This window comes from Myotis myotis, unplaced genomic scaffold, assembly GCF_014108235.1.
Source record: "Myotis myotis isolate mMyoMyo1 unplaced genomic scaffold, mMyoMyo1.p scaffold_m19_p_42, whole genome shotgun sequence".
NCBI lineage: Eukaryota > Metazoa > Chordata > Mammalia > Chiroptera > Vespertilionidae > Myotis > Myotis myotis.
Window position 1 is genome coordinate 1267080 of NW_023416349.1, and position 132029 is coordinate 1399108.

The window sequence follows — 132029 nt, forward strand, 5'->3', positions numbered from 1 at the left end:
AAGAGTCCCCTAAGGCATGTCCTGGGTGGGAAAGTCTCCTCTCTGCTGTAAGAGTCCCCTAAAGCACATCATGGGTGGGAAAGTCTCCTCTCTGCTGTAAGAGTCCCCTAAGGCATGTCCTGGGTGAAAAAGCCTCCTCTCTGCTGTAAGAGCCCCTTAGGACACATCCTAGCTGTAGAAGTCAGGCAGGGTTTGGAGAGCAGCTCTGACCCCTTCATGTCCTCAAATGCAGACCCTGAGGCCCAGAGAGGGCCAGTGGGCTGCCAAGGTCACAGGCAGGACAAGGGCCACACCTGGGTCTTCCTCCCTTAGGTCTCTGTTCTCACCCCCTTGCTTGTGATCCCTTCCTAAAGACCCCTCATCTTTGAGTCTCCTCACCTCCCCACCTCCTCTCCTGGTATTGTCTGTCACTGCAGTGGGGTAAATTGTGTCCCCTAAAAACAGGTGTCCAAGCCCCAGCCGGTGTGGTTCAATGGATAGAGCGTCGGCCTGCGGACTGAAGGGTCCCAGGTTTGATTCAGGTCAAGGGCACATGCCCAGGTTGCAGGCTGGATCCCCAGTAGGGGGCGTGCAAGAGGCAGCCAATCAATGGTTCTCTCTTATCATTGATGCTTCTATCTCCCTTCTCTCTGAACTCAATAACAATAAAGAACAAAACAAAAAAACAACAACAGGTATCCAAGTCCTAAGTCCCGGTCCCTATGGATGGGGACTTCATTTAGAACCCGGTGGCATCATTTAGAACCCGGGCCTTTGCAGACATAATTACTAGATCATCCTGGATTTAGGGTGGACCCTACGTCCAACCACCGATGTCCGTGGGGGGGGGGGGACACAGAGGGAGAAAGGCGTGTGAACACGGAGGCCCAGGTCAGAGGGACTCGGGGAGGGGGGGTGCAGAGCGGGCAGGGGGGGAGGGGGGGCGCCGCTGGGGCCACCGGAAGCTGGAGAGGCAGGAAGGACCCTCCCCAGGGCCTGGGGTGCCCTGTGGCCCTGCCCACACCTTGACATTGGACGTCTACTCTCCAGAACTGTGAGAGGCCAAACTCCTGATGCTTTAAGCCCCCCGTGTGGGGTCATTTGTGACGGCAGCCACAGGAACACACACAAGGGCCAAAGTGTCCTCCTGGCCTCAGGTCTAGAACCTCATCCCGACCGTGGACAGAGGAATCCCTCCTCCCACCGCCATCAAAGCCCCTGGGAGTGAGTCCATGTCCCTGACGCCCTGGGCCCCGGGCAAATTCACTGTGTGTATAGCCAACAATACTGCCTGGTGCACACAAAAATGTGCCCTGAGGGTGACCCTCACCGTAAGTGTTCTCACTACAACAATAAAAGGCCTGGCTAGGCGAGGCTCCGTGGATGAGCATCGACCTATGAACCAGGATTTCATGGTTTCATTCCCCATCAGGGCACGTGCCCGGGGTGCGGGCTCCATCCCGTGTGGGTGTGCAAGAGGCAGCAGATTGACGTTCCGATCTCTCTCTCCCTCTGCCTTCCTCTCTGAAATCAATAAAAGTATATTTAAAAAAAAAATTCAGTGCCTACCACTGTGACTGAACGTAATGTTACCAAATCATTCACTTAAAAATGGAAAAATCTGCCCTAGCCGGTTTGGCTCAGTGGATAGAGCGTCGGCCTGCGGACTGAAGGGTCCCAGGTTCGATTCCGGTCAAGGGCATGTACCTTGGTTGCGGGCACATCCCCAGTAGGGGGTGTGCAGGAGGCAGCTCATCCATGTTTCTAATTCTCTATCCCTCTCCCTTTCTCTCTGTAAAAAAAATCAATAAAATATATATTTTTTTTAAAAAAGGAAAAATTTTGCCTGGCCAGTGTGGCTCATTGGTTAAGCCTTGACTCAGGAACCAAGAAGTCATGGGTTCTATTCCCAGAAAGGGCCCATGCCTGGGTTGCTGGCTCGATCCCCAGTAGGGGGCATGCAGGAGGCTGCCGATCCATGATTCCCTCTCATCATTGATGTTTCTCTCTCTACCTCTCCCTTCCTCTCTGAAATCAATAAAAACATGGATATTTTTTTTGGATTTTTTTTAATGGAAAATTTTGTTGTAAGGAAGAAAAAGAAGAAATACCCTTTTGCTGTGATCTGACCATGCCTCCCCCCTCCCCTCCCCAAATAAAGGAGATGTTATTTCCTCCTTCCCTTTACTCAGGCAACAGGGAAATAGATCAAGGCCAGAGGGAGGGGGCCAGCGGACTCTGAAGGCCCCTGGAGGTCACAGGAGCAGCCGGGGCTTGGGGAGGCCCAGCCCGGGCCTAGTTGAGGGGCCTGGAACCCGGAACCAGAACCGAGGAAAGGTGTTCCGAACTCGGCGGTGCATCCGGAATTCTGCAAACGGTTCTCACAGGTGGACGGCGGCCTGCAGACGGGAGTCTGGGAGCCTGGCTCTGGCCCCCACGGGCGGCTCCCCGTCTGGGCCCAGCTGCAAGGCCTGGGTCCCTGCAGGAGGGGAGTGGGCGGACGCCGGCCGGTCGGGGCCCCTGGTCAGTGGGTCTTGAGCTTGGGGCTCTGGAAGGCCGACAGGGTGATGAGGAGCTGGGCGGCGTAGTAGGTGGCCATGATCAGCAGGCGGCCGTGGGCCAGGGGCTGGATGAAGGTGTGCCAGGACAGCAGGGAGTCGGAGGCAGCGAAGAGCAGGGCGCCCCAGCGGGTACTCCCGCCCCTGGCCAGGCCCTGCCACAGCATGGTGGACAGGGCCAGCCCGTAGGCCGACACGGGCAGCACCAGGTCTGGCGGGAGGTGCAGCAGCAGGAGGCCGGAGAACGGGAGGGAGTACAGGACGATGGGCACCAGGAGGCCGGGACGCAGGGGGCTGAACCCAAAGGCCCAGGAGTAGAGCAGCTGGGCCATGCCGAAGGCGAGGACGCCTGGAGGACAGGGGGTGGGGCACCCGTGAGACCCGCTTCCCTGCGTCACCCCTGCCAGCTCCCACTGGTCCCTGGTGGTCCCGCCTCCCCCTGCCCTTGCTGTCCAGGGTCTGTCCTTACTCTGCTCAGAACTGTCCCTCGACCCCTATCTTCTCTGCTCCCCACTTGGCTTCAGAATGGAGTCAGTTTGGACGCACACACCAGGCACACACACCCCAGGGCCTTTGCACCTGCTGGTCCCTCCACGCCCGCCACGCACACCTGCCCAGGTCAGGCTGAGCTCCCCGAGGCAGGGGTCTGGGTGTGTGCTGGTCACTGCAGAGCCCCAGGGCCTGGGAACGCCCCCCGGCTCCCGGCAGAGGCTATCAGGGAGTCGCCCCCGCACCCGGGGCCCCTAGCCTGGGGGTCGGAAAGGGACAGTGCGGCCCGCTCCCCAGCTCACCATAGAGGAAGTTCTCAGGCCAGATGAGGAAGACATCCCCGAGGGCCGAGAAGAGCAGGGCCACCTGCAGGCGAAGGCTGTAGCCCCCGCTGGAGCCGGAGCCGGAGCCAGAGCTGGAGCCCGGGTTCGCCCGCAGGAGCCCCACCAGGCACAGCACCGGCAGGCACTTGACCAGGGCGCCCACCCTGGACGGCGGGTCCTCAGGGATCCAGAGGAAGAAGTAGGCCGTGCAGGTGAGCAAGAAGGGGCTCAGGCTGCCCAGGTGTGGCTGCTACCGGACAAGGCGCGGCTCAGCCCCCGGGGGAGGCTCCAACCACCCCAGGTCTCGGGGCTCCCGCCCCACCCCCACTCAGGGCCCCCAGGACAGGCCCCACCTGGCCAGGACTCAGGTCTCGGGGCTCCCCGCACTCCACCCCCACTCAGGGACCCCAGGACATCCAGCCCCATAGAACCCTCTGGGGAGGCCAAGACTCCCAATTCCTCCAGCCTCCTGGGGTCCCCGGGAGCCCAGGACCTGCTCGAGCCCCCCTCCCACACTCAGGGGCTCTCACTTGGGCTGAGGAGGGCGGGCTGCGGGGCGGCCTCTCTCTGCGGACGTCCATGACAGCCTGAGACCCCCACGCAGAGTGGCCGCAGCCGGGGCACCAATGGCTCTGGGGGTGGAGGGCCGGGGAGCGGTTACACGTTAACCCGGGAGCGTCCTGTGGACTCTGGTGCTGATAACAGCCCCGGGATGGCTCTCACTGACACCCGCAGATAAGGTGCCCGTCCCAAGCTGGGGTCCCTCCTCCCCCACAGCCCTGCCCAGGACCCCGGGGACCAGGCTTCCTCCCCATCGCAGTGGGCTGTGGGGGCCAATTCCCCTCGCAGCCCCGCGCCCAGCCCGGCCCAGCCTCCTTCCCCAGGGGACGGGGCCACCATCACCCTGTGGTCGGCGGAGGAACCCCTTCTCCCTCCCCCTGAACCCCCCTTGCTGGGTCCTCTGGCACTGGCCTCCCTCCTGTGGGGCCTGCACCGCCCTGCACCCCCCAGCACCTCCACACAAACACTTCCTGATCTAACAAATGCCCAGGACGACTGGCCCCCCCGAGGTCACCACCGGCCTGGGGCCCGCAGCCCTGGGCAGCCTGGGAGGCCCTGAAGCAAGGCTCCCCGGGGCCTGGGGGTGAGGGCTCCTGGTCTGTTCTTGGACTGGATCCCCCCTGGAAGGCACGCCTAGAGCCCGGCTTCCCCGGCCACCTCCCAGCACCCACCACGCCATCATAGGGGACAGGGTCAGGCCCTTGGCTGCTGCGGGGTCCCCTCCGTGGACGGACAGAGGAGGGCTGAACAGCGGACACATGATGTTGGGATGACTAAGGGGACCCCGGGCAGGCAAGCATGCTCATTCCCCATCATTAAAGGTAAAACCCTCTAGTGCTCCCACCAGAAGCCCCAGGGCAGAGCTGTTCCCACCAGGAACCCTCCAGGGCAGGCGCACGCATGGGGCCGGGACGCGGGGCCAGCCAGTATGGACGAACAGCGCAACGTCCTGCAAGGAGCTGGTCACAGCTTCCTGACGCTCGGCCTGTGAGGAAGGGACCATCATCACCTGTCCTTTTTTTAAAAAAAATATTTTTATTGATTTCAGAGAGGGAGGGAGACAGGGGAGGGAGAGAGGGAAACATCCATGATGAGAGAGATTCATGGATCGGCTGCCTCCTGCACACACCCCACTGGGGATCGAACTCGCAACCCGGGCATTAGCCCTTGACCGGAATGGAACCCGGGACCCTTCAGTCTGCAGGCCGATGCTCTATCCACTGAGCCACACCGGACAGAGCATCACCTGTCATGTCACTGAAATGAGGGGGTGGGGCAGCTGGTGGGACCATCTGTTGCCTTTCTGGGAACACCTGCATGAGCTCCGCCCTGAGAGCGGAGTCCAGGGACAGAGGGTGGGAGCCCCCATGAGCTGCAGCCACAAGCCGTGACCCGACTCCTGTTTAGCTTAACCCACCAGCGCGCAGCATCCATCCCTCAGCACCGAGAGGCCCCAACTGGCACACAGGCTCCATCCCACGGGCTGCTCGTGCCCTCGAGCCCATGAGAACTGCTCCACGTGGCCCCCGCAGCCCCCGCGATGTGGCAAGGCCCGGAAAAGGAGCTGGGGCGGACTCACCGCACACCTGGGGGCTGGCCCAGGCGGGGCCCCCTGGCCAGCTGGCTGCCCTGCCAGGCGCCGTCCTCCCCATCAGACTCCCCAGAGCCCTGGCCCTCCTCCTCGTCGTCGTCATCAAACTGCTGGATCCGGTCCTTGTAGCAAATCTCCAGCAGGTTGGTGTTGGGCTGCGGGGTGCAGGCGGCAGGGTGGGTGGGCGGCACTGCCCACAGCCCCCACCCCCAGAGGCCAGGGCGCCACTCACGTTCTCATCGTCGGCGTTGAGGGAAAAGGTGATGTTGGCCGTCTTGTCGAAAGGCGCGCTGGGGGAGGAGCAGGGGCGGGGAGGAGGCTGAGACAGGCTGCCTCCTGCTGCTCCGTCCCTCACGCACGCGCCCTGGCCATCTGCTACCCACAGCTGTGTCTCTGCCATCGTCCCCACTCGCTAACACTCCCCGCTCGCGGCACAGGCCCACCATTGGGGGCCATCCGTAGAGCTGACGTCCTGCCCTCGCCTCCTGCCTGTCCAGCCCTCGCAGAGGTGCCCGAAGGGACCAAGCAGAGCAGGAACCCTGTCTCAGCTGTGCCCGCCTGCCCGTCCCTGGAGCCCACTGCCCGCCTCAGGGCATCACGGGCTCATTCTTCAAAACTGACCTCTTTCTTCCACTCAGCGGACACTTCCCTTGGGGGCCCCGCAGCACCGAGGAGCACCCCACCCGAGGAGACCAGGCCCTGAGTGACCTGCCCGGCCGGGGGCTGAAAGTGGCAGGACCAGACTCAGCCAGGGCGCCCCACCCTAGCCGGTGTTGCTCAGTGGATAGAGTGTTGGCCTGCGGACTGAGGGGTTCTAGGTTCAATTCCAGTCAGGGCACATGCCTGGGTTGTGGGCTTGATCCCCACTAGGGGGTGTGCAGGAGGCAGCCGATCCATGATTCCCTCTCATCATTGATGTTTCTCTTTCTTCCTCTCTTAACAAAAAATATATATTTTAGCCCTAACCGGTTTGGCTCAGTGGATAGAGCGTCAGCCTGCGGACTGAAGGGTCCCAGGTTCGATTCCGGTCAAGGGCATGTACCTTGGTTGCGGGCACATCCCCAGTAGGGGGTGTGCAGGAGGCAGCTGATTGATGTTTCTCTCTCATTGATGTTTCTAACTCTCTATCCCTCTCCCTTCCTTGCTGTAAAAAAAAAAAAAAAAAACAATAAAATATATTTATAAAAAAAAAATAATAAAAAAAAAATATATTTTAGAAAAAGGAGGAAATACAATCACAATTACCCCCAAAAGAGAAATACCCTTTTGCTGTTGTGACGCCCCTCCCCCCACCCCTCCAAATAAAGGAGATGTTGTTTCCTTGTCCCTTTTATTCAGGCAACAGGGAAATTGATCAAGGCCAGAGGGAGGGGGCCAGCGGCCTCCTGCCGGGCTGACCAGCGGCCCCTGAGTGACGGACGAATGACTCCTCTGACACGGCTGCTGTGAAAGAGAAGGCTAAGGGACGGCCTGGCTGAACGAACCAGACAGCCCCGTTCGCCTGCCTCCTCAGGCTTTTATTGCAGCAGCCGTTTGAGATACAGTTTACCTTTTAGAAACAGTCAGTAGGGCAATCTTGGGAGGACACATGTGTCTGCAGTGTCCTCTAGGCAAGGACATGCAAAGATTAAGCATAAGGATTCCGGCAAACACCTGGGGGGCCGCACGTGCACGGACTTGGTGGGAAAGGTCACAGGACAATTAGGGGCGGCCGCTTTGGCCAAACTCCATGTCGGAATTCCGATAAACAGCGTGTCCGCCTTCAGCCCATGTCCCTTTTCGGAATTTCCTCCTTACAGACTTTCCAGCCGAGTCTCCCGTGCTTCCCTACAGACTCGGGGGCCCCGGTGGTCACAGGAGCGGGCGGGGCTTGGGGAGGCCCAGCCTGGGCCTGGAACCCGGAATAAGAACCAAGGGAAGGCGTTCGGAACTCGGCAGTGCATCTGGAATTCTGCAAATGGTTCCCACAGGTGGACGGAGGCCTGCAGGCGAGTCTGCGAGCCTGGCTCCAGCCCCCACGGGCGTCTGGTCCCGGGCCCCTGCAGGAGGGGAGCAGGCGGACGCCGGCCCGTCGGGGCCCCTGGTCAGTCAGTCTTGAGCTTGGGGCTCTGGAAGGCCGACAGGGTGATGAGGAGCTGGGCGGCATAGTAGGTGTACATGATCAGCAGGCGGCCGTGGGCCAGGGGCTGGATGAAGGTATGCCAGGCCAGCAGAGAGTCGGAGGCAGCGAAGAGCAGGGCGCCCCAGCGGGCGCTCCCGCCCCTGGCCAGGCCCCGCCACAGCATGGTGGACAGGGCCAGCGCGTAGGCCGACAGGGGCAGCACCAGGTCTGGCGGGAGGTGCAGCAGCAGGAGGCCGGTGAACGGGAGGGAGGCCAGGAAGATGGACAGCAGGTGGAAGGGGCACTGGCCCCGCCACAGCACGGTGGACAGGGCCAGCACGTAGGCCGACAGGGGCAGGACCAGGCTCGAGGAGAAGTGCAGCAGCAGGAGGCCGGAGAACGGGAGGGAGGCCAGGATGATGGGCAGCAGGAGGTCGGGCCGCAGGGGTCTCAACCCAAAGGCCCGGACATAGAGCAGCTGGGCCATGGCGCAGGCGACGCCGCCTGGAGGACAGGGGGTGGGGCACCCGTGAGAGCCGCTTCCCTGCGTCACCCCTGCCAGCTCCCATGGTCCCCTGGTGGTCCCGCTTCTCGCTGCCCCTGCTGTCCAGGGTCTGTCCTTACTCTGCTCAGAATTCTAAAATCTCTCAACCCCCACGTCTCTGCTCCCCACTTGGCTTCAGCATGGAGTCTGTTTGGACACACAAGGGCACACCTATCCCAGGGCCTTTGCACCTGCTGGTCCCTCTGCCTAGACCAGTGGTCGGCAAATTGCGGCTCGCGAGCCACATGTGGCTCTTTGGTCCCTTGAGTGTGGCTCTTCCACAAAATACCGACTTCTGCGCATGGACCACGATGTTTCAATCATACTGTACGTGCGTGCCCGCTCGTGGTATTTTGTGGAAGAGCCACACTCAAGGGGCCAAAGAGCTCCATGTGGCTCGCGAGCCGCAGTTTGCTGACCCCTGGCCTAGACCAGTGGTCGGCAAACTCCTTTGTCAACAGAGCCAAACATCAATAGTACAATTTAAATTTCTTTTGAGAGCCAAATTTTTTAAACTTAAACTATATAGGTAGGTACATTGTTATTAACTTAATTAGGGTCCTCCTAAGGCTTAGGAAGAGCCACACTCAAGGGGCCCAAGAGCCACATGTGGCTCATGAGCCACAGTTTGCCGACCACTGGGCTAGACCATCCATCCTTCCAGCACCCCCTTCTCTGTGAGGCTGTCCTACTCAAGACTGTGACTCCGGGACTCCACCCTCCCTCCACGCCCACCACGCACACCTGCCCAGGTCCGGCTGAGCTCCCCGAGGCAGGGGTCTGGGTGTGTGCTGGTCACTGCTGGGTCCCAGGGCCTGGGAACGCCCTCTGGCTCCCGGCAGAGGCTATCAGAGAGTCGCCCCGCAACTGGGGACCCTGGCGTGGGGGTCGGAAAGGGACAGTGCGGCCCGCTCCCCAGCTCACCATAGAAGTTCTCGGGCCAGATGAGGAAGACATCCCGGAGGGCTGAGAAGAGCAGGGCCACCTGCAGGCGGGAGCCAGAGCCGGGGCTCGCCCACAGGAGCCCCACCAGGCACAGCACCGGCAGGCACTTGACCAGGGCGCCCACCCTGGACGGCGGGTCCTCAGGGATCCAGAGGAAGAAGTAGGCGGTGCAGGTGAGCAAGAAGGGGCTCAGGCTGCCCAGGTGTGGCTGCTACCGGACAAGGCGCGGCTCAGCCCCCGGGGGAGGCTCCAGCCATCCCAGGTCTCGGGGCTCCCGCCCCACCCCACTCAGGGCCCCCAGGACAGGCCCCACCTGGCCAGGACTCAGGTCTCGGGGCTCCCGCCCCACCCCACTCAGGGCCCCCAGGACAGGCCCCACCTGGCCAGGACTCAGGTCTCGGGGCTCCCGCCCCACCCCACTCAGGGCCCCCAGGACAGGTCCCACCTGGCCAGGACTCAGGTCTCGGGGCTCCCGCCCCACCCCACTCAGGACATCAAGCCTCATAAACTCCAGTGTCTCGGGAGGCCAGGACCCCCAATTCCTCCAGCCTCCTGGGGTCCCTGGGAGCCCAGGCCCAGCCTCCCTCCCACACTCGGGGGCTCTCACTTGGGCTGAGTGAGGATCTCGGGACAGCGCCTCTTCCCGGACGCCCATGTTAGCCTGTGACACTCCCTTGGCCTGGACATGGGCTGTAATGGCTTTGTGGGTGGAGCGAGGGCATGTGGTTACTGGTTAACCGTGTAGTGTCCTATGGATGAACTCGGGGACTGACTCAGCGCTGGGAAATGCTGCCCCGCCCAGGGATGGCTATGCCCGGCCGGGGTCCTTCCTTCCCCCCCCCCCCCCCCCCCCCCCCGCCCGGAACGCAGCCAGGCCCAGGCCCAGCCCTCCTTCCCCAGGGGACAGGGCCACCATCACCCTGTGGCCGGTAGAGGAACCCCTTCTCCCTCCCTCTGCCCACCCCATCGCCCCCCTGGGTCCTGCACTGGCCTCCCTCCTGTGGGGCCTGCACGGCCCTGCACCCCCAGCGCCTCCACACAAACACTTCCTGATCTAATCACTGCCAGCGACGACCTGCCCTCCGGGGTCAGCACCGGCCTGGGAGGCCCAGGACCACGGCTTCCTGGGGGTGCTCTCGGTCCGGCCTTTTTGTCGCTAAACCTCACCCGACTGCAGTCGAGGGCACGTACCTCGGTTGCAGGCTTGATCCCCGGCCCTGGTCAGGGCAGGAATGTGAGGCAACCAATCGCTGTCTCTCTCTCACATCATCCGTGTTTCTCTCTCTCAGTCTCTCCCCCTCCCACTCTCTCTAAAAATCAATGGAAAAGTGTCCTCGGGTGAGGACTAACAAAAAAAAAATAACAAAAAAATTAATGGTTGACTTCTTTGAAGAACTTTATTGGTTTTAGAAAGAGGAAGGGGGGGAGAGAGAAAACACACACCCATCGGCTGCCTCCTGGATGCACCCCAACCCAAACTGAATGACGGAATCAAACACAACCTCAGCATGTGCCTGAGCTGGAGCCCACCTGCCACCTGTGGTGCACGAGTGACCCTCCACGGGAGGCGGACACCAGGGCTGAAATGGCCCATGTTTTTTTGTTAATCCTCACCTGGGGACATTTTCCCATTGATTTTTAGGAGAGTGGAAGAGAGAGGGAAAGACAGAGAAACAACCATGTGAGAGAAACATCCATTGGTTGCCTCCTGCACAAGCCCAGACCAGGGCCTGGGCCAGGGAGGAGCCTGTAACTGAGGTCCGTGCCCCGGACCGGAATCGAACCCGGGACCCTTCCACACGTAGGCAGAGGCTCTGTCCAATAAGCCAAACCGGCCAGGCCTGGTCTGTTCTTGAACTGAACCCCGCTGGCAGGCACCACCGAGAGGCCAGCCTGGCTCCTGGGTCACCTCCCACCCCCACCTCCCACCAGAGGGGGGAGGGTTGAGCACGTGGCTTCTGCAGGGTCTCCCTGCGGCTGGACAGAGGGCGGCTGAACAGTGGACACGTGAGGTCGGGGTGACTAAGGGGACCCCGGGCCACGGCTCTGGAGACCAGGCCCAGTCGAGGCCGGGTGAGGCTCAGGATGCTGCCCCACCCCCAGAACTCAAGGTCTGAGCAGCAGGGTCTTAAACTGTCTCCTTTATTCATTCGTATTTGCAGTATGAAACAGCTGGGCACCCACTCACGCGGCCGGAGAGGGAGCTGGGTCAAGGTCACTTGGCAACTGGGCTGGACCCCAGGCCTCCAGGCACTGGAGGGGGACCCCAGCTGGAACCCCACCAAACCCCCACCCAGGGCCTGTGGGAGGCGTAGGGGTCTCGTGAGTGTGTCAGGGCCTCGTGGGAATGTCACCGGAGAGGCGCCTTGGCCGGGACCCCAGCCCCCAGAGCCGCCGGCCAGGCAAGGGTCCGTGAGCTCCCGGCCCGGGAAAGTGCAGGCCTGGGGCGTGGGGCTGGGCGAAGGCACGGCCCCACTCGGACCCCCAGGTGGACCTGAGCTGAAAGGCCGAGTGTGGGTGTGGGCATCTGAGCCACGGGGGGCACGGCAGCTGGGGAGGGGAGGAGAGTGCTTCGGGGACCCCAACACAGCCCCGCTGGGAAGGGATGAAGGTCCCCCCCACCTGCCCAGGCCTGGTTCCGTCTGGCTCTCCCACCCTCTCCTCCCTGGACATACATATAATATAGAATATAGGTCTCTCTCTCTATCTTTTCTCCTTTCTTTCTACTTGACTCTATACCTTTATTCAAGGAGATAAAACTCCATCTTTTTTTTTCTCAGTGCAAATGGGGGTGGGTGGGGCCTGTCTCCCTGGCACCAGCCTCCTGGGAGTCCAGAGGAGAGAACATGGGGTGGGGGTGGAGACGGGATGGGGTGATGGGGCAACAGGCCACCACGGGACCCACCCTGACCCCGCCCGGGCAGGATCTGCGTACAGGTTTGGCCGCCATCACCGGAACCAGGCAGCTACCTGGGAACCAAGAGGGAGACAGGAGTGAGGAGCCGCGGGCCCACCTGCCCTCACCCCCACCTGTAGCCCCGGCCAGCGACTCACTGGGAGCCTGGGGACGCCGGCCCTCCCTGGGCAGAGCCGTTGGGCACTGGAGGCAGCTGCAGGGCCTGGGCACTGTCGGGAGATGAGGACATGAGAGGTCAGTGCCTCCTCCACAATGGCCCCCCACCTGCCGTGGCCACCCCATGCTCACCTCTGGTTCTGTGGGAGACCCATGGGCTCTGGGCTCTTCTCCCTCTCCATGGTCTGGGGGGGCTGGGGGGCCCCAAGGGCTGGGACAGAGGTAGCAGGGTCTCTGGTTGCACTGTGGGGAGTGGGAGTCAGGCGCTCACGCCCGGTGTAGGCCCTTGCCCACAGCCCGGGGGCAGGGAAGCAGCGCACAGCCCTGACCCCACACGCAGACCCCGGGGCCGCTGGGCAGGAGCTCTGTCATCGGGGACACGGCGTCTGCACGCTCTTTCCCCTCCTGGCCCTTCGTGAGGCCCCCTCCCGCCCATGGGCTCCTGCAGAGCCAGAGGTGAGCATGGGCTGGAAGCCCTGGGCAGCAGGGTCCTATGTGACTCCTGTGGGCACAGGCACAGCCCTACAGCCCTGGCCGGTCTTGCCAGGGCCCCTTGGAGCAGCTCAAGGGCGACAACCCCAAAGGCCAGGCTTTATTCACCTCCCCACGCGGCGCCCCCCAAAGCTGTTCCCAGCAGGTCACCTGTCCAAGGGGCTGGGGGTGGAGCTTGTCCTTCGGAGGGTGGCCTGGAGGTCCCTGACGCTGACCAAGGCCTGGCAGGGGGCTGGGGAAGACAGAGGCGCAGCCTGAGTGGCGGTGCCAGGCCGGGGACAGCGTGGGGAGGGGGAGGGAGGGGGCCATGCTGACCTGAGGGCTCCACTACTTTGCGGCCACCTGAGGCTTCCTGAGGTGCTGAGGAGGGTGCGGGGTCTTGGGACCTGGAAGGGGAGAAGCAGCCAAGGAGCCGGCGATTGGGCTGGAGCCTCGGAACCAGGACCGGCCGCTCCCAGCCTGGCCTGCGGCCTCACCTGAGCTGCAGAGTGCCGGGGGCCACAGGGCCGGCCGGGCTCGGGGTGGGGAAGTCCTGGGACACACCGACGGGCCCCTGAGGGGCAGGGGGCCCAGAGCGCCGCTCCTTCTCCCCAGAGTCTTGGGGGCCGGTCGGGGTGTCTGTAGGCACTGGGTCAAAGGCGGCTGCCCAGCTGGGGCCTGGGGTGAGAGCAGGGCAGCAGTGAGCAGGGCAGGCAGACCCTGTGTTCACCGGACCCCCCAGCCGGCGTGGTCACTCACTGGGAGGCTGGGGGCCAGGGCTGGGGTAAGAGGGGGGCCCGGCCCCATCTTGGGCCCCCTGGCCGTCCTCCTCGCCGTCCTCCTCCTCGTCCTCCTCCTCCTCGTCCTCGCTATCTGTGCTGCCTCCACTCCTGCCCCAGAAACCAGCATGAGCGCTGTTGGCGGCAGGGAGAACGGGAAGCGCCCGTCCCCACCTCCCAACGCCCCAGGGCTGCCCCCCGCCCCCAGCATCTGTGAAGGAACAACAGATAATAAAAGGGGTGGAGGCCACTGCCACCACCACCACCACCGCACAAGGGCAGGCAGGCCCCACCCGCCTCCCTCACAGACCCTCCCCAGCACACCGCCCTCAGGAATGGCGTCCCCCAGCAACAAACTCGGGGGACTCTGTGCTGTTGCTGATCCTGACCCGAGATGTTTGTCCATTGATATTTAGAGAACGGAAGGGGGGGGGACACAGAGGGGGGGAACATCAATGTGAGAGAGACACCTCAACTGGCTGCCTCCCGCACACGCCCCGACCAGGGCCAGGGCCAGAGCCTGCGACGAGGCATGTGCCCTTGACTGGAGTCTAACCCAGGACCCTTCAGCCCATGGGCCGAACTGGCTGGGGATTGGGAGGGACTCTTGTCACCACTGTGTCCCTGGCTGAGAGCAACGTTAGCACGTGCAGCTGCTCCAAAAACTGCTGACGTGACTGAGATACGACCAAGTCACCTGGCCACCCTGCCCACCGACGGGGCGGCTGAGCCAATGCTGAGGGCGTGGCCGTCTCCGAGGCTGGAAGGAGCGCGTTGCTATCACTGAGACAGACTAGACACTCGGCAAACGGGGACAGAGGAGAGCTTCTGCAACCTGAAAGGGCCACTCCTAACCCACCACGCGCACCACACCCAGTCCCCCCACATCAGGAACAAGACGCCCCCACTTCTGCTTCACGCCGTCCAGGCCGGAGGAAGGAGGACCCCGACCCCAGAGGCGCCTTAACTCTAGCAGGAAATGCTGAGGGATCGGGAGTTCCTGGAGGGCACGGACGCGGGTCGACGCCCAAAGCTACTGCGTTTCTATCCGCTTGTTGCCTCCTCAGTGACAGACAATTCCATCCACCGCTGCACTGAAGAGACCCTGACACTTAGGAACAAATTCAACAAAAGAAACAACATACGCTCTGAAAACTTCAAAACGCTATCGGAAGCTAAAAATGCCTACATTCACGGAGACACACGCCAGCTCAGGGGCCAGGACATGCCACCCCCAGCAGAGGGCCAAGGCCGCTCTCACTGAAACTGACACGCGGATCCCAAGATTCACAGGAAACCCCAAGGGACTCGAACCTTCACCCTGAACCAGCGGCAGGACCACACCTCCCAGGCTCACCACCTGCTGTGACAACAGGGTCCAGGCCGGGCAGTGAGCGCATGAGCACGGCCATCGGCTACCGGGCCAGGACAGAGGGCAGGCAGGCCCTCACCAGTCCAACGCCCAGCGTGGGGAAAGGACAGGCCCCTCAGCAAGGGCTGCTGGGACGGGGCTGCCCTCGCGCAAGGAATGAAGGCGGACCCGCCCGCCGCTCTGAGGAGACCAAACCCGGACACGAGAGCCAACGCTGTAAACTCAGGAAAACATGGGGAGCACGACCTGGGCCTTGGCTGCTCACACAGCGGCACCCCTGGGAGGGCCAGGGAGCACCCCCAAAGCGATGGTCCTCAGGCGCAGAGCCACACCCAGCTACCCAGCAGGGGTCCGGGCAGCAGCACCCCTGGGAGGGCAGGCAGCAGTCCGCAGGGGGACAGGGACTGGCCAAACCTCAGGATTCACACCCGCGCCTGCATGCTCGGTCCACGTCATTAAAAAGGTAAAACCCTCTAGTGCTCCCATCAGAAGCCCAGGGCAGGCTGTTCCCACCAGGAACCCTCCAGGGCAGGCGCCCGGGGCAGGGACGCTGGGCCAGCCAGTATGGAGGGAAACAGCGCAACATCGCGCAAGGAGCTGGTCACAGCTTCCTGACGCTCGGCCTGTGAGGAAGGGACCATCATCACCTGTCATGTTACTGTCATGAAATGGGGGGAGGGGGGCAGCTGGTGGGACCATCTGTTGCCTTTCTGGGAACACCTGCATGAGCTCCGCCCTGAGAGCAGAGTCCAGGGACAGAGGGTGGGAGACGCACCTGGATCAGCCGGACCTGAAGGAGCCCCCATGAGCTGCAGCCACAAGCCGTGACCCGACTCCTGTTTAGCTTAACCCACCAGCGCGCGGCATCCATCCCTCAGCACCGAGAGGCCCCAACTGGCACACATGCTCCATCCCACGGGCTGCTTGTGCCCTCGAGCCCATGAGAACTGCTCCACGTGGCCCCCGCAGCCCCCGCGATGCCGCAAGGCCCGGAAAAGGAGCTGGGGCGGACTCACCGCACACCTGGGGGCTGGCCCAGGCGGGGGCCCCTGGCCAGCTGGCTGCCCTGCCAGGCGCCGTCCTCCCCATCAGACTCCCCAGAGCCCTGGCCCTCCTCCTCGTCGTCGTCATCAAACTGCTGGATCCGGTCCTTGTAGCAAATCTCCAGCAGGTTGGTGTTGGGCTGCGGGGTGCAGGCGGCAGGGTGGGTGGGCGGCACTGCCCACAGCCCCCACCCCAGAGGCCAGGGCGCCACTCACGTTCTCATCGTCGGCGTTGAGGGAAAAGGTGATGTTGGCCGTCTTGTCGAAAGGCGCGCTGGGGGAGGAGCAGGGGCGGGGAGGAGGCTGAGACAGGCTGCCTCCTGCTGCTCCGTCCCTCACGCACGCACCCTGGCCATCTGCTACCCACAGCTGTGTCTCTGCCATCGTCCCCACTCGCTAACACTCCCCGCTCGCGGCACAGGCCCACCATTGGGGGCCATCCGTAGAGCTGATGTCCTGTCCAGCCCTCGCAGAGGTGCCCGAGGGTTCCGGAGCAGGAACCCTGTCTCAGCTGTGCCCGCCTGCCCGTCCCTGGAGCCCACTGCCCGCCTCAGGGCATCACGGGCTCATTCTTCAAAACTGACCTCTTTCTTGCACTCAGTGGACACTTCCCTTGGGGGCCCCGCAGCCCCGAGGAGCACCCCACCCGAGGAGACCAGGCCCTGAGTGACCTGCCCGGCCGGGGGCTGACAGTGGCAGGACCAAACTCAGCAAGGAGCCCCTCAGCAGCAGCCCCCCAGCTGGCCGCTCCTGCCCCTTCACTATGTGGTGCTGTCACAAGGCTGCCCATACAGTTTACAAAAACGTTACTCAACTGGAATTTTTCTCTCTGACTGTAAAAGCTGCAGGTGCCTGTGGCAGGAAATTCGGAAGATGGGAAGAATGTTCATGCCCACACACCAGAGGCGATTTAAGGTGCTGCCACCACAAATACCAACAAGCAGAACTGGCCATTGAACAGGCCTCTGGAGAGGGGCCCGGTGGAGCTTCCCAACACTCCGGGCGACCAGGGAGGCCCGGGGCGGGGATGGCAGAAGCCACGCGCAGGCAGCCTCCGGCGGCGGCGCACTCACTTCACACTTTCCTCCTGCTCCCCAAACTCCTCGTCGTTGAAGCCGAAGTGGTCGATGAAGGCCGAGGTCATGCGCTGCATCTGGAAATCCATGAAGGCCTGCAGGAGCGCGGTGATGGTCAGGGCGGGCGGGGGAGTGGGGGGGCAGGGGGGTGGTGGAGCCCCCGGAGCCCCAGCCCACCTGCTGCAGCACGGCCTCCTCGGGAAAGTTGAACTCCTTGAGCCGGTCGTCCTCGTCGTCGCTGGAGGAATGCAGGTGGTGGGTGTTCACCTGGGGCAGGAGCAGGGGCGGGTGAGGGCCTGTGTCTGGGGGACGAGGGAGCGGACGCTGCGGAAGCGGGAAGCGGGAAGCGGGGGCCTCACCAGGTCCACCATGTTCTTCTTGTTGGTCTCGGCCAGGGGTCCTGACACGAAGGCCTCCCACTGCTCCTGCTGCTCAGCCGACATCTCTGCTCGGCAGGAGGGGGCAGGGACAAGGACGTGAGGCAGCCCTCGGCCTCCCCCCCCGCCCCCCCCGCCCGCAGCGAGCCCCTCACCCTTCAGCAGCTGCCCCAGCTGCTCGGCATTGGGCCCCTTCTCCGTGTTCTGCACCAGGGCGTTGGCCATTCTCGTCAGGTGGCCCATGTAGCCCTTCCGCGGGCCGCCTGCGGACCTGGGCGGGGGGAGGCCGAAGCTGGACACTGGCCACCCGGCCACCCCCCCCACCCCCCCCGAAGGAAGGCGGGAGGGACACTCACTGCACGCGCTCGTTCTCCTCCCAGGACGTCAGGATGCGCTCCACCAGGCGGCACTGCTGCAGCAGCTGTGGGGGGACCAGCCAGGGGCTGAGGCGGCCTCCCCACGGCGCCCGGCCGCCGCCCCCGCTCCCTCTAGAACAGCCCGCACACACACCTGCCCGCCCCTGCTGCCCACTCTGCTCCCCCACAACATCCTCGGCCTGTCCACGCCCCACTCCATCTAGAGCAGTGGTGCTCAACCTTCTGGCCCTTTAAATACAGTTCCTCATGTTGTGACCGAACCATAAAATTATTTTCACGGCTACTTCATCACTGTCATGTTGCTACTGTTATGAATTGTCATGTAAATATCTGAGATGCAGGATGGTCTTAGGCGACCCCTGTGAAAGGGTCGTTCGACCCCCAAAGGGGTCGCGACCCACAGGTTGAGAACCGCTGATCTAGACAAATCCCAGCTCCCGCTGAACTGCTCCCCGCTGGGGCTGGGTTACACCCAGGGCTGGGCAGCCGTCACCCCGGGGAGTCCTTCCCAGGACACCCCACCTCCTGAGCTCCCCGCGTCACCCACTTTTCCCCAGACCTGACCTAAAGACAAGTCCGAGGCCCCAGCCCCAGGACACAAAGTCACACCAAGCACTGGCTCCAGGCAAGCGAGGGACAGACACGGGCAGAGCCCAGCCTGTGGAGGGGGAGGGGACCCGCACGCCCCAGCTCACGTGTTTCACGCCGAGGTTGGGGGCAGGTGTCTCGAGGCTGCTGTCGGCAGGGGGCCCGGCACTCAGCATGGCGCTCACACACACCTCCACTTGCGTGTGCAGGAAGTTGTTGAACACGTAGTGGAAGAAGAGGTCCTGGGGGGGGAGGTGCAGGCTGGCATGGAGAGATCCCAGAGGCCCCACCCGCCCTGCCCCGCGCCCACCGCCCTGCCCCCGCACCAGCATGGTGTTGGGCACGTCCAGTGCCAGGAGCTCCTGGGTCAGGGCTGCGTCGTTGGCGCTCAGGGCGCTGGCCAGCAGCTTGACCACGTGCAGCCGTGTGTTGCCCAGAGGCGGGGCCAGGATGCCCCACGTCGTATGCAGTGGCTCCAGCTGCAGACATAGAGGAGGTTCAATTCCTGGCCCCCTGCTGCCCAGGGCCAAGGAGCAACCTTCCCTGCCACCCTCCAGGCCTGCCCGGCCCACCTCCAGTGGCTCGAACAGGAGCTGGTGGAAGTGGGTGAGCCGAGGGCGCAGGGCGTGCAGGGCGCCCATGCTGGACACGGAGCTGTCCAGGGTCGCCTGGCCCAGCAGCTCCAGCTGCCCGTCCACACTGCTGAAGAAGTTGTTCACGATCACAGACTCGGACCTGCAGCAGGGCAGGGCGAGGGCAGTGAGCAGCCCAGACAGCCTGTGCGCATGCACATGCGTGTGCAGAACACGCCTAGAGAGGAGCCTGAGGCTGCTCCCGGCCAGGAGGTGGCCAGGACGCGAGGGCGGGCCTGCAGGAGGCACCCAGGGGCCTGGGGGCCCTAGGGTAGAAGCCCCACTGCGTGTTGGACAGTGACGCCCGAGGGGCCCTGGGTGGGGACGCCAGCTGGAAGCTGTGGGCAGTTGACTCGGCCTATTTCCTTGGCTGTCAGGCGGGAACAGGACCCTCTAGGACCACAGTGACCCCTGAGAGGGGCCGTGCCCTCCGGGAGCCGCCGAGCGGGGAGGCACCCTCACCGTGGCCGCCTGGGCTCCAGCAGCGTCAGCAGCACCTGGACCCCGCTGACGAGCACGGACGGGTTCAGCTGCCCCTCCAGCATGTTGCTCAGGAGCTGCTCGATCGTCTCCTGCCTGGGGCAGAGGGGTCAGGGTCAAGGGCTGGGACCCAGGTTCCCAGGCCGGCGTCCCTCCCCGGGCCAGGGCGCTGCCTGCAAACCCACTTCTCCAGGGTGGCCAACAGCTGGTCGGGCTCCGAGCTGTCCTGGACTTGGATCACCTGCTCCCGGCTCAGGCGGATGATGTCGCACAGGGACTGGGACGCGTTGGAATGTTGCTGGGGAGGCGGAGAGAGCGAGCTGAGGACCCCAGCCTGGCTGCCGGGCCCCCATGGCCCGGTGTCTGGACTCCCCCATGAGTTGACCATCTGGCCCCGGCCCTTGGGAACAGGGAGGAGAATGGCACAGGCACAGGGACACAAGTACCTAGGGAGGAAGCTCCAGGCACCAAACACTGGAGGGGAGACACGGCAGAGAAAAGGGGAAACCAAGGAAAGCTTCCTGGAAAAGGAGACGTCCCACAGAAACCCTCACCAGTCAGTGGCCAAAGAGGGGGCATCCACCCACTACTGAAGGATAAGCAACCATACTCCTTCTATGAGCAGAGCAGCCTCGGCAAGGGGTGAAGCACCGACACGCTACAACACGGATGCACAGGACACGGCGTTCAGGCAGAGGCCAGCCGTGGACCACATGTGCGACTCCATGTATATGAAACACCCAGAAGAGGCAAACCCAGGGACAGGCTGCAGACTGGTGGCTGCCAGGGGCTGGGAACCACAGGGGAAGGGGCGAGACACCTAATGGGCACAGGGTTTCCTTTTGGAGTGACGCAAACCAACTCGGTGACAGCCGCCCCCCTGTGAGGACGCGGGAGCACCGAGTCCCACTGAGGAGTGGGCGGGCGCAGTGCGTAACTCAGTCCCAATAGAGCTGCTGCCAGGAAAGCCAAGCAAGGGAAGAACAGAGCAGAATGCGGAGCCCAACCCAATGGGCTACCGGCAGACCCAGGACACAGACAGACCCCGGGTCCCGAGGTGAACCCGGGACCCACAGGCAGCCCTGGACCCGGGCAGGCTCACAGTGGGCACCCTGGTCCCTCTGCCACAAAGGCCTGGACGGCCGCCACCCTCCTGGGATGGGTACGGGCTGGCCCTGAGGGCTGACTACCTGCACCTGTGGGCCTGAGGAGCCAGCAGGGCTCTCCAGGCAGAGCCAGCTGGAGGGGAGGAGGGTGAGTGGCCCCAGGGAGGGGAGGGCAGCAGCGAGGAGGCAGGGACAGAGCCCGGACTCAGAGGACCCTCACCAGACCTGCTCGCTCAAGGGAGGAGGGGACAACTTCCTGGCTCAGAACCATCCATGTGGGTCAGCCCCTTTCTGTTCTGCCACTATGTCAGGCATCAGGGAGCGGGGAGATGGGCACAAGGCTCCCCGCGCCTCCTTTTCTCCTCAACCCCCCTCTGGAGGGAGGGGCCTGGTGCGCCTGAGACACTCACATTGTCATCCTTTGATGGATGGATCTGCTCGATGAGCCGCTGGACAATCTTCTCCTCGTTGAGCCACTTGGGGTGAGAAAAAGATGGGGCTCCGCTCACTGGCCCACCGCCAGGCCCCGCCCCTCCCGCCCTTCCCTGGAGCTCACGTTGACCACTTCCTGCCTCAGCTGGGGCCGCTCCACACAGGTGAGGAGCCGCAGCAGCAGGTCCATGATGGCCGAGGTGCCGATGTGCTGCAGCAGCAGATCCACGAAGTCGTCCTTCTTCCGCAGGAAGGACACGAGCTGTGGGCACGGCCATGTCAGACGGCGGGATCGGGAGGCGCCCCCCGACCCGCAGGGGCGCCCCGGACGGCGGGTACCTGGTCTGTCTTGCGGTTGATGAGGATGCCCATGACCTTGCTGAAGAAGCTGGCCAGCAGCGGGTTGAGGCAGCCGCTGCTCTGCAGGAAGCCGTAGAGCCGGTTCAGCAGGGCCTCGTCGGCGCCCAGGGCGTCATTGATTTGGGGCACGTCCGAGGTCAGGATCTCGCAGGCCACACTGGGGTACCTGGGGGGCGGGCAGGGGGCTATCACATCCAGAGAGGGAACAGATAAGGGGGAGAGCCAGCGGCGCCATTCTCACCTCCCTGTCGGAACCCCACAGCACGTCCACCCCTTTGACCCCAAAGAGCAAGCCTGTCCCCAGCACATCCAGGGCCCTAAGTACCCGTGGGGGGATGGGGTGGGTGGGAGAGAAGGGCAGAGGGGTGTGCAGGAGGGGGCGGCGGCCACCTAGGGTCCATGCCAACTCTGCTCCCAGCCATGCCCTGTGCTCCTGGCACCGGGCTGGGCACAGGCACATCTCATCCAACTCATGCTCCAAAGCAGGGAAAGTTACAAGAGAACTCCAGGTAAAAAGGTTCTGTCTGGAGTTAGAGGACTCGCTCTGAGCCACACTGGAAGCGGTGACGCCGGCTGTATCATCCGTGTCACCACGGGGAAGCAGGCAGAGCACAGGGAGCGCAGTATTCCTCCTCACAACTGCACGCGATGCTTCACTCATCGCGACAAAAACCCAACGGAAGAAAACGCAAGGAGAAAGCATCTGGGGTGGGGGTGGGGACGGGGCCACTGAAACAAGACTGGCCAGCCGCTGCGCCCCACAATAAAGGCGCTTCCACGGAGCCCTGCCGTGAGTGCCCCGCGCCCGGCCTCCCGCCTCGGCCGCCTCGGCCCCACCGGGAGCCCCCGGGACAGGCTGCGCAGGCTCACTTGTAGCGCAGCCGCTCCTCGCCGCTGGCCGGCGGCTCCTGGGTGACCCAGGCCACCATGGCCTGCAGGTGCGGCGGCTGCAGCAGGAAGTCCAGCAGCTTGCGGTTGACGACCTTGCACTCCTGCAGCACGTCCTCCTCGTCCAGCAGCTCGGGCAGGCTCAGGTCCTCCCGCTCCAGCAGCGTGTCCAGGTGCGAGCTCGTGTGCAGGTCAAACTTCCAAAACATGGCGCCCTGCGGGAAGGGGCTGTCACTGCTGAGCCCGCCGGCCAACTCAGCAAGCACCGGACCCATGTCTCCCCTAGCTGCCTCTGGTCCAGACCCCTGGGCCAACTGTCCTGCTCAACCCTAGCCCCCAGGCCCAGAAAGCCCGAGTGTGCGCCGTGCCCAGGGCCCGCGAGGGAGAGTCCTGTGCAGGAAGCAACCAAGGTCCTGCCCCACCAGGGCCAGTGTCCACTGTCCCCACAGCTGGGCAGGGGCCCCCAGGCGGGGCCAGAGCTGTGCTCATCCTGGAACCCTGGCCATCAAACTCGCTTCAATCTATTTGCTGAACAAATTCAAGTGCCCATGACGGCCAGCACACAGCTACCATCCAGCCCAGCGAATCGCCACGTGGTGCAGGGCGTGGGGCGGTGGCAGGCAGAGGGAAGTCTGTGCCGTTGCCTGGATGCCACACACACACACACAAATACACCCAACCCCCTCCCCACCCACAGCCCAGGACAGGGAAGAGGGAAATGGGGGGGGGGGGTGTTCCCAGTACAGCCACTGACGGTCCCAAAGGATGCTTGACAGATAGGGTCCCCGGCTCAGCAGGGAGGACAGGCCAGCTCTCACCCCCGGAGGAGGGCGCCCTGGCTTTGACCCTCAGGCCTGGCTGTGGCATCAGGAGCACCTCCTGCAGAGCGCTCACCAGGCGCCGGGTGGACCCAAGCCCCTGTGGCATGAACTCAGCGACCTCTACAGCCCCTCACAGTCCAGACCACAGCTGCAAACCCCCTGAGCTTGCAGCCAGGCCCCGGGCTGCTGTCCCCACGGCTCTGTCTGAGGGATGCATCACCCCATCACCCATGGGCAACTCAGGCCCAGGGAAGCTGGGGGCTCTGCAGCCCAGCACAGGCCCTGACCAGCTCACACTCGTCACCTGCCCCGTGAAGATCCCCGAGGCAGAGGCCACCGCGGACGGACCTAGAGGACGAGCCCTTCCTGGGCACCTCCAGACCCGCCGGCCAGGCCCTCTTCTCCGAGGCCCGATCCTCTCCGCCCCACACCGCCCGGCATGGACGGCACGCCAGCCACGGACAGAGCAGCAGCCCGAGGAGAACGACGCTGACTGGGGAGCAGCCGGGCTGAGCAGGCGGAGCCAGTGGGGGCAGGTGACCAGCCGTCCAAGTCTCCGTCCATTCAAGACACCGCTGCCCCGGCTCTCCTCTCTGGCCTCCACGGAGCCTCAGTCCCTCGGCCGTTCGGGCCGCCTCCTGGCCGTGCCCAGGAACAAGTGGCTCTAAATCCACAGCAACCTGTGGTCTTGTGTCTGCTCCTATGCCCCGGCCGACACGCCTGGAGGGTCCTATTCTCACACATGGTCCTATCCCACCACAGTCAGACTCAGTCCAGCCTTCACCCCACCCCCATTCAGGCCACTTTTCTGAGCCACATATCTGAGTGTCTCACGTTGGTTCCTGGCCCAAAGCCCCATGATGGCCTCTCCAGTCCCCGAATTCTAAGCACCAAGGGCCCCTGCCCACCACCCCCGTCCGGGACACATGTCCCAACCTGCCCGGCACATCGAGGTCACAGGGCCGATCCATGGGCACTGCACGCGCCCTGACTGCATGACAGAACCGCACCACACCTCCCTCGCGCGGCTGCCATCGGCACCCGGGGACAGAGCCTGGCAGAACCTGAGCTGGGCAGCCGTCACCTGGGCCACAAGCAGCAAGGACCTCGACGTGGGAAGTGCACCACCTGTTTCCTCACCGGAGACTTTCGAGTGGCAGTAAGGGGCCCAGAGAGGCCAGAAGGCCGCCCAAGCGGAGCGGGCGAAGCCGTCACCGGGACCACACGCCGTGTGACTCCATCAGGAGCCGGGAGATGACTGCTAATAGGCACAGGGATTCCTTTCGGGAACACGATGTTCACCAGAAGTCCCCCCAAAGTTCTCAAATCAATTACATACCATTTCCCTTGTCAGTTATGCCTCCACCCAAACACCCATTGTGGTGATGCTGCCCGGCTCTGTGGCTGTGCGAGGAGCCTGAATTGTGCACTATAACCGGGTGAATCATACGGTGTATGAATTACATCTCAACAAAAACCGTCACCAAAACAAACAGACCAGACTGCCGAGCGTGCGGGGCCAGGCCCGCTGGCTCCACGGCCAGTCACCGGGGCTGACAGGGCGCCAGCTGCCCGCGGAGCTGAAGCACATGAAGGCGGAGCCCACCCAGGTTCCCCGTCCCACCTCACCACCACAGGCCCCGAATTAGGCACCCCCAAGAGGGGCAGGGTGGGGCCCAGCCAACCCTGCAGAGAGCCTGAACCCGCGTGGGGCACCTTGCGTCACGGCACGTAGTGAGGAGGTGGAGCAGTTTTGATTTCCATTTGACAGGTGCAGGGACGTGGGCCCGCAGGGAGGAACCCCGACTGCCAAGAGGCAGACCCCCGATCCCAGACCCTGTGAGCCCCACTGTCCTGACGAGAGGCCCATCCACTTCCAAAGCTCATGGTCAGAGGGTGCAGGCTATCCCCCCAAGCCCCACCCCTTTGGACAGCAGGTGGGCTTCCCTCCCAAAGCTGGCTTTCCAGAGATTTACAGTTGGGAGGGGGCGGCTGCAATAGGAGGGGGGGTAGGGGGGTGGGGCTAGGTGACATGGACTGTGGATCCAGGATCCAGGGGCCTCACAACCCAGTGGCCCCTTCAACTCTCAGAACCTCAGGTTGCCCCTCAGAAAATCAGGAGGCTGCAAGGACCAGACGCAACCTAGTGGTGGTTGGTACCCTACACGCGTCACTTCTCAATGCTGCACAGAACGAGGATGCAAACCGAACTGGAAAGGAGAACACACACAAAACAGGAAAAGGAAAACCTTCCCAGCCACAAACTCTCAATTCACTCCAGCCCAGTCCTCCGGGCCTTGCTGGGGCCTGGACAGGAGGGCAGCTCTCCTTCTCTGGATCGGGTGCGCCTGGGCCAGGCACCTGGCATCCGGCAGCCTCATTTCCTGTCGGCGAAACGGGGCACCTCCGGCCGGAAAGGCCACGCTGTAAGGACAGCTGGGTCAGGCAGGTGACAGGCCAGAGCCCGGCAGGTGCTGGTCCCGTCCTGTCAGTCCCCGGGGCCAGTGGGGCCAGGGCACTTGTGGGAGCGAAGGGGCCCCCACACCCCTGGGTGACCGAAGGGGAAAGAAGGGCCCGTTTGCCTGAGTGACTCAAGTCATTCAAACACTGTCGGGCGCCACACTCCCCGCCACCCCCACCCCCACCCTTTGCCACTTGTGGCAAACCAAGAAAACGGAAGTGACTGCCGCTGGTTTTTAGCGACCGTTTGAAAACGAAGACGGCCTGCAAACGGAAGGGGGAACTGTAGTGAGAAAGGAAGCCACGAAGCACAAACACCTCCCCCTCCGCCGGCTCTGCCAGCGCCCGGGGTCTTGCGTGGTTGCGTGGCTCTCAGGCTCCTGTCCCCCAGACGGGCCTGACTGCAGTGCCCGCAGGGCCGCCCACTGTCCCTGCTGCCGCCACCGTCCACACAGCTCCGCCTGCCGGGAGCCCCTGGGCAGGTCCTCTATCTGACACCCCTTCCTCACCGGCCCTGGCCCCGCACCCGGAAGTGGAGGTCAAGGGTGCGGAGGCCTCTGGGAGGGTTCCAGGCGGCCACTGGAGCTGCCAGGAGGCTCAGCAGAGGCTCCAGTGTCCGGAGAGGCCACCTGGGACCTGCTGACCGCTGCCACCTCAGGACACTGGCTGCTCTAGTGAGACGCAGGCCAGGCGAGCCCCAGAGGGGAGACCCCGCTGCTGGCAGCCAGTCCGTCTCCCACAGGGCCCGGCAGGTCGGAGGCAGCAAGACCACCTCCCTCTAACTCCCCCAACCCACTGTCACCTCTCAGCCAAATCTGGAAAGGGGAAGGGGGACGTCTGACTCCACGGATGGGAAGCCGGCAGCGGCAGGACGCCGTATGTGCTGCCACGCAACCCGACACAGACCCGGGAAGGTAGGCGGTGGGACACCCTGGGGGACAGGAGGCCGGAGAGGGACCTGGCTAAGGCCACATGGCAGGACGGCCTGGGACCTACGTGGTTCGGGAAAGCCTGGGGCGTCCCCAGTGGGGGGCCTTGCCCTCTGACCCCAGAGCTGACGCTCCTAAGGGGGTGGCTGTGCCGGTCCAACCCCAGAGGATGCGCAATCAGGAAACACAAGAGGCTGGGACACCAGGCCGAGGGCTGACTGGGGCCGAAAGCTCACACTCAGTACAGTCTCCGGGTCAGGTCATGGGTTCAAAGAAAAAAGAAAAAGCACAACACACAGATTTTGAAACGGCCGTTGGAGAAGGCAGAGGGGCAGAGTGAGTGCTGCCCGGGCCCAGTCAGAAAGGCCTGGGCTCCAGTCCTGCCTGTCCTAACGGAGGTCGCCGTGGCCTGAGACCAGGACCTAACCCCGCGGGGCCCAGCTGACCGCACTTCCCGGGGAAACCACGGCCTGGCCCTGAAGGGTGGCGTGTCCCCACCCCCGTGCTGAGCCTGCCCACTGAGGGGCCGGGAGCCCAGGGGAGCCCAGCAGACAGGAAGGCCTGACTGTCACCAGCACTCTGGCCTCTCACCTCATCTCTGCCTGCCACCCGCATGGCGCTCAACACTCCCGCCACACCTGACTGCTCCTCTGCTCCCGCCTCTCCTCCAGCTCTCCGAGCCTCACTAGCTCCTCGGGGTCCTTCAGGCTTCGGCGCAGGCACCACTTCCTCCAAGAAGCCTCCCCTGACTGCCGAGGGGCCGGTTCCACACTTCCACGGCTTCCGTGGCCGCCTTGTGACAGCGTCGGGGGCTCTGTGACAGCATCTGTCTGTTTGGTCACCTGCCTCCCCTGCCCGGTGCCCAGGACCCAGCACAAGAGCAGGCCCCCAGCCCCGGGGGGGGGGGGGGGGGATATGAATGAATGAAAACCGAAGGTCCCGGGGCCACAGATCCTGAGGAGCAGTTGCTGGGGCCGAGGGACTGGAGACGCCCGGACAAAACGTACCAAAACCACGAAAGTCAGTCAAAATACACAACACACAGCCGCTCCTGGGTGGCAACAGGCCAGACAAGCCAAGACTACATCGCCCAAGCGAGAGGGCAGGGTGCAGCCACCGGGGCCCTGCAGACACTGTGTGGGCTCCGTCCAGGCACTGCTTGCCAGCATCTCGGACTCTACCCATCAGACGCGCGCCCCCCCCACCCCCGCCCTGGTCCTAACAACCAAAAATGTCTCCAGCCAATGACAAGTGTCCCCTGGGGGGGACACAATCACCCCCAGTTGAAAACCACAACACGAGATAATCCCAAACCAAGTAACTGCCTTCGGGGCCCGGCACCCTGCTCCGGGCTTGTACCCAGTGCGGCCAACCCACCAGGAGCGGCCTCGGGGGAGCGTGGGGGTCAGCGCCACCCGACCCCCACAGATGCTGCTTTACCGCTCTCAACCCCAAACCACACCGGACGGCCCAGCTTTCTCACAGCAACGCCTTGCTTTCCAGGCTGGTGGTAAAGGGAACGTCTGTACATCCAAGAGCAGCAAGAAAGACCTCGCCTGGCCCGGCCGACAGGCTCTGTGGTTGAGCATCGACCTAGGAACCGGGTTCGATTCCTGGTCAGGGCACAGGCCCAGACTGCGGGCTCGATCCCCAATGTGGGGCGTGCAGGAGGCAGCCGATCAATGATTCTCTCTCATCATTGATGTTTCTATCTCCCTCTCCCTCTCCCTTCCTCTCTGAAATCAATAAAAATATATTATTAAAAAAAAGAAAGAAAAGACCCCGCCAAGTCACCATCCAGGGCACCGATGAGCAGCCCCCTGAGGTATCGGGGCCACTGCCTCCCAACACGCCAGCACCCCAGCCGCACACACAAGCCCGGTGCACAGGCTCCCGGGCCCCCGCCCTCATGTGTGTGCACACACGTGTGTGCACGTGCTGCTCCTGCCACAGGGAAGGCCCTTCTTCCCAGCACCGTCTGTCCACACCTACGCCTCCTTCCTAGAGAGACACCCGCCCGCTGAGCCAGTTCCACCGGTGCCGCCTGGCCCGGCCTCCCACGGCACACGGCACCCTGAGCGACCTGTCCCTCGGCCGGTCACTGGGGCTGCAGGCTCTGCAGGTGCGGGTGGCCCAGGGCTGGGGTCCCCAAGGCTGGCGCCCTGCTCGGTGCCCAGAGCCAGCTCCCCGCCAGGCGCCCGGCCCTGCCCTCCGCAGGCCGCAGCGTCAAGAACGGAAGTGCCCCCAACACCCAGCGCCCAGGAAGCCAGAGCCCAGAGAGCGAGCAGAGCGGAGGGAGCCCCCCTGCCTGCCGAGCCCCCGGGTTAGAGTGAGACGCCACGGAGTTTGGGGGCAGGGGCGGGCGAAGGGGTGGCGGCGGCCATGGGAAGGGTCTGAGGAGGGGAGATGGGGGTGGGGGCTGAGTCCCAGGGGGCAGGGAGAGGTGGGGGGACAGGGGGAGGGGGTAGGGAGGGGAAGGCCAAGGGGCGGAGTGGGGATGACCTACAGGGGAGAAACTGAGGGGCTGAGGAGAAGTCTAAGGGACTTGGGGGGCTAAGGAGAAGTCAAAGGGACTTGGGGGGGCTGAGAAGTCAAATGGACTTGGGGGGCTGAGGAGAAGTCTAAGGGACTTGGGGGGCTAAGGAGAAGTCAAATGGACTTGGGGGGCTGAGGAGAAGTCTAAGGGACTTGGGGGGCTAAGGAGAAGTCAAATGGACTTGGGGGGCTGAGGAGAAGTCTAAGGGACTTGGGGGGCTGAGGAGGAGTCAAAGGGACTTGGGGGGCTAAGGAGAAGTCAAATGGACTTGGGGGGCTGAGGAGAAGTCTAAGGGACTTGGGGGGCTGAGGAGAAGTCAAATGGACGTGGGGGGCTGAGGAGAAGTCAAAGGGACTTGGGGGCTGAGGAGGAGTCAAAGGGACTTGAGGAGCTGAGGAGGAGTCAAAGGGACTTGGGGGCTGAGGAGGAGTCAAAGGGACTTGGGGGGCTGAGGAGAAGTCAAAGGGACTTGGGGGCTGAGGAGAAGTCAAAGGGACTTGGGGGCTGAGGAGGAGTCAAAGGGACTTGGGGTCTGAGGAGGAGTCAAAGGGACTTGAGGAGCTGAGGAGGAGTCTAAGGGACTTGGGGGGCTGAGGAGGAGTCAAAGGGACTTGGGGGGCTGAGGAGAAGTCTAAGGGACTTGGGGGGCTGAGGAGGAGTCAAAGGGACTTGGGGGGCTGAGGAGAAGTCAAAGGGACTTGGGGGGCTGAGGAGGGATCTAAGGGACTTGGGGGGCTGAGAAGGAGTCTAAGGGACTTGGGGGGCTGAGAAGTCTAAGGGACTTGGGGGGCTGAGAAGTCTAAGGGACTTGGGGGGCTGAGGAGTCTAAGGGACTTGGGGGGCTGAGGAGGAGTCTAAGGGACTTGGGGGGCTGAGAAGTCTAAGGGACTTGGGGGGCTGAGGGACGCGACTGGGAGGAACCCCAGGAGGAGAGAAGGGTCCGAGGAGAGCTGAGTGGACCCGAGGGTACCCGGCGGGGCTCCCGGGGACGGGGTGCGGGACTCGGGGTGCTCGGCCCGGGGGACCGGGGCGGCAGCTCACCTGCGCGGAGGGGCGGCGGCTCCTCGCACTCGGGGCTCATCGGGGCGCCCCCCCCGCCCCGCCGCTGGCGGCTCCGGCCCTGTTCAGGGCCCGGTACGTGGGGGCGGGGGGCGGCGGGGTCTCGCGCACGCGCCCTCGGGCCTCCGGGGGGGGGCCCTCGCGCGCCGAGGTCCGGAGTTCGGGGGTCCGCGCCGGCTGGCTGCGGGCCGGGGTGCAGGGGTGCGGTCGGCGGGGTCGCGAGGCCCGCGCAGGCTCTCAGCCGGGAAGCCGCCCGGGTCTCCCGAGCCCAGCGCCCCGCGGCAGAGCCGGGCCGGTCGGGAAGACGTCCTCCGCGCAGGCCGCAGTGCTGAGCGGCGGCCGACGGAGCCCGAGGCCCGCTTCCTCCACCGCCTCTTCCTCACACCGGCGGCGTCTCCCGGCTTTGCAGTCAGCTCAGGGCCTCCGACGCCCGGCTCCGTCCGCCACTATCCCACAATCCCCCCCGCGCAGGGGCACGCAGGAGACCCCGCCCTCCCGCGGCCGTGGGGGTGAGCGGGGAGGCCGCGCGCCGGGGCGGCAGTGCGCGTGCGCGTGCGGCCCGGCCTCTCTTGCCCCCGCCCACCTAGACCAGCCCCGCCTCGGATGCGCCTGCGCCGCTTGGTGCCAACGGTCTCTCCCAGAATAAACCCTGGCAACCCAACGCGCAGGCGCCAAAGCACACCCAGCGTTCTCTACGACTCCGTTCCAAAACCAGAGGAAATCCGGCTCCAGGAATTCTCTTCCCCCTCGCTTCAGGTGGAAGCCGGTCTCTATTCTCGCTCCCTCCATTCATATTCCTTTCTAGGCTCGGGGTCCAGCGTCTGGGGAATTCTTGCGGGGGCCCCGCCCGGTTTCTTTTTTCTTTTTTAAAGACAATATCTTTTTTTTTTTTTATTGATTTCAGAGAGGAAGGGAGAGAGAGGGAGATAGAAACATCAATGATGAGAATCATTGATTGGCTGCATCCTGCACGCCCCCTACTGGGGGGGATGGAGCCCGCAACCAGGGCATGTGCCCTTGGCCGGAATCGAACCTGGGACCCTGGAGTCCACAGGCTGATGCTCTATCCACTGAGCCAAACCAGCCGGGGCCGCGGGTTTATTTTTCTATTTCCCCAACGCCTTCTCTGCCTGTGGACTGACTTCAGTCCCACCACCAGGCATTCGCCCCGGCCACACCTTCATTGCCGCACAAAAAATCCTCTAACAGCATCGACTGGAAAGGTTCTCCCAGACCTTGTGTCAATGCTCAGCAGGGTCCCATCTGGCTCTGAGCCTCAGTTTCCCCAACTTTCATAGCCACCCCTTGCCCATGTTGCAGGCCCACTGCAAGGGTAAGAAGAGTAAATTTGTGTAAGGCCTCAACTTTTATTTATTTTTTAAAAATATATTTTGATTTCAGAGAGGGAGAGAAACATCAATGATAAGAATCATTGATTGGCTGCCTCCTGCACGCCCCACAATGTGGATGGAGCCCAATGCCCAGGCATGTGCCCTGACTGGGAATCGAACTGTGACCTCCTGGTTCATAGGTGGCCGCTCAACCACCGAGCCACACCCGCCAGGCTAAAACTTTTGTTTTTATCCTGCAGAATGACCTTTTACAATTCAGTTACATTTTTTAAAAATATCTTTATTGATTTTAGAGAAGAAGAGAGTGGGAGAGATAGAAACATCAATGATGAGAGAGAATCATTGATCGGCTGCCTCTTGCACACCCCCTAGTGGTGATCGAACCCATAACCCCGGGCATGTGCCCTTGACCGGAATCGAACCCAGGACTCTTCAGTCCGCAGACTGACGCTCTATCCACTGAGTCACACCGGCCAGGGCTCAAGGACATTTACGAGTAATTGAGTCATGTTGAGAACGCTCTCCTGTTACATCTGTTAGCTTCTAATTGCCCTAATGGTTGTCATTTCCTTGCACTCACTGATTACCACATGTCGGTAATTAGATTTTTTCCGCCATGCCTCGTCTGGTCCTTGCTATCTCCAGGGTGTCTGTTGCCATGGGGTGCTTCTGCGGTCCTTGCCTCAGGTGGGAATGTGGAGTGACAGACCACCGCCATCTCAGGGCATGGTCTGAGCTTGGAGCTGCAGGGGTGAAGTCAGAGGTCCGCGCTCGCCCAGTGCTGCCTGTGACCACGTGGACGAGTGTTGGATGCCGGGGTGGAGGAGCACAAGGCTACGGCCACATTCTGTGAGTGGCGTTGACAGGAACGGAGGTGGCACTTGACCTCCGATTCGTGGATCCTGTAACCACCTTCCACTTATCCTGAATGTGGGAGGAGAGGTGAAAGTAATGGGCCCCTCCAAAGTCCCAGGGGTGCCAGGAAATTGCATAGGAATTAGTCTGGCAACAGATGGGGCTAGGAAGCCAGTGTACAGGGCAGAGGAACCTGGTTTGGGGTGAGCCCAGGTCTGAATCCTGGCCGAGTGAACCTGGCCATGGACTAACCACCCTGGGCTCAGCTTCCATGTCTGAAAAATGGCAGCGGTCAGGGCTATATGTCGCTACCCGTGAAACCTCCTTTAATCTGAAAAGCAATTTATTAAAGGAGGCGAGGCAGTCCCTCCTCTGCCCCCCCCCACCCCAATCTGAGAAGGCGGGAGAGAAGGCTCGGTGCTTTGCAGATGGGAAGGTACCCCACGCCCAGCCAGGGGCCTGTCCCGGGCGCACAGGCCAGCCTCCACCCTCTGGGCAGCGCCACCAGCTTTGGCACACGTGCTCCCTCCCCCTTCTGTCAGGGGCTCCCCAGCAGGCCGCAGGGAGGGCTCTGATTGGTGGGGCTGCAGTCACATGACGTGCCTTGCCCTGGATGCTGGGCAAGAAGAGGGCTTCGGCCTCGGGGCCTGCAGTGTGAGAATCTACCGTGGGGGTTCCCCATGTGAAGAAATCAGCCAGGATGGTGGCCGAGAGGAGGAGTGGGTGCGCCCCACACGCCCCGAGAGGCTGGGAAAGGACAGGCGACAATGGCTCTGGGTTTCCGAGAGCAGCACTTTATTCCCAGGTCCCGCCCTCTTCCGTCCCCTCGGTGGCTCCCCGGGTCCCCTCGGACTGAGCCCCACCTCCCCTCCCCAGGCACCCTCCAGGGGAGGTGACAGACTGCTGCAAAGGAGGGAGAGCGACACCTTTATTGGAAGACAGTGTGGGTGCTATGGGGGTGGAGTGAGAGCATGGGGGGGGGGGTCTGAGGGGCCCGTGCCTTTCCCAGGGCCCCTCCAGGGGGCTGAGCAGAGACGGGCTGGCACGGCGGTGGCCCGGCACCAGCAGGCCCTGCTCTCCCTTGGGAGAGGGCCCCGTGGCCGGGAGGCGAGAGGCCTAGGGTTCCCACGGAGAGGGGGCCGGAAGCCGCCGGGTTCACCGATCCATGCTGTCGTCCGTGGGGCTGGAGAAGCAGGTCTGCAGCAGCTTTTCGCAGAACTCCAGCTCCTCCTGGATCAGGGGCAAGAGCGGGCGCCCTGAGTGCGAGGCCGGGCCCTGCCTCTAAACCCCCCACCCAAGACCGCTCCTCTTCGCTGCTCGGCCCCAAGCCTCCCGGGTTCTCCGGCCTCTGCTCAGATCCACGGCTCCCTCTTTCTCTTCTCACCCATGTCTGGACTCCTGAACTGGACCCCAGGGTCTCCAGCCTCTGGTCACCCCCACTGGTCTGTCCTCACATGAGCTCACTCAGGCTCTAACTCCCTGACACCACTCACCCCACTCATCCCACTGAAAACCCCTCCCCGGATACAGACTCCAGAAGCCGGGAAAGCAAGCACGGAAGCGCTGGACGCAGAAACATACAAGGTGTCTGCCCGGCAGCGAGTTGCCGGAAACAGAAAGGAAGGAGAACCAAGTTGGTGGTAAAAATAATTGCGACTCATCACGCCGGGATAATGTGGTTACGGACGTGCATGAGCAGTTAACAAGAAAGGGAAAAGAGCCAGAACCGGTTTAGCTCAGTGGATAGAGCTTCGGCCTGGGGACTGAAGGGTCCCAGGTTCGATTCCGGTCAAGGGCATGTACCTGGGTTGCGGGCACATCCCCAGTAGGGGGTGTGCAGGAGGCAGCTGATCGATGTTTCTCTCTCATTGATGTTTCTGGCTCTCTATCCCTCTCCCTTCCTCTCTGTAAAAAATCAATAAAAAAATATATTAAAAAAAGAAGGAAAAAGATGCCCAACTTCACTTGGGAGAAACGCAAATGGCAGCTGGATCCACCCATCAGCTTGGAAAAAGGCCCAGTGGTTTGGGGCCAGCCTGGCCAGGCCGCTGGGGACCCTTGTGGCTGCACACGGACCAGTGCAACCTCCAGGGAGAGCAACTGGGCAGCCCTGTAACCTCACCTTTTGTTGTTGTTAGTCCTCACCTGAGGGTATTTTCCCATTGATTTTTAGAGAAAACGGAAGGGAGAGGAGAGAGAGAGAGAGAGAGAGAGAGAAACATTGATGTGAAAGACAGACATCGACTGGTTGCCTCCAGAGCCAGGGTTCGAGCCTGCAGCTGAGCTGGGTGCCTTTGGACCGTTACCGAATTTGGGAACCTGCAGTCCGCAGGCCGATGACCTAGCCACTGAGCCGAACTGGCTAGAGCGTAACTTGGCCTGTACGCACTTGAACTCGGCTCTCCCTTCCTAGAACTGTGTTCTGTAGACATACACATAGAAGAGGTTCTGTCAGCAGTGCTAGTGCTCAGTGTGGAAACACGTCCGTCCAGCAGGGCAGCCACAGGAGGAGAGGGAAGAGTGTGCGCCCGAGACGCCAGGAGAGGGGCGAGGCCAGGGCACACGGCGCTCAGACAGGCTCGGCGGGCCGCACGCGGGGAAGGAGGAGAAGTCACAGGCACGTGTGCTGGTCTCTGCACAGAGCACCCCGGAAGCCACAGGCACGGCGAGAGGTGGGGAGCTCGGGACAGGCTGTGCTCACCGCTGATCTGCGGCTCGTTATCGATGTAAATACCTGCGGTAAATACCTGCGCTACTCACCACGTGTTACTTACTATCCATACAATTAACTACCTACTGAGCTACCGCTGATTTCTTATCTATTTCACTGGCTCCTGGGCTTGATCACTGTTATCTAATATCTAAGGAGTTCTTTTTTTTTTTTTTTTTTTTAAATATATTTCAGCCGAAACCGGTTTGGCTCAGTGGATAGAGCGTCGGCCTGAGGACTGAAGGGTCCCGGGTTCGATTCCGGTCAAGGGCATGTACCTGGGTTGCGGGCACATCCCCAGTAGGAGGTGTGCAGGAGGCGGCTGATCGATGTTTCTCTCTCATCGATGTTTCTGACTCTCTATCTCTCTCCCTTCCTCTCTGTAAAAAATCAATAAAATATATAAAAAAAAACCAAAAGAAAAAAACAAATAAATATATTTCATTGATTTCTTACAGAGAGGAAGGGAGAGAGATAGAGAGTTAGAAACATCGATGAGAGAGAAACATCACTCAGCCGCCTCCTGCACATCTCCTACTGGGGATGTGCCCGCAACCCAGGTACATGCCCTTGACCGGAATCGAACCTGGGACCTTTCAGTCCGCAAGCCGGCGCTCTATCCACTGAGCCAAACCGGTTTCGGCTCTAACGAGTTCTTTACCATGTACTTGTTCCTTACCTATTTAATTCAAGATGTAATTGCCTGCTATTTATCACTTACGTACTTATTGATCTAATATTTAATTATTAAACACTTGAATGCAATGTAAATAACGTGGATAGTGATTAAATGAATGTGTTAGCCCTTTAAGAAACTCCAGAGTCCCTCCTGCTCCCTGGGACAGTGTGAGGCACATGGGAGGTGGCAGGGGTGTTGGCTGCACAGGTGATGGGAGAGACGTGAATGAGCATGAACAGCGTGGAGAACAGGCCCGGAGGGCGAGGGCGAGGGCGAGGGCGGCCCACCTGGTACTCCTCGTGCTGCTGCAGCAGCTGGCAGCGGTGCCGGAGCAGCTCCTCCAGGCCCAGCTCCGGCTCCCGGCACTCCCGCACGCCCTGGGGGAAGTCTGTCACCAGGCTGCGGGCACAGAGCAGTTCTTGGCACCTCCCTCCACACACACACACACACACACACACACACACACACACACCCTGGCGGCCAGGGAAAGACGGTCCCCACACCGAGCCCGTTTCCCCCGCTGCAAAGCGGATCTCATGGGACTTGGCACAAAACAGGGCACTGAGCACAGGGCCTGGCTGGGGCTGCTGCCCGCCTGCTCGGCTGCCCCATCCTGTCATTTTCAGACGCTGACTCACTTGGACCGTGGTGGGTGGGGGATGAAAGAGAGCCGCCCCCCCCCTCCCCCCCCCGTGGGCTGCTGCGTCACTCCCCTTACAGGTGAGGAAACAGGCTCGGAGAGGGCCAGACTCCCCAGGAGAAGCCCCACACTCCTGGGACCCCGGATAAGGGAGGCCGGAGCCCAGCGGTGCATTCTGGGAGGGGGCACCCGCCCCGGAAGGTGCTCCCTCGGGGCCCCGCGCACCTGCACAGGGCTCCAAGCACGTGCTCGTGGAAGGGGCTGTGTTCTGTCCGGACGAGGGCCACCAGCTGCTGGACCATCCCCATGGAGCACAGCGTCCCTGGGGGAAGGACTCGGGGTCAGAGGGCACCCCCCCCCCCGTGCACTCCCTGCCCCCACCACCATCCTCCAGGACCATCCCAGCCCCTGCCCTGGCCACCCCACCTTTGTGTTCTGGGTGGCCCACCAGCAGGTTCTGCAGCAGGAAGGCTGACTTGACCTTGAGCTTTTGCACCTGCTGCTGCATGGCCCGCATCAACACCGAGAAGCCGTCCAGCCGGAGGAACTGCAGCAACCCAGCCTCCTGCTCCCGGACGAGGCCTGGGGAAGGGAGAGAGGATGGGCCTCAAAGTCACAGTGACCATCATCACCACCATCACCAACATCACCATCACCAACATCACCATCACCAACATCACCACCACCACCACCACCATCATCACTATCATCACCATCATCACCATCATCACCACCATCATCACCACCACCACCACCATCATCACCACCAGCACCACCATCACCACCACCACCACCATCACCATCATCACTATCATCACCAACACCACCACCATCACTATCATCACCACCATCACCAACATCACCACCATCATCACCATCATCATCACCATCATCAATTTTTATGGGCCTGTGCTTCACAAGCATTATCTTTTCTTAAAGGTATATATATTTTTAAATCTATTTTTATTGATTTCAGAGAAAGGGAGAGGGAGAGAGAGAGAGAAACATCAACGATGAGAGAGAATCACTGATTGGCTGCCTCCTGAACACCCCCCACTGGGGATCAAACCCAAAACCTGGGCATGTGCTCTGACCGTGAATCAACTGTGACTCCTGGTTCATAGGTCGATGCTCAACCATGGAACCACGTTGGCTGGGCTTAAAGGTGTATTTTCACTGATACAATTAAGCCGTTTAAAGAAAACTGTCCATCTGTCCCCTACCAGGCTCTGGTCTTGATACTTCCAGGGCACCAAGTCCCTCTGTCAGCCCTTCCCCGCGGAGCTGCCCTGGGCCGGTCTGTCCATCTGTCTCCCTATTTTTGGATGTGACTTTCCAAATGCCGTCTCTTCCGAGACTCCTTCCCTCGCCCTCGCCAGAACTCCTCCCTCCCTCCCAGAATCTCCTATCCACACCTCCCACGCCTTATCCCAGGGAACATAATTGGTCTCTGTCCTCCGCTCCTGACACTGAGTCCCCAACTCCCTTGGAATTTCCTGGTGATAGGAGCATCTTTTCTTCTTTTTAAATGTTTTTTAAAATTGACATTAGAGAGAGAGAAAGAAACATCGGTGTGAGATGCATCGATGGGCTGCTTCCCTCATGCACCCTGACAGGGATGAACCCACAACCTAGGTATGTGTCCTGACAGGGAATCGAACCCACAACCTTCCGGTACATGGGACAACGCTCCAACCAACGAGCCACCCCAGCCAGGCGAGCATCCTTCTTCTAATGATGTGGCTCTGGGTGGGCTCCAGGATGAGGACGGGTCCCCAGAAAGACCCATCCACACGAGAAACTGAAACCAGTCCCGCCCACAAGCTCCAGCGAGAGGACCATCAACAGGCGGAGGCTGAGAGCCCGATGGCACCGCCACTTAAGCTGAGTGACAGCCCTGGGTCCCTAGGACCTGGCTCTCCGACCGGCAGGAGGTCGGCAAACTCACCACCCTGTTCCCAGCACCCAGCACAGACCCTGACAGGTACCGGGGGCGAATGAGCAAGGGAGGCCCCGCTGCCTCTGCCCCCAGCAATCCCTACAGGGCCCGCCTCCCGGGCCAGCTCCAGGCCGTGGGGACCCAGGCCCCTCCCCTGCAGCCCGGACACTCACAGGAGATGGCGAAGAGGGCCTTGACGCGCACCGAGTCGCAGGGGTCCCGGTCGAGCAGCCGCAGCAGCTTGCGCAGGGCGCCCAGGCCCAGCACCTGCTCCTGGATGGCCGCCACGTTCTGGCTGCACGTGCCGATGAGCTGGGCCGCCCGCCACCGCAGCCCCGCGGGCCCCGCCTCCAGGTACCGGCCCACCAGCAGGTGCATGCCGGACAGCTGGCAGAAGTCTGTGCCGCAGAGAGGGGGGGAGAGCCAGTGTTACGGCTGAGCTGTGCCAAATCCATTCCTTGAAGCCCCCCCCCCCCCCCGTGCCTCAGAATGTGCTGTATGTGGAGATGGGGCCTAAGATAGGTGCGTAAGGTGACATGACATCACCGGATTGGCCCCACATGGCTGGTGCTCTGACAAGAATAGGACACGGGTACCCCAGGGGGGGACCATGTGAGGACACGGGAGGGGACAGCCATGTGAAAGCCACGGAGAGGGGCCTCCGAAGCAGCCAGCCTGCCCACACCTTGATCTGCACTTGCAGCCTCCAGGCTGTGAGATGCATGTCTGCTGTTTAATTTCTCTTTAAATATATTTTTATTGATTTCAGAGAGAGAGGGAGGGAGGGAGGGAGGGAGGGAGGGAGGGAGGGAGAGAAACATCAATGATGAGAGAGAATCACTGATCGGCTGCCTCCTGAACGCCCCCTACTGGGGATCGAGTCTGCAACCTGGGTATATGCCAACTGGGAACTGAACCCTGACCTCCTGGTTCACAGGTCGACACTCAACCACTGAGCCACCCCTGCCGGCCACGTCTGCCCAGCCGTGGCCCTTTGTTATGGCAGCCAGAGCAAACCAGCGCTCCAGGTGAGGCCGGAGGGGCAGGCCGCTCCCTGGGACCTGCCGACCTGTGCTGGCTCTCTCCAGCACCAGCGGGGTCCCTCCCAGGTCGCTGTGTCGCCACAAAATCAGCATGTGGGGGTTAGGTCCCAGGCTCCAGCCCGCGAAATGCCAGCGCTGACCCCCACACACCCTACAACCAGCACAGGGCCTGTGGGAGAACCACACACGGGCCGGGGTGGGCAAGCCACGTTTGTGTAGATCAGGTGGTACTGGGGAGAGAGTTACCCAGAGTCACTCCTAGGAATGGCCACTCCTAGGAATACCCCCAGGCCTCGAGCGCTGGACTCAGGCAGAAACTCGGACCCCGCGTCCACAGCAGCAGAATTCAGAACAGCCAAAGGGGACACGCCCCAGGCGCCCGCGGCCGGCGCTCCCCATCCACACCATGGGGCACCAGCCGCCCAAAGGAATCAAGTTCGAGGTCGGCAACAACCTGGAAGGACCCTGAACACCTCACACTGGGTGGGGAAGGCCACGTACGCCATGAGCCGCAGCCCAGCCGCACACGTGCTGAGGAGCCAGGCAGGAGGGGACCGGAGGCAGCGGGCGGCACCGGCGGCTGGGGGCGGGGGGGATGGGGGTGTACCTGCGGCGTTGTCCATGTTCTCACACAGGTCAGCCAGCAGCTCCAGGGCCCCCTCGCGCTCCTGCTGGTCGACGGCCAGCTCAGCCTCGCCGGCCGCGGGGGGCGTGGGCTGGGACAGCACTCGGAGGCAGTTCTTCATCTGCTCCACCTCCTCCCGCTGGCCCCGGCAGGCCGCCGACATGGCCTCCTGCAGCCACTGGCGCCTCTGGGGGCAAGGTGGGTGACTTCATCAGTAAGCTCATTCAGGAATATCGGTCATTGACAATGACTGCCAGCATCGGAGCGCCGACAGTCCCTTCAATCAACACGATCTACGGAGCTTCGTTTCTACTGACACACGTGTCTAGACACGAGATCTACAGAGAGACGGGCTGTGGGGTGGGGGGCAGAGGAGGCAGGGCTCCCCGGTGTCTGCCTGACTCCCTAGAAGGAGATGGCAGGGCAGCAGGTGTAGGACAGAAGATTAGAACTTGGCTTTCTGTTTGTTTACATATTTCTTTATTGATTCCAGAGAGCAGAAGGGAGGAGAGAGGCAGAGAAACATCAATAATGCGAGAGAATCATGGATCGGCTGCCTCCTGACGCCCCACATTGGGGATCGAGCCCGCAGCCTGGACATGTGCCCTGACTGGGAATCGAACCGTGACCTCCTGGTCCATAGGTCAACACACAACCATTGAGCCAGACCGTCTGAGCTGTTTGTTTCTTGAGAGAGGGAGAGGGAGAGAAACAATGGCTTCTTGTTCCACCCATCCATGCATTCATTGGTTGATTCTTGTATGCACCCTGACCCGGGATCGAACCCGCAACCCTGGTGCATCAGGACGATGCTCTAACCCACTTAGCACCTGCCCAGGGCCTAGAGCCCGCTGTTAACGGGTTACGTTTGCGGGATCTATTACACGCCGAGGTGAAGTGCTGAGTAGGCTGCCTGGAGTTCAGAGGGAAGGCCCAGGCGACACCTGGTTTCGCAGCCCTGGCCCTACTGACACCTTGAGCGGGACAGTCCGTGGTGGGGGCCGTCCACGCGCTGCCGGAGGTTGAGCAGCACCCCTGACCGCCACCTGCGAGACGCCACAGCACCAGTCCCCCGCTTGCAACAACCGAGAACCGTCTCCACACATTGCCAGTGTCGCCTGGTGGATACAACCACTGCCAGGGGGCCTGCATGAGGCAGCCCATCAACGTTTCTCTCTCTTTCTCCTTTCCCTCCCTCTCTCTCCTAAAACAACAACAAAAAAAAAACACAGTAAAAATATATTTTAAAACAAATAATGGGGCCCCGCTGGCATGGCTCAGTGGTAGAGCCTCCACTTATGAGCCAGGAGGTCACGGTTCGATTCCCAGTCAGGGCACATGCCCGGGTTTTGAGCTCGATTCCCTGTGTGGGGTGGGTAGGAGGCAGCCGATCAATAACTCTTCTTGATGTTTCCCTCTCTCTCTCCCTCTCCCTTCCTCTCTGAAATCAATAAAAAATATATATTTTAAGAAAATAAAAGATAATGAGAAAGAGGAAAGTCCCGGTGCCTCCACCATTCAGAGGCTGGAGAACATGGAAGAGCCGAGAGGAAATGGGAAGGGCCAGTGGGGAGGGGGAGGGCCAGGACACTTTGCTCCGGAAGCCAAGGGAAGAAAGAGATCGAGGAGGGGGGGGGGTAACCAAGGCTGCTGTTCCATCCCATCCGGTGAGAGCCGAGAACTGGCCACTGGGGTTTTTTCTTTCTATTTCTCGGATGCACAGCGTTTGTGTTAACTGCTCGTACCCGTCCGAGGGCTCTGTAGACACAGCACTGGGTAAATGCGGGCAGGAGGCTAATCTTTCTGGGCCTGTTTCCCAGCTCATTGTCCTAAGGTCAAAGACATCGAGGATGTAGGTGCATGAGCAGCAGCTTTTGTATACAGGGGGGATTGGGGGCTCGGCTCCAGATCACAGCAATAAAGCGAGTATCACAAGAACAAGAAAGCCGGTCCTGATCTTTTTGCTGGTGGAGGATCTTGCCTTCAGTTTGTAAAAAGGACAACATCCGTGAGGCACAGTAAAAGGAGGTATGCCTGAACGGCAACCACCGTCACTGACGAAATGTCATTATCGCCAATATTGCTATTACTCTCCAAAACAACCCACTTCACAGATGTGAAAACTGAGGCACAGAAAGGCTGTGACTTGCCCAAGATCACACAGTCAGCCATCCGCAAAGCCTGTGGTCAGACGGAAGCAGACAGTCGGTCCACAGAGCCTGGTGCTCTTTTTAAAAAAAATATTAATTATTATTATTTTTTATTTTTTAAAAATATTTTTTTTTATTGATTTCAGAAAGGAAGGAAGAGGGAGATAGAAACATCCACGATGAGAGAGGATCATGGGTTGGTTGCCTCCCACAAGTCCACCACTGGGGATCGAGCCCACAACCCGGGCATGTGCCCTTGACCACAATCGAACCTGGGACCTTTCAGTTCGCAGGCCGATGCTCTATCCACTGAGACAAACCGGCTAGGGCTAAAAAAATATTTATTATTATCATTATTATCTGTTTTAGACAGAGAAAGGAGATAGAAGCCTTGATGAGAGAGACATGCTGATCAGCTGCCTCCTGCAAGCCTCCCACCCGGGGATCAAGCCCACAACCCGGGCGTGTGCCCTGACCAGGAACAGGAAACAGGTGACCTCTGGGTGCCTGGGACCACCCTCAACCAGCTGACCACACCCGCTGGGAGCCCCAGCCGCCGGCAGGAGCGCTATGCAACTGCAGCCTCAGAGCCGCCCTGAGTGCCGTTACTCTTATCGTCCTCAACTTGCAAATGGGGAGCTTGGGGCCCAGAGAGACTGCGTGATACCCCAAGGTCACACAGCTGGATACGGCGGAATCCAGCCTCGTCTGCTTTTCTTTCTCCCACGAGGCTATTCTACCTCCCAGCATGGGACCCCCGGGATCTGCCCCCGCCCCACCCCGACAGTTCCGAGATCTGACCTTCATCCCGGCTACAAGGACCCCATCTAGCACAAATATAGCCGACTGCGCCTTCACACCTGGGCTCCCGCACCCCCCCCCCCAAACACATACACACCCCGGAAAACTCCAGCTCCCAGCCCCCCGAACCACGCTTCCCCAGATATAGCTGTCCCCACGCCCCTCCCCCCGCTTCTTGCACCCCACCCTTTACCTCCTCGCTCATGGGTTCCGGAGGGGGGTCCGGCTCGTCAGAGCCCGCCGTGATGGCCATCTGCAGCAGGCCTTGCAGGTTGCGCGGGTGCGGGGGGTGGCCCGAGCCCCCCGTGTTGGAGCCGCCGCCGCCGCCGCCGCCGGAGGAGCAGCCCTGGGAGGCTGGGGGCAGCGCCAGGGGGAGGCGGCTGCCCCCCGAGCCTTGGTCCGCCATGGGCTGCTTGTGGAGAAGGGGAGCGTGTGTTGCGGGGTCGGGGAGGGTCGCCGCGGAAGGCGCTCTGGTGTCCTGGAGGGTCGACTCCTGGGGGTCTGCTGAGAAGGTGGCGTTTTAGGGGAGCCCGGCGCCCCCCCATGGCACGGAGCCGCTCTGCCCACACCCACTTAACCACTGCCCGCTTCCTTTCCTTCCTTCACACCAGCGGGACCCTTCCCCAAAGCCATTAGCCCCGCCTCCCTCCCTAGCAACAGGCCCCACCCACTCTCCTAGCAACCCCCTCCCCGATGTCCAGTGCGCGCGTCCCCGTCTCTTAGCAACGCCGCTGCCCCGCCTCCAAAGCAACCAGCTCCCCCTTGGGTCGTCCTATCCACGAATCTCCTCCCTCCTCTCCGAAGAGGGGAGCCAGAGCGGGGCGCGCCTCACCTCTCCGGGCCTCGAGTCGCCGCCTCTACTGAAGGCAGAGTCGCCCGCACCTGACTCCCGTGGGCGCCGCCATCTTGACCGGAAATACGCAGGTCTCATCGGGGACATTTCCGGCGCACCCACCCAACTCCGTAGCTGGGGCGGCGGCGTTTGCTCTGCCCTGAAGCCCTACCCACCCGACCGGATACCGCGGTGGCCCCGCCCCTCGCACAGGCCCCGCCCCTCGCGGCCTGTCCCTCTAAGCCCCGCCCCGTCCCGCGTCCCGCCCCTTAGCGAGCCCTGTTTCTTCATCCTCCTGGCGAGATCCAGCCCTGCCCTGGTGTATGCCCCGCCCCTCCCAGGTCTGGCCCCGCCTCCAGGAGACCCCGCCCACACCCATGTTCCCGCCCGCTCCAACACGCTGCACCTCCCCACCACCTGAGGTCCCGCCCTTGTTCTAGGCCTTTCGGCCCCGCCCTTATCGTGGCCCCGCCCCTGCTCTGGCCCCGCCCCGCCCCTATCATTTGCAGGTTGAGCTGGTCCCTCACCTGCAGGCCTTTTCCCCTGCCTCGGAGGCTCCACCCCACCATTTACTGGAGCCCTGCGTTCGGGTTACCCTAACATCTGGACCTAGGCAGCTTTTGACTCACCACTCCCCTTCTCTTGGCCTCAGTTTCCCCATCTACCCGTTCTCCACGCAGCAGCTCCTGTGCAGACCGTTTTTTTAAAATATATTTTTTTTATTGATTTTTTACAGAGAGGAAGGGACAGGGATAGAGAGCCAGAAACATCGATGAGAGAGAAACATCGATCAGCTGCCTCCTGCACACCCTCTACTGGGGATGTGCCTGCAACCAAGGTACATGCCCTTGACCAGAATCGAACCTGGGAACCTTGAGTCTGCAGGCCGACGCTCTAGCCACTGAGCCAAACTGGTCAGGGCCAGACCCTTTTAAAAATATATATATTTTTATTGATTTCAGAAAGGAAAGAAGAGGGAGAGAGAAATAGAAACATCAACGATGAGAATCATTGATCTGCTGCCTCCTGCACGGCCCACACTGGGGATCAAGCCCACAACCCGGGCATGTGCTCTGACTGGGAATCAAACCCTGACTTCCTGGTTCATAGGTTGACGTTCAACCACTGAGCCATCCTGGCCTGGCATGTGCAGACCCTTCTTATCACCCCTCTCTACCCCGTAAAATTTTCCCTGGGTCCTGCCAGGTGCAGAGGAGGGGGATTCTTGAAGCAAAATGCCCAGGCAAGTTTGTCTAGGAAGCTCACAGCCTCCACGCACCAGATTCAGAGCTCTGGGCTGGGAACGAGCCCCTGCAGGCCTGGTCTGCAGAAGTGTTTGTTTTGGGCTGAGCTTAAGGAAACCTTAGTTCATCTCAAATGTATTGAGCTGCTGGGACTGGGGTGTGCGGGGCGATATTTTGGGCTGAGATGGGAAGATAAACATATACTAGTAGGTCCTGTGGGAGCCTGAGTGTGTGTGTGTGTGTGTGTGTGTGTGTGTGTGTGTGTGTGTGTAGTAGGATAACTATCAGACACGGGTCTGGACCCATGGGCACCCTATTGTATTCCTTTCCTATGTCTGCTATTAACAAATCACTAAAAAACTTGGTGGCTTTAAACAACACAGATTTATTATTTTACCGTTCTGGAGATCAGAAGTCCTAAATGGGTTTTGGACTCGTCGACTTGCACTGGGCTAAAATCAAGGTGTCAGCTGGACTGTGTGACTTCTGGAGGCTCCAGGAGAGAACCTACCTTCTTGCCTTGTCCAGCTCGTGGAGGCCGCCTGCATTCCTTGGACTGTGGCCACATCCCTTCTGCTTCCCTGTCCCATCTCCTGACTCTGAACCTCCCACCTCCCTCTCCTAAGGACTCTTGTGATTACATTTAGAGCCACTCAGATAAACTGGATCATCTTGACTCAAGTCCCATCTGCAAAGTCTCTTTTGCCCTGTAAGGTGATGTATTCACAGGTTCTGGGGGCCTACCATACCTACATACTACACCTATGCACAAGCCTATCTATAGATAATGTATATTTACATATAAAATTATACATCATACTATATAGTATACATGCACATGTAACTATATATAACATATTATATATATATGAATATAGGTATAATATGATAGTGGCCTAAATGGTGGTCCCAGGTAGCATATAAAAGCCATAGCCTTGCCCTGACCGGTTTGGCTCAGTAGATAAAGCGTCGGCCTGCAGACTGAAGGGTCCCAGGTTCGATTCCGGTCAAGGGCATGTACCTTGGTTGCGGGCACATCCCCAGTAGGAGGTGTGCAGGAGGCAGCTGATCGATGTTTCTCTCTCATCTATGTTTCTAACTCTCTGTCCCTCTCCCTTCCTCTCTGTAAAAAAATCAATAAAATATATATATTTTTTAAAAGCCATAGCCTTGCTCAGCCTGAATGGCTCAGTTGGTTGGAGCGTGCCATATACCAAAAGGTTGCAGGTTCGATTCTCAGTCAGGGTACATACCTAGGTTTTGGGTTCAAACCCCAGCCACGGTGCATTTGGGAGGCAACCAGTAGATGCTTATGGATGCTTCTCTTTTTCATCAATGTTTCTCTCTCTCCCTCTCTCTCTAAAATAAACATACCCTCAGGTGAGGATTTAAAAAAAAATAAAAAAGCCATAATCTTTACAATGACCTTTTTTTAAAGATGTATTTTTTTACTTTTATTTTTTTATTGAATTTATTGGGATTATATTGGGTAATATGCACATATAGGTTTCCGGTTACAATGACCTCTAGGTAGGATAATCCTATAATTTTCCATTTAATGGCAAAGACTCTTGAGAATGAAAGCAGGCCCTATTAATAATTACAGACTACCCGGAGTAAACCAGGACTTCTAAGGGCCTGTAAGCCCTGCGTCCTCACCTCCTTTGGTGTCACCCCCACCCCCACGGCCCCTCCAGCCACACTGGCCCCTTCCGCGCTCCTACCGCCCCGCCTGGCACAGTCCCACTCGGGGCCTTCGCGCTTCCTGTTTCCTGCCGGCACTGTATCTAAAATACCGCACTCCGCACACACTTCCGGTTCCCTTCCCTGCTTCAGTCTCCTCCTTAGCCCTGAGCGTGGCCATCGGATGGACCCTATATTCTGCTTGCTTATCTTGTTTTAGCCTTTGCCTCAGCCACAGGGCCGGGATCTTTCTAGGCCCCCCACCACTTGCAAGCGCGCCTGGTGCTCGGGGAGGTCCACGGAATGCGGGTGCATGGCCAGGAGACTGCAGGCTCCGGGGTGCACCCTGCAGGGGATTTGGGGTTCCATGGATGCCTTGCACCTTGGGGCACCTGATATAGGGGAGGCCTGGCTGGTGTGCAAATCCAGCTGAACAGATCCACGGATGGGCTATTGTGGGGACATACAATCCTATCTCGGCCCACATGAGGATCTAGGGGACCCTGTGGTGGGCACAGAGGATACATAGGGACCTAAAATACAACAACAATAACAAAGCCCCGACCGACCGGGTTGGCTCAGTGGATAGAGCGTCAGCCTGAGGACTGAAGGGTCCCAGGTTCGATTCCGGTCAAGGGCATGTACCTTGGTTGCGGGCACATCCCCAGTGGGGAGTGTGCAGGAGGCAGCTGATCGATGTTTCTCTCTCATTGATGTTTCTAACTCTCTATCCCTCTCCCTTCCTGTCTGTAAAAAAAAAAATCAATAAAATATTTAAAAAACAACAACAACTCAGGGCCCTCAGGGGGTTCTGGAAGTTTCTCTGTAGGAACACGGAGGACCCTAAATGGATGTATGCAACCAAGCTGACTCGAAACACATGCCCTAGCCAGTTTGGCTCAGTGGATAGAGCCTCAACTTATGGACTGAAGGGTCCCAGGTTCGATTCCGGCCAAGGGTACATGCCGGGGTTGCGGGCTCAATCCCCAGTGGGGAGCGTGCAGGAGGCAGCCGATCAATGATTCTCTCTCATCGCTGATGTTTCTATCTCTCTCCCTCTCCCTTCCCCTCTGAAATCAATAAAAATATATTATTGAAAAGAAAAGAAACATGCCCCGGGCTGTGGGTGAACGTGGGTGGGAAAGGAGACCCTGGTGGCCGGCTTGGTGTCCCGGGAAACAGATGCGCTGGGACAAGACCCTTTCTCTCTCTCTCTCTCTCTCTCTCTCTCTCTCTCTCTCTCTCTCTCTCTGCCCCTCAGTCTGCCCCCACCTCCCCCAGCATCTAGCTTCCCCCAGGTGTGCACCCCCTCTCTCCCTGCCTTTGCCCGTCTCTCTCTGCGGCTCTTTCTACATCTCCCCCTTCCCCTCCAGCTGCTTCCCCAGCCTCTCCCCGCACCTGCCTCCCCGCCGGCCTGACCCTCGGCCACCTCTCGGTCTCTCCACCTGACCCCGCTCTCCGCTTTCCCGCAACTCTCCCCGCACCCTCCGCTCTCCACCCCGTCCCTGCGGGGCTCCGACCACGGTCCCCATCCCCTCCCGCCGCCGTCTCCGCGCGCGCGGGGGGTACCCGGCCTCTCTCCTGGTGCAACCGCATCCCCGCCGCTGCCGGCGCGCATCCCTCCATCCTCCCGGCTCCGCATCCCGCCCTGGCTCCCCGCGCCCTCCCACCTCCCCGCCCTCCCTCCGGCTCCCCCCCGCCCCCCGAAAGGGTTAACTTTGGGGAAGGGCCCGGAGTCCCCGGATGGTGATGTCAGCGTGCCGGAGAGAAAGGACGAGGTGGCGGGGGGAGGCGGAGAGGAGGAGGAGGCGGAGGAGAGAGGGCGCGTGGGGGGGCGGGGGGGACCTCGGCCCGCAGCATCCGCCGGCCCGCACCGCAGACCCCCCCCCGGCGGGGGGAGGCACAGGAAGGGGGGCCCGGCCAGGGACGGGCTGGGGAGGGGGGGCCGCGCCGCCCCCCTGGGCCATGCTGACTCCCGGGGCCTGACCCCCCCCCGCCCCGGGCCCGCCCCCCCTCCCCCAGCTCCGCGGCCCGCCGACTGGGGGGGGGGCCCAGCCCAGCCCCCTGGGGACCCCCGGAGAGGTGGGGGGCAGCCGGGGGGGCCGGGACGGAGCGGTCGCCGGCCCCCACCGGAGAGACGGGTCGACCGGCCGCAGGGGGGGTGGCCGGGGGGCCGGGCGGGCCGGGACCAAGGGCAGCATGTCGTCCGGGGCCAAGGAGGGAGGCGGGGGCTCCCCCGCGTACCACCTCCCGCACCCGCACCCGCATCCCCCCCAGCACGCCCAGTATGTGGGGCCCTATCGGCTGGAGAAGACGCTGGGCAAAGGCCAGACAGGTGAGCAGGGGGGCTCACGGGGCGGGGGGACAGGGCGGCAGAGGGCGGGACTCGGGTGCTCACGGGCAGGGCTGGCTGCCCGGACCCCTGGGTCCCTCGCCCAGGAGCGACCTGGGTCCGCGGTGTGTCCATAGCTTGGTCTCCCCCATCTGCCTCCTGGAAGCCCGGAGTCAGGGTCCCCAGGATGGAGGGTGGGGAGGGTTCAGAGCCGGGCTCCCGGGGAGCGGGCTGGGGCGCGGGGAGGCCGGGCTGCAGCGGGGCCGCGGCCGGGAGGCGGTGCGCCGGGAGCGGATGGCACTTGGTGCAGTGCGGCCGCAGGCGGGGGGATGCGCGGCCCGTGCGCTCCCGAGGCCGCTGCTCTCCGGCCTCGGGGCCCTGGGAGACGGGGAGTGAGGCCGGGGTGACGGGGTCTGCAGCATCCGCCCCCTTTTCCAGGCTGCGGGCCTCGTGGGGGGCGGCCGGGGCTCGGAGAGTGGGACGGGGGTTGGTGGGGGGTTGGGGAGTGAGAGGCAGGCCCCCCAGCAGCGGCTGTGGAGGGGGCGCATGCTGCGAGATTGCTGCACACTGGCCGCCAGACACGGCCTCCTTCCTGCATGGTGGGGTGGGAGCCGGACACCTGGGTCCGAGGGATGGGTCCAGGGTGTCTGTGAAACGGAGGGTCAGGGCCGGAGGAGGGGGGTAGGAGGGGAGAGACCGCAGATCCTAGTGAGGAGAGTGTGAAGGTGTTGCTGACCTGGATTCCTGAGTTATGGGGGGAAGGGGCCATGGGCCTGGGGTCTGATGGAGGAGGGAGGGGGAACCAGGACTTCGGGGTCTGAGGGAGGAGGGGCTGGGGGCCTGGACTCCTGGGTCTGAGGGAGGTGGGCTGGGGGCCTGGACTCCTGGGTCTGAGGGAGGTGGGCTGGGGGCCTGGACTCCTGGGTCTGAGGGAGGAGGGCTGGGAGCTGGGCTCCTGGGTCTGAGGGAGGAGGGCTGGGGGCTGGGCTCCTGGGTCTGAGGGAGGAGGGGCTGGGGGCTGGGCTCCTGGGTCTGAGGGAGGAGGGGCTGGGGGCTGGGCTCCTGGGTCTGAGGGAGGAGAGCTGGGGTCTGGACTCCCGGGTCTGAGGGAGGAGGGGCTGGGGGCCTGGACTCCTGGGTCTGAGGGAGGTGGGCTGGGGGCCTGGACTCCTGGGTCTGAGGGAGGAGGGGCTGGGGGCTGGGCTCCTGGGTCTGAGGGAGGAGAGCTGTGGCCTGGACTCCTGGGTTTGTGGCGTTGGGGTTTCCTTGGGGTTTGCATGCTCCCAGCTACAGCCTCAAGGAGCAGCAGATCAAAGAAGAAAATTGGAAGGTCAGGGTTGGGAGAAAGTGGAGGGGATGCTTTGGGGAGGGAGGGAACATGAAATTATCTTCCCCGGGAGACATGGAGTCTCCAGAAGATTGACGCTCAGAGAATTCAAGGAAGGGAGGGGTTGATGGGGAGAGAGAGGGTTGAGGGAGGCAGATGCCCGAGACCAAGCTATGGAGACACAGTGGAGAGATGAACTTACACAGGCCCGGAAGGGCAGAGAATCAGGTGAGAGGAAGGGCGGCTGTGGGTGGATGGCCCATCAGGAGGAACAGAATTCGGTGAGTGGGAGAGAGCTGAGTTGTGGGCTGGCGGCTGGCGGCCCATGGGACTTCAGGTCAGGGTGATCCAGGCCACCGGGAACCAGCCAGCCGGGGAAGGGGGAGGAGGCGGGGGGGTGGGGGGTGGCTTAGGAGCCAGAGCGGGGTAGGTGCTATAGAACAACACCCACTTTTTCTTTCTTTTTTTAAATATGTTTTTTATTGATTTCAGAGAGGAAGGGAGAGGGAGAGATGGAAACATCAATGATGAGAGAGAATCATCGATCGGCTGCCTACTGCACGCCCCCTACTGGGGATCGAGCCTGCAACCGGGGCATGTGCCCTTGACCGGAATAGGACCCGGGAACCTTTCCTCTGCAGGCCGAAGCTCTATCCACTGAGCAACACCGGCCAGGGCAACACCCACATTTTCAATTCTGCTCCCCAGGGCTGGTTAAGCTGGGCGTCCACTGCATCACAGGCCAGAAGGTCGCCATCAAGATCGTGAATCGGGAGAAGCTGTCGGAATCGGTGCTGATGAAGGTGTGTGTGTGTGTGTGTGTGTGTGTGTGTGTGTGTTCGTGTGTGTTTCGGGGGAGGGGGACTCTTTGGGAACATGGGCGAGGGACACGGGCTGTTCTGACCTCCATTCCTCTGTCACCATCACCATCGCCACCCCCCCACCCCCCCTCAGGTGGAGCGGGAGATCGCCATCCTGAAGCTCATCGAACACCCACACGTCCTCAAGCTGCACGACGTCTACGAGAACAAGAAATATTTGTAGGTATTTATAGACACCCAGCCCCCCCCCCCCCCCCACGCGCCTCCCCCAGTTCCTAGAGCGGCACCTTTCGGGAAACAAGGCCTGGAGGGGCCTGGGGGAAACTCGAGGTCTCCGGACTGGGCCGGGGCGCCGAAGGCCCGGTCCGTTCCCTACCGCACAGGGACACCCCTCTGCACACACGTAGGCCTGACTGTCCCCACACTGACCTGGCTTGATGCTGGGGGTAGACAGGACTGCCAAGCCTGAGCCCTGAGTCGGGGGGCAGAGGCTGACCCAGCCACCTTGCATGCCACCCCGACCTGGCCCTCCTGAACTGCAGGGCACACTGTACTGACTGGGTAATCTGGATCCCCCAGCTAAGAGCAGATCCCCCCAATTGCTAAGGCCAGAGGGCCCAGGGACTCCTGCCTCCTCCCAAACCCCCACTCTGTAGCTTTGGAGGCCCTTTTTGCCCCCCATGTGACTCTTAAGTGCTATGAGTGGACACCCCAACAATGGGACTCCTTGGGAGTTCTGAGTCCCTATTTCAAAGTCAATTACCACCCCCAACCCCCCAGGAAGGTTGGGGGGTGGAGTCCAGCTGTCCAGGCTTCAGACAATAGGCCTTTGTTTGGACTCTGGTGACCCAAGGACAGCTGGGCTGCAGGAGCGAGGACAGCCCCGCTGACCCCGCCACACAGCGTCCAGGAGGACCTGGCTCCCACACCCATCAGATGCTGGGGGTGGTGGGTTTCCCGGGCAGGAGGCTGCCGTGGCCACAGAGGCTCATGGGAATTGTAGTCCTCCTCGGCTTCCCCAGGTGTTGCTGTGGCGGCAGGTGCTATCATCACTCCCACTCAATGGGAGTTCGGCTTCCCAGAGGACGCTCAGCCTCCCAAGGGTCATAGAAATTGAGCTTTTGTTTTCCAGGGGCTGATGGGAGTTAGAGTTTTAACCTCCCAGAGCCTCATGGGACTTGGAGTCTTTAGAATCCAGGTGGCTGGTGGTCCCAGAGCCCTAGGGGAGTTGGGAGTTTTTTCCCCCACCTCCCTGGGGCTGATGGGAGTTGTAGTCTTTTTCTTCGCAGAAGTTGACTTAGCTTGGTGCACACTGCCATCCATCATTATTGCCAAGAATTAGTGAGAATTTGAGTTTCTTCATCCTAGAGTCTCCGGGAGTAAGAGGCATGGCTTTCCAGGGACTAATGAGTATGTGGCCGTGGAGGGGTCTTTATTTCCCAGAATCCTATCATAATTGGGGGTGGGGTCTCCGCCCTCCAAGTTGCCTTATCTCCTGAAACAACTAAGAATCGAAGTGTTAATACTCCCGATGTTGACATAGGCGTGTCTGCTGCCCTGGGTTGATGGCAATTGAATTTTGGTTTCCCAAAGGCTGATGGGAACTAGGGTCTCTTCCACTCAGGGGCTGATGGGAATTGGAGTCTCTACCAAGGGTTGATGGGAATTGGAAGCCCTGCCTCCCAGGGACCCATGGGAATTTGAGTCTCCTCCTCCTCCTCCTCCTCCTCCTCCTCCTCCTCCTCCTCCTCCTCCTCCTCCTCCTCCTCCTCCTCCTCCTCCTCCTCCTCCTCCTCCTCCTCCTCCTCCTCCTCCTCCTCCTCCTCCTCCTCCTCCTCCTCCTTCCAGGGACTCATGGGAATTGGGGTTCCCTGCCTGCAGGGGCCAGTGGGATTGAGGGGACCAGGCTCTTTGGTTCTCCGCATGCCCCCTCCAGCCCTCCGCCCCCTCCGTGTCCCGCAGGTACCTGGTTCTGGAGCATGTCTCTGGAGGTGAGCTGTTTGACTACCTGGTAAAGAAGGGGAGACTGACCCCCAAGGAGGCCCGGAAGTTCTTCCGCCAGATCGTGTCAGCGCTGGACTTCTGCCACAGCTACTCCATCTGGTGAGGGGCACGGCCACTCATCTGCTTGCGGTGTCTAGGGATTCACCTTCCGGACCTTTCATAGAAACAGAATCCTGCTGGCCCTGGCTGGAGTGGCTCAGGGTCGCGGGTTCGATTTCCGTCAAGGGCAGGTACCTGGGTTGCAGGTTCGGGCCCTGCATCATGGTCCGGCGGGTTTGGGTGGGAGGCAACTAATCGATATCTCTCTCACACTCTCTCCCCTCTCCCTTCCTTCTACTGTCTCTAAAAATCAATGGAAATTATATCCTCGGGTGAAGATTAACAACAAATAAAAGGAAAAGAAGCCCTAGCCAGTTTGGCTCAGTGGATAGAGTGTCTGCCTATGGACTGAAGGGTCCCGGGTTCGATTCCGGTGAAGGGCACATACCTGGGTTGAAGGCTCCCCGCCCTGGTTGGGGGCATGAGGGAGGCAACCAATCGCTGTGTCTCTCTCACATCAGTGTTTCTGTCTCTCCCTCCCCCTTCCACTCTTTCTAAAAATCAATAGAAAAAATATCTTCAGGTGAGGATGAAAAAGAAAAGAAATAGAATCCTACTGTAGGCTTGTCTTTAGAGACTGGCTCCTTTCACTGAGCAAAACATGTTCAAGTGTCCTAGATGTTGTAGCCGGCGCCATTCTTTTTCATGGCTGAGTAATATTCCACTGTGTGGTGTTGCCATCTTTGTTTATCCACCACCGTGGAGGGACATGTTGGTTGTTCTCCTTTGGGGCTGTGATGAATAGCATGGACGTTCGTGTGTCCAGGTTTCGGCGTGTGCCTATGTTTTCAGCTCTCTTGGGTGCATTGCCTAGGATTGGCATTGTTGGGTTATATGGTACTGTTTAGCCTTTGAGGAGGTGCCAGACCGTCTTTGAAGCAGCTGCACCATCCCACATCCTTGCCAGCAGCCTCTGAGGGTTCCAGTCTCTCTACATCCTTGCCAACATCTGACTTTTTTTAAAATATATTTTATTGATTTTTTACAGAGAGGAAGGGAGAGAGATAGTTAGAAACATCAATGAGAGAGAAACATCGATCAGCTGCCTCCTGCACACTCCCTACTGGAGATGTGCCTGCAACCCGGGTACATGCCCTTGACTGGAATCGAACCCGGGACCTTTCAGTCCGCAGGCTGACGCTCTATCCACTGAGCCAAATCGGTTACGGCTGACTTTTTTTTTTTTAAATAACAGCTTTATTGAGATATAATTCACATACTATAAAATCCACCTTTTTAAAATGTACAATCCAGTGGTTTTTATTATATTCAGAGTTGTACAATCTAACAATTACCACTATCTCATTGTAGGATCTTCTCTTTTTCTTTCTTTCTTTTGCAAAAGACATGCTCAGTCCTAGCTGGTTTGGCTCAGTGGATAGAGCCTGGACCTGCAGACTGAAAGGTCTAAGGTTTGTTTCTACCTCAGTTGCAGGCTCCTCCCCAGCCCGGGCCCTGGTCAGGGCTCATGCAGGAGGCAACCAATGGATGTGTCTCTCTCACATCGATATTTCTCTCTGTCTTTCTCTCTATCCGCTGAGCCAAACCGGTTAGGGCAGTGGTCGGCAAACCGTGGCTCACGAGCCACATGCGGCTCTTTGGCCCCTTGAGTGTGGCTCTTCCACAAAATACCACATGCGAGCGCGCATATACAGTGCGATTGAAACTTCGTGGCCCATGCGCAGAAGTTGGTTTTCGGCCTGGGCGAGTCTATTTTGAAGAAGTGGCGTTAGAAGAAGTGGGGGGTGTCGGTTGGTGGGGCGACGGGAGACACGGCGCGGGGGAGGTACATTGTTTTGAGGTACGTTCGCTGAGGTCGACCCCTTCCATCTCTCCCATCCACACTCCTCTATCTGAAACAAGTCTACAAGACGAGTGTGGATGGGAGAGTTGGAAGGGGTCGACCTCAGCGAACGTACCTCAATCAGATTGAGGACGTTTTTAGCAAAGGCCAGTTTAGGAGCACCCTGATTAAGTTAATAACAATGTACCTACCTAGATAGTTTAAGTTTAAAAAATTTGGCTCTCAAAGAAATTTCAGTCGTTGTACTGTTGATATTTGGCTCTGTTGACTAATGAGTTTGCCGACCACTGGGTGAGGGCAACAGGCGGCATTTTTATGATTAATGACAGGGCAAAAAAGGATGCCTTCAGCTCGTCTTTCAACCTCTGTTTGCACCCCTCCCTCTCTGGGATGGGGTTGGAGGTGGAGTGGAGGGCCTCAGCTGGGTGATAAAAGGCAGCCCATTTAAACTGTCAACACCTCCCTATTGACAAGACTGTCAAAACCCTGACATTAAAAACACTGACCTCTAGGGGACGGTAGCAATACATGTAACAGCCAGTATGACCCAGTTACCGCTTTCAACTGAAACTGTGGAATCCTCGGGCCCCACCTCCCCTTAGACATTAAACCCTTCAATCCTGAGCCGTTTGACCTGGGAGAAGGGAGGGAGTTTGTCCCAAGCCTGAGGTGGCAGTATTTCTTTTATTATTCAGTAGGGAAATAATTTTAATATTTAAAGAGCTAGCTCAATATCAGCCCTGCTTACCTAACCCAAAACACTCTCACTTTATACGTATTCAAATATTTGTGGGTAAAGTCATATGACCTCTGGGGTTGCTCACAAACTAATCCAGTGGGCGAGGGAAAGCATATGGAGGGGTGTGGACGAGAGACTCGCCCTGAGTTCATAACGGGGAAGCCGGGGGATGGGGAGGCACAGGGGCTCCCCTATATTCGCTCTACCTTGGGGCATGCATGAAATTGTCAGTAATCAAGGTTTCCAGCCCTGGCCGGTTTGGCTCAGAGATAGAGCGTCGGCCTGCGGACCAAAGGGTCCCGGGTTCGATTCCGGTCAAGGGCACGTACCTTGGTTGCAGGCTCCTCTCTGGACCAGGGCCCTGATTGGGGTTCGTGCAGGAGGCAACCAATCAATGTGTTTCTCTCCCATCCATGTTTCTCTCTGTCGTTCCCTCTCTCTTCCACTCTCCCTAAAAATCAATGGAAAAATATTCTCAAGGGAGGATTAAAAAAATATGTAAAAATAAATTAAAAATAAAAATTATCTTTAATATATTTTTATTGATTTCAGAGCGGAAGGGAGAGAGAAATAGAAACATCAATGATGAGAGGGAATCATTGATCGGCTGCCTCCCGAACGCCCCCTACTGGGGATGGAGCCCGCAACCTGGGCATGCGCCACTGGCGGGAATCGAACCCAGGACCCTTCAGGCCGAAGACACTCTATCCACTGAGCCAAACCACCTAGTGCTAGAAATTATTTTTTAAAAAAAACCCTCTCACTTCCTACATATTCAAATATTTGTAGGAACAGTAATATGATATCTGGGGTCTCTCGCAAAAATAATTCAGTGGGAGAAGGTCGTGAGGGTGTGGAGGGGAGATTCGCCCCGAGTTCATAAAGGGGAAGCCGGGGGATGGGACCTGCCTGAAATTGTCTATCATCCAGGCTGCCAGCCCCGCCCCTCTGCGCTGAGCCCCGCCCCTCTGAACTGAGCCCCACCTCCTCTGCGCTGAGCCCGCCCCTTCTGAACCAAGTTCCGCCCACTCTGTGCTGAGCCCTGCCCCTCTGAGCCGAGCCCCGCCCCCTCTGTGCCGAGCCCCGCCCCTCTGAGCCGAGCCCCGCCCCTCTGATCCAAGCACCGCCCCCTCTGAGCCGAGTCCCGCCCCCACTGAGCAGAGCCCTGCCCCCTCTGAGCCGAGCACCGCCCATCTGAGCCGAGTCCCGCCCCCTCTGAGCCAAGCCCCGCCCCCTCTGAGCTGAGCCCTGCCCCCTCTGAGCCAAGCCCCGCCCCCTCTGAGCTAAGCCCTGCCCCCTCTGAGCTGAGCACCGCCCACCCGCCTGTCTCAGCCACAGAGACCTGAAGCCGGAGAACCTGCTGCTGGACGAGAAGAACAACATCCGCATCGCGGACTTCGGCATGGCGTCCCTGCAGGTGGGGGACAGCCTCCTGGAGACGAGCTGCGGGTGAGTCCGGCGGCCGCCTGGGCCCGGGGCGGGCTGAGACGGGGCTGAGGCTCACCCCGCCCCCCCACCCCCGTCTCTCCCTCAGGTCCCCGCACTATGCGTGTCCGGAGGTGATTAAGGTGAGTGTGGAGCACGTGGGGGTGTGTGGGGGGGGTGAAGCTGGTGGAGATGGGTGTGATGGTCACGCGGGTCCTGCTCCCTCCCGTCCAGGGGGAGAAGTACGACGGCCGCAGGGCGGACATGTGGAGCTGCGGGGTCATCCTCTTCGCCCTGCTGGTGGTAAGGCGCCCCTCCCCGCTCCTGCCCGGCTCCAGAGCAACCCGCCTGGGGGAGGGAGCTCGGGACCCAAAGCTCCGTTCTCACCCCAGGGTTTGTCGCCTTTTTTTTTTCTTTTAAGCTGGTGTCCATTTTTTAAATTTTTATTTTTTTAAATTAATTTCAGAGATGAAGGGAGAGGGAGAGAGAGAGAAACATCGATGATGAGAGGGAATGATGGATCGGCTGCCTCCTGCACGCCCCACACTGGGAATCGAGCCCGCCACCCGGGCATGTACCCTGACCGGGAACCGAACCGAGACCTCCTGGTTCAGAGGTCCCTCTCCCAAACAGTTAACTGATATCAGGAAGGTGTGAGGGGTGTTCGCCAGTCGACCGAGATCCCGGAGCTAACCCTTCAGCCCCAGAAGTGTGGGACGGCCCAGGAGGTCCCCGAGTGGGATGGGGCAGCCAGGAGCCCTTGGACGGCTTGGGACAGCGGCCGGTCACTTGTCCCCCAGGGGGCTCTGCCCTTCGATGATGACAACCTCCGCCAGCTGCTGGAGAAGGTGAAACGGGGTGTCTTCCACATGCCCCACTTCATCCCGCCGGACTGCCAGAGCCTCCTGCGGGGCATGATCGAGGTGGAGCCCGAGAAGAGGCTCAGTGTGAGTTGGGGGGGGGGGGGGGCGGGATGGGGACAGGGCACGGGACAATGGGTGATGAGGACAGAAACCCTAGGGCAGTGGTTCTCAACCTGTGGGTCGCGACCCATCTGGGGGTCGGTCGATCCTTTCACAGGGGTCGCCTAAGACCATCGGAAGACACATATATAATTACATATTGTTTTTGTGATTAATCACTATGCTTTAATTATGTTCAGTTTGTAACAATGAAAATACATCCTGCATATCAGATATTTACATGACGATTCATCACAGTAGCAAAATGACAGTGATGAAGTAGCAACGAAAATGATTTTATGGTTGGGGGTCACCACAACATGAGGAGCTGTATGAAAGGGTCGCGGCGTGAGGAAGGTTGAGAACCACTGCCCTAGGGCAATCTATTTTTTAAAAAAATGTATTTTTATTGATTTCAGAAAGGAAGGGAGAGGGAGAGAGTGATAGAAACATCCATGATGAGAGAGAATCACAGATCGGCTGCCTCTTGCACACCCCACACTGGGGACCGAGCCCGCAACCCGGGCAGGTGCCCCCGACTGGGAATCGAACCGTGACCTCCTGGCTCATCGCCACGTTGGTCGGGCTCCCTAGGGGAGTCCAGGGCTGGCCTGTCTGTCCCTTGGGTGTCAGCTGGGGAGGGGGGGCCCTGGGTGAGCCCCCAGTCACTCCAAAAAGGGGATGCCACTGCGCATGCGGCCATGTAGCCTGGCAGATCCATAAGACTCGGATTGCGCCTGCGCGAGGCAATACGCTCACTGGCCACTTGGGGGAGACATAAGCCGTCATCCCGCCCTTGGTGATGGGAGAGTAGGGGGCACCGTTAGGGACCCCCCATCCCCACCCCGTCAACAGTCATGGCTTCCAATTGTGATCATATGACCTCAATTCTGCTTCTCTACAACCCCCCCCCCATCCCCCACAGCTGGAGCAGATTCAGAAACATCCTTGGTACCTGTGAGTATGGGGGGGCTGGACCCCTGGGTCCCTGGGGAAGGAAGGGAGAGGGGCCCGAATATCAAAGGCCCCCCAAGCAGGAGAGCCAGTGCCGGCCAGGGGGTGGGATGCCGCGGATCCTGAATGAGGAGGGGCCACGGTACCTGGACCCCTGGGTCCTAGGGGAGAAGACACGGGTGGAGGCGCTGGGGTCCAGCCCCCTGGGTCTGCAGGAGGGTGGGGGGCAGTACTCCTGGGTTCCCCCGGAAAGGCGCAGACTGGGACCCAGGACCGCTGAGGCTCGGGTGAAGAAGCGAGTTCGAGTCCGGACTCCCTCTGCTGTTTCTCCCCGCCCAGGGGTGGGAAGCATGAGCCGGATCCGTGCTTGGAGCCGACCCCAGGCCGCAGGGTGGCCATGCGGAGCCTGCCGTCCAACGGGGAGCTGGACCCCGACGTCCTGGAGAGCATGGCTTCGCTGGGCTGCTTCAGGGACCGGGAGCGGCTGCACCGCGAGCTGCGCAGCGAGGAGTAAGGCACCCCGCGGGCAGCACAGACCCGCGGCCCACGGAGGGTGGGGAACTGCCTTGGCTCCCGGGACTGCCCGCTGGGGGCGCGTCCAGCCTCGCGCATGCGCAGACTCTCCTGGACCAGGTGGCTTGAAGCTCCCGCGTGGACCTGTCCCGGAGGAACCACAAGGGGGCAGTAGAACCAGCAAGGAAAAGGCAGAACCGAAGCTGAAAAGCATTATTAATAGATACTGAGACAGATTTATTATTTTTTTAAAAAAATATATATTTTCACTCACTTCAGAGGAAGGGAGAGGGAGAGAGAGAGAGAAATATCAATGATTAGAGAGAATCATGGATTGGCTGCCTCCTGCACGCCCCAACTGGGGATTGAGCCCATACATGTGCCCTTGACCAGAGTCGAACCCGGTTGCAGGCCAGCCAGGGCCAGATTTATTATTTTATTTAATGCCCTAATTTTATTTTATCATTACTTTTTGATCCTCACCCGAAGACATTTTTCCATTTATTTTTTAGAGAGAGTGGAAGGGAAGGGGAGAGACAGAGAGAAACATCAATGTAAGAGAAACACATTGATTGGTTGCCTCCCTCTGAGGTGGACCAGGGCAGGGGATTGAGGCTGTAACCCAGGCACATGCCCTTGACTGGAACTGAACCCAGGACCCTTCAGTCCACAGTCTGACGCTCTATCCACTGAACCAAAACAGCGAGGGCTGTTGAGACAGATTTAGAGGGTGCCTCCCAAAGTACTTACCTAGAGTACATGTTCAAATGTTAGATAATATTATTATTTTTGAGGAAAGTGAGACCGAGCTGTACACCAAGACCAAGGAACCCACCATGTTGATACCTAGGAAAATGGAACTGTACATAGAGATGCTGGGTGGACTGAGCCCCCAGAGAACCACCGCTGCAGGGAGGGGCTGAGACCACCTCTGGAGCCTGACCTCTGACCCCAGTCATCTCCTGCCCCCCACAGGGAGAACCAAGAAAAGATGATCTACTACCTGCTTTTGGACCGGAAGGAGCGGTACCCCAGCTGTGAGGACCAGGACCTGCCTCCCCGCAATGATGTTGGTGAGAAGGCAGGGCTGGGACTCCGGGCCCCAGATTCCCGAGGTGGGGTGGGGCTGCAGGACCTGAGCTGTCAAAACCTCTCTCTACACGGGCCTCAGTTTCCCGTTTGTCTGAGTGCCACGTACAATTGGACAAATCAGTCTTTTTCTTTTTTTCAAATGCAAGCTCCTGAGCATGACCCTAGAGATTCTTTTTTTAAAAATAATATATTTTATTGATTTCAGAGAGGAAGAGAGAGAGAAACATCAGTGATGAGAGAATCATTGATTGGCTGCCTCCTGCACGCCCCCTACTGGGGACTGAGCCCGCTACCCTGGCATGTGCCTTTGACCGGAATTGGACCCGGGACCCTTCAGTCCGCAGGCCGATGTTCTATCCACTGAACCAAACTATTTAGGGCACAAATCGGTCTTTCGATCTCCCCCAGACCCCCCTCGGAAGCGAGTGGACTCCCCCATGCTAAGCCGGCACGGGAAGCGGCGGCCAGAGCGGAAGTCCATGGAAGTCCTGAGCATCACGGATGCGGGCGGCGGCGGCTCCCCGGTGCCCACCCGGCGGGCCCTGGAGATGGCCCAGCACAGTCAGAGGTGGGAACCCTGCCCCTGCAGTGGGACCCCCAGTCCTGGGTGGGAAGAGAGGTCAAGGTTTTAATTCCAGCGCCACCCTCCAAGGTGCTGTGTGATTGGGCCAAGTCACCTGCCCTCTCTGGGCCTCAGTTCCTTATCTTGAAGGAGTGTGGAAGGGAGGGAACCGCTGAGCCTTTTGAAACCTTTCCCTCCTGATTTTTAACAATTTATCCTGGAAACAGATCCCGTAGCGTCAGTGGAGCCTCCACCGGCCTGTCCTCCAGTCCTCTGAGCAGTCCGCGGGTAAGGCCAGACCCCAGTGAAGGGAGGAGGGGTAAGGGGGTGAAGGCCCTGTCGAGCAAAGATCAGCAGCAGGAACTACAATCGCATCAAGTCTAGAGACATCTGTTGCCTCCTTGTCCCCAAAGGGCTAAAGACCCAAGACCTCATTAGTGTTTTATTTTATTTTTTTCTCATTAGTATTTTAGTACAGTCATTGGCCACTTGCACCTTCATAGAGTTGGCTTTTTACAGTGTCCCAGAAGGGTTCCTTTACTCTAACAGAAGCTAATTGAGCGCCGACTGTGCACCAGTCACTGCTGGTTTTGCAGCTGTGAACATGACAGGAAAAATCCTTGCTTCCCTAACATTGGGGGAGGGGGGATAATAGGACTACAAGGTCCAGCATGCATCGGGCCCTCCTGCCTGAGTATGTGTGAGTGGGGCGCTTAGAGCCTACTGGGAGTTGTAGTCCAGCCTCACCCTCTTCCTCTCCTTCGCAGAGTCCGGTCTTTTCCTTCTCACCGGAGCCTGGGGCTGGAGATGAGGCTCGGGGAGGAGGCTCCCCGACTTCCAAAACGCAGACGCTGCCTTCTCGAGGCCCCAGGGGTGGGGGCGCCGGGGAGCAGCCCCCACCCCCCAGTGCCCGCTCCACTCCCCTGCCTGGACCCCCAGGCTCCCCACGTTCCTCCGGGGGCACCCCCTTGCACTCGCCTCTGCACACTCCCCGGGCCAGCCCCACCGGGACCCCGGGTACGACGCCGCCTCCAAGCCCAGGCGGTGGTGTCGGGGGAGCCGCCTGGAGGAGTCGTCTCAACTCCATCCGCAACAGCTTCCTGGGCTCCCCTCGTTTCCACCGGCGCAAGATGCAGGGTACGGGGTCCCTGGTGGCGCAGGGGCCGGGGGTCAGGCTCCTGAATCCAATGGAGGAAGGCGACCTGGGGCTAACATCTGGGTCCCGGGAGCAAGGGGCTGGGGCCCGGATTGCCACATCCTGGGTTAAGATGCGGTTGTGAGCAGAGATGCAAGCGTTGGGTAGAGGAAGTGGGCCCGCCCCCTCTGAAAGACACGCCCACTCGGCGCTCTGGATCACCTTCCCATTGGCATATGACAAGCAAGCCCCACCCGCAGGGGCGTGGCCTAATGGGCCGGGCTTCATTCCTAGAAGGAACCTTACTTAGGCTGCTTGCCATTTGGGGTTTGCTTCTGGGCGGGGCGAATGGACACTGGGTCTGGACCCCCTGGTTGCGCTGCTCACGAGGATGGTGGACAAGTATCGACCATGCTCTCCCCTCCCCAGTGCCCACCGCCGAGGAGATGTCCAGTTTGACGCCGGAGTCCTCTCCAGAGTGAGTGAGACTGGGAAGGGAGGGAGGGAGGTTTTTCATGTCCTCAGCCCCCTCCTGACCCGCCTCCAACCATCCCCTCTTATTCAGGCTGGCAAAACGCTCCTGGTTCGGGAACTTCATCTCCTTGGACAAAGAAGAACAAATTTTTCTCGTGCTAAAGGACAAACCTCTCAGTAGCATCAAAGCGGACATCGTCCATGCCTTCCTGTCGGTGAGGGGTCTGGGTCCCCACGCACGCGCGCACGCACCCACGCACGCTGGACACCTCAGAACCACAGCAGCCCCTGGGGTTCACCACCTTGGCCCTAGCCTGACTCCTCCCTGAGGTTCATGGGATTTGTAGTTTTTCAGCCAGAGTTGGGTTGGGTCATTGTTGGGTGAGGGAGACAGGAGACACTTGTGTCCTGGGGCCTGGAAATGGTGAAATAGGATCATGAATTACAATTCTCCACATATCAGTGTCCCCTGAGGACTGGTGAGTTGACATTCCCCTATTATTACGTTAAGAATCAGTCGCTCAGCCATTCATCCCTATACAACCTAGTCATGGTAGGATGGAAAACTACAAATCCCAGCAGGCAATGGGGCATTCTGATGCCTTTCCTTATACTACTTTTGCTCCAGTGTCTGATGGGACTTGTAGTTCCTTGGGCAAAGGCCGCTCGCTGTAGGGGCTCTTATCCATTCCCTGCAACCAGGTCCCGGGGGTCACCTCCTCCTTGTGCTCCCCACGTCTCTCTCAGATCCCCAGCCTGAGTCACAGCGTGCTGTCACAGACCAGCTTCAGGGCCGAGTACAAGGCCAGCGGTGGCCCCTCCGTCTTCCAGAAGCCCGTCCGCTTCCAGGTGGACATCAGCTCCTCTGAGGGACCAGAGCCCTCCCCGCGGCGGGATGGCGGCGGCGGCGGAGGTGGCGTCTACTCTGTCACCTTCACTCTCCTCTCCGGTAGGTTTCCCTGGACGAGGCTGCCCCCACCCAGCCTGGTGTTTGGGATGCTCAGGACGGCTGAGATAGGATAGCAGCCCAGGAGGGCGGCCTGAGGGAGGAGGACAGTGCTCAGCCGGGCCTGACCTGTGAGCCCCTCCTCACTCAGACCCCCACACCCTCTCCTCCCCTCCCCGCCTTTCTGTAACATGTTTACTGATTTTAGAGAGAGAGGAAGGGAGAGGGAGAAGAACATCAATGTGAGAGAGAGGCATCGATTGGCTGTCTCCTGCACCTCCCCTCCTGGGGATCAAGCCTCCAGCCTGGGCATGTGCCCTGACCAGGAACTGAACTGGTGATCATTTGGTGCATGGGGCGATGCTCAACCAACTGAGCCACACTGGCCAGGTCTCCTTTCCCCTTTCCTTCCTTCCTTCCTTCCTTCCTTCCTTCCTTCCTTCCTTCCTTCCTTCCTTCCTTCCTTTCTTTCATCTACAGTGGGGCCTTGAGTTAGGAGTTTAATTCATTCCGAGACCGACCTCGTTAAGGAGCTCGTTAACTCAAATTACTCTATCAACTCAATGCAAAAAATCGGCCAGAGACAGCTGGTATCTCAAAAAACTCGTTAGCCGGGACACTCGTAAGTCAAGGCCCCACTGTATTTTTATTGATTTCAGAGAGGAAGGGAGAAGGAGCGAGAGATAGAAACATCAGTGATGAGAGAGAATCATGGATTGGCTGCCTCCTGCATGCTGCCTACTAGGGATCCAGCCCGCAACCCGGGCATGTGCCCCTGACCAGAATAGAACCCGGGACCTTTCAGTCTTCAGGCCGACGCTCTATCCACTGAGCCAAACTGGCTAGGGCGAGTTTAAAATCTTTTAAATAAAAAAGACGAATAGGCAGAAGTTTAAGATTTTTTTCCTTCTCAGTGATTTTTCTTACATTTCTGGCTCTCATGGCCTCCCGCAGAAACTGACGAGGAATAAAACCCCATTTAAATAGAAAACAGCACCCATGGCTACTGCAAGTCCAACTTTTCTTAGCTCCACTTGCAAACCATGGTCGGTGCCTGGCCCCAGGAGACGAGCTGGAACTGAGGCCACAAGGAGAGTCCTGGGTGGAGGGACCGGCTTCCACAGGGCGGGAGGCCTTCCCGGCCCTGCCCCTGGCAGTCCCCACGGCATTGTTTCCCGGCCCCTTCCCAGGTCCCAGCCGTCGGTTCAAGCGAGTGGTGGAGACCATCCAGGCACAGCTGCTGAGCACTCACGACCAGCCCTCCGTGCAGGCCTTGGCAGGTGGGTGCGGGCCATGGCGGGTGCCGGCTGTCTGTCCGTCTTCTGTCCCCGGTGGGGCGGAGGGCAGACTCCCAGCGACCATGGGCTGCAGCCTTTGGTTTCCAGGCGAGACCAGCTGGGGGGAAGCGAGGCCCGCCTGTCATCCCGTTGAGGCCTCACCCGCAGACCTGCGAGGGGGTTCCCTGTCCAGGCACGGGCCTCACCGGGGAGCTTGTGTTCTGCGCCCCAGGGGGCGGGGCTCCCTGGAGGCTAGCCTTGTTGTCAGGGAGCGGAATTCCCTAGCAACCAGGGGCCACCACAGTTCCTCAGTCAAGACAGCCCTGCTCAGCCCCCCTCCTGAGATAGGTGGGAATGGGGTCCTGAGGCCCTAGTCCAGCGATGGCAAACCTATGACATGCGTGTCAGAGGCGAACTCATTTTTTTGGTTGATTTTTCTTTGTTAACTGGCATTTAAATATATAAAATAAATATAAAAATATAAGTCTTTGTTTTGCTATGGTTGCAAATATCAAAAAATTTCTATAGGTGACACAGCACCAGGGTTAAGTTAGGGTTTTTCAAAATGCTGACACGCTGAGCTCAAAAGGTTCACCGTCACTGGCCTAGGGAGAAACAGCAGGTAGACAGGACCCCAGCCAAGGGGGCAGACGCCTGCGTGGCCTTGTCACCGAAGGCCAAAGCCCAGGGTCACGTCTGCCTGGGGCCTGTTTCCCGAAGGTCAGAACCGTTCCCCAAGGTCAGAACCAAAGGGGCGACTCTCAAGGTGTCTGGAGGGCCAGGCCAGGCTCCCTCCTGGAGGCTGGGGGCCGGGGTATCCGTTCCGCCTTCCCAGAGGCCACAGGCCCGAGTTCCTTCGCTCACGGTCCCTCTGCACAGCTGGTGACGGACCACCTCCCTGAAGGGCACATGTTCCCCGGACGCTGCCCTCACCTGGGGAAGGTTCCTTCAAGGCTCCGCCCAGACGATCCAGAAGAACCGGCCACCGCTGGGCTTCGGCCTCAGTCACAGCCGGCGTCCCCTGTGCCTTGTAGTGTAACATGGTCCCCGTTCTCAGCACGAGGAGCTGGACACCTTGGGAGGGGACATCCGGGGACACTGGCAATGTCTGGAGACCTTTCTGCTTGTGTCCATCTTGGGGGAATGGGGGTGCAGGGTGCACTGGACACCCCCACAGCAAGGCGTTCTGACCTCTTGGGGCGTGGAGCAAGCCTGCTCCAGGAGTCCCCACCAGGCCTGGTTGCCTGGGGTGACCAGAATCCAGGCCAGGCCCCCTGAACCCTGCTAGACCCGGTTGCTAAGGAAAGCTGACCTTAGCAACCAGGGTTCCCCAAAGGGCACACCCTCAAAGAGGAAGGACCAACAGGCACCTGGGGGCTTAGCCCGGCATCTTATAAAGAGGAATGGGGCAGGGGGTGACCCCCCCGTCTGCCGAACGGGAGAGCCATCCTGGTTGCTATGACAACAATACCCAACAATCTGTGACTTTTATGGGGGCCGGTCCCTGCTAAGGGACATCAGGCACTGTCTGGGCCCTATAGAAACTGCGAGTCTGGAGAAGTGTGGCCCCACAAAGGGGTGACCCCAGTCAGGCAAGCCCGCCTGGGGGGGCCTGAGACCCCCAAACAACCTGTGGTAGGGGCTCCAAACCCCATGACCAAGCAGCGTCCCCCCTAACCACCAGGGCAGTGGAAGGGAAGGGGGACCCTCTGGCTGTGACCTGGGGTGCTCGAACCTTCTCTGTGGTCACACACCAGTGTCCCATCCAGTCTCTGAGGATGTACCCCCAGGTCTCCAAGGCCACGAGGGCTGGAGGGGGTCCGGACGCACGACCCGTTCTAGGGTTGGCAGGCCTGGCTGCTGGCGTGAGCCCCCCTAGCACCCGTGTTGGGGGCTCGGGCCTCCGCACGATGCTGGAGTCGGCCCGGCCGGCCTTGGGCTGCTGAGACCCTGGATGGCAAACCGCTTCCTCCCCGACAGACGAGAAGAACGGGGCGCAGACCCGGCCTGCCAGCACCCCGCCCCGAAGCCTGCAGCCCCCGCCCGGCCGCCCAGACCCGGAGCTGACCAGCTCTCCCCGCCGAGGCCCCCCCAAGGACAAGAAGCTCCTGGCCACCAACGGGACCCCTCTGCCCTGACCCCAGGGGGCCGGGGAAGGAGGGGAGCCCCCTCCACCCCCCTTCCCTGCCCCCCCAACTGTGAATCTGTAAATAGGGCCCAAGGAGTACATAGGGAGGGGGAGATACAACCAACCCAGCCTCGCCCTGCAGGGATGGGGCTCCAGGGGCCGTGCCCAACGGGGAGGGGTGGTTCTGGGGGAGGGGGGTCCAGGGGGTGGGAGCTGTTTCTATTTTATTTATTGATTAATTTATTATTAATTTATTTATTGATCAACCTCTCTGCGGGATGGGGCGGGGGAGGGACGGGGGCTGGTTGGGGTGGCTTAGCAGATCCGGACGGACAGGGCCATCTGTCCTTGTGTCATCCCCAACTCCCCCTTCCTGGGCCCCCCCTCCCCTGGCCCTCCCCCTCCCCCACGACCTTCTGTACGGATTTGCTCTCCGGAAGGAATTCTGGTTTCGCGTGATCCTGCCTGCGTCCGTGTCTCTGATTCCGCCGGCGGCAAAAAAAAAAAAAAAATTAATAATAACAACAATAAATAGCCTTGATCAGGGACGGCTGGCTGGCCTTGGCCTCTCGCTTCCTGGGCGGCCCCGATGGCGGGGGCGGGGCTGCAGGGCAGGGGCGGACGGGCAGGGAGGTGCCAGCCCAGCAGCTGTTCGGAGCCAGGCCCCGCGTGTGCACCACTAGGTCCCAGGCCGGGCAGCCATGGCACATTCTCTTTTGTTGTTGGCAGTCTTCACCCGAGGATATTTCTCCATTGCTTTTACGTAGAGTGGAAGGGAGCGGGGAGAGAGAGAGAGCGAAACATCGACGTGAGAGAGACACATCGACCAGTTGCCTCTCACACTCGCCCAACCGGGGCCAGGCATCCAACCTGCAGCCCAGGTTCATGGCCTTGATCGGAATCAAACCGGCAACCCTTGGGTCCGTGGGCCAGCGCTCTAACCATTGAGAAACACCGGCCGGCGCCTGGCAAGTTCTTTAAAGTCCATCCCAACGGTTCACCCCTGAAGGTTCGTCCCCAGCGATGCATCTTGGGGGCACGGAGGAGTCCGGGACTGGTCTCTGTCCTCTGCCGGGAGGGCCAGGCCGGGGTCAGAGTGCCTGGGCCAGCGGCAGCGGTGAGGTCTGCAGGGAGACGGGGGAGGCGGGCTGCAGGCTGAGGCTGGGCCCAGGCCGGAGACACAGGGTGCAGCCCTCCAGGCCGGAGAAGTCCACGGCCAGGAGGCCGAAGAGCAGGAAGAGCAGCATGGCCACGGCCCACTCGCAGACGGCGGCGGCGGAGCGCTGCAGGCTGGTGTGGAGGATGACCACTGTGCACCAGGGTCAAGGGCACTCCGCCACGAGAAGGGCCCTGGCGCCCCTGGTGCCCCCAGACCGGGCAGGCGAGGCCGCGCCACCCTCCTCGGTGGCACCCAGACACTCGCCAAGGGGTGCCCTCCAGTCCTGCCTGCCTCTCAAACTGTTTCCCAAATATTTTCCCAGGCGGGTCCCTGCTGTTCGAAGGGAGCCCTCAATATTCTGGAACAAGGGTCTTAGCTCCCGTCAGCCTCGCTGAGCCCACAAAGGCTCCACCATCCCCCACTTGCCCAGGCAGACAGCCAGGCACCTTGCTTCTACCTCCACATATGCAGCGTTTCCTAAAGATACACCCCCCCCCCCCCAGCCTGGCTCCAGTGGCTCCGTGGTTAAGCGTGGACCTATGAACCAGGAGGTCACGGTTCGATTCCCGGTCAGAGCACAAGCACGGGTTGCGGGCTTGATCCCCAGTGTGGGGCGTGCAGGAGGCAGCCAATCAATGATTCTCATCGTTGATGTTTCTATCTCTCTCCCTTCCTCTCTGAAATATATATATATATTTTAAAGCATCTGCAAGCTCTGAGAGCCATCTTTGCAGATGTCCCACCCACCCTTAGCACACTCAGCGGGCCATCCTCATGGTCCATCCTGCTCCCCTGCAGCTGAGGGGACGTCCGAGCCTCACAGAATGAGGATCCTGTCACCAAACTGAGCACCAGCCGATTGGGGATCTCAGCACCGACAGGGCCCAGCCGGGGCGAGCGGCTGGTTTGCAGCTGGAGCAGCCCTTTCCCACCTACTCCAGGCAAACCAGGCTGCTGCTCCGGAAAAACGAACGGATCAACTTCATGCAGCCGGCACCCAGCCTCAGCTGGGGCCCTCCGGGCCCTCTCGGCCTCCCTTCCATCATCCTCCCCACAGAGGCCCGCAGGCCCAGTCTGCACCCCGCCTGCCTCTCTCAGAGCTCTCTTCCTGGCAGTGACAACCATCAGCCTGATAAAAACAACAACAACTCCATCTTACGGACAAGGAAACTGAGGTGCAGAGAGTGCTGTGACTCAGCCAGAGGCCTGCTGGGCTGGGTTCCGGGGTGACTCAGAAGTGAGTTGGAATCGAGGTGCCACCTAGTGGCGTGTTGGTAAATGCCTGACAACCAGCTCTGATTTGTAGCAGCTGCCGCTTCCTGTGGTGTAAATACGCCCACCACCGCCATTCAAAGCGACTCACTGCCCTGGAGCGTCCCTGCCAGGGGCCTGAAGCCCAACACTCGCTCCACCCCTGAACTCCAGGCTGGGTCTTGGCCAAGAGACTCCTCCTGTCTGAACCTCAGTTTCCAGTCTTAGCCAGCAGATGCCGGGCCCAGAGCGGGCACCCCCAAATGATCGGTTTAGCAGCCTCCCAGTATTAACTGGTCCCTCGCTATGCACCAGGCACCGATCCAAGCACCTCACATGTATCAGCTTCATTCCTTCCAACCCTGGGGCTGGCTCTGCATTTGACAGATGAGGAAACCGAGGCCAAAAACCAGCGGAGCCTCCCCCAGCTGTGTGTGGACAAGGTGGGGTTGCAACCCAGGCAGCGTGGTCCCCCGGTCGGCACTCTCTGATGACTGTCCTATGACGGGAACATCCACACTAGCACACAGCAAACCCCGCCTCCCCATGAAGAACCACCCCAAGCCCCGCCCCTGAAGGATACTGGTCACCAAGAGGACGGTGCAGAGGCTGCAGAGGAGCAGACGGAGCGGCCCGATCCACGGGGCCCCCGGCTGGGGCAGGCTCTTCATCCTCCAGGAGAGAAAGAGCTGCAGCCAGAAGTAGACATGGCCGACGAAGAGGGCCAAGAAGGCGCCCGTCAGGTGCGTGGCCAGCTGGTTCTTTTGCTGGAAGGAGGAGGAGCAGGAGGGAGAGGTGAGGGGAAGACCCCTGCAGAGGCCAGGCCCCTGACCAACCCCATGCACAGTGATTGACAACCGCCACGCCCAATGATCGTGTCCCTGAGTACAAGCATCAGCTGTCCTCAGCTCCGGGAGGGCGGGCATTTACACCTGTCCTTCACCGCTAGGGCCTCAATCCCTAAAACAGTGCCTGGCTCGGAGCAGAGGCTCAGGCAGATGTTGGTGCAATAAATCTGTTCTTCTCACCCGGGGTTTGGGAGAGTAGGCGCTGCCGCCAAGGGGATAGAAATTGGTTTTTGGCCTTAACTGGTGTGGCTCAGTGGATAGAGCGTCAGCCTGCGGACTGAAGGGTCCTGGGTTCGATTCCGGTCAAGGGAACATGCCCGGGGTTATGGACTGGATCTCCAGTAGGGGGCGTGCACGAGGCAGCTCATCCATGATTCTCTCTCATCATTGATGTTCCTATCTCTCTCTCCCTCTCCCTTCCTCGCTGAAAATCAATTAAATAAATTGTTTTTTTTAAGGGAGAGAGAACGCGTGAGTGAACGGATGTGCAGATATGATGGGGGACATTTGCTGACAAGTTGGAGGGAGCCTCGGGTCCGACACCCTGTGGCTGGAGGCAGACATTGTGCAGTGAAATGATAACACTACATCCACCAGCGGCATTTCTCCCATCACGTGTGCATTCGTTTATTCTGCAAAGATCTACGGAGCTTCGCGGTTAGCAACGTGCGTTCCAGAGTCTGTGAATCTGGGTTCATATCCGACCATGAAAAACACCTCCCCGTGGGATCTGGCCGGGAAGGACCCGCCTGGAGTTCGTGTGCAGAGTAGGTACAGCCTAGGGCAAACTCCGCCAACGTGGCCAACATCGAGAATGAGTGACTAGCAGTCCTTTCATCACCGACGGGTGGAGGACGACAGGGTGCAACCTCCCAGCGTGCGGCGGAATCACTAGAAAGCGCCTCCCACGCGGCGCTCCATTCAGACAGCCGCCCTAAGGAGTCACCCCGCATGCCCACGGCCCGAGAACCGCAAAGAAATACATGTCCCAGGAGGCTATGCGGCGCCGAGCCCCCCCGCAAAGAACTAACCGACCGCCCCGGAGGATGCTGGGAGTTGTAGTCCCAGATGATAGCCGGCCGGCCCCCAGGGCTGGGCTCCAGGAGCCGACTTTGACTCACCTGGAAATTGCCCACCACGGAGGTGCCGAAGGCACAGAGGAGCCCTGACCAGAGGATCAGCTGGTTAGACCACTTCCCGACGCCCCAGTCCCGGAATTGGTGGTAACGGAGAATGCAGATCCAGGCGGCTGCGAGGAAAGGGAAGTGGGGGGGTAGTGTGGCGCGGGAGATCTGGGGGTGCAGGGGTGGGGGGCAAATCCCCGACTTAGGGGAGGAGAGGGTGGGGCCTGGGCTCCTGGGTCTGAGGGAGGAGGGGCTGGGGGCCTGGGCTCCTGGGTCTGAGGGAGGAGGGGCTGGGGGGCTGGGCTCCTGGGTCTGAGGGAGGAGGGGCTGAGGGAGGAGGGGCAGGGGCTGGATTCCTGGGTCTGAGGGAGGAGGGGCTGGGGGCTGGATTCCTGGGTCTGAGGGAGGAGGGGCTGGGGGCCTGGACTCCTGGGTCTGAGGGAGGAGGGGCAGGGGCTGGATTCCTGGGTCTGAGGGAGGAGGGGCTGGGGGTCTGGACTCCTGGGTCTGAGGGAGGAGGGGCTGGGGGCCTGGACTCCTGGTCTGAGGGAGGAGGGGCTGGGGGCTTGGGCTCCTGGGTCTGAGGGAGGAGGGGCTGGGGGCTGGATTCCTGGGTCTGAGGGAGGAGGGGCTGGGGGCCTGGGCTCCTGGGTCTGAGGGAGGAGGGGCTGGGGGCTGGATTCCTGGGTCTGAGGGAGGAGGGCTGGGGGCCTGGACTCCTGGGTCTGAGGGAGGAGGGGCTGGGGGCCTGGGCTCCTGGGTCTGAGGGAGGAGGGGCTGGGGGCCTGGGCTCCTGGGTCTGAGGGAGGAGGGGCTGGGGGCTGGATTCCTGGGTCTGAGGGAGGAGGGGCTGGGGGCTGGATTCCTGGGTCTGAGGGAGGAGGGGCTGGGGGCCTGGGTTCCTGGGTCTGAGGGAGGAGGGGCTGGGGCCTGGACTCCTGGGACAGAGGGAGGAGGGGCTGGGGGCCTGGGCTCCTGGGACAGAGGGAGGAGGGGCTGGGGGTCTATCCTGCAGGGTGAGAGGGGGCGGCTCTGGGGCCAGGAGCTGGGACAGTTACCCATAGCAGCTCCCATGTTGAGCAGCTGGCTGAAGATGCAGCTCTGGGGTGGGTAGGATCCGCAGAGACTAGGGAAGATACGGCATCACCTGTGGCTCCACGGAGCCGGGACCCCCGTTCCGCCCTCTTGCCCCGCCAGGCGCCTTCACTACCTGATATAGGGGATGCCTTCCGTCAGGTTCACAGTCTTGTTGGCCACGGCGATTGCGAAACTGAAGGAGGGGAAGACGTCCAATGAGCAGCTGCTTTCCACGCAACTTTTCTTTCCGTTACCCAGAAACCAGACTGCCTCCTCCCTCAGACCCAGGAGCCCAGGCCCCCAGCCTCCTCCTCCCTCAGACCCAGGAGCCCAGACCCCCAGCCCCTCCTCCCTCAGACCCAGGAGCCCAGGCCCCCAGCCTCCTCCTCCCTCAGACCCAGGAGCCCAGGCCCCCAGCCCCTCCTCCCTCAGACCCAGGAGCCCAGACCCCCAGCCCCTCCTCCCTCAGACCCAGGAGCCCAGGCCCCCAGCCCCTCCTCCCTCAGACCCAGGAGCCCAGGCCCCCAGCCTCCTCCTCCCTCAGACCCAGGAGCCCAGGCCCCCAGCCTCCTCCTCCCTCAGACCCAGGAGCCCAGGCCCCCAGCCTCCTCCTCCCTCAGACCCAGAAGTCCAGGCCCCCAGCCCCTCCTCCCTCAGACCCAGGAGCCCAGGCCCCCAGCCCATCCTCCCTCAGACCCAGGAGTCCTGACTCCAGCCCCTCCTCCCTCAGACCCAGGAGTCCTGACTCCAGCCCCTCCTCCCTCAGACCCAGGCATCATCTACCCATAACACTCACACGGTCCAGATGCTGGTGGCAGCCCAGAGGGCCAGGAAGGCAGGTAGCAGGGCCAGGTAGCCCCACATGCCCAGGGCTCTGCAGAGGAAGACAGGTCCACTGATGAATCTCGCTTTCTCTCTGTCTCTCTGTCTGTGTGTGTGTGTGTGTGTGTGTGTGTGTGTGTGTGTGTGTCAGGAGGGTCCAGGCCTATCAGATCTTGGCTGCCTGCCTCTGAGGCCCCCATTGGCTCCCAGGCAGAAGGAAGGGCGGATGGGGTGGGTGGGACTCGGGGAGGTGGGGTGTGGCCTGGTTAGGTGAGCCAGCTCTCAGCCTGGGCACTTCCCCTCCGTTCAGATGCCCTTTAACCTTTATCCTCAGGTGCCTCCCAGCTGCCCTCCTCTCACCCACCTTCAGAGTCTCGCCCCTGCCAGCCTCTGGCTCCCCCCCCCCCCCCTGCAATGCTCACCTGCTGGGCTCCAGCTCTCCGGGTTCGGGTTCGTTGGTCCTGTCGGGGGGCAACTGGGGCGACTGGAGGTGTGAACGGCTCAGAGAGGAAATGCTGGGGATTGGGGGTGGGGCTTGGACAGTGGGCGGCTTTCAAAGAAAAGCAAAGTCCACAACGACCTGAGTGACGGGACAAGAGTCTGGCTGCCACTGTGGAGGGACGTCACCCCCAAAGGGCCACTTCCGCCTGCTCAGAACCAGGCAGCTCCTCAGCATCAGGAGGCCCCCAACTTCCTTCCTCCCACTTTATAGGTTCCACATGCCAACCCCCAGCCCTCATCCTCCCCGGACCCGCCAATCACCCGCCCATCGGAGCCTCCAGCTCTCTCTTCCTAGTGGGAGGGGCAGGGGGGGAACCCAGACATCCAGGCCCCCAGGCCCTCCTGGAGCAAATGCTTTCCTTCCTATCCCCGGGGGTCCCACTGCCCCGCTCCTACCGTCTGGGGGACCCAGAATCCCGGCCCGCAGGTCCACGCCCTTTCCAAGGGCACTTCTGTGGGCGGGCTGCTGGCTCTGGGCCCGGTGACCCCGCCTCCTCCCCAGCTGCTGACCCCCCTCCCTGCTCTCCCTTCCTCCCGGAGGAGGGCCGAGGGCCGGGGGTTCCCCAGCCGGCAGGGCCTGGGTGGGAGGGAGGGAGACCTCGGTGATGACATCTCCATCTGAGAGCCTTCCCAGAAAGCAGCTGCTTCCTCCACGTCTGCTCCCACAGGCAGCCCTGCACTTTCCCACTCCTTTCTACCCACCCCGCCCCCAATCTTGGGTGTTGGGGTCCCAGCCTCCACCCGCTTCCCCAGGACCCAGGAGCCCAGGCCCCCAGCCCTCCTCCCTCAGACCCAGGAGTCCAGGCCCCCAGCCCTCCTCCCTCAGACCCAGGAGCCCAGGCCCCCAGCCCTCCTCCCTCAGACCCAGGAGCCCAGGCCCCTAGCCCTCCTCCCTCAGACCCAGGAGTCCAGACCCCCAGCCTCCTCCCTCAGACCCAGGAGTCCAGGCCCCCAGCCCTCCTCCCTCAGACCCAGGAGCCCAGGCCCCCAGCCCTCCTCCCTCAGACCCAGGAGCCCAGGCCCCCAGCCCTCCTCCCTCAGACCCAGGAGTCCAGGCCCCCAGCCCCTCCTCCCTCAGACCCAGGAGTCCAGGCCCCCAGCCCTCCTCCCTCAGACCCAGGAGTCCAGGCCCCCAGCCCTCCTCCCTCAGACCCAGGAGTCCAGGCCCCCAGCCCCTCCTCCCTCAGACCCAGGAGTCCAGGCCCCCCGCCCCTCCTCCCTCAGACCCAGGAGTCCAGGCCCCCAGCCCTCCTCCCTCAGCACCCACCCGCTCCTTTTGAAAATTGGGACACAATTCACACAACATGAAATTAGCCATTTCGAAATATAAAATTCCATGGCATTTAGGACTTCCCATTGTTGTGCAACCCCCTCTGCCCTCCTTCCAGTCCCAGAGGTTTTCCATCTCCCCAGAAGGAGGCCTGGTACCCATGGAGCAGGCCCTCCCCGTCCCTCCTCCCCCAGCCCCTGGCCACTCCTCACTGCCCTCTGTGGCTGTGGACCTGTCCCCGCGCGGGGACGTTCTCCCTAAAGCCAGCTGTGCACATCCCTGGGTCCTCCAGGCGACGCTCAATACCGCCAAGGAGCCGCCTGGGGGCGTGCGGGCTGCCCTGCTCTGCCCACACACCTGGACCTCCCAGGCTTGCCCTGTCCTGCGGTCCTCCAGGAAGAGATGGAGGAATTTCTTGGGAACGATGCCAGAGAGAGATAAAGGGGAGAGGAAGCAGGGACAGGCAGAGAAAAGCCTTCGGACTGGGACATAGGTCAGCCACCTGCACAGGGAGACGGGGAGGGAGATGAGCTCAGCTCTGCCAAAGCCCACCCCACCCCACCCCTGGGCCGACGAAGCCTGAAGATTTCCCACGTGGCCCTGGCCGGAGGAACAGAAAGCAGGCTGCTGGCTGCCCGGGGCTGGGGGAAGCGGCCGGCCGTGACTGCTTAGTCACTTCCTCTGGGGAGATGACAATGGTGTAGCAGCAGGTAGAAGTGACAGTGGCAGGACCGTGTCACCGTGTCCCCTAGCGAGAGGTCACGGAATCACACACCTTCTAGCGGTGGGAGTGGTGGATGTTGTGTTATGTGATTCCAGAGAGAAGAGAGAGAGAGAGAGAGAGGGAGAGAGAGAGAGAGAGAGAGAGACAGAAACATGAACAGTGAGAGAATCATTGATCGGCTGCCTCCTGCATGACCCCCGCGGGATGGAGCCTGCAACCCAACCGGGCCTGTGCCCTGACCAGGAATCGAACCCTGACCTCCTGGTTCATAGACAGACGCTCAGTCACCGAGCCACGCCAGCCGGGCGCCAAGCGTATCCTTAATAAACCCGCTTGCTTTGCTTCCTTAGTCAAAATCTCTTGCTTTAGCCCTAACCAGTGTGGCTCAGTGGATAGAGCGTGGGCCTGCGGACTCAAGGGTCCCAGGTTCGATTCCGGTCAGGGGCATGTACCTGGGTTGTGCACACATCCCCAGTAGGGGGTGTGCAGGAGGCGGCTGATCGATGTTTCTCTCTCATCAATGTTTCTGGCTCTCTATCCCTCTCCCTTCCTCTCTGTAAAACATCAATTAAATATATATTTTTTAAAATCTCTTGCTTTATTTCAGCACCGCTTTCTGTCACTCATCTGAATTTTTTCTCACAAGCAGGAGAGGAGCCGAGGATGGGGGGGGCCGCTCCGACTCAGGCAGCTCTCCAGGAACGCATTCGTCTGAGCGTGTGTTCTTGTCTGTATGCACTCAGCCAAGCAGCATTTCACCCACCCACCTCCCCGCTCTCCCCGCCTCGCCATTCAGTCATCACGTATTCAGTCCCCCCCGCCCTCCCCCGGCTCTCCAAGGCTCCATCCCCTTCTTTCCTTCTTTAATTCATTCTATTGGTTCCCTCTTCCCACGAACCCTGCAATCCGTCGGTCAGATGAGCCATCCACTTTCCATGGATCCCGTCACTGAACCGACCATCTGTATTAGCGTCCAGCAGCTGCTGTGACAAATGCCCACCAAGCCAGTGGCTGAACAACAACGGAAATTTGCTCCCTTGCAGTTTTGGTGGGTGGGATCTCAACACCAGGTTTTTTTTGTTTTTTGTTTTTTAAATATATTTTTATTGATTTTTTTTTACAGAGAGGAAGGGAGAGGGAGAGTTAGAAACATCGATGAGAGAGAAACATCGATCAGCTGCCTCCTGCACACCCCCCACTGAGGATGTGCCCGCAACCAAGGTACATGCCCTTGACCGGACTGGAACCTGGGACCCTTGAGTCCGCAGGCCCACGCTCTATCCACTGAGCCACACCGATTAGGGCTGTTTTTGTTTTTTGAGCTTAAATCAAGATGTTGGCTGGGCCATGCTTCCTCTGGAGGTTTTTAAAATATATATATTTCAGAGAGGAAGGGAGAGGGAGAGAGAAACATCAATGATGAGAGAAAAATCAGTGATCGGCTGCCTCTTGCACACCCCCTACTGGGGATTTAGTCCGTAACCCAGGCATGTGCCCTAACACAACTGAAACCCACAACCTTTCAGGTGCATGAGACGAAGCCCAATCAATCGAGCCACACTGGCCAGGGCTCTGCATTTCCATTGTTTCCTTTCTTTTTATTTATACAAATATATTTTATTGATTTTTTACAGAGAGGAAGGGAGAGGGATAGAGAGTTAGAAACATCGATGAGAGAGAAGCATCGATCAGCTGCCTCCTGCACACCCCCTACTGGAGATGTGCCCGCAACCCAGGTACATGCCCTTGACCAGAATGGAACCTGGGACCCTTGAGTCCGCAGGCCGATGCTCTATCCACTGAGCCAAACCGGTTAGGGCCAACAGAACATTTTTAAGTTATTTATTGAGTTTAGATGTTTTCGTTAGCAAATAAGCATTAAAAACAACCCAACCATTAAACATAACACTGATTTTACACCATCAAGTAATGTGGACATTCCCCAAGTTTCCTAACCCTGGGGAATAACAATACGATATTTGCATTTCTTGTGCACATTCCTCAACTAGAATAAATAATGAAAGGAGATCTGCCCTAACCGGTTTGGCTCAGTGGATAGAGCGTCGGCCTGCGGACTCAAGGGTCCCAGGTTCCATTCCGGTCAAGGGCATGTGCCTGGGTTGCGGGCACATCTCCAGTGGGGGGTGTGCAGGAGGCAGCTGATCAATGTTTCTCTCTCATCGATGTTTCTGACTCTCTATCCCTCTCCCTTCCTCTCTGTAAAAAATTAATAAAATATATTTTTTAAAAATCAATAAAATATATTTTAAAAAAAAAAGGAGATCTGTGATAGCACAGGTTATAGGTCATGCCAATTATGTGAAGACTAGAGGCCCGATGCATGAAAATTCATGCAAGAGTAGGACTTCCTTCCCCTTGGTTGCTGGCACCGGCTTCCTTCCAGCACCAGGGACCCGGGCTGCCCTCCTCCGGCCACCGGCAAGCACCCGGGACCCAGGCTAGCTTCCCTCCACCCTGGCTTCATCAGGAATGACATCCAGAAGACCTCTGGTCTAATTAGCATATTACCCTTTATTAATATAGATGTGTCCTCAAGTCCTGTAATGCTGGTGAGCACTTATTCAATGGATCTCCATCCCATAAACCCTTTCAACTCACCCTAAAGACCCCAGGGCTCTGCACTTTCATTTTGCTCTGGGACCCACCGATTATTCTGAAGCCGGTCCTGCTGGGGCTACGAAGCGAAGGCAGAGCTAGGAAGTGGCTGGGGCAGGCGGGCTCCTCCCACGGGGGCCCTCAGGGGAGGTTCTCCCTGCGGAGGGGACCCTTGAGCAAAGACCTGGAGAAGGTGAGACCGTGGCTCTGCGTGTGCAGCGTGCCTGGCAGGGGTGCCAGCAGGGAAAAACCTTGAGGTGCGGGGAGTTCAGCCTCCAGCAACGAGACCAACGAGAGTGTGTCAGAGTGAGAAGTGATGGGGAGAAAAATGAAGGATAAGATCAGACAAATGGCCGTGGCCGGTGTGGCTGAGTGGATAGAGCGTCGGCCTGCGGACCGAATGGTCCCAGGTTCAATTCCGGTCAAGGGCACATGCCAGGGTTGTGGTCTCGATCCCCAGTAGGGGGCGTGCAGGAGGCAGGCGATCCATGATTCTCTCTCATCATTCTCTCCCTCTCCCTTCCTCTCTGAAATCAATAAAGAAATATATTTAAAAAAACAATCAGCCCTGTCCGGTGTGGCTCAGTGGATAGAGCGTCGGCCTGCGGACTCAAGGGTCCCGGGTTCGATTCCGGTCAAGGGCATGTACCTTGGTTGCAGGCACATCCCCAGTGGGGGGTGTGCAGGAGGCAGCTGATCGATGTTTCTCATTGATGTTTCTAACTCTCTATCCCTCTCCCTTCCTCTCTGTAAAAAATAAACAAAATAGAAATAAAAAAACAATCAGACAAATAATGAGGGGGAGACATTGGGAGGACATGGAGGTGTGTGTCAGTTAACGACAGCCGCCTAAAGCAACCGTAAGCGTTTATCTCCCCTGGTTCCTGTGGGCCGGGAGCTCAGGGGTGGCGTCAGGTGGGTGGGTCTGGTTTGGAGTGGCGCTCCCCAAGGTGTCCATCAGGGCATCGGCATCCAAAGGCGTGGCAGAGAGAGGAAGGCTGTGCCCGCACTGACTCACTCACATGACTGCCAAGCCGTTGGCAGGAGTTTCAGTTCCTCTCTGGCTGATGGCCTGAGGCCTCAGTTCCTTAACCTTCTCTGGAAGGCGGCTTCCATGGCCTCTGGACACGGCGCCAAGTCCCCCCCGAGGGCTGATCCCAGGAAGCCAGGAGGAAGCCGCGTGTCTCCGATGGACTAGCCTTGAACATGCCGTCAGTTTTGCAATACGCTTTTGGTTACCAGCTCAGTCCTATCCAAGGTGGAAGAAGCTACGTGAGGCTGGGAGTCCCAGGGCAGGAGGCAGTGGCTCAGGGTCATCTTGGAGGCTGGCTACTAAGATGCGAATCCATTGCACGATGATGAGGATGTGATGATGCTGGTGGTGATGGTGGTGGTAATGCTGGTGATGTGATGATGGTGATGGTGATGATGGTGGTGATGATGATGTGGGTGATGATGCAGTGATGATGATGCTGGTGGTGATGACGGTGGTGATAATAGTGATGATGATGGTGATGGTGGTGATGATGGTGATGGTGATGATGATGGTGATGATGATAATGCTGGTGATAGTGGTGGTGGTGATGATAGTGATAATGATAATAGTGGTGAGTTGTGATTATGATGATGGTGATGGTGATGGTGATGGAGATGATGATGGTAATGATGATGGTGATGGTGATGATGATGGTGATGATGATGGTGATGGTGATGGTGATGATGATGGTAATGATGATGGTGATGGTGATGATGATGGTAATGATGATGATGATGGTAATGATGATGGTGATGGTGATGATGATGGTGATGGTGATGGTGATGATGATGGTAATGATGATGGTGATGGTGATGATGATGGTGATGATGATGGTGATGGTGATGGTGATGATGATGGTAATGATGATGGTGGTGGTGATGATGATGATGATGGTGATAATGATGATGCTGGTGATAGTGGTGGTGGTGATGATGGTGATAATGATAATACTGGTGGGTTGATTATTATGATGGTGATGATGATGATGGAAATGGTAGTGATGATCATGATGGCAATGATGATATAGATATGTGTGGGTATGCATAGGTATACATAGATGGAGATATATGTATATTAACATAGAGTATGTAATACTTATATTTTATTCTATGATATACATTATAAATATTTTTAGCCAGAACCAGTGTGGCTCAGTGGATGAAGCATCGGCCTGCAGACTCAAGGGTCCCGGGTTCGATTCTGGTCAAGGGCATGTACCTTAGTTGTGGGCACATTCCCAGTGGGGGGCATGCAGGAGTCAGCTGATCGATGTTTCTCTCTCATCTATGTTTCTGGCTCTCTATCCCTCTCCCTTCCTCTCTGTACAAAGTCAATATAATATATTAAAAAAATATTTTTATTGAGACCAGAGAGGAAGAGAGAGGGAAAGAGAGATTGAGACATTAATGATGAGAGAGAGCCATTGGTAGGCTACCCCCTGCACCCTCCCCGCTGGGGATCGAGCCTGCAACCCGGGCATGTGCCCTGACCGGGAATCAAACCCGTGATCTCCTGGTTCATAGGTCAACACTCAACCACTGAGCCACTTCAGCCGGGCTTGATTTTTTTTTCAGATTCCACAATAGACAGTATTGCACAGTATTTGTCTTTCTTTGTCTGACTGCATAATGCCCTCGGGTTCATCTATGCTGATGGAAATGGCAGGATTTTCTTCTTCCTCATAGCTGAGGAGTAATGTTGCATTGTGTATATAAATCATATTTCCTTTAGCCATTCATCCATGGAGGGACACTTGGGTGGTTTCCAGGTCTTAGCTGTTATGAATGAGGCTGAAATAAACATGGGGGCGGGAGGGCGCGTGCAGCTGTAGCTTCAAAATCCCGATTTCATTTTCTCTTGGATTTACACCCAGAAGTGGAATTGCTGGATCAGTAGCAGCTCTATTGTTTTTTTTTAATCCTCACGCAAGGATATTTTTTTCCATTGGTCTTTAGAGAGAATGGAAGGGAGGAAGTGAGGGAGGGGAAGAGAGAGAAACAACAATGTGAGAGAGACACATCGACTGGTTGCCTCCTGCAGGCGACCTGAGGGGCCTGGGGATCAAACCTGCAATTGATATATGTGCCCTCGATTGGGAATCAAACCTGAGACCCTCCAGTCCTGGGGCTGATGCTCTAACCACTGAGTCAAACCGGCCAGGGCTCCATTTTTTTAAAATATATTTTTATTGATTTCAGAGAGGGAGAGGGAGAGATAGAAACATCAATGATGAGAGAGAATCATTGATCGGCTGCCTCCTGCACGCCCCCTTCTGGGGATAGAGCCCGCAACCCGGGCATGTGCCCTTGACCGGAATCGAACCCAGGACCTTCCAGTCTGCAGGCCGATGCTCTATCCACTGAGCCAAACCAGCTCAGGCCAGGGCTCCATTTTTAATTTTTAAAAATTTTATTTTTAATATATATTTTTATTGATTTCAGAGAGGAAGGGAGAAGGAGAGAGAGATAGAAACATCAATGATGAGAGGGAATCATTGATCAGCTGCCTCCTGCAAGCCCCCTACTGGGGATCGAGCCCTCTACCTGGGCAGGTGCCCTGACTGGGAATCAAACCAGTGACCTCTTGGTTCATAAGTTGACACTCAACCATTAGGGCCATTTTTAATTTTTTGAGGAACTTCCATACTGTTTTTCATAGTAGCTGCACCAATTTATTTATTTATTTATAATCCTCACCTGAGGATATTTTTCCTTTGATTTTTAGAGAGGGTGGAAGAGAGCGGGAAAGAGAGAGAAACATTAATGTGAGAGAAACATTAATCAGTTTGTTGCCTCCTGCACGAGCCCCAACCAGGACCCTGGGCCAGGGAGGAGCCTACAACTAAGTCGCTTGCCCTTGACCGGAATCGAACCCGGGATCCTTTGGTCCGCAGGCCAAAGCTCTATCCACTGAACCACACCGGCCAGGGCACAGAGTAGCTGCACCAATTTATATTCCCACCAGCAGCCATGTGCCACCTTGAGAGACACCCAGCCCATCGTGTCCCTGCATCTTGTGAAGGTGGGACCTGAGGAAGCCACCTGGTGTCGCTAAGGCTTCTCCAGGGTCCCAGCGCACCGCGGCTCCAACGTTCTGCATTCCTGCCCAGCTCCCATGGGTCGGCTGGCTGCCGCTGCCGCTGCCCCACAGCCACAGCTGCCCCACGGCCACAGCTGCCCCACGGCCACAGCTGCTCCAGGGCCACAGCTACTCCACAGCCACAGCTGCTCCCTGGTCACGGCTGCTCCATGCCCATAGCTGCTCCACGACCACAGCTGCTCCATGGCCACGGCTGCTCCATGCCCACAGCTGCTCCGCACCCACAGCTGCTCCCTGGCCTCAGCTGCCCCACGCCCACAGCTGCTTCAGGGCCACAGCTGCTCCACAGCCACAGCTGCTCCCTGGACACAGCTGCTCCATGCCCACAACTGCCCCACGCCCACAGCTGCTCCACGACCACAGCTGCTTCACGGCCACGGCTGCCCCATGCCCACAGCTGCTCCCTGGCCTCAGCTGCCCCACGGCCACACCTGCTCCATGACCACAGCTGCTTCACGGCCACGGCTGCACCATGCCCACAGCTTCTCCCTGGCTTCAGCTGCTCCATGCCCACAACTGCCCCACGCCCACAGCTGCTCCAGGACCACAGCTGTTCCAGGGCCACAGCTGCTCCACAGCCACAGCTGCTCCCTGGACACAGCTGCTCCACGCCCATAGCTGCTCCAGGGTCACAGCTGCCCCACACCCACAGCTGCTCCCTGGCCTCAGCTGCTTCACGGCCACAGCTTCTCCCTGGCCTCAGCTGCTCCACACCCACAGCTGCTCCCTGGCCACAGCTGGGGTGAAAGGGTTCATGATTAAATCCTCGACTGTGCTCTCTGAAGGCTGAGTCTTGGAATCGATATTTTCATAACATTCCCATAGTGATTCCTTTGTTTTCAGTCCTCACCCGAGGGTATGTTTCCCATTGAGTTCTAGAGAGAGAGAGTGGAAGGGAGGAAGGAGGGGGAGAGAGAGAGAAACATCCATGTGAGAGAGACACCGTGATTGGTTGTCTTCTGCACCCTCCGCTATCAGGGCTGGGGAACCTGCAAGTGAGGTTTGTACCCTCCGCCTGGAATGGAACCTGCAAACTTTCAGTTCAGAGCCTGTGATCTATCCACCAGACAAAACAGGGCACCCCCTAGTGATTCTTTCTTCTTCTTCTTCTTCTTCTTCTTCTTCTTCTTCTTCTTCTTCTTCTTCTTCTTCTTCTCTTCTTCTTCTCCTCCTTCTCCTTCTCCTTCTCCTTCTCCTCCTCCTTCTTCTTCTTCTTCTTCTTCTTCTTCTTCTTCTCTCTCTCTCTCTCTCTCTCTCTCTCTCTCTCTCTCTCTCTCTCTCTCTCTCCTTTATTCTCCTCTCTCTCTCTTTCTCGCTCCCTCTCTCTCTCTCTCAGTGGTAAAATATGCATAAGTTTGCATTTAACCATTTCAAAGTGTAAAATCATTCCTTAGAAAATTAAAAATGGAACTTTCGTTTGACCCAGTGATCCCACTTCTGGGAATATATCCTAAAAAACCCAAAACCCCAATCAGAAAGAACATATGCACCCCTATGTTCACAACAGCGTTATTTACCGTAGCTAAGATTTGGAAACAGCCCAAGTGCCCATCAGCGGGTGAGTGGACAAAAACTGTGAGACATTTGCACCATGGAATACTACGCAGCAGTGAAAAAAGAGGGATCTCTTAGCCTTTGGGGCAGCATGGAGGGACCTGGAAAATACGATGCTAAGTGAAATAAATCAGTCAGAGGAAGACAAGTATCACACGATCTCACTTATTTGTGGAATCTAATGAACAAAATGAATTGGCCAACACAATAAGACCTGAAGCACGGAGGCATGGAACAGACTGACCTACCTCGATGTGGGGTTGGGGGGACAAGAAGAGATAAACCAAAGATCCTATAAACATAAATGCACAGCCCATGGACATGGGCAATAGGGCAGTGAAGGCCTGAGGTGGGTAGGGGCCGGGAGGAGGGTAGTAAAGGGAGAGATGGGAGATATCTGTAATACTATCACCAATAAAGAATATATTTAAAATAAATAAAATGTAGTCCTAGCTGGTTTGGCTCAGTGGATAGAGCATCGGCCTGCGGACTGAAGGGTCCCAGGTTCCATTCTGGTCAAGGGCACATGCCTGGGTTGCAGACTCAATCCCCAGTAGGGGTCTTGCAAGAGGCAGCCGATCAATGATTCTCTCTCATCATGGATGTTTCTATCTCTCCCTTCCTCTCTGAAATCAATAAAAATATATTTAAAAATACATATATTTTTTAAAAGAGTCATCAAAAAATAAAATGTACACATAAGCCCTAACCAGTTCGGTTTGGCTCAGTGGATAGAGCCTCGGCCTGCGGACTGAAAGGTCCCAGGTTCGATTCTGGTCAAGGGCATGTACCTTGGTTGTGGGCACATCCCCAGTGGGGGGTGTGCAGGAGGCAGCTGATGGATGTCTCTCTCATCGATGTTTCTAACTCTCTATCCCTCTCCCTTCCTCTCTTAAAAAAAAAAAAAAAGATAGGAAACGTAAAAATCAGTGGCATTATGTCCATGCACTCTGTAGTTCCGGAACTTCTTTATCAGAACAGGAAGCCCCACACCCATTGGCACCTCTCCGCCCAGCCTCTGGCCACCATGAAGCTGCTTTCCGTCTCTGTGGACCTGCCTGTGCTGCGTATTTCCTAGAAATGGAGTTATCTGTGTGCAACGTCAGGAGTCTGTCTCCTTCCACGCGCCTCGGGCTGTGTCGGGGTCTCCACTTCACTCCTCGAAGGGGCCTCGGACGGTGCCGTCTGAAGGTTGAGAACCAGCTGGATCCTGTGCGCCATGGAGCCCAGAGGTTGAGAGTCTGATGACCAGTGAGGAGCTCTCCCTTCCGTCAGCCTCTCTTTGCTCATCTGTAAAATGGGGTAATAGCGTCTCTCACAGGGACATTTGCCAAGTGGTGGGTGTGTTGTAGTTGGTCCAATCAGGTGTCTACTTCTGGACATTCAGACTTTTCCTAGTTGGTTTTTTAAAAATATTTATTTGTATTGATTTCAGAGAGGAAGGGAGAGAGAGAAACATCAATGATGAGACAGAATCATTGATCAGCTGTCTCCTGCACACCCCCTACTGGGGGGGGGGGATCAAGCCCACATCCTGGGCATGTGCCCTTGACCGGAATCGAACCTGGGACCTTTCAGCTCTCAGCCGAAGCTCTACCCACTGAGCAAAACCGGCTTGGGCTCATCATTGCTGTTTCTCTCTCTCCTTCTCCCTTCCTCTCTGAAATTAATAAAGAAATACATTTTAAAAAATTAAAAACACACACACACACACAACTTCTACATTTGACTGTGGAGACTTCTGCCACCGGCAGCGCGTGCTGGGGGCTGTCCGGGTTGCTGCAGGCGGTGCCCGCGCCTCCTTTCGCGGCGGCACAGTGCCCCCTGTGTGATGAATACGCCTTGTGCGCGCATTTCCTAGAAATGGCATCATCTGAGAGCTATGCACACCCTCGGGCCAAAGCGGTAAACCTTTTAAGGTGTAGACACGCCGATCGGGCTTTTCCTGGCCCGTCAGCTTTGCGCAGAGTCCTTTCTGCGGGCCGGCTCTCCTTCTCCGTTTCTGGGGGGTGGGGTGCCGGGTTTGGGTGTGTCTCCGAGCTGGGAGTTGATAAAGGAGCAAACAGTATAAACCGAGGTCTGGAGGCTGGATGCACGGATGGAGGACACCCGGGAAGGCGTTCAGGCGGACTCCCTCCGAGAGTTTTATAGCTGCGCGCCTGAGGCCCAGAGAGGGCAAGCCACTTCCCCAAAGACACAGAGCGGCGGCTCAGAGAAACCAGCTATTCGGTGCGGGACACGCAGCCGTCCACCAAACAAAGACCCCCCTGATCTCAAGTGCGGAGCTCGTTATTCTGGGCGTAATTAGGATGCATTGCTAATTATGTTTGCCTCTAGGATGGGAGCAGGGAGGTGGGGTGATATTAATTGGGGAGGGGGTGCCCCAGGGGAGGCTCCCATGAGTCAGGGCTTTCTCCCAAGCCTCCCTGCGTCCCTCCTTCCGATCCGTTCACCCGGAGTGTTGTTGTGCGCACTCCCGAGATTAAATGGGGGGATTTCGGGGAAAGAGAAGGTCGACCAGGAGGGAGAGTTAAGAGCCCTTTGTCCCCGGACAGCGTTGTCAATAAAGTTTTGTCGCCTTGGCAACCGCCTGCCTCTCCAGGCGGCGGGGCGGGGCACGAGGGTGCGCGCGCATTCACCCCTCCAGCCCTCCCCTGGCTTTCTGCCTCTGGGGGCTGAAGGTCTCACCAGAGGAAAAGAATAGGGGGGTCGCGACTTCTGGTGACGGGCGGAGACTTCAGCCAATGGAAGGATGAGCCCTTCCAAGGCAAACCAATCACATCTTATTTCTGGAGCCGGCGGAGCCCGCCTCCTTCCCACTTGGACCCGAATAACCTGACCCAAACCAGAGTTGCGGCGCTTTTAGCCAATGAGGGGGCCGGCTGCGGGCCGTGGGCGGGGATACGTCTCCATGGCAGCGCGGGAAGGACAGCGGCGGGAACCAACCGCAGCAATTGGCGGCGCGGACGGGCACCGCGGGCGTGGCGGGGTTTTGTGGGGGCACTGACGGGGTTTTGTGGGGGCGGGCGGAGAGGCCAGAGCCGAGCTCGGCCAATGGGAGAGGCGCGAGCGCCACAGCCACGGCAGAGTGGCGGCGGCCGCAGCCAATGGCAGGCCGCGGCGGCCGCGGCGGGGCGGGCCCGGCGGGGCAGACGGGAGGCGCGGCGGCCGAGCCTGAGGCTCGCTGAAGAGGCAGTGGGAGGTAGTGGCGGCGGCGGCGCGGGCGCCAGAGGCGGAGGCGGAGGAGGAGAAGCGGGTGAGGGGCGGCGCGGGGCCCGACGTCTGAGCTCCCTCTCGGCCCCCGCCCCGCGCCGCCTTGGCTCCCGGGCGCCCCCAGCCCCGACTGTCCCCCGCCCGGCCGGGTCCCTCGTGCCCGGGCGCCTCAGTGCGCGTCCTGCGGGGCTCGGCGCAGCCGCCCCGGTGCCTCCTCACCAGGCCCCTCCCGCACCCCGTGCCTTCCCCGGGCCCCCCCCACGCTCCGGGCCCTGCCCCGCACGCTCGCTGCCTGCGCAGGTCCGGGGAGCCGCAGGCCTTCCCAGGCGCCCGCCCGCGTCCCCAATTCCTCCCCGGACCCCCCCCCCCCCCCCCGCCTGCGGGGAACCCTGCCTGCACCCCGGGCTCCGTCCTCGCGGCTTCCCCACGCTCCTCCCGGAATCCCCAGGACTTCCCCGGCCTCGCTGCTTCTCCACGGCCCTAAGCTCCTCTCAGGACCCTCCCTGGACCCCACGCCCTCCTCCGCCTTCTCTCCCCGCACCCCAGGTATCCCGTCGGCTGTCCTCCCTGGGCCCCGCGGCCCCCCCAACCCGCGTCGCCCCTCCGCAGCTTCCGCCCGTCCCCGCGCCCTTCGCACCGGCCCCCTTCCCGCCGCCCAGCGCCCGCTCTCCCCTCCGCTCGCCCTTCCGTGCCGTCTCCCCGCGGCCCCGCGTCCTGGGTGCCCAGCCGGCCCTCCGCGGACGGGGTCAGGGGTCATGTTTTGTTTCGTATGGCAAACCCCCTGCTCTCGCCCCTTTTTATGGACCTACTTACTCTGCCTCCCTAGGCCGTTCCCCCCCCCCCCCCGCCCCCGCTTTGTCCTCGGAGCGCCCCCACCTCCCCCACTCCACCCCCCCTACTTCTCCCAGAATGGCATCCTTGGAGAGGGAGCAGGTGCTGGGAGCCCTCCTCCACCTCCCTCCCCACCTCCTCCAGGCTGCCTGGGGCTGCACCCGGGCCTCCTGACGCCTCCCCGGGCCTCCTGACGGCTCCCTGGGCTGCTGGGGAGGGAAGGTGGGGACTGTGGGTGGAGGGGGATCCCCCCGCCCTGGGGGAGGGCCAGGGCTCCTGCAGGGCTCAGCCTTCAGGGTCCTCGCAGACTCGCAGTCCATCATGATCTGCCTCCCGTGTGCGTGTGTGCACGCATGTGGGTGGGTGTTTGCATGTGTGCGCGCGTGTTTGCGCGCGTGCGTGTTTGCATGTGTGTGTGTGTTTGCATGTGTGTGCGTGCATGTGCGCGCCTGTGTGGTGGGGCCTTTGTGTCTGCGCTCCAGAGCGTGCGAAGACGCTGCTGATGAAGGGGGGCTGTCACCTGTTTGGGGGGCGCCCCCACCGTCGGGAGCACTTGTTGCGTTCGGGCAGCACTGAGCGCTTTTCTCCCCGACGTGTAGATGTGGGTCCGGACGGGCGCCCCAGAGGCCCGCGCAGCTGAGCAGTGGCCCGGAGCCAGCGCCGGCCCTCCCCGCTCTCCGCCCGAGGCAGCATGGTGTGGGGGGCACCATGGGGCCAGACAGAGTGACCGCCCGCGAGCTGTGCGAGAACGACGACCTGGCCACCAGCCTGGTGCTGGACCCCTACCTGGGCTTCCGCACCCATAAGATGAACGTCAGGTGAGGCCCCCGGGGGCCGGGCGGCCGGAGGGCTGGGCTCCCTTCCTGGCCTCCGCAGCGCCCCCCTCCCCCGTGCGGGTGGGGGCGGGGCCCGGGAAGGCCGGAGGGAGTAGGCCAAGGCCCTGGGACCCAGGCATGCCCTCTCCCCCAGCCCTGTGCCCCCCCTGCGGCGACAGCACCACCTGCGCTCAGCGCTGGAGGCCTTCCTGAGGCAGCGCGACCTGGAGGCTGCGTACCGGGCCCTGACGCTGGGAGGCTGGATGACCCACTTCTTCCAGAGCCGGGGCCCGCGGCAGGAGGCTGCCCTCAAGACCCACGTGAGGGCGCCCTTCCCCTCCCCGTGTGTTCTCGCCCCGCACCTCACCTCGGAGCCCCCCCGGCACTGTGCCCCTCGGCCGCAGCACAGCCCGCGGGGGGCTCCCCGACTGCCTAGCTGTGGGGACCCTCCGAGACGGGGGCTCAGAGCATCCTAGGAGAGGAGAGCTGGCGGGCCCTCTGAGACGGAGTCCGACCTCTTCGTTTGACAGATGAGGGAAACTGAGGCCCCCCCCTCGAGAAGGGGACGCGAGTTCCCCGAAACGGCACAGCGAGTCAGTGGCAGGACGGGGCTAGAGCCCAGGAGAGAGGGGGCCGAGGACGACCCTGCCCGGCCACCTCACCCTGCCCACCCCCTCGCCTCCCCCAGATCTATCGCTACCTCCGCGCCTTCCTGCCCGAGAGCGGCTTTACCATCCTGCCCTGTACCCGCTACTCCATGGAGAGGAATGGAGCCAAGATCGTGTCCACGCGAGCTTGGTAAGAGGGCAGAGCGGACAGGAGGTTCTCCCCGGAGAGGAGGAGGAGCCACAGCCTGGCTGGGGGCTCAGACACCCCCCCCCCATGGTTCGCGGGGCGGCCCCGAAGGCCAGACCTGGGCTCAGGACTGTGCCACCCTTGTTTTGCTCTGACCTGAGCCCTGTCGCGTAGCAGGTGCTGCCAGGCAGGTAGGAACAGGATGGAGCAGGTGTGTGTGTGGTGGTGGTGGTGGTGGGGGGGTGCTGCCCGCGCTCATTGTAGGGGAAGCTACATGGTAGCCGAGTGGACAAGCAGGCACTGACCACATAGCTGCCTCGAGCTTCAGGAGCCGGCCGAGGCATTGTGGGTGCTCGGGAGCCCGGCTTAAGCTGGGACCCCAAGATTGAGGGTCTGGTGAAGACGGGCTGTCAGTGGCTGCCGGGGCCTTGAGTCCAGGCAGGAGGACTGGCTGCCCCAGGCAGGAGGGGGGCCTGGAGGAGCCGAGAGGAGGGGAGCGGGAGTGGGAGTGGGAGCGGATGCGGGATGCTGCCCACGTGGGCCGTCCGGCTGGGAAGCCCCGCCCCGCCCCGCCCCGCCCCGCCCTGCCCGGCCCGGCAGGTGTGAGATGTAGGAGGCGGACCCGGGGGTCAGGGAGGCGCCGCCTACAGGCCGGCCTCTCGCAGGAAGAAGAACGAGAAGCTGGAGCTGCTGGTGGGCTGCATCGCGGAGCTGCGCGAGGCGGACGAGGGGCTGCTCCGGGCCGGCGAGAACGACTTCAGCATCATGTACTCCACCCGCAAGCGCAGCGCGCAGCTGTGGCTCGGCCCCGCCGCCTTCATCAACCACGGTGCGGGGGCGGGGCCGGCGAGGGGCGGGGCCGGAGGGTGACGCCCCCCAGCCCCACCCCCCGCCCCCCCTCCTCGGTTCACAGTCTCTTTTCTCTCCTTGCGCCCACACCCCACACCCCGCTGTCTCCAGACTGCAAACCCAACTGCAAGGTGAGACCTGGGGGGCCCCCCCGGGAGGAATGGGCGGCGGAGAATGAGGGGGGTGCTTTTCTGGCCGGTGCATAGCCCCACACTGTCCCCTGTCTCCCCAAGGCCGGTTCTTGTGGGAGGAGGGAGGGGAGAGGGGGGGTTTGTCTAGAGCAGCGGTTCTCAACCTGTGGGTCGCGACCCTTTCACAGGGGTCGCCTAAGACCGTCGGAAAACACATACGTAATTACATACTGTTTTTGTGATGAATCACTATGCTTTCATTATCTTCAATTTGTAACAATGAAATCGGGGGTCACCACAACATGAGGAGCTGTATTAAAGGGTCGCGGCGTGAGGAAGGTGGAGAACCGCCGGTCTAGCGCCACCTTGGGGCGCCGGCTGCCACCTGCTGGCGGTGTTGTGCCCTCTCTGCGCTGAGCTGGGGGCTGGGCCAGTTGGAGGGAGGTGTGTGGTGATGGGGGACAGACAGGGGCAGGCGCCCGGAGCCCTGGGAGCCGCTCAGGGCAGCGCCGGTGCAGCGCTGGTCACGGGAGCAGGGGACCGAGTGGCAGGAACCTGGGGGCCCATGCTCCCTGGGGTGAGGCCTGAGAGCCCTGGAGGGGCAGGGGAGGGGCCTCAGGGCGGCGGGGCTGCCTGCACAGGGGATGAGGTTGGGGGTGAGGCGGGGTTGGTGGCTGCTGGGCGGAGCCCAGGAGAGTGGGGAGTGGAGGGGAGACAGCCTCTGGGGTGCTCCCTGCCAAGCCTGGGCCTCTGCAGGAGCCCCGAAGCATGGTGGGGTCCCAGGTGCTGGAGTTGGAGCTGGGCTTGAGCCCCAGCCCCCGTCCTGGGCCGGGGTTTCTGAGGTGGGACCCAGTGAGAGCCTGTCTCCCAGCAGGCTGTGAGGGTCAGGTGCACGGTGCACAGGCATGTTTTGATTCTGCAGGCCTCCCCGTAATCACATAGATTTCGGGGTGCGTGACGTGGGGCCCAGTCTGGCCCTAGGCCAGTGATGGCGAACCTTGTGAGCTCGGCGTGCCAGCATTTTGAAAAACCCTAACTTAACTCTGGTGCCGTGTCACATATAGAAATTTTTGATATTTGCAACCATAGTAAAACAAAGATTTATATTTCTGATATTTATTTTATATATTTAAATGCGATTTAACAAAGAAAAATCAACCAAAAACATGAGTTTGCGTGTCACCTCTGACACGCGTGCCATAGGTTCGCCATCACTGCCCTAGGCACAGGCAGGGCTGCATGAGAGGCTCTGTGCCGAGGCGGGTGACAGCCACCTGGGGCACAGGAGCAGGCGCTGAAGGGGGAGCAGGGTGGTCCGGGGGTTGCAGGAAAATGGGGGCAGGTTAGGGTGTCCCGGACAGGACACGTCACGGGCAGGTCAGGGGGCGTGTGACAAGCGAGGCACCTCCGGTCTGTTGTTCTGTGTGAGCTCGGGTCTGCCCCCTGGGAGCGCCCCCTCTGTGAATGAGGGACTAGGTGTTCAGCTGTCCTGCCAGCTGGTGAGCTGGCGGCTTGGCAGGAGGCGGAGGGGCTGGAGGCCGGGCAGCACGGGGAGGCTGGTGTGCGGCCTGGTTTATCCTGAGCGAGAAGTGATGCGGGTGGGGCCCAGGAGGGTCTTGGGGACCGAGAAGACACGGTGCACTGGGGAGACCGCGGCCAGTTGGCCTGGGGTCAGGCAGGCGGCTTGTGTCAGTCTAGAGTGGACGGTGGGTGGGTGGGAGGACAGACAGATGGATGGAAGTCATGCCCCTCCCAGGCAGGCCCCTGGGAGGCAGGAGCAGGCAGGTAGGGGCTGTGGAGTGGCTTCCAGCAAGGGGGTGGCCGCAGGGTGCAGGCCAGCAGGGAGCAAGGGGGCGGGTGAGGAGGGTCGGGGGGTGGCACTCGGCTCAGAAGCCAGGGCGGGTGTGTGGGAGGGCCAGGGTGCAGTGCACTGCCCACCGGAGGGGAGGAAGCCACAGAGGACAGGGGGTCAGAGATGGCGTGAAGAGGGCAGGTCCTGGGCAGGGCGGCCGCCCCCCGGGGGCTCCCGGCCACCGTCCGCGCCAGGGGAGGACCCCGCGGGCCAGGGCACTGAGCGGCCCGGCCCCCAGTTTGTGCCCGCAGACGGGAACGCGGCCTGCGTGAAGGTGCTGCGGGACATCGAGCCGGGCGACGAGGTGACCTGCTTCTACGGCGAAGGCTTCTTTGGGGAAAAGAACGAGCACTGTGAATGCTACACCTGCGAGAGGTGGGCAGGCGGCGGGGGCGGGCAGGAGGGGAGCGGGACCCCGCCGGCCGAGGGACAACCTCACGGCCCACGTCCCGTCCCCCAGGAGAGGGGAGGGAGCCTTCCGCCTGAGGCCCCGGAAGCCCTGCCCGCCGCAGCCGCTGGACAAGTACCAGCTCCGCGAGACCAAGCGGCGGCTGCTGCAGAGCCTGGGCGGCCGGCTGAGCCCCTGGGCCTGCGCCCACTCGTCTCCGTCGCGCCAGAACCCGTTCTGCGGTGAGCACGGGCAGCCCCATCTGTCGGCCTGTCTCTCTCAGCACCCCCCACCCCCGCGGCCCCCATCCCCTCGGCCTGTCTCTCTCAGCACCCCCCACCCCCGAGGCCCCCGTCCCGTCGGCCTGTCTCTCTCAGCACCCCCCACCCCCGAGGCCCCCGTCCCGTCGGCCTGTCTCTCTCAGCACCCCCCACCCCCGAGGCCCCCATCCCCTCGGCCTGTCTCTCAGCACCCCCCACCCCCGAGGCCCCCATCCCCTCGGCCTGTCTCTCAGCACCCCCCACCCCCGAGGCCCCCATCCCGTCGGCCTGTCTCTCTCAGCACCCCCCACCCCCGTGGCCCCCATCCCGTCAGCCTGTCTCTCTCAGCACCCCCCACCCCCGTGGCCCCCATCCCGTCGGCCTGTCTCTCTCAGTCCCCCCTACCCCCGTGGCCCCCATCCCTTGCCTGCCCTCCTGTCCTGTTCCTGGGCGCCCGGGGGGTGGAGAATGGCCCGACCAGGACCTCTCCCCCTCTCCCCGGGGCCTGCTCACAGGGTCACCCTTTCTCTCCCCCTCCCCTGCCTCCACAGCTGCCTGCCAGCCCCTGCGCCCCCTGCCCTGTGGCACCAGCTCCGACGCTGCGCCCCTCTGGGTCCAGTGGCTGCCGCAGCCCCAGCTATGGGTGCGCCCCCGGAAGCGCAGGCGCCCCCCACCCCGGCGGGCCTCCGCAAGCCCTGTGCTCCGTGCCGCCCGCGTGTCCCTGCACCGGTGGGGAGGCTGTGGCCCCCACTGCTGCCTGCAGGCAGAGGCCCTGGTGGCCCTGGGCTCTGCCCCCCGCGCCCGCTGGAGCCCCCAGCAGGACTGGCACTGGGCCCGGCGGTATGGGCTGCCTTACGTGTTGCGGGTGGACCTGAGCCGGGTGGACCTGAGCCGCGTGGTCCCGGCCCCACCCGCCACAGCCACCTCCCGCCCCGCCCCCGCCCGGCCCCCCGGCCCCAGCCCCATCCCCAAGCAGGCCCTGGCCTTCGCCCCTTTCTCCCCACCCAAGCGCCTGCGGCTGGTGGTCAGCCACGGCTCCATCGACCTGGATGTCAACAGTGACGGACCTTGAGGGGCTGGGCGGCCCTCCGCCTGGCTTCCCAGCCCGAGTTCTCGGGACTCACTGATCTCCAGAAGGAGCTCTCGGGCCTCTAAGAGGCCGCTGACCCTTGACCCCAGCACAGCTCTGACCCGGGGGTAGGGTTGCGTTGGACACCCCCGGGGATCAGACCCCTGATCTGTTGTGACTGCTGACCCCTGAGCCACCCCAACCCCAGCAGGGAGCCCTGGCCATTGCTGCCCCCCCCTCCGTCCCCCGCCCCAGCCTCAGGACTGAAGATGCCACTCCCTCCCCCGCCACCTTCTCTTGCCCAGGGAGCAAAGCCATAGGGGTGGGGGCCACCCCTGGCATCTCCCCAGAAGCCCAGCCTCTGGCGGAGGGGGACTGACTTGGGGGTGGAGACTGCCCCACGGGGGGAGTGGGTCAGCTCTCAGCTTTGTGACTGTCTGAGGTGGGGGGCAAGGTGGGGGTGTCCACTCACCCTCGCCACCCCCATGGGTCTCAGGGAGGCCGGGTGTGACCTCATCTTTCTCATGGTGCTATCCCTGGTGCTACTGGGGTGTGGGGGGCTCCCTCCCCTCCCCCACACCAGAACGGGGTATGTTGGGGGATTGGAAGCACTTGAACTTTTTATTTTATTAAAACCTTGTTACAAGCTTCACCCGTGGAAGCCTTTCCTTTTATTTCTATTTCGAGGGCGTGTCCATCGGGTGGGCGGGGCCCTCAGCCGGGCTGGGGACACCAGGCCCAGAGGAGGCAGGGCAGCCCAGGCTTTGGGCCCGGGGAGCTTGGGCGTGTGAAGAGAAGCCTGGGGCTGGAGTGACTGGGTCTCAGGAGGGAAGGCACCCAGGACCTTTGTTGCAGCGGACAGCCATCGCCTGCCACGTGCATCCTGCATCCGGTGTCGGTCGGTCTCCGGGGCAGTGGCAGCCCGGCCGGGGTTACCCCCTTGCCTGAGGTCGCACCACTGGGTGGCCCCAGGGCAGATGGCGTCCAACCAGGAGCTTGGAAGTGCGGGGCGTTCAAGTCAGGTCCCCTGAGCTGACAGGGTCTGGGGTGTCCCTAGGAAGTTGGGCTGGCCTCAGAGGCCCACCATGGTAGCCCAAGCCCAGGGGGAGGGGCATGTGGATGGGGTCAGTCCTGGGGCTGCCGGCCAGGTGACTTCCGCCATCCAATGCGGTTTTGGGCCATAGTGATGCTGGGTGCCTCCGGTTGTCTGTATAGACAGAGACCCTGCACGCCCTGCAAGAGGACCCACCGCATCCTCCCCCCAGCATCGATGAAACACATTTTATGTTTTTAAAACTTTTTATTGATTTTTAGAGAGAAAGGAAGGGAGGAAGAGAAACATTCACGTGAGAGCAGCACATCATAGCTCAGCCCAGCCAGCGTGGCTCAGTGGTTGAGCGCTGACCTATGAACCAGGAGGTCACGGTTCGATTCTCCGTCAGGGCACATGCCCCGGTTGTGGGCTGAATCCTCAGTGTGGGGCCTGCAGGAGGCAGCCGATCGATGATTCTCATCATTGATGTTTCTATCTCTTTCTCCCTCTCCCTTTCTCTCTGAAATCAATAAAATGGCTTTAGATCTATATTTCAAAAATACATCACTTTAAAATTAAATGTCCCAGAGGTGACGGAGGGATGGTGGTGGGGAGGATGCCTGGCCCAAGAGGGAGTGAAGGCAGGAGACTGGGAGGGGCCGCTGGCTAGCGGGGCCAGGTGCACTGGAGGCCTGTGCTCTGTGAGGTCCGGAGCCGGCTGGGCGGCACAGGTGTCTGCCCTGTGCTCGCTCGCCACCTGGGTGACCTCACCGGGTGCTCAGACCGCCGTCACCCGGCCTGTGACTCAGAGCTGCCTTGCCCGCGTGGCACCAGGCCTGCTTCTTCTGTAGCCCTGCGGCCTCCATGCAGGGAGCTCCCAGGAGGCCCCTCCTGTGGCGCTACGTCCGTGTGGCCGGGTGCGCACCCTACCCTGCGCCCTGTCCTCCTGCTTCTCCCGTCCTGGTCTGAGAGAGCATCCCTGGGGGCCAAGGTCTTGGGGTGGGGCATCTGGGAGATGGCACACCTGGGGTGTGCCCAGGGTGGGGTGATGAGGGCATGGAGGGGGTGAGGGGCCCGGACGGCGCTGGCTCTCCCCTGAGCTGACCCGGCCCCTCCCGTCGTCTCTCCGGATCATGGGACTTGGATCAGTATCTCCTTTACAGCTGGGGAAACTGGGTCAGGTTACAGCTGAGGTGCAGGCAGGTCAACGGGCTGGACCAGGGTCACCCAGAAAGTTGTATGATTAGCAACAGCCACCTTTGAACGTTGGGTTGAAGGGGCTTCCGAGGCGGCCACGGCTGCGGGCAGAAGCTGCCATTCAATGTTCCCGGGCTGGGGCGTGGGCTGGCGGGCAGGCAGGGCCAGCCCAGTCCCCGAAAGGGTCCCTCCTCAGCCTGGGCCCGAGGTGAAGGGGGCCGGAGAGGTGACATTGCGAGGGGGTGTCTAAGTCAGGAGGAAACACATCACCGAATTGTCACCTGAGAGCCTGGCTGTGGGAAGCAAAGGCTAATTCAGGGGCCCGGCCGCCTCCATGGTTGAGCCTCGCTGTGAACCAGGGGGTCAGGGTTCAATTCCCGGTCAGGGCACGCCGGAGATTGCGGGCTCCATCCCCAGTGTGGGGCGTGCAGGAAGCAGCCGATCCATGATTCCCTCATCACTGATGTTTCTATCTCCCTCTCAGAAATCAATACAAATATTTTTTAAAAACAATTCCGGTGGGGCCTCTGAGCGCCCCGGAGCGCAGTCCGCAGGGTCGGCGGGAGGAAGGGGGTGACTGTCTGGAGCGGGTGGGAGGAGGCTGCCCGGCGCGGAGGGTGCGGTGGGAGAGGCCAGAGGGAGGAGCTGTGAGCAGGGCTCACCTGCCGGGATTGGAGTCATGGGGGCCGGAGAGCGCGGAGAGCCCGGAAAAGGTTGGGAGCAGGGCAAGGGCGGGGGGAATGGGGTTCTTAGCGCTGGGTGGGCCTGAGGTGGGGGGCCTGGGGCAGAGGGACAGAAAGCCTGGCGGAGGCCGGGAGGCGGTCCAGGTAAGAGAAGCTGCTGAGGACGGAGATGGAGGGTTCAGGTGACAGGCAGGTGTGGCGGTTGGGAGGCGGAGCACCCTGCGGCCCGGCTGGTGGGCGAGTGTTGCATCCGGAGAGCTGGCGGCTGCTGCCTGGGGGCGGGGGGGCGGGGGGGCTGGCGGGTTTGCTCCTACCCCGGAGATCCGACAGTCCTCCCTTCATCCCAGCCCTGACGGGGCGCAGCCCGCCGCCGGCCCTCGTCATCGGAACTCGGGCTGCGCAGGGAGCAGACAGCGGAAGAACCGGCGGCAACGGCACAGCTTTATTTGTGGCTCAGAGACCTGGGGGTGGGGGGCCGGGGCCAGGTCTCGGGGAGACGAAGGGATGGGGCCCTTGGCCGGTCCCTCGGAGCCGCGAGCGGACGGTCAGATTTTCCCCGCGAAGGTCCCGTCCTGGATCTGCTCGGTCCAGCGCTGCACCTGGGGAGGCGCGGGCGGGAGGCAGGGCGCCGCTCAGCTCCGCCCGCCTCCCTCAGCCGGTCCCCCCGCCGCCGCGGCTGCTCTGCCCGCTCACCCAGCTGACGGGGCACAGCGAGTGGAACACGTGGTAGTAGTACTCGCAGGGCTGCGTGCTCTTCCCGCGGCGGTTCATCTTCTGGACGCAGCGGTGGAAGTCTGCGGGGGAGACGGCGTGGGTGCGGCCGCGCCAAACTCCCCGCCCCTCCTGCCCAGGTCCCGCCCCCTCCGACCAGACACCGTCTTTCTTTAAAAAATACATATTTTTTAAACATACTTTTATTTTTTTACAGAGAGGAAGGGAGAAGGCTAGAGAGTTAGAAACATCGATGAGAGAGAAACATCGATCAGCTGCCTCCTGCACACCTCCTACTGGGGATATGCCTGCAACCCAGGTACATGCCCTTGACCAGAATCGAACCTGGGACCTTTCAGTCCACAGGCCGACGCTCTATCCACTGAGCCAAACCGGTCAGGGCAAAATATATTTTTAAAATTCATTTCAGAGAGGAAGGGAGAAGGAGAGATAGAAACATCAGTGATGATGCGGAAACCGGTTTGGCTCAGTGGATAGAGCGTCGGCCTGTGGACTGAAAGGTCCCAGGTTCGATTCTGGGCAAGGGCATGTACCTTGGTTGCAGGCACATCCCCAGTAGGGAGTATGCAGGAGGCAGCTGATCGATGTTTCTCTCTCATCGATGTTTCTCTCTTATCGATGTTTCTAACTATCTCTCTCACTTCCTCTCTGTAAAAAATCAACAAAATATATTAAAAAAAAAAATCAGTGATGAAAGGAAATCACTGATGCCCGCCACAGTGGCTCAGTGGTTGAGCATCGACCTATGAACCAGGAGGTCACGGTTGGATTCCTGGTCAGGGCACATGCCCAGGTGCAGGCTCCATTTCCAATCGTGCAGGAGGCAGCCAATCAATGATTCTCGCTCATCATTGACGTTTCTCTCTCTCTCTCCCTTCCTCTCCGGAATCAATACAAATACATATTTTTAAAAATAAAGAAAAGAAAAAAAAATCATTGATGGGCTGCTGCCTACACGCCCCCTACTGGGGATGGAGCGCACAACCAGCGCATGTGCCCTGACGGAATGGAACCGTGACCTCCTGGTAATGGAACCGTGACCTCCCGGTTCGTAGGTTGATGCTTAACCATCTGAGCCACACCAGCAGGTCCCCGCCCCTCCTGACCAGGCCCCTCCCCCTCCCTACCGGACCCCTTCTTTTCACTCCAGGACAGTGCCCTCTTCTCCATCCCTACCCGCTCCACCCCAAGCCCCGCCCCCACAGGTCGGTCCCATCCTCTCCGAACCAGGCCCCGCCCCCTCGCTGTCAGACACTATCGCCTTCGCCCCGCCATGACTTGGTCACGTGCCTCCAGAATAGGCCCCGCCCCCACGCGAATCAACCACGCCTCCACAAACAGGCCCCGCCCACTTGCGACCAGGCCTCACCCCTCCTGGCCAGGCCCCATCTCCCTCTCTACCTCCTAGGCCCCGCCCACCCGATCAAGCCCCGCCCACGCGATCCCGCCCCTAACCGATAGTCCCCGCCCCTTCCACCCGGGCTCGCTCCGCCCCCCACCCCAACGGTCTCCGCTCCCACCGGGAGCCCCGGCCCCTATCCCGTGCTCAGGAGTTGGGGAGCGCCCCCCTTCCTGCCTCCCCGCCTCACCCCGCTCCCCTCCCCGCCCGCCAGGGCTCACCCAGGAAGTTCTGGTAGCAGTTGCGGGTCTGGTTCTGGTTGGGGAAGCGCGGGTCGAAGGGCGGCGTGGGCCTTCGCCGCTTGGAGGGCTTCTCCGCGTCGGGCATGCTCCTGCGGGGAGGAGGGGCTTCGTGGGGCCCAGGGGGAGCCCCTCGCTCCGAATCGCACTCACCTCCTGACCCCACCCCCCCATCCCGAAACCCAGCCCCGGTCCCCCCGCTCCCCCCGTCCCGTCCTCACTAGGCTGATGGGTCGCTGGCGGCTGTGGCTGCGTCCGGGACGCCCCTCGTTTCTGAGTCTCGAGGGTCCCAGCCCAGGCAAACCACGCCCCCTCCGCCTTATTGGCTGAGACGCCGGAACCCCAGCCAATGGGAGCAGCTGCGCCGCGTGGACCCTCCCCCCGCCTCCTCCCCGCTCCCCCCGCCTCCAGCCCCGAGTCCGCTCCCAGGGCCCCCGGTGCGCACACAAGCTCGAGGCTCGACGTTTCCCGCGTCTCCGACTCGGGCTTTTAATCTCTGCGAAGCTGGGCCGCCCCGGGGATCCTCCCCGGCCCGCCCCCCGCCCCCCAATATATAAATGTACAGAGAGCTCTGTTCTCTACTGGAGCCGAGGCGCCCCCCGCCCGGCCTGGCCAGCATCCGTCTTCTTCACGTAGCGCCCACGGCGCCGGGGGCCTGCGGGGAAGAGCCAAGAGCGCGCGGGTGGGGTCCGGCGCCGGGACTCCGCGCCGGGGGGAAGGCGGGTCTGGGGGTGTCAGGGGCTACCTGGCCACATTGGATCCCTCCGGACCTTGTAGCGACTGAGTGCGATCCCGGATCCGGCTACTGAAAGCGCTGAGCTCCATGCTTGCTGGGGAGAGGGCAGTGCGCGCTCAGTAAGCACACTGAACGGAGGAACGGGCAAGCCTGAGCTGCCATCCGGGCTTCCACCGCCTCCCGGTGTCCCCTCCGAGGGCGCTCGTCCTCCTGCCTCGCTGTTGTCAAGCCTGACTCTGCAGCCTTCACCCCCACATCCAAGTGCGCGAATATCTCTTTCCGCTTAAGGAGCCCCCCTTGCGCCCACGCCCTACACCAGTGGCCTCTCCAAGGCCCCCCTCCCCTCCTTCCCCACCCTCCCAGCAAACTCCTGGGACAGAGCTGGGCCGGGAGTCCCCTCCACGTGTCTACGCCTGGTCGGGAAATACATATTGCATAACATTTACCATGGTGACCCGTTTAAAGTGGCATTAAGAACATTCTCAATGGCCGGACAGGCGTGGCTCAGTGGTTGAGCGTCCACCCATGAACCAGGAGGTCACGGTAGGATTCCTGGCCAGGGTTTCGGGCTCCATCCCCAGTAGGGGGCTCGCAGGAGGCAGCCCATCCATGATTGTTTCTCATCATTGATGTTTCTCTCTCTCCCTCTCCCTTCCTCTCTGAAATGAATAAAAAATGTATTTTTTAAAAATAACATTCTCCATGTCCTGCAACTATAGCCTTTATCAAGGCCCGGAGCATTTTCATTGCCCCCCCCCCCCAGAGAAAACCCCATACCCACCAGCAGTCCCTCCCCAGGCCCCACCCCTCTCTCGGCAACCATTAACTTCTTTATTTTTATATATAAATATATTTTGTTGATTTTTACAGAGAGGAAAGGAGAGGGATAGAGAGTTAGAAACATCGATGAGAGAGACACTCCATCAGCTGCCTCCTGCACACTCCTCAACGGGGATGTGCCTGCAACCAAGGTACATGCCCTTGACCGGAATCAAACCTGGGACCCTTCAGTCTGTAGGCCGACGCTCTGTCCACTGAGCCACACCGGTTAGGGCGGGGCAACCACTAACTTCTGTCTGTGTCTCCAGGTTGGCCTGTCCTGCAAGTGGCATCAGACACCGTGGCGCTGGCCTTGGTGTCTGGCTCCACTCACTGGGCGTCCGTCCTGTTTTCTTTCTTTCTTTCTATTTATTTATTTTCTTATTTTTTAAAATATATTTTTATTGATTTCAGAGAGGAAGGAGGAGAGAGAGAGAGAGAGAGAGAGAGAGAGAGAGAGAGAGAGAGAGGCATCCACGATGAGAGGGAATCATGGATCGGCTGCCTCCTGCAGGGCCCCTACTGGGGATGGAGCCCGCAACCCGGACATGTGCCCTTGACCGGAACCTGACGCTCTATCCACGGAGCCAAACCGGCTAGGGCTGGGCGTCCTGTTTGCAAGGGTGGCAGTGTGAGTCCCCGCGTTCCGTGGGCCCTCAGCCTGCCCCTCCGGTCTCCACCGCGGCCATGTCACCTTGCTGAGGGCCCCGCGGGCCCTTCCCGCCCACGTACCTGGGCCAGGGCGTGAAGACAGGCCGTCTGGCCTTTGTCTGCTCCATCGCGCTGGCCGTGTTCCTCCCCTTCTCAAGTTCCAGGAGCCTGGGCACCAGGCTCTCCAGGGGCGGCCCCCCTTCCGCCTCCGCAGCTTCTCTGTGGAGCTTTTGGGACACCATGGCCTCCATCTTGGAGATGGGCGAGGGCACGGCGGGCGATGGCACGTCCTCCCACCTCGTCGCGGGCAGGGGGATGGGGGCCCGGGACACTCTGTCCAGCTTGGGGCTTCTGGGGACGCTCGGGCAGCGGGGGCGCACCTTGAAGGAGCCCCTCTGGGCCGAGGGCAGCTTCTCCTGCTCTGCCGCCGCCGCCTGCGTGCTCAGTGTCTCCTCCACCAACAGGCCCACGCCCCCCTTCACCCAGGGCCCCATCCGGGGCTGCTCGGGGGCCGCCTGTCGGGGGCCGAGGGGCTTTGGGCCCCTGGTTGACCGGGCCAACGCCTGGGGAAACCAGAGCCAGGACGGCAGCCCGAACAGCCTCGGTCTCAAGGGCGGCTCCTTGGCCTTGGCCACGATCGCCATCCTGGCCAGGGTGAGGTCCTCCACGGAGAAGGGCCTCCCGGGCGCCCCCGGGGCCCCCTCCACCGCCAGCTGCTGCGTCTTCACCCACTTCCTCCGCTGCCCCGTCGCCTGGGACCTGAGGCCGGGCAGGTCCACCAGCCTCTCCTCCTTGGAGCTGCGGAGCCTGTCCTCCACCTGGGCCCTGCCCTTCAGGCCGTCCAGGGCGACCTCGTGGGTCCTGCCCACCACCACCTCCTCGATCTCCCTCCGGGCCGTGTGGCCGGGCAGCTCCAGCGACATCTTCTGGGCCCACACCTCCGTGACCTGGGTCTCCTGGGTGCCCACCAGCACCGGGGGCTCCGTCTTCCCTTCGGGCTGGCTGCTCTCCAGCGCCACCCCCGCCTGGCTGCCCGCCGGCCCCGCGCCCAAGTGGGCAGAGTCGCAGGCCATCTGGTAGCAGGTGCCCGGGGTCAGCGCCTGTGGCGATGGGGACGACAGGGACCCTGGTTCCGGGCAGGGGACAGGACGAGACGCGGCCTTCCGGGGAATGGCCGCAAACCGGGGGGTCTTCCATGGGGCCCGGCCAGCTGGGGCTTTCCGGGGGGCAGAAGCTAGAGCTGGGGTCTTCTTGGGGGCAGCAGGTCCCGCCGGGGCCTCCCGAGATGGAGCCAGTTCCGCTGGGACCTTCTGGGGGTGCTCACGGGTGGCCGGAGCCTTCCGGGAGGCGGCCTGGGGCGAGGGGGTCTTCGGGGTGGGCGGGGGCCGTGGCCTGTGCGCGGGGTCCTGGGGCCAGGCCTGGCTGCCCTGACTGGGGCTGGAGGTGCAGGAGGTCAGGCAGAGGCTGGGAGAGGGGGTGGGCGGGTAGAGGGTGCTGGAGGACAGGGTGCTGGAGTCGGGGTCCGCCAGGTCCCCTCGCATATACACGTGCTTGTAGGAGACCAGCAAGGACACGTCAGTGCTGTTCGAGACACCAGGTGAAGGGGCCTCAACTAACCCGCCAAGCACCGTCGCCCCGGCAGGTGAGCATCCCTGGAGACAGAGGGAGGCCAGGGAGAGGGCGGTCAGGCCGGCAGCCTCTCAGACACAGCCCAGGCCCCATCGCCCTCCTCCCTCAGACCCAGGAGTCCAGCCCCTCCTCCCTCAGACCCAGGAGTCCAGCCCCTCCTCCCTCAGACCCAGGAGTCCAGGCCCCATCGCCCTCCTCCCTCAGACCCAGGAGTCCAGCCCCTCCTCCCTCAGACCCAGGAGTCCAGGCCCCATTGCCCTCCTCCCTCAGACCCAGGAGTCCAGGCCCCATTGCCCTCCTCCCTCAGACCCAGGAGTCCAGGCCCCATTGCCCTCCTCCCTCAAACCCAGGAGTCCAGGCCCCATTGCCCTCCTCCCTCAGACCCAGGAGTCCAGACCCCCAGACCCTCCTCCCTCAGACCCAGGAGCCCAGGCCCCCAGCCCCTCCTCCCTCAGACCCAGGAGTCCAGGAGTCCAGCCCCCTCCTCCCTCAGACCCAGGAGTCCAGACCCCCAGACCCTCCTCCCTCAGACCCAGGAGCCCAGCCCCTCCTCCCTCACACCCAGGAGCCCAGGCCCCCAGCCCCTCCTCCCTCAAACCCAGGAGTCCAGACCCCCAGACCCTCCTCCCTCAGACCCGGGAGCCCAGGCCCCCAGTCCCTCCTCCCTCAGACCCAGAGTCCAGGCCCCCAGCCCTCCTCCCTCAGACCCAGGAGTCCAGACCCCCAGACCCTCCTCCCTCAACCCAGGAGCCCAGGCCCCCAGCCCTCCTCCCTCAAACCCAGGAGTCCAGACCCCCAGACCCTCCTCCCTCAAACCAGGTCAGCCCCCACCGGCCCCCAGCCCCTCCTCCCTCAAACCCAGGAGTCCAGACCCCCAGACCCTCCTCCCTCAAACCCAGGAGCCCAGGTCCCCAGCCCCTCCTCCCTCAAACCCAGGAGTCCAGACCCCAGACCCTCCTCCCTCAAACCCAGGAGCCCAGGCCCCCAGCCCTCCTCCCTCAAACCCAGGAGTCCAGACCCCCAGACCCTCCTCCCTCAAACCCAGGAATCCAGACCCCATTGCCCTCCTCCCTCAGACCCAGGAGTCCAGACCCCCAGACCCTCCTCCCTCAGACCCAGGAGCCCAGGCCCCCAGCCCCTCCTCCCTCAGACCCAGGAGTCCAGACCCCCAGTCCCTCCTCCCTCAGACCCAGAGTCCAGGCCCCCAGCCCTCCTCCCTCAGACCCAGGAGTCCAGACCCCCAGACCCTCCTCCCTCAAACCCAGGAGTCCAGACCCCCAGACCCTCCTCCCTCAAACCCAGGAGCCCAGCCCCTCCTCCCTCAGACCCAGGAGCCCAGCCCCTCCTCCCTCAGACCCAGGAGCCCAGCCCCTCCTCCCTCAGACCCAGGAGCCCAGCCCCTCCCCCTCAGATCTAAGAGTTGGGCTCCTGGCCCCCAGTATATAGGTGCCTTGGGAGAGGACAGCTGTGAGCTGAAAGTTCTGGAAAAGATGCTGAAGATGGTCCTGATGGTGACGTTGGGCTTCACTGGGGCGGAGGGGACCGGGCCCTTCACTGTGGGGGAGAGGGGGTGGGGGGGCGGAAGGGAGGGGGGGAGAAGCAGCCTGAGCTCTGAGAAAGGACCAGCACCTCGGGGTCCTTTCTCAGAGGCGAGGGGCGGGCGTGCTCACCAGAGACGGCGGCTTTGGTCTGAGAGCCGTGACTGCCGGGGTCGGGGCGGGACCTGTGGGCACAGGGCGGTGGGACTGGGCTCGGTCCCCCTCCCCCTCCCACCGCCGGGTGGGGGGACCACCCAGCCCTGAGCCTACTTTTTCTCGGAGGCTTTCTTCCTGGCGCTGGGGGGCTCCAGCTGCGACCAGATGAGGGGCACCGAGTCACCCACGGCCTGGGACTTGAACCTTCTCTGGAGGGGCTGGGAGGGGGCGCAGGCCGGAGAGGGGGCGCAGCACGCCGCCCCGCGGTCCGGCTGGGGCCGGCTGGCCTTGGCCTTCTTCTGCTTGGGCGACGTCAGCATCTTGGGAAGAGCCGCGGCCACGGCTGGAGGGAGAGGGGGACACCGGTGTCAGGTCCCCGCCGCGGGAGAGGCTGGGAGGAGGCGCGTGGGGCTGAGCCAGGGTCAGAGGGAAGGACTAGGGCTGTCGCCGGCGCTGGAACCTCGCCCGCCCGGCCGGCCTCGGCGGAGGAGAAGCTGAGATGCAGAAACCCGAGGGAGGCAGCCTGCTCACCTGAGCGTCTCCGGCGGGGCTGGTTCTGTGGACCAAGGGGGGCAGTCAGGAGGGGCCACCTCTTCCTGCTTCCACAGCCCCTTGAGTACAGGGCCTAAGGCTCCAGGCCCCCAGCCCCTCCTCCCTCAGACCCAGGAGTCCAGCCCCCAGCCTCCTCCCTCAGACCCAGGAGTCCAGGCCCCCAGCCCCTCCTCCCTCAGACCCAGGAGTCCAGGCCCCCAGCCTCCTCCCTCAGACTAGCTGACCCATCCCACACCCCCTCCCCCGCCCCATTCCTGGGGCTCCTGGACTCCTGGCTCCTGGTCCATGCTCCCTTTGGACTCCAGACCCACACCTGCCCCCGGGGTCTGTGTCATGGCCCCACCTGGAGGAGCCAGGTGGAGGCAGGAGGGGCCACGTAGGCCAGGTCTGAGAGGGGTGTGTGCAGGGTCCGGGGGGCCCAGCAGGCGGTGGGCTCCTGCAGCAGGTTGATGAGGCGGATCCAGCGGTCAAACAGAAAGGCCATCTCCCTGTCGGGGGCGTTCAGCTCCAGGTAGTAGTAGCGGCCTGTGAGCAAGCGCAGCTTCAGGCACCGGCCCGGCCGGTTGTGGACATAGAGGCGAACCAGGTCCAGCGGGATCATCCTGGGGGCAGGAGAGAGAAGGTAGAGGGGGAGGGGGAGGAGGCAGAGGGGAGGTGGAGGAGGTAGAGGGGAGATGGAGGAGGCAGAGGGGAGAGGGAGGAGGCAGAGGGGGAGGAGGTAGAGGGGGAGATGGGGGAGGCAGAGGGGAAGGGGGAGGAGGCAGATGGGGAGGGGAGGAGGTAGAGGGGAGGGGGAGGAGGTAGAGGGGAGATGGAGGAGGCAGAGGGGAGGGGGAGGAGGTAGAGGGGAGATGGAGGAGGCAGAGGGGAGATGGAGGAGGGAGATGGGAGGGTGAGATGGAGGAGAGAAGGGGAGGAGGAGTAGAAGGAGGGAGAGGAGGAGGGGGAGGGAGGGGGAGGGGGAGGAAGGGGGAGGAGGGAGAAAGGGGAGGTAGGGAAGGGCAGGGGGCGGGGGGGAGGGAGGAGGTAGCTGGGACCGAGGGCACCTGGTGAGGATGAGGTTGGAGCAGTCCGGGCTCTCAGAGGGCCTGGCGATGAGCAGGAGGTCGGGCAGCACCGGGCCAGGCAGCGAGGCAGCCACGCCCATGGTCAGATGGTTGGTTCTGTGGTGCACGTACACAGGGGCCCCTCGACTGGTCACCTGGGGCACGGGGAGAGGGGCTGGGGCCAGTCCTCCCTGCAGTGCCCCTGAGGCACCCCCAGCCCCAGCCCCAGCCCCCTGAGTGTCCAACTGCCCCTGACCCCCCCACCCCCAGCCCAGGGGCCCCTGGCCCTGCCCCACTCTGCCCGCGGGGCTCAGGGAGCTGGGAACCTGCACAAAGTTACTCTCGAACATGGGCAGCGGGCGGAGGGGCAGGTAGTCGCCCATCTGCAGGGTCCTCTGCAGCTGGCCCAGGATGGGGACCCACGTCGGGGGGCCTGGCAGGGGGTCCACGCGCCTCGTGTTCCAAAGCCTGTTCATGGCGGCTGCAGAAAGGGGGGTGCCCCGGGGCTCCGAGTCAGGGACCCGGCACCCTCCAGCCCACTGGCCTGGGCCCCCAGCTCAGCGGCTGCAGGAGGTGGGGCTCCCCAGGGCTGGGCCATGGCCCTGCGGGTGCTCTGCCCGGCCTGGGGGAGGAGCCTTCCGTGGAGGGGCTTTGTGACCTCATCGGACACACAGAGGGCTCTTCCTGGGAAGTCTCCCCGGCCACGGCTCCCCTCTCCCCTGGGGACGGGGCCTGAGGACGGACGGGGAGGTGGGGGTGAACCCCAAGGCCCTGCCCCAGGCTCCACCTGGAGACAAGACAGGACCCCCCGGGGGGGTCTGTCTGTGATGTTGCAAATGGACAGTGAACCAAAGGGTTTATTTTATTTTTAATATATTATTATTGATTTCAGAGACGAAGAGAGAGGGAGATGGAGAGAAACATCCATAATGAGAGAGAATCATGGATCGGCTGCCTCCTGCACGCCCCACACTGGGGATCGACTGCAACCCGGGCCTGTGACCTGACGAGGTGGGGGGAATGGAACTGTGACCTCCTGGTTCATAGGTCGATGCTCAACCACTGAGCCATACCGGCCACGGGGCCATCAAAGGGTTTCTGACCCTTAAGAGGAGAGTCCGGAATACGGCCCCACTCACAATGGACCCTTCTCTGGAGCTTGAGTAAGACCCAGGCTCCCACCCAGCCTCGGTTTCCCCGTGTGGAACGCACTTGTGTCTGTGGTCACGGTTGCTGTATATTGACTTACAAGGAAAGGGACCCAGCCTTTGCAATGAGCCAGAGCTGTGGCAGGACCACCCGTTGTCTCTCTAGCTGCGTGACCTTGAACAACAGGCCCCCAGCCTCAATTTCCCTCACCCGTGAAATGGGTGCATTAGGACCCAAGGGGTCAGAGTAAAACCCTGCCCCTGGGGCCCAGCCCAGAGCGGGTCCGACTGGGGATGGAGCCCGCAACCTGGGCATGTGCCTTTGACTGGGAATTGAACCAAGACCCTTCAGTCTGCAGGCCAATGCTCTATCCGCTGAGCTAAACCAGCTAGGGCTGTTTTTATTGATTTCAGAGAGGGAGGGGGAGGGAGAGAGGGAGAGAAACATCGATTGGCTGCCTCCTGCACGTCCCCCACTGGGGATCAAGCCCACAATCAGGGCATGTGCTCTGACCGGGAATCAGCCAGCGACCTTTGGGTGCACAGGGACGATGCTCAACCAACTCAGCCACCGGCCAGGGTCTTCCATTAAGTATTTATTGGATCAACTTCAAAGTGCTGGGCACCAAGGGCAGCTCAAGCCCCTGCCCCTCAGGGTTCAGGGTGGCTGATGGTCTCCCCTCTGCGGCCTTGGCCTTGCACACTCAGGGTCCCTCCCTCTCCCCGCCCGGGGCCCCCCGGCGTCCAGCCCCCAGCCATCAACCCCATAGAAACAGCCTCCGAGTGGGTGTGTATGACATTTAATTCTCCCTTCTCCAGCTCACAAAGGCGTCTCACGTGTTTGTACAAAAACCCAGGCCTCCTCTCCCCCTCCCTCCCCACCCCGTCGCAAAAAGGAATAGTTTAATAAATAACATACGCCCCTGCTCAGGCCCAGAGGAGTGGGGGCCAGACCTGGGGATCCAAGAACCCCGGGACCCCAGGCCCCTCCCGCTGGGGACCCCCGAGTCCACCTGCCTCCCACCCACCCCTGGAAATAAATAAGTATAAATAAGGCACGGGTGTCCCCTGGAGGGACCCTCTCTAAATAGGGGAGATGCGGGAGGGGTCCTCTGGCTGCCACGCCCCCAGTCCCGAAATAAATAAATAAATAAGGTCTGGCGGTGAAGGGCGAGGTGGCTTCCGGGGCCGAGGGTCACAGCCTGGTCTTGAGCAGCAGCAGGCCCCGCACGGCCCAGTCCAGCGTCAGGTGCAGGCCCCCCAGGATGGCATGGGCCGCCCGGATGCCTCCCCAGGCCGAGGCCGGCGGGGCCAGGGGGGGGCGCCGGCGGGTCTGGGGGCGCCTGGGGCAGGGCCAGGCGGGCCATCTGTTGGGAGAGGACAGAGGGTTAGGGGCAGGCCAGGGGTGCAGCGGGGGGCCGGGGAGGGGTGCTTGCAGCCTCCGCTGAATCAGGTTGGGGGTCCAGGCTGCGTATGTGCAGGGTGTCTGTGGCCTCCGGGGCGGGGGTGTGGGTAGGGTATATTTTTTCTAGGATTGCCTTTTTTTAAAAAATCCTCTCCCGAGGATATTTTTCCATTGGTTTTTCTTTTTAAATATATTTTTTATTGATTTCAGAGAGAGGAAGGGAGAGGGAGATAGAAACATTAATGGTGAGAGAGAATCATTGATCAGCTGCCTCCTGCACGCCCCCCACTGGGGATCAAGCTCACAATCCCAGCATGTGCCCTTCACCGGAATCGACCCGGGACCCTTCAGTTCATAGGCCAATGCTCTATCCACTGAGCTAAACCAGCTAGGGCTTTTCCCATTGATTTTTAGGGAGAGTGGGAGAGAGAGAGACAGAGAGAGAGAGAGAGACATCGATGTGAGAGAAACATCGATTGGTTGCCTCCTGCACGAGCCCTGACCAGAGCCTGGACTGGGGAGGAGCCTGCAACCAAGGTAGGTGCCCTTGACCAGAATCGAACCCGGGACCCTTTGGTCCACAGGCTAATGCTCTATTCATTGAGCCAAACCAGCGAGGGCTCTAGGATTTTTTAAAAAATATTTTAAAATTGATTTTTGGAAAGAGAGGAAGGGAGAGGGAGAGAGAGAGAAACAGCGATGTGAGAGTGTAACATTGATTGGCTGCCTCCTGCACGCCCCCTCCCAGGGACTGAGCCTCCAAACTGGGAATGTTGGGTTCAGAAAGCAACCAGAGGCTGTGCCCAGGAGGTGGGGATCTTAAGGCCGAGGGTCCAGGGCCACATCCAGGGGGGTGGGGGCCAGGTCCGGAGAGTCAGGGTGGACCCTGGTGCTGGGTGGGGTGGGCGCTGCGGCCTCACATGGGGGCCGGGCCTGGGTCTGAGGCTGGGGTCTTAGATCTCAGGGACTCTGGGGTGAGGGCTGGGCCTCGATGGGTCTCAGACCTGGGAGCTGGAGTTTGGGGTCCAAGGTGTTGGGGCTGAGGCCCAGGGCCCTTAGGGTCTTAGGTCTGTGGCTTTAAAAGGCCCTCAGGGTCTGGGTGGTCTCAAGGGCTCACAACCAGGATTAGAAGTCCCGGTGGCTCAGGGCTCAAGGCCTGGGGTCTTTTGTTGTTGTTAATCCTCACTCCAGTATATTTTTCCATTGATTATTAGAGAGAGTGGGAGAGAGAGGGAAAGACAGAGAAGCATCGATGTGAGAGAAACACATCAATTGGTCGCCTCCTGCACGCACCCTGACCAGGGCCCAGGCCGGGAAGGACCTGCAACTAAAGTACATGCCCTTGCTCTGGCTGGTGTGGTTCAGTGGGTAGAGCGTTGGCCTGTGGACTGAAGGGTCCCGGGTTCGATTCCGGTTGAGGGCACATGCCCTGGTTTCGGGCTCGATCCCCAGTGGGGGGCGTGCAGGAGGCAGCCCATCAATGATTCTCTTCATTGATGTTTCTATCTTTCTCTCCCTCTCCCTTCCTCTCTGAAATCAGTAAAAATATATTTTAAAAAAATAAATAGCCCTAACCGGTTTGGCTCAGTGGGTAGAGCGTCGGCCTGTGGACTGAAGGGTCCCAGTTTGATTCTGGTCAAAGGCATGTACCTTGATTGCGGGCACATCCTCAGTAGGGGGTGTGCAGGAGGCAGCTGATCGATGTTTCTCTCTCATCGACGTTTCTAACTATCCCTCTCCCTTCCTCTCTGTAAAAAAAAAAAATCAATAAAATATTTAATAAATAAATAAATAAAGTACGTGCCCTGGACTGGACTCGAACCTGGGACACTTTGGTCCACAGGCCGACGCTCTATCCACTGAGCCACACCGGCCAGGGCGAGGCCTGGGGTCTTACAGTCTCTGACCTCAGGGCCCAGCTGCGTGGGGGCTGGGGCTTGCCCGGGACCTGGGAATCTGGGGGCTGGAGGCTCAGTTTCGGGGGCTCGGCGTCTGGAATGCAGTGTCTTGGGCCAGAGGTCTGACCCGTCTTAGGGCTTCAGGGTGGGGATTTTGGGGCCTCGAGTTCCCGGGGCTCTCTGTTTCGAGGGCAGGATTTGGCAGTCTGGGCCTCGGGTCTCAGGCCCCCGGGGTCTTGGGGACACAGGGGGAGGGCCTCGGAGCAGGGGCGCCCTACCAGGAGCTGCAGCCGCCGCAGCAGCCGGTCCAGCCGGGCCTGCAGGGCCCCCAGCTCGGGCTCCAGGGTCCGCAGGGACGGGCCGCCCGCCCGGCGCAGCCACTGCACGTGCCTCAGGTAGGAGAACAGGTCGGCCCGCAGCCGCGTCAGCACGCCGGGGAGCTGGGGGACAGGCCGGGAGTGGGGGTCAGGAGCGCCTGGCCCATGCCCGCCCCGGTTCCCCGGGACCCCTCACCCCTTCCCTCTCCCGGCTCCTACCTGCAGGGCTCCCAGCGCGCCTGCGCTCATGGCCAAGGTGGGGAGAGAGTCCAGGTTGTGGTCTCCGTCGGCTGGGAACTTGTCTCTCTGCGGGGTGGGGAAGCTATGAGGGGGGCCCTGCCCAGCTCTGGGGGTCCCCTCGCCCCCCACCACGGGCCTCAGACGCCCCCTCCCCTGTCTGTGCCCCGTTGGAGGCCCCGGTAGCATCCCCCCTGTGCTCGTCTCTCCTACCAGCTGCGCGGCCAGCTGCCGGGTGTCGGCCAGCAGCGCGCGCGTCAGCAGGATGGCGCTGTCCAGCTCGGCCCGCGGGTCCGGGGAGGCCCTTGGGGGGCCGGGGGGCGGCCCTGGCGCCGCGGCTCGGTCTGGCCACAGGCTCAGCGCGGCCAGGACCAGGCAGCAAACACCTGCGGGCGGGAGAGGGCGGGGGGCTCAGGCCCGAGGGGTGGTCGGAGGGAGGAGGACCGGGGGGCGGGGGTGGGGAGGTCGTGCGCCCCGAGGCGGAGGGCGCGGGGCCGGTCGCCGCCGGCGCGGGCTTCCCGCTCCCTCTCCGGCTCTGGCTGCCCCGCCCGTCGGAGCAGACGCGGCCCCGGGCGGGGAGACGGGCCGGGCGTCTCCCGTCCGCCCCCGGACGCCGGAATCTGGGCCCCGGGGCGGGGCGTGAGGGGGCGGCACAGGCCAGGACCTGCCCCCTCCCCGGGCCCGGGCACCGGGCGCACTGAGCGCCGAGGAGGGAGCGCGGGCCCGAGACGCGGGGGCCCCCGGGGAGACGCCCCCGGTGGGCGCGGAGGGCCGGCGCGGCGCGGGATGGCCCCGCGCACCTGGGCGGGAGAGCGGGACCCCGCCGCGCCGCGCCCGGAGCTGGGGCCCAGGCCTCCCGGGCAGCCCATCCCCCTCCGGGCCCACCCCCCGCTGCCCGCAGCCAATCAGCGCCCCCTGAGCCGCCCGGCTCCCGCCGCACACCCCCAGCCCGCCCCCGGGCGCTCCCGCCGCTGTCTGTCCGTCCATCCGTCCGGCTCCCCCGTTTCTGTCTGCACCCCTGCCTCTCCCCTCTTCCTCCTCCCCCCCCCCTCCTCCTCCTTCTGGCTCTCACCTCCTTGGGGTCCCTGCCTCAGTTTCCCTGGGCGTCCTGGGCCCTCAGGGGTCACCTCGCTGCACCGGTCCGTCTGTGCGTCTTCATGTCTCCGCGCCTCGGAGTGTCCGTCTTTCCATCCCTCCGTCTGCCCGTCCCACCCCAGGCCCCCGGCTTCCTCGGACTCTCTCCTCCCGCCTCTGCCTCCCCATCGCGCCCTCTGGCTCCTGTGTGTCCGTCCCAGTCCGCTGTCTGTCTGTCTGTCTGTCTGCTCCACACCCTCCCGTCGACGGTCCCTCCCTCCTCCCTCCGCGGCTCCCCCCCCTCCTCCCGCCCGCCCGCCCCGTAACTTGAACCAACTTACTGTTCATGTCCCCGCCGGGTCGGGGTTCCCCGGGGCAGAGGGCAGGGAGCTGGGGGCCTCGAACCGGTCCCTGTCCACTGCCGGGGCCCCAGGGGTCAGCTGGGCCGGGGCCGGGGCCGGGGCGGCATGTGCGGCGCAGCCGGGCCTGGCAGTGCGGCGGTGCGTTCGCCTAGGGGGTTATATAGGGGGCCCGGCGGGGCGGGCGGGGGGCAGGCGGCAGGGGAGGCGGCCTGACACATCCTGACTCACCTCCCGGCTGCCTTTTCCATTCAGACGGAGCCGGCCGCCTCGCAGGGCTCCGCCGGCTGCTCCGAGGAGGGCACGGAACGAGAAGTTGGAAAAGTTGAAAGGGAAAGGGGGGGGGGGGTCGGAGAGGGGCTGGTGAGGTCATTGGCGTCCCCTCCCTCCGCCGCCCAGGCCGCCGCCGCCCGCGGGGCAGACACACGAGGCTCAGGAGCCGGGGGCCCCGCTGTGGGCGGGGTGGGGGGTCCCCGCTAGACCCCCCGACAGGCAGCGAGCTGGGGAGGCAGGGGGGAGGGGTGACGGGCTACCGAGGGAGCCAGGGGGCGGGCCCGGGGAAATGAAGGCTCTGGGGGGGCCTGATGGAGACAGACAGACAGACAGAGATGGAGACACTGAGACCCAGGCAGGCACACAGGGGACACACGGACATAGGGGGTCGCTGGGGCGAGGCAGAGTCTAAGACAGATGCAGAGAGAGAGAGAGAGAGAGTCCACAGAGAGATGGAGGCAGCCGGGGTGCACTGCAGGAGCAAACAGGACCAGGGCCGCTCAGCCATCAGGGAAGGCAGGCAGCCTCAGAGGTTTGGGGTACCCCTAGGGACCCCTTGGGGAAGAGGGACAGATACAGGGCGACTCAGAGAGAGGGGAGCAGGGGCCAGCAGACAGCGGGGAGCCACCAAGGCAGGCTCGGGAGTCAGCAGTGGTGGTGGTGGGGGGGAGAGCCTGTCTCCAGGTGACAGGCGGGGACAGGGGAGGTGAGAGAGACCTGGAGGCACCCAGCCGCGGTGGGGCGTCGGGCACGTGGCTTCCCCCCTCGGGGCCGCAGCTTCCCTGTGCAGCTGGGGGGGGCCGTGTGCCCCTGCAGCCCCCACCCGCCTCGGTGTGGACAGAAGTGAACTCGTTCGTGTAACGCGTGTACACACACACACACACACACACACACACACACACACACGCTCAGCTCCGCGAAGGCGAGCCTGTGCTGGGTTGGTGGGGTTTTATTAACACATTGGAATGGGGGGAGGTGAGAGAGAATAAGATGGAACCACTGGGAGACCCCGATGGGGCCGTGAGCGAGGCGGAGGGGACGGGGTGCCGCGGGGCTGGGGAGGAGCTGGGAGCACCGACGGCAGGGAGGGCGCCTGCGGAGACGAGGATGCAGCTTCTGCGCTGCAGAGGGAGGCGACTCGGGGACAGCGATGCTGACAGGCGCGCAGGCGGGAGCGCCAGGTGTGCGGCCAGAGGTGGTCCCGGGTTCCAGGCAGAGCCAGTGAGGGACCCAGATAGCGGCCAGGTCCCGGGGGCACCCCACCTCCCAGGGCGGCAGAGAAAGACGAGGCGGGAGGGAGAAGACAGAGGTGACAAGTATTTTCAAAGGGCTCCCGCCGGCCCCCCTCTGGGCCCCAGACTGTGCAGAGCCGGCAGGGGGCTCGGGGTGATGGCAGCTGGAGTCATCCCCCACCTTTGGGGGGGGCAACTCCCCCGTCCCCAGGGAGGTGAGGTCACAGCCCCCCATGGTGGGACATGACCTCATCGCCTCAGGTAGGCAAGCGCGCTCTTTCTCCTCGGCCATGGCCACCCCTGCGCGCCCCCCGGGGGCCTCCCAGCCCCTGACCACCAGGCCTCCACCCCTCAGGGGGCCTACTTCCGGCTGAGTCAGCGTGGGGGGCCCAAGGCTGCGTCAGTGAGGGGAGAACTGACGTAGCCCCCCCTGGACCGGCGGGGGCCAGCCAAGGTGACTCAGGCCACCAGCCTGGGGGGTGGACGGGCCTGAGGGGATGGGGACTGGGCCTGGGGCCAGCCTCAGAGCAACAATAGGGACCTGGTCACAGCAGCCTCCTGCCCTACAGAGAGCCTGGGTGACAGCCCCCCACCCCACAAATCAACCCAGGAGTCCAGGCCCCCAGCCCCTCCTCCCTCAGACCCAGGAGTCCAGGCCCTTTGCCTCCTCCCTCAGACCCAGGAGTCCAGGTCCCCAGCCCTCTTCCCTCAGACCCAGGAGTCCAGACCCTCTGCCTCCTCCCTCAGACCCAGGAGCCCAGGCCCCCAGCCCCTCCTCCTCAGACCCAGGAGCCCAGGCCCCCAGCCCTCCTCCCTCAGACCCAGGTGTCAGAATCCAGGCCCTAAACCCTAGTGTCCAGAAAGGTGGAGGAAGGTGCTACCACAGGGCAGTCTGGGGGATGCTCTGTGGGGGGGTGGGGGGGGATGACAGGGCTGGAGTCTGGGCAGGTCAGCGGTCCCTGGCTGAAGACTGGTTTCCTCATCTGCCTCAACCCTCACCCTGGGCTGTGGGGTCTTCTTCCCCCAGGTGCCCGCAGGAGGTGGAGGGAGACGGGGCAGGTGCAGGACAAGAGGGGGTGTTGTTCAGGACTCCTGGCCTTCCCCGGGGTTGGGGACACTGGGGCTACCTCTGCGGAAAGGAGGGCAAGAACGGCCGGCGTGGCTCAGTGGTGGCGCGTCAACCTATGAACCAGGAGGTCACAGTTCCCTTCCCGGTCAGGGCACAGGCCCGGGTTGCAGGCTTGATCCCCAGCTGGGGGTGTGCTGGAGGCAGCTGATCCATGATTCTCTCTCATCATTGATGTTTCTATCTCTTTCCCTCTCCCTCCCTCTCTCTCTAAAGGTCAATAAAGCCCTGACCAGTTTGGCTCAGTGGATAGAGCATCGGCCTGCGGACTGAAAGGTCCCGGGTTCGATTCCGGTCAAGGGCATGTACCTGGGTTGCGGGCACATCCCCAGTAGGGGGTGTGCAGGAGGCGGCTGATCGATGTTTCTCTCTCATCGATGTTTCTAACTCTCTATCCCTCTCCCTTCCTCTCTGTAAAAAATCAATAAAATATTAAAAAAAAATAAAAGTCAATAAAAAACCATATTTTATTTGTTTAAATTTCTTTATTGATTAAGGTATTACATATGTGTCCTTAACCCCCCATTACCTCCCCGTCCCCCTACTCATTCCCTCACCCCCCTGTTGTCTGTGTCCACTGGTTAAGCTTCTATGAAAAAACACATTTTAAAAAAGTACAGAAAGGAGGGCAAGGAGGAGGGAGGCAGGACGGGGGAGTCCCAGGCAGAAATGGAGACAGAGTCCAGAGTGAGAAGAAGGCAGATGCAGAACCAAGGAACCCTAGAGCCGCAGGGACCAGCTGGGAGGCTGGGGGCCAGGCACAGGGGGAGGCCCGGGGCTGAGGCTGAGGGTGGTCCCCGCCAGAGGCCAGGGAGCCCTCAGGGCGGTCTCGGGGGTCCCTGATCCTGTGCTGGCCCCCAGGCCCCGGGCCAGGCGGGGCTGGCTGGTGTGAGGTCAGCAGGTCCGAGGCTGTGTGTGTGTGTGTGTGTGTGTGTGTCCGTCTGTCTGTCCCTGGGGGGTCCTGTCTGGCCTCTGGGGGGTGACGGGGCAGGCGGGCCGCAGAGGCAGCCCAAACCTGTCATTAGCGGTGAGGGCCGTGACGGTGGGGCCCCCCCAGTCCCCAGCCGCGGTCCTGGGCCGGCAGCCCCGCCCCCCACCCCCTCCTTGATCCCTGAGGAATCCCGGGAATTGGAAGTGGGTCCAGATGATGTTGACACAGGAAATGGTCAGCAGCTGCCCGGCCTCGGCCCCGCAACCCCTCTGACCCCCACCCCCGGCCCCCTGCCGAGCCCCCCTGACCTGTGTCATCTCTGACGGAGGCAGTGCAGGGCCCACTCAGCTCCCCGCAGGATGTTTATAGAGGCCGGGACAGTCAGCCTCCGGGGCTTCCCCAGAAACGCCGGGGCTCCTGGGCAGTTGCCCTCAGACCCACTCCCTGCCCCCCCAACCCTGGCCTCAGATCCAGGAACCCAGGCCCCCAGCCTCCCCCTTCAGACCCAGGAGCCCAGGCCCCCAGCCTCCCCCTTCAGACCCAGGAGCCCAGGCCCCCAGCCTCCCCCTTCAGACCCAGGAGCCCAGGCCCCCAGCCCCTCCTCCCTCAGACCCAGGAGCCCAGACCCCCAGCCTCCTCCCCCTTCAGATCCAGGAGCCCAGAACCCCAGCCCCTCCTCCCTCAGACCCAGGAGTCCAGGCCCCCAGCCCCTCCTCCCTCAGACCCAGGAGCCCAGGCCCCCAGCCTCTCCCCTCAGACCCAGGAGCCCAGACCCCCAGCCTCCTCCCCCTTCAGATCCAGGAGCCCAGAACCCCAGCCCCTCCTCCCTCAGACCCAGGAGTCCAGGCCCCCAGCCCCTCCTCCCTCAGACCCAGGAGTCCAGGCCCCCAGCCCCTCCTCCCTCAGACCCAGGGGCCCAGGCCCCCAGCCCCTTCTCCCTCAGACCCAGGAGCCCAGGCCCCCAGCCCCTCCTCCCTCAGACCCAGGAGCCCAGGCCCCCAGTCCCTCCTCCCTCAGACCCAGGAGCCCAGGCCCCCAGCCCCTCCTCCCTCAGACCCAGGAGCCCAGGCCCCCAGCCCCTTCTCCCTCAGACCCAGGAGCCCAGGCCCCCAGTCCCTTCTCCCTCAGACCCAGGAGCCCAGGCCCCCAGCCCCTCCTCCCTCAGACCCAGGAGCCCAGGCCCCCAGCCCCTCCTCCCTCAGACCCAGGAGCCCAGGCCCCCAGCCCCTCCTCCCTCAGACCCAGGAGCCCAGGCCCCCAGCCCCTCCTCCCTCAGACCCAGGAGTCCAGGCCCCCAGCCCCTTCTCCCTCAGACCCAGGAGCCCAGGCCCCCCTACCTTGTAACCCAGGTGTCCTGAGCCCAGGTCCCTCTTCCCCGCTCTGGACACACACACTCGCTCCCTAGGAGAGCTGAGTGCCCCCCACTCCCTGCCTCCACTGGGATGCAGAGCTGGGCAGAGGTTCACTGGGATGAACTGGGACTATGTCCCGGCCCAGCCCCGACATGGGCCCACCCCTACCTCACCAGAGACCAAACCAAGAGTCTGAGGACCTTCCATGCCCCACCTCCAGTGTGTAGGTGGGGAGACAGGCCTAGGCTGGCAAAGGGTCTCCAGGCCCGTGATCCAGGAGCCAACCTCAGCCCTGGGCCCTGAGAGCCACCTGCCAGGCAAGGCCCGACCGTGCTGCTTACCTATTCCTCCCCAGGGGCCCTGAGTGCCACTGAGGCAGGGGCTCCTGAGCAAGCGGCCGACCCCAGTGTCTCCTGGCCCTCCTCGGTCGCCGGGGCCACCTGGATCCCAGGCAGAAATGATGACAGAGCCCGGGCACTCAGACCCCGGCCTTGTGTTACTAACCAAGGGGCTCTCTGGCGAGGGCCCTGGTAGGTAAGGACGAGAGGCTTACACCCCAACCACCCCCTCTCCACCGGGTGCCAAGGGGGCTCTTAGCCAGACCCTGCCCCACCCCAGGGTCCCTTCCACCTGCTTCTCAGGTAGCAGCTCTCCAGCACCCAGGCATGACCGGGCTACTGTGACACCCCTTCCTTCACTCCCAGGGCTAAGGGGCCCCCTGGCAACAGAACTTAGAACCCTGGGCGCTGGGCGGGCGGGCAGGCGGGGCCCGCTGGTTGCTGGGGGATGGCCTTCAGGGTCTCTCACCAGAGGCCCCAGGAGTCTGGGGAGGAGACATGGTGGGCTGGGGGATCCCAGCCTTGAGCCTCTTCCTGCTGATGCAGGGCTCAGTAGGTGAGGGGCCCGGGGAGAGGGTCAGAGGGCTGAGCCGGGGCCGCCTCAGCCTCCACAGGCGCCTGAAGCCATCTATTTTCCTTCACAGATGGGAATGGAATCCAGGGATTCTTCTATCCATGGAGTGAGCAGTGGAAGGCTCCAGGGTCCCCAAGAACAGGGGCTGGGGGCCTGGGCTCCTGGGTCTGAAAGAGGAAGGGCTGGGGGCCTGGACTCCTGGGTCTGAGGGAGGAGGGCTGGGGGCCTAGGCTCCTGGGTCTGAGGGAGGAGGAGGGCTGGGGGCCTGGGCTCCTGGGTCTGAGGGAGGAGGGGCTGGGGGCCTGGACTCCTGGGTCTGAGGGAGGAGGGGCTGGGGGCCTGGACTCCTGGGTCTGAGGGAGGAGGGCTGGAGGCCTGGGCTCCTGGTCTGAGGGAGGAGGCTGGAGGCCTGGGCTCCTGGTCTGAGGGAGGAGGCTGGAGGCCTGGGCTCCTGGTCTGAGGGAGGAGGCTGGAGGCCTGGGCTCCTGGTCTGAGGGAGGAGGCTGGAGGCCTGGGCTCCTGGTCTGAGGGAGGAGGCTGGAGGCCTGGGCTCCTGGTCTGAGGGAGGAGGCTGGAGGCCTGGGCTCCCGGGTCCACGCAGAGCCTGCACTAGGCAGTGAGCCGGGGAGTCCGGCCTTGGATCCCGCTGCCCCGTGGTCCCGGGCTCGGCCTCTGACACAGCCCCCGTGCCTGGCCCAGGCTGTGAGGGAGACGCGTGGAACCGGGAGAGCTGTGGGGGTCAGGCGGCCATCGAGAACCCCAATCTGTGTCTGCGTCTGCGATGCTGCTACCGAGATGGCATCTGCTACCACCAGCGGCCGGACGGTGAGTGCCCGCGAGCCGGTGGGCCTGGGGCGGCGGCTGGCCGCCTGGCCGCCGGGACCCCGGGGTCTCACAGGGTCCCCGCTTTGTCCAGAGAACATGCGGCTGAAGCACCTGTGGGCGCTGAGCTGGACGTGCGCGGGGCTGCTATTTGTCATCTTCAGCGTCTTCCTGTACTGGCGAGTGGGGCTGGCCCGGGTGGGCTGCCTGGCAGGAGGAGGAGGAGGAGGAGGAGGAGGAGGAGGAGGAGGAGGAGGGGGAGGAGGCAGCGGCCAGGGGCTGGGTCTGAGCGTGCTCCCTCCCTGCAGGTGGGTCAAGAGCCAGGACCTGCTGCACTTCTCGGGCTTCAGGCAATCCAAGCCGCGCTCCACGCCCTCCACCTCTCAGAGCTCCCAGGCGAGGAAGAAGTCCTCGGGCAGCCAGTCCGCCGCCAGCCAGCCTTTGAAGGGCGCCCTGGAGGCCTCGGGGACCGAAGCGGAAGAAACAGGAGGGGAGGAGGACTAGGGGCACCCCGAGGGGCACCCCTCAATAAAGGTATAGCATCCAGCCCTGGCCGGTGTGGCTGTGTGGTTGAGCGTCATCGACCTATGAACCAGGAGGTCATGGTTCGAATCCCCATCAGGGCACAGGCCCGGGTTGCGGGATCGATCCCCATTGTGGGGGTGCAGGAGGCAGCCGATCCATGATTCTCTCTCATCATGGGTGTTTCTCTCGCTTTCTCCCTCTCCCTTCCTCTCTCAAATCAATAAAAATATTTAGAAAAAAGAACAAAGATACAGCATACAGACACCTGGTCTCTTTGCTGAGAGCCATGGGAGGTGGAGGTGGATGAGGCCTGGAGGCAGGGTGTGTGTGTGTGTGTGTGTGTGTGTGTGTGTGTGTGTGGTGGGGGGTTGAGTGGTAGGGCTTGGGCTGTAGAAGGGGGTCTGAGATGAGGAAATTGGGGGTGGTCTGAACCAGGCTGAGGGGGCTGTACCCTTCAACATTCTTCCTGACACCCCAGCTCCCCGCCATGGTATCCTGTGACCCTCCTAGCATTTCCCAGGCTTTCCACCGAGCACAGTGGGGGTCCCTGCAGGACGTGAGCCTCCCCCAGCGGACAACCTGACCTCTCAGCCCCCCGTGGTCCAGCAGAAGTTTTCTGGGACGTGCGGTACAGTTCAAGACCCACCTGAACCCTGACCCTCCTCCCTCCCTCCCCCCTCTCCTTTCTCGGCATCAGAGCCATGTCAACCTCCCCTGCCTGTCTTTCCCCCAGTAAACATCATTGCAAGTCTAATTTGCCCCTCGGTCTGCTTCTGGGAGGGGCCCAAACTAACAGAGGGGCCTGGGAGGGGGGCGTCTGGGCCGGGAGGGTGGGTCAGGGCTGGAGAACCGGTGTCCCCAGGGGCCTGGGATCCTCAGTGCATGTGGATGTGACCTAGTCCACTCGGGCCCTCCCGCCCCCGGCCCCAGAGGCGCCCCTCTCCCAGACAGACAAGCAGAGATAGGAAGCAGTCATTTATGCGGGTGACAAAGGAGCGCAGGGCGGCATCCCGGCGGCCAGGTGATGTGGGGGCAGCTGCATCCCAGTCGGGTCCTCTCAGGTGCATCCTTGGCTTCGTCTGCAGGAGGGAGGGGGGGTGTTAGCAGCCGCTGGGGACCGCATAGCCCTGCGCTCTCCGCACCCACCACCCAGCGGCCTCAGGGACACCGGGGAAGCCCTTTCCACCGGCTTCAGCCCCTCACCCACGGCCTGACACACTGCCCACGGTCTCCGCAGCCCTCCACGCCCTGATTGGCTGCAGCGCGCATGTGACTTTAACTCACTGGAACACAGTGGTCCAGGTGGGGAAAGAGGCCAGGAGAGACAGAGGTGCAGGGGCGAAAAGAGATGTGGGAGACAGGGAGAGAGACACAAGGACAGAGATAGAGATAGAGATAGAGATAGAGATAGAGATAGAGAGAGAGAGAGAGAGAGAGAGAGAGAGGGAGACACAGGCAGAGACTGAGGAAGAAGACGGAGAAAATGACAAAGGGTGGGTGCATGGCCACTCAACTCGTTTTGGTCCCAGAGTGGGAGGAGAGGCACTGGAGCCAGGGCCTGTGGGTCCTTCTGTTAAAATTCAAGTTCTCTGTCCTTCATGTGCTGGGAGCATCCATCCACTCATCCATCCATTCATCCACCCACTCATCCATCCATCCATCCATCCATCCATCCATCCATCCATCCACTTATCCATCCATTTATCCATGCATCCATCCATCCACTCATCCATCTATCCATTCATCCATCCATCCATCCACCCACTCATCCATCCATCCATCCATTCATCCATCCACCCACTCATCCATCCATCCATCCATCCATCCATCCATCCATCCATCCATCCATCCATTCGTCCATCCATCCATCCACCCACTCATCCATCCATCCATCTATCCATTCATCCATCCATCCATCCATCCATCCATCCACCCACTCATCCATCCATCCATCCATCCATCCATCCATCCATCCACCCACTCATCCATCCATTCATCCATCCATCCATCCATCCATCCATCCATCCATCCATCCATCCACCCACTCATCCATCCATCCATCCATCCATCCATCCATCCATCCATCCACCCACCCACCCATCCATCCATCCATCCACCCACTTATCCATCCATCCATCCACCCACTCATCCATCCATCCATCCATCCATCCATCCACCCACCCACTCATCCATCCATCCATCTATCCATTCATCCATCCATCCATCCATCCACCCACTCATCCATCCATCCATCCATCCACCCACCCACTCATCCATCCATTCATCCATCCATCCTTCCACCCATTCATTCATCCATCCATCCATCTACCACCCATATCTCTATCCAACCATATACACTCATTCCTTCGTGGCCTACACAAAAGTCAGCTTGGCCAGTTTCTGGCAGGTGGCTCCTTCAGTGGAGGTCCACCAGCTGTGGACCTGGGTAAAGGATTTCCAGGGGGTAATTGTACCCACAGGTGGCGGTTTCTGCATTATATGCCACATCTGTGCTAGCTCCTGCTTCACCTATTGCACAGCTGTTCACCCTCTCTTAAAGTGGTTTCCTCACCTGAACCATAGAACAGAGCATGGGACTGGAGTGACTATTTTCTCAATTCTCAGAGAGAAGGGTATATGACTAGCATCGTCTGGATGTATAAAACATAAGTTAGTTAATCACTTACAGAGAATCTTAGGATGTTAGATTTCAATTGTGTTATGGAATCCTCATTTGAGAAAATGATTCAGTCATTCATCCATTCATTTGTTCCATCTACCTATTCACCATTAACAAACCCAACCATCCACTTATCCATATGCCTACCCATCTCTCAAACTATCCAACCAGCCACCCATTCACCCATCTACCCATCTACCTATCCAATCATATCCATCCATCCACACATCCATCAGCCAATTCATCCACCGATCCATATCCACCCATCAACCAACCCATTCATTTACCAAGCCACCCATCCACCCATCAACTAATCCGTCCATCCACCCATCGATTCAGCTATCCATTTGTTCATCCATGCATCCACCAACTAATCCATTCATCTCCTAACCAACCATCTATCCACCCACCCACCCACCCACCCACCCACCTACCCATCCATTCAATTACCCATTTGTTCACCCATCCAGCCACCCACCCGGGGAATCACGAATCTCTGATTTCTTGGGTTCACTTTTTTGCTGAGAAGTGCTAAGCACATAGACACCAGGGACCCAGGCCTCCCCCACAAGGGGCTCCCTGGTGGGTGGGAGTGGCAGTACCAGCACAGGGAGATGCAACACAGGATGATACAAACAACAGTGGGGAACTCACAATATGAAGACCCAGAGAAAGGCAGCGAGGTTGAGCTGGACCTTAAAGGACACATGGGAAGTGTTCTGTGGAGCAGGGCCAGTCCTGCGGCAGGGAGAGCAGGGCCAGACGCCAACGGGCGTGAGAGCCTGGCTGTCGTGGTCTGAGGGATGTTGTCATGACCGCAGAGAAGGCAGGAGATGTGGCGAGGAGACAGAGCGGGCCCACGTGTCCGTGACTGGAGTGGGTGTCACCAGAGGGCGACGGGGACCCACAGCAGGTCTTCGGGGACAGGAGTGCAGGCTGGAGAGTGTGTTTAGGAAAGGGAATAGGAGGGAGAGAGGAGGGATAAAGCGGAGGGAAGGAAACTTCCCGTGTCTTGGTCTGTGTCACCGTCACTCTCCTGCTTGATGGGTCATTCCCAGTTTTACCCCCTCTCTCTTTAGACTTCCTTTTTCTTTTTTTAAAATATATTGTATTGATTTTTTACAGAGAGGAAGGGAGAGAGATAGTTAGAAACATCGATGAGAGAGAAACATCGATCAGCTGCACATCTCCTACTGCGGACGTGCCCGCAACCCAGGTACATGCCCTTGACCAGAATCGAACCTGGGACCTTTCAGTGGAATCACCTGGGACCTTTCAGTCCGCAGGCCGACACTCTATCCATTGAGCCAAACCGGTTTTGGCCCTTTTTCTTTTCTTTTTAAAAATCCTCATCCAAGAATATTTTTCCATTGATTTTTAGAGAGACTGGAAGAGAGAGGGAAAGACAGAGAGAAAGGTCAATGTGAGAGAAACACACTGATTGGTTGCCTGCTGCATGAGCCCCAACCAGGGCCGGGGCCAGGGAGGAGCCGGCAACCGAGGTCCGGGCCCTTGACCAGAATCGAACCCACATAGAACCCAGGACCCTTTGTTTTGCAGGCCGATGCTCTATCCACTGTGCCAAACCAGCCAGGGCTAGACTTTCTTTCTTTTTTAAAAAAATGTATTTTTTTTTTTATTGATTTCAGAGAGGAAGGGAGAGGGAGAGAAGGAGAAACATTCTCATCATTGATCAGCTGTCTCCTGCACGCCCCCTACTGGGGACTGAGCCTGCAACCCGGGCATGTGCCCTGGAGCGGAAGCTAAGGGGGACCCTTCAATCCGCAGGACAACACCCTATCCACTGAGCCACACCAGCTTGGGCTCTCCTTACACTTTCTGCCAGGAGAATCCGGGCTGTGTACCTTTGGGCAAGAGGTGGCACCGTCTGGGGCCTCAGCGCCCTCCGCTGGGGTGGGGCTGGGAGACTCAGGTCCGTTGAGGATTAAGTGGGACCTGATGCACCTGGGGCTGGAGCGCAGGGAGGGTCCGCCAAGGTACAGGGACTCGCCTTCACCTCCTGGGGGCAGCGGGGGAGCAGGGTCTCACGGCGCCTCCCAAGTCTGCGCTCCTGCCCGCCTCCATCCTCGGGGTCTCTGCTGCTCTCTGGGCCTGGACCCGAGTCTCTCTCGCTCCATTGTCTCTCTCTCTCCATCTTTCCCTGGGTCTCTCTAATTCAGTGGTTCTCAACCTTCCTCACGCCGCGACCCTTTCATACAGTTCCTCATGTTGTGGGGACCCCCAACCATAAAGTTATTTTCGTTGCTACTTCATCACTGTAGTTTTGCTACTGTTATGAATGGTCATGTAAATATCTGCTATGCAGGATGTATTTTCATTGTTGCAAATTGAACATAATGAAAGCATCGTGATTCATGACAAAAACAATATGAAATTATAGATGTGTTTTCCGATGGTCTTAGGCGACCCCTGTGAAAGGGTCGTTCGACCCCCAAAGGGGTCGCGACCCACAGGTTGAGAACCGCTGCTCTAATTCCATCTCCCCCGAAGCCCCGCCCTCTTTCCCTTTTGCCCCGCCCCCTTCCTTAGGCCTCTCCATCGCTCCCGCTGTCCCTCCCCTCGTCCCTCCCTCTCTCCCCTCGCTCTCTCCATCAATCCATCGCTCCCAGCGTCCCTCCCCTCGGCTTCTCCCCGCCCCGCCTCCCGGCCCCTCACCTCGGGCTCACTCGCTGCCGGTGCCCGGCGCCCCGGGCGCGGCCTCGAGCGTGGCGAGCTGTAAGCGCACGCGGCGGGAGCCGGCGCCGGGCTGGGGCGCGCGCGGGGCGCGGCAGGCTCCCCGGGCTCCGGGCGCGGCGCGCTGGCCGGCGGCGGAGGAGGCGGGCGCCGACCAGCGGCGGGACAGCTTGCGCGCCAGGCGGGCGAGCGCCGAGGGCCGCAGGCCGTAGTCGCGCTCGAGCTCCTGGCGGGAGATCTCGATGTTGCCCGTGTACCAGAGGATCCAGCCCAGCAGGCTCATGAAGACGAGCAGCGCGCCCGAGTAGATGAGCAGGTCGCCGAAGTCGCGGCCGCGCACCTGCAGCTGCGCGAACACGCCGGTCAGCAGCGCCGCCATGCCCGCCACGTCCAGCGCCACGGCCAGCAGCAGCGCCACGCGGCAGCGGCCCAGGCCCGACGAGGGCGCGGGCGCGGCGGCCGGCGGGGACGCGGCCCCGGGCGGGGGGCCCTGCGAGACGCACACGGCCGGCGCCGCCGCCATGGCCATGCTTCGCCGCGCTGGCTCCGGCGGACAGTTTTCCGGGTACCGCCCGGCCAGGGGCGGGGTTGGGGACGGCGCCAGGTGTGCCCCGCAAGCCATCCGGTCATCTGAGCTGGGCGGCTGCGGGCCGGGCCTGGCCGGGGTTTCCGTGCAGGGCCTGGGGCTGAGGCATTAGGGGGGCCCAGGGCCCCTGCACCCCAGAGGCAGAAGCAACACATGGTCAACATTGAGGACGCTGTAATGGAGCCAGCGCAGGGCAGGGCGCGGGGGAAGCCTGGGCCCTGTTCCGCTCCGCCCGCCTCCAGGCGCCCCCCGTGCACGCACGGTGAGGTCAGGTGGGGTCAAAAGCAAGGCTCAGACCAGGCCCTCAACCCCAAGGAGCTGTGGGACGCGGGCTCACGCATGGCCCGTCCCCCGGAGCCTCCTGGGGGCCACTCCCAGAGGAAGGCACAGAGGTGGACCGTTCACAGGACTCTGACCCCACCGTCGGGTTCATGAACCTTATGTTCATGGCGGTGACAGAAGGCATGGTCGCTGCTTTTGTTCAGCAGTGGTTCTGCCAGGTCCTGTGACTGAGGACTGAGACATCGGGCAAGGCTCCTGTCCCTTCAAGATGACCTTGAAAACAAACAGGAGGATCGAAAGGAACAGAAAGTGGACTCCCAGGAAGTTTAATGAGGTGGAACCTAGTGGACTTACAGGCAGAATGGGGATGGGGCTGAGCGGACAGGTATGGGACCCCCTGCAGTGTAGCTTCTCTCTAGACCCAGAACTTAAAGACTTTATTCCAAAAGAACCCTGGAGAGGGGAAATGAGGGGCCTGCCAGGGTTCGGAAGGGTTCCCAACGTGCCGGAACAGCCCCGAACCCGGCAGGGGCCAATAAGAAAGGCTGCCACCGTTTCCGAAGAGCATCTCCGGAGAGTTCCGAAGGCGCCCGAGCGAGCCTTCGTCGGCAATAGCCGAGAGCTTACGGAGAAGACCGGAAGCACCGGGGCTAGGCTTAAAAGAGTTCACGCACTCAACATGTTCATTCATAAACATAAACCCTAAAACAAATGTTTACTGAGCGCCCATCCTGTGCGAAGCGCTGGGTGAGCAGTCCTAGGGGAGAGGCCGCTGACGAAAGGGCTGTACCCAGTTGGAAATCCAGTCGTAAAGTTCCGGAAACAAACGAGCGGTCCCGGAACGGTGCAGCTCCGCGTCTGAGAACCCGCCTTCGGGTCTCCGGCCGAAGAGTTCCGAAGGTTCCGAGCGGTGTGCGACGGGAAGGCGGAAACAGCCGAACGTTGCCGAGCCGCCTCGGAGGCGGGGTCGGGAGGCGACGCGCGCGTTCCCAGAGAGGAAGCGGAAATGCGTATCGGTATTAAAGGCGTCGCCCCGCCCCTTGCGTGCCTCTTTCCGTCTCCGGCTGCCGCAGCGTGAGGAGGTAAGCGGAGGCCTGTCGCCCGCCCGCGTGGCCGCCTCGTGCGCCCCCTGCCCCGTGTTTGCCCCCCTCGGCCTTTCTGATTGCGCACCTCGCGTCCTTGGCTCGCCCCCCCGGCCCCGCCACCGGAAGACGCGGTGGATTCTCACGTTCCCCCCCGCAGTCAGTCTCGGCGCCGAAGTTCAGTCCCCTCCGCCTTAGGTCGCCCAGCCCCGGCCTGGCAGGTTCCTGGGCGCTGCCTGCCTCCAGGGTGCCCGCTTCCGCCCGGTTCCGGCTCGCATCCTCCCTCGGTTGTCCTGCTGGGGCCCGGCGTCGGCGTGACACCTCCCCGCGCCCCTCTCCCCGCAGCTGCCGCCATGTCTGCCCACCTGCAATGGATGATCGTGCGGAACTGCTCCAGCTTCCTGATCAAGAGGAACAAGCAGACGTACAGCACCGTACGTGGGGCTGGGACTCCTGGGTCGGAGGGAGGCGCTTTCGCGGGCTCCGGGACCCCCTCCGCCTCCGGCCCACCTCTTCACGACCCCCATACGTCCTCCCTTCCCAGGAACCCAATAACCTGAAAGCCCGCAACTCCTTCCGCTACAACGGGCTGATTCACCGCAAGACGGTGGGCGTGGAGCCGGCGCCCGACGGCAAAGGGGTGGTGGTCATCATGAAGCGGAGATCCGGTGAGCGTTCCCCCGGCTCGGCCCCGGTCGGGGCAGGGAGCTGTGGGCGGTCAGCGTTGGGCGAGGGGAGTCATGCTGCCCCTGGGACTCCTGGGGTCAGGGTATTCCCTCTGGGCAGCTGCTCCGCCCTTGGCCATCCCGCCCTAGGTGGGCGCTGGCCGGGCCTTTTTCACTTGTTTCGTCCTCTGCAAAGTGGAGGAATTAACGAGACCTGCCCTGTATGTGCTGGTGCTGGTGGTTAGGATGAAATTACAGGGTTGCCCAGGAGCCAGTGTTTTAAGGTTAAAGCCTTCAAACCGCCCAGCCAGGGGTGGGTGTCTCCATCTCCGGTGCCGGTGGGAAAATTTAGGCAAATCGGTGAGCCTCCTGCTAGCTCCCACTTGCAGGTGACAGGCTGGGTTGGAAGCAGTTTGATACTCCCCTTGCCCCCCCATTCCTCTGTGGGCTCAAGGAGAGCATCCGCCCCCCTAAAGTGCACGGCAGGCATTTGGGTGTCTTGGAGGAGCTCTGGGAGTTCTGAGTCATGGGCATCGGACTGCCACCACTTCTGTTCTTTGCGGTGGTTTTTAAGAGGAATGAGCTTTTCCCGGGTCCCTGACCAGGCCAGGTTCCATTGGGTCAGGTTTCAGCGCCCTGTTCAGTGTCAGCGTGGCCTTGGCCTGCCAGCTCCTGATGGCAGGGACTCCTGCCCGCCCTTCAGGAGGAGGTTCCCTTCTCGGGGTCCCACCCCCTGGCGCCAGGGGGCTTCTCGGTGTCCATGCTCCTCATTGGGGTGTGTCAGGTCCTAAAAACTTGCCCCTCTTGGATGGCCCAGTGGCCTTTCCCAGACTGTCCTGGGCAGTTACTGTGGGCCCTGCTCCGGGGCCAGTGACTCAGCCGTACCCCTGGCATGGAGGCGGGTCCTGGGCTGAATTCTGGGCAGCGGAGTCCGGACACCCCTGTGCACCAGGCTCCCCCCTCGGGCCCACCGTGACTCCCCGTCAGGGCTAGGCCTTGGCTCGGCCTTTCAGACCCTTGTTCAGAGTGGGTGCCTTGAGCCCGGGAGGGTGGGGCCGGGAGAGGAGGCAGCTGCCGTGCTTCGAGGGTCACTAATGGGCCAGCACGGTGCCAAGTGCCCGCCTCACCTCTGTGCCCAGACTCGGGCGGCCTGGATTCCGGAAGCTGCGGTGTGTGTGTGACTTTGGACAGAAGTGCTCGTCCTGTGTCTGCTCAAGTGAGATGGTGGGGGTTGCTGTGTCTCAGACACAGAGATGGGGAGGTGCCTGTACAGTCCTGTGGCCTGGCCCTGTGGAGTGTCCTGGGAATCTTTTTCTTTTTAAATATGTTTTTATTGATTTCAGAGAGGAAGGGAGATAGAAACGTCAATGATGAGAGAGAGCCATTGATTGGCTGCCTCCTGCAGGTCCCCTACTGGGGGGTCGAGCCCACAACATGGGCATGTGCCCTTAACTGGAATCGAACCAGTGACCCTTCAGTCTGTAGGCCAGCGCTCTATCCACTGAGCAAACCAACCAGGGCTGTCCTGGGAATCTGTGGAGATGGAGCTGGCTGCCTACCAGGCACTGGCACTCGGGTTCTCAGGGTGCCATTGTGCCCTCGCACCTGGGAGTGCATTAAAGGCCGAGGCCACCTCACTGACCCTTCGCCCCCTTTAGGCCAGCGAAAGCCTGCCACCTCCTACGTGCGCACCACCATCAACAAGAACGCCCGGGCCACCCTGAGCAGCATCCGGCACATGATCCGCAGGAACAAGTACCGCCCGGACCTGCGCATGGCCGCCATCCGCAGGGCCAGCGCCATCCTGCGCAGCCAGAAGCCCGTGGTGGTGAAGAGGAAGCGGGCCCGCCCCACCAAGAGCTCCTGAGCCCCTCCCCCTGAAGCAATAAAGCATCAGCCGGCTCTCCTCACCTCGCCTGGCCTCAGTGTGTGGGACCCAGGCCCTGCCGCCAGAACTGTCAGCTCGTCTCTGGGGGCTCCCGCACCCACGGGTACTGAACAAAAGTGTTGGGACTGGAGGGGCCAGGTCTGGGGCAGGGAGACCCTAGCAAGTAACTAGACCTCTAGTGACTGGCTGGCCCAGCATCCGGGCTCCTAGGGGAGGGCAGGGGGCTGGTGCAAATTCCTACGTTCAGTGCATCAGGTGACCACAGTGCATCAAATCAGAAAGTGCAGATTGAACAAGGAAAGTCCTCAGAACCCCACACTGCTAGGAGGACTTGACCGCTTCAAGACCTTACACGATTTTCCATCCCTAGAGTGCGTTTCCTAAGGGCTGTGGGTCTGGCCTGAGCCACACACTGGATCGGTCCGCTCACTGCACCTCAGCTCCAGCCCTCTCTGTGGCCAGCGGAGGTGGGAGGGAGCGGTTACCATCCAGTCTTTTTAATTGATTTCAGGGAGAGGGAGAGAGAAATATTGATGAGAAAGAATTATGGATCGGCTGCCAACTGCACGCCGCCTCCTGGACATGGAGCCTGGCACCCAGGCATGTACCCTGACCAGGAGTCAAACCAGTGACCTGCCCAGCATGGGGCATGCAGGAGGCTGCCAATTGATGATTCTCGTTATTGATATTTCTATCTCCCTCTGAAATAAAAAATAAATTAAAAAAAAAAGATTCTCCTAGCCCGTGGTCGGCAAACTGTGGCTCTTTGGCCCCTTGAATGTGGCTCTTCCTAAGCCTTAGGAGGACCCTAATTAAGTTAATAACAATGTACCTACCTATGTAGTTTAAAAAGTTTGGCTCTCAAAATAATCGTACTGTTGATACTTGGCTCTGTGGACTAATGAGTTTGCCGACCACTGTCCTAGCCTCTCACCCTCTTACCCCCTGCCTGGGGCCTCAAGTCTCTTGGTATTTATCAACCTGTGATCAATCACAGGTGTCACCCACCACCTCTGCCTCTAGCTGTGTGTCCTCGGGCAAGTAACTAGACCTCTGCATCTTGTCAGAATTCAGGGGGTTAATGAACAGTGCTGAGACCAGAGCCTGCACGCAGCAAGTTCTCCGTCATTCAGTGGAGAACATAAACCCTGTGAGCAGCTGGACTGCTCTTTCATACATGCCCTGTGCGTGTACACATACATACATGCATGTGCGGAATGGCCACTTCTCATTCAAATGCCCCAGACAGCCCCAAAGCAGGTGGCATCCCCATTTCACAGATACAGAAACAGGTCCATGGGGGGGGGGGGGGGCGGTCACTGATAACAGGTCCTGACACATGTTTTTCCTACCTCTGTGCCAGCCACTGCCAGGGGCCGAGGGTCTAGCATCAAGGAGACCCCCATCCCTGCCCTCGGGGACCCGTGCAGAGATGAGACCCTTGCTCCTGTCCCACTCCACAGCTTTGGTCCAGGGCCTCTGAGGACCCCTGCTGGGCTCCGGGCCCAAAGCCCTGCCTCCAGGGGGACTCCATGCAAAGGCAGAGTTCCTCCTGGCCGCTCCACCCTCCCAGTGAGTGCATGTGACCCTGCCCACTTCTTGCCAGAACCTTTGTCTGGCCTGTGACCTTGCCCCGAACCCTCCCGCAGTTCCCATACCTGCCAGTGAAAGGCAGACCCTTCGGTGCCATGTCCGCCTCACCTCCCTGCACCCAGATGCCCGGGGCATCTGCGCTGGCGAAGGTTACACA

The 132029-nt window shown here is 61.1% G+C and overlaps 13 protein-coding genes across 25 annotated transcripts; 4 read left to right on the plus strand and 9 right to left on the minus strand.

Annotated features, from left to right (window-relative positions):
* Positions 1-2047: 2047 nt before the first annotated feature.
* TMEM86B (transmembrane protein 86B) lies at positions 2048-4718 on the minus strand. 2 transcript variants are annotated; one of them, XM_036306721.1, is made up of 3 exons: positions 3880-4718; positions 3329-3596; positions 2048-2886 (listed from the first exon to the last, which is right to left on the minus strand). In XM_036306721.1, the coding sequence occupies exons 1-3, from the start codon at positions 3928-3930 to the stop codon at positions 2504-2506; spliced, it is 702 nt and encodes a 233-aa protein (XP_036162614.1). In that variant the 5' UTR covers positions 3931-4718; the 3' UTR covers positions 2048-2503. The 2 variants fall into 2 exon arrangements, with proteins under 2 accessions (XP_036162614.1, XP_036162613.1); XM_036306720.1 differs by having other exon boundaries at positions 3329-3599; positions 3880-4278.
* A 2099-nt stretch (positions 4719-6817) lies between these two features.
* On the minus strand, positions 6818-9925 carry LOC118655176 (lysoplasmalogenase-like). 2 transcript variants are annotated; one of them, XM_036306703.1, is made up of 3 exons: positions 9699-9925; positions 9071-9299; positions 6818-8106 (listed from the first exon to the last, which is right to left on the minus strand). In XM_036306703.1, the coding sequence occupies exons 1-3, from the start codon at positions 9744-9746 to the stop codon at positions 7586-7588; spliced, it is 798 nt and encodes a 265-aa protein (XP_036162596.1). In that variant the 5' UTR covers positions 9747-9925; the 3' UTR covers positions 6818-7585. The 2 variants fall into 2 exon arrangements, with proteins under 2 accessions (XP_036162596.1, XP_036162595.1); XM_036306702.1 differs by having other exon boundaries at positions 9071-9302.
* Positions 9926-10474: 549 nt separating this feature from the next.
* Positions 10475-30469, minus strand: PPP6R1 (protein phosphatase 6 regulatory subunit 1). 5 transcript variants are annotated; one of them, XM_036306625.1, is made up of 24 exons: positions 29933-30469; positions 22128-22360; positions 21237-21423; positions 21022-21159; positions 20876-20941; positions 19545-19657; positions 19342-19455; positions 18820-18982; positions 18574-18726; positions 18355-18489; positions 17639-17703; positions 17438-17553; positions 17265-17350; positions 17083-17172; positions 16903-17000; positions 16046-16103; positions 15803-15969; positions 13395-13525; positions 13133-13313; positions 12972-13042; positions 12807-12888; positions 12297-12407; positions 12146-12217; positions 10475-12061 (listed from the first exon to the last, which is right to left on the minus strand). In XM_036306625.1, the coding sequence occupies exons 2-24, from the start codon at positions 22352-22354 to the stop codon at positions 12058-12060; spliced, it is 2628 nt and encodes an 875-aa protein (XP_036162518.1). In that variant the 5' UTR covers positions 22355-22360; positions 29933-30469; the 3' UTR covers positions 10475-12057. The 5 variants fall into 5 exon arrangements, with proteins under 5 accessions (XP_036162518.1, XP_036162520.1, XP_036162519.1 ...); XM_036306627.1 differs by lacking the exons at positions 12297-12407; positions 29933-30469; XM_036306626.1 differs by lacking the exons at positions 12146-12217; positions 29933-30469.
* A 2462-nt stretch (positions 30470-32931) lies between these two features.
* On the minus strand, positions 32932-43732 carry HSPBP1 (HSPA (Hsp70) binding protein 1). Of its 4 annotated transcripts, none has more exons than XM_036306679.1 (8): positions 43577-43732; positions 42938-43245; positions 39776-39980; positions 38299-38523; positions 36613-36768; positions 36412-36508; positions 35834-35945; positions 32932-33387 (listed from the first exon to the last, which is right to left on the minus strand). In XM_036306679.1, exons 2-8 carry the CDS (start codon positions 43148-43150, stop codon positions 33313-33315), a joined length of 1083 nt encoding a protein of 360 aa, XP_036162572.1. In that variant the 5' UTR covers positions 43151-43245; positions 43577-43732; the 3' UTR covers positions 32932-33312. The 4 variants fall into 4 exon arrangements, 3 of the variants coding, with proteins under 3 accessions (XP_036162572.1, XP_036162573.1, XP_036162575.1); XM_036306680.1 differs by having other exon boundaries at positions 42938-43248; positions 43577-43724; XR_004967206.1 differs by having other exon boundaries at positions 33350-33387; positions 36635-36768.
* A 4955-nt stretch (positions 43733-48687) lies between these two features.
* On the plus strand, positions 48688-67126 carry BRSK1 (BR serine/threonine kinase 1). The gene is made up of 19 exons (XM_036306629.1): positions 48688-48838; positions 50871-50965; positions 51117-51202; positions 52946-53086; positions 56962-57078; positions 57164-57197; positions 57289-57357; positions 57855-58001; positions 58942-58973; positions 59310-59480; positions 60459-60556; positions 60984-61143; positions 61365-61425; positions 61905-62274; positions 62702-62750; positions 62838-62961; positions 63494-63695; positions 64883-64972; positions 66950-67126. The coding sequence occupies exons 1-19, from the start codon at positions 48703-48705 to the stop codon at positions 67105-67107; spliced, it is 2340 nt and encodes a 779-aa protein (XP_036162522.1). The 5' UTR covers positions 48688-48702; the 3' UTR covers positions 67108-67126.
* Positions 64579-74392, minus strand: TMEM150B (transmembrane protein 150B). Of its 2 annotated transcripts, XM_036306717.1 has the most exons (8): positions 73801-74392; positions 73353-73430; positions 72690-72749; positions 72538-72605; positions 71477-71604; positions 70091-70274; positions 65903-68406; positions 64579-65087 (listed from the first exon to the last, which is right to left on the minus strand). In XM_036306717.1, the coding sequence occupies exons 2-7, from the start codon at positions 73418-73420 to the stop codon at positions 68189-68191; spliced, it is 726 nt and encodes a 241-aa protein (XP_036162610.1). In that variant the 5' UTR covers positions 73421-73430; positions 73801-74392; the 3' UTR covers positions 64579-65087; positions 65903-68188. The 2 variants fall into 2 exon arrangements, with proteins under 2 accessions (XP_036162610.1, XP_036162611.1); XM_036306718.1 differs by lacking the exon at positions 73801-74392 and having other exon boundaries at positions 73353-73504.
* Positions 74393-87318: 12926 nt separating this feature from the next.
* On the plus strand, positions 87319-95033 carry KMT5C (lysine methyltransferase 5C). Of its 2 annotated transcripts, none has more exons than XM_036306651.1 (9): positions 87319-87434; positions 88822-89040; positions 89192-89357; positions 89726-89835; positions 90498-90661; positions 90793-90812; positions 92903-93039; positions 93125-93294; positions 93864-95033. In XM_036306651.1, exons 2-9 carry the CDS (start codon positions 88931-88933, stop codon positions 94382-94384), a joined length of 1398 nt encoding a protein of 465 aa, XP_036162544.1. In that variant the 5' UTR covers positions 87319-87434; positions 88822-88930; the 3' UTR covers positions 94385-95033. The 2 variants fall into 2 exon arrangements, with proteins under 2 accessions (XP_036162544.1, XP_036162546.1); XM_036306653.1 differs by lacking the exon at positions 87319-87434 and adding an exon at positions 87766-87937.
* Positions 95034-97743: 2710 nt separating this feature from the next.
* LOC118655199 (cytochrome c oxidase subunit 6B2) lies at positions 97744-99752 on the minus strand. The gene is made up of 3 exons (XM_036306738.1): positions 99647-99752; positions 97988-98088; positions 97744-97893 (listed from the first exon to the last, which is right to left on the minus strand). Exons 1-3 carry the CDS (start codon positions 99750-99752, stop codon positions 97840-97842), a joined length of 261 nt encoding a protein of 86 aa, XP_036162631.1. The 3' UTR covers positions 97744-97839.
* A 490-nt stretch (positions 99753-100242) lies between these two features.
* On the minus strand, positions 100243-107234 carry FAM71E2 (family with sequence similarity 71 member E2). The gene is made up of 11 exons (XM_036306636.1): positions 107118-107234; positions 106792-106946; positions 106089-106347; positions 105725-105749; positions 105308-105536; positions 105170-105222; positions 105129-105137; positions 104950-105053; positions 101952-103522; positions 100410-100528; positions 100243-100319 (listed from the first exon to the last, which is right to left on the minus strand). The coding sequence occupies exons 1-11, from the start codon at positions 107172-107174 to the stop codon at positions 100243-100245; spliced, it is 2658 nt and encodes an 885-aa protein (XP_036162529.1). The 5' UTR covers positions 107175-107234.
* Positions 107235-108865: 1631 nt separating this feature from the next.
* On the minus strand, positions 108866-113338 carry IL11 (interleukin 11). Its single transcript, XM_036306731.1, is given in 6 exon segments — positions 108866-109260; positions 109262-109306; positions 111521-111682; positions 111779-111865; positions 112010-112182; positions 113212-113338. Coding segments are annotated over 6 exon segments (600 nt in total). The 5' UTR covers positions 113219-113338; the 3' UTR covers positions 108866-109134.
* Positions 113339-118979: 5641 nt separating this feature from the next.
* On the plus strand, positions 118980-120381 carry TMEM190 (transmembrane protein 190). Its single transcript, XM_036306549.1, has 5 exons — positions 118980-119037; positions 119126-119161; positions 119755-119880; positions 119972-120056; positions 120186-120381. The coding sequence occupies exons 1-5, from the start codon at positions 118980-118982 to the stop codon at positions 120379-120381; spliced, it is 501 nt and encodes a 166-aa protein (XP_036162442.1).
* A 983-nt stretch (positions 120382-121364) lies between these two features.
* TMEM238 (transmembrane protein 238) lies at positions 121365-126361 on the minus strand. 2 transcript variants are annotated; one of them, XR_004967207.1, is made up of 3 exons: positions 125759-126361; positions 123737-124018; positions 121365-121481 (listed from the first exon to the last, which is right to left on the minus strand). XR_004967207.1 is itself a non-coding variant. In XM_036306723.1 (2 exons), exon 1 carries the CDS (start codon positions 126303-126305, stop codon positions 125766-125768), a length of 540 nt encoding a protein of 179 aa, XP_036162616.1. In that variant the 5' UTR covers positions 126306-126358; the 3' UTR covers positions 121365-121481; positions 125759-125765. The 2 variants fall into 2 exon arrangements, 1 of the variants encoding a protein (XP_036162616.1); XM_036306723.1 differs by lacking the exon at positions 123737-124018 and having other exon boundaries at positions 125759-126358.
* Positions 126362-127567: 1206 nt separating this feature from the next.
* RPL28 (ribosomal protein L28) lies at positions 127568-130301 on the plus strand. The gene is made up of 4 exons (XM_036306737.1): positions 127568-127726; positions 128072-128160; positions 128271-128394; positions 130050-130301. The coding sequence occupies exons 2-4, from the start codon at positions 128080-128082 to the stop codon at positions 130256-130258; spliced, it is 414 nt and encodes a 137-aa protein (XP_036162630.1). The 5' UTR covers positions 127568-127726; positions 128072-128079; the 3' UTR covers positions 130259-130301.
* Positions 130302-132029: the final 1728 nt, after the last annotated feature.

Bases quoted from the DNA above. Each gene is read 5' to 3' on its own strand.
- BRSK1 (XM_036306629.1), top strand. From the start codon at position 48,703: ATGTCGTCCGGGGCCAAGGAGGGAGGCGGGGGCTCCCCCGCGTACCAC. The intron at 59,481-60,458 runs GTAAGGCACCCC...TGCCCCCCACAG, and splicing joins CGCGAGCTGCGCAGCGAGGA to GGAGAACCAAGAAAAGATGA. The intron at 61,426-61,904 runs GTAAGGCCAGAC...TCTCCTTCGCAG, and splicing joins GTCCTCTGAGCAGTCCGCGG to AGTCCGGTCTTTTCCTTCTC.
- KMT5C (XM_036306651.1), top strand. From the start codon at position 88,931: ATGGGGCCAGACAGAGTGACCGCCCGCGAGCTGTGCGAGAACGACGAC. The intron at 89,358-89,725 runs GTGAGGGCGCCC...CGCCTCCCCCAG, and splicing joins AGGCTGCCCTCAAGACCCAC to ATCTATCGCTACCTCCGCGC. The intron at 90,813-92,902 runs GTGAGACCTGGG...CCCGGCCCCCAG, and splicing joins ACTGCAAACCCAACTGCAAG to TTTGTGCCCGCAGACGGGAA.
- HSPBP1 (XM_036306679.1), bottom strand. From the start codon at position 43,150: ATGGCGGACCAAGGCTCGGGGGGCAGCCGCCTCCCCCTGGCGCTGCCC. The intron at 36,769-38,298 runs GTGAGTGTCCGG...TCCCTTCCCCAG, and splicing joins GGCCCTCTTCGCCATCTCCT to GCCTCGTCCGGGAGCAGGAG. The intron at 35,946-36,411 runs GTGCGCGGGGCC...CTGTGCCCGCAG, and splicing joins GTGCTTGGAGCCCTGTGCAG to CCTGGTGACAGACTTCCCCC.
- TMEM86B (XM_036306720.1), bottom strand. From the start codon at position 3,930: ATGGACGTCCGCAGAGAGAGGCCGCCCCGCAGCCCGCCCTCCTCAGCC. The intron at 3,600-3,879 runs GTGAGAGCCCCT...CTTGTCCGGTAG, and splicing joins GCCCGCCCTCCTCAGCCCAA to CAGCCACACCTGGGCAGCCT. The intron at 2,887-3,328 runs GTGAGCTGGGGA...CCTGTCCTCCAG, and splicing joins GCCTGAGAACTTCCTCTATG to GCGTCCTCGCCTTCGGCATG.
- TMEM238 (XM_036306723.1), bottom strand. From the start codon at position 126,305: ATGGCCATGGCGGCGGCGCCGGCCGTGTGCGTCTCGCAGGGCCCCCCG.
- TMEM190 (XM_036306549.1), top strand. From the start codon at position 118,980: ATGGTGGGCTGGGGGATCCCAGCCTTGAGCCTCTTCCTGCTGATGCAG. The intron at 119,162-119,754 runs GTGAGCAGTGGA...TGCCTGGCCCAG, and splicing joins GGGATTCTTCTATCCATGGA to GCTGTGAGGGAGACGCGTGG. The intron at 119,881-119,971 runs GTGAGTGCCCGC...CGCTTTGTCCAG, and splicing joins CTACCACCAGCGGCCGGACG to AGAACATGCGGCTGAAGCAC.
- LOC118655199 (XM_036306738.1), bottom strand. From the start codon at position 99,752: ATGCCCGACGCGGAGAAGCCCTCCAAGCGGCGAAGGCCCACGCCGCCC. The intron at 98,089-99,646 runs GTGAGCCCTGGC...TCTCCCCCGCAG, and splicing joins CTGCTACCAGAACTTCCTGG to ACTTCCACCGCTGCGTCCAG. The intron at 97,894-97,987 runs GTGAGCGGGCAG...GCGCCTCCCCAG, and splicing joins CGCTGTGCCCCGTCAGCTGG to GTGCAGCGCTGGACCGAGCA.
- LOC118655176 (XM_036306702.1), bottom strand. From the start codon at position 9,746: ATGGGCGTCCGGGAAGAGGCGCTGTCCCGAGATCCTCACTCAGCCCAA. The intron at 9,303-9,698 runs GTGAGAGCCCCC...CTTGTCCGGTAG, and splicing joins GAGATCCTCACTCAGCCCAA to CAGCCACACCTGGGCAGCCT. The intron at 8,107-9,070 runs GTGAGCTGGGGA...CCTGTCCTCCAG, and splicing joins CTGGCCCGAGAACTTCTATG to GCGGCGTCGCCTGCGCCATG.
- FAM71E2 (XM_036306636.1), bottom strand. From the start codon at position 107,174: ATGGGCGACTACCTGCCCCTCCGCCCGCTGCCCATGTTCGAGAGTAAC. The intron at 103,523-104,949 runs GCACCTATATAC...CTCTGTCTCCAG, and splicing joins CACAGCTGTCCTCTCCCAAG to GGATGCTCACCTGCCGGGGC. The intron at 100,320-100,409 runs GTAGCCCCTGAC...TCTTCCCCGCAG, and splicing joins GAGGGATCCAATGTGGCCAG to GCCCCCGGCGCCGTGGGCGC.
- PPP6R1 (XM_036306625.1), bottom strand. From the start codon at position 22,354: ATGTTTTGGAAGTTTGACCTGCACACGAGCTCGCACCTGGACACGCTG. The intron at 21,424-22,127 runs GTGAGCCTGCGC...CCCGCCCCCCAG, and splicing joins GAGGAGCGGCTGCGCTACAA to GTACCCCAGTGTGGCCTGCG. The intron at 13,043-13,132 runs GTGAGGCCGCAG...CTCCCCTTCCAG, and splicing joins CCCGGCACTCTGCAGCTCAG to GTCCCAAGACCCCGCACCCT.
- RPL28 (XM_036306737.1), top strand. From the start codon at position 128,080: ATGTCTGCCCACCTGCAATGGATGATCGTGCGGAACTGCTCCAGCTTC. The intron at 128,161-128,270 runs GTACGTGGGGCT...CTCCCTTCCCAG, and splicing joins ACAAGCAGACGTACAGCACC to GAACCCAATAACCTGAAAGC. The intron at 128,395-130,049 runs GTGAGCGTTCCC...CGCCCCCTTTAG, and splicing joins CATCATGAAGCGGAGATCCG to GCCAGCGAAAGCCTGCCACC.
- TMEM150B (XM_036306717.1), bottom strand. From the start codon at position 73,420: ATGTGGGGCTACCTGGCCCTGCTACCTGCCTTCCTGGCCCTCTGGGCT. The intron at 72,750-73,352 runs GTGAGTGTTATG...CCCCTCCTTCAG, and splicing joins GCCACCAGCATCTGGACCGT to TTTCGCAATCGCCGTGGCCA. The intron at 72,606-72,689 runs GTAGTGAAGGCG...TATCTTCCCTAG, and splicing joins GAAGGCATCCCCTATATCAG to TCTCTGCGGATCCTACCCAC.